General features: G+C 37.7%; 4 protein-coding genes across 6 annotated transcripts; 2 read left to right on the top strand and 2 right to left on the bottom strand.

Moving 5' to 3' along the window:
• Window positions 1–1955: 1955 nt before the first annotated feature.
• On the top strand, window positions 1956–9054 carry LOC135080777 (protein preli-like). 2 transcript variants are annotated; one of them, XM_063975503.1, is made up of 6 exons: window positions 1956–2103; window positions 2497–2677; window positions 3090–3197; window positions 4031–4136; window positions 5399–5548; window positions 7828–9054. In XM_063975503.1, the coding sequence occupies exons 2-6, from the start codon at window positions 2586–2588 to the stop codon at window positions 7987–7989; spliced, it is 618 nt and encodes a 205-aa protein (XP_063831573.1). In that variant the 5' UTR covers window positions 1956–2103; window positions 2497–2585; the 3' UTR covers window positions 7990–9054. The 2 variants fall into 2 exon arrangements, with proteins under 2 accessions (XP_063831573.1, XP_063831572.1); XM_063975502.1 differs by having other exon boundaries at window positions 1956–2099.
• Window positions 9055–10574: 1520 nt separating this feature from the next.
• LOC135080436 (probable methyltransferase-like protein 15 homolog) lies at window positions 10575–12251 on the bottom strand. Of its 2 annotated transcripts, XM_063975072.1 has the most exons (3): window positions 12112–12251; window positions 11770–12017; window positions 10575–11692 (listed from the first exon to the last, which is right to left on the bottom strand). In XM_063975072.1, the coding sequence occupies exons 1-3, from the start codon at window positions 12180–12182 to the stop codon at window positions 10668–10670; spliced, it is 1344 nt and encodes a 447-aa protein (XP_063831142.1). In that variant the 5' UTR covers window positions 12183–12251; the 3' UTR covers window positions 10575–10667. The 2 variants fall into 2 exon arrangements, with proteins under 2 accessions (XP_063831142.1, XP_063831141.1); XM_063975071.1 differs by having other exon boundaries at window positions 11650–12017.
• Window positions 12252–18297: 6046 nt separating this feature from the next.
• LOC135080905 (neurexin 1-like) lies at window positions 18298–103660 on the top strand. The gene is made up of 5 exons (XM_063975634.1): window positions 18298–18475; window positions 40097–40503; window positions 41022–41155; window positions 102648–102792; window positions 103610–103660. Exons 2-5 carry the CDS (start codon window positions 40174–40176, stop codon window positions 103658–103660), a joined length of 660 nt encoding a protein of 219 aa, XP_063831704.1. The 5' UTR covers window positions 18298–18475; window positions 40097–40173.
• Window positions 34427–35637, bottom strand: LOC135080437 (prostaglandin reductase 1-like). The gene has a single exon (XM_063975074.1). The coding sequence runs from the start codon at window positions 35504–35506 to the stop codon at window positions 34511–34513; it is 996 nt and encodes a 331-aa protein (XP_063831144.1). The 5' UTR covers window positions 35507–35637; the 3' UTR covers window positions 34427–34510.
• Window positions 103661–144179: the final 40519 nt, after the last annotated feature.

The following is a 144179-nucleotide window of genomic DNA, read 5'->3' on the forward strand; positions in this document are numbered from 1 at the left end:
TATATCTCCACACTCAACCGCTTCATTGGCCAGCTTATCAGCTTTATCATTTCCTGGAATATTGGTATGACTAGGAATCCACGCAAAGTTAATTAAATGACTGTTAAGACTACATTTGTGAAGTAATTTCCTGCATTCTGTAATAATAGGATAATTAGTATTGTTCTTAAATGGAAATTTATGTAATGCCTGCAAAGCACTTTTAGAGTCACAAAATATTACAGTTGTGTTTAATTTCATAAGGAGAGCATACTCTAAAGCCTTAAACAGTCCAAAACATTCTCCTGTAAAGACTGATGATTCTGGACGGAGTTTTATTTTCTGGACAATATGATATTGTTTATGGTATGCGCCAACGCCAACATGACCCGTTGGAGAGTGCTTAGATGCATCGCAATAGATATGATGCCAATCGCCCCAGTGTTCGTCTACGATCTGATTGAACTTAATGTTAGCATTGTAGTCATCCTTATGTATGTCTAGGTTGAAATGAATTGTCGGAGTAAGAATAAGGGATTCAAAATTTACAGAAAATATCGGAAGAAAGGAGGATCTGTGGACTGGGGCTTGGATTGATATAAATTTACGAAAACTAATAATCACACAAGGAGGAGATTTACGTGACCAATAAGAGGAAGTATCAATTAAATCATTAAGTCTGTTGAGTTTGCTATATATAGGATGGTCAGCAAATTGAAGTACACGGAAAAGATACTTGTCACATAAATATTGGCGGCGTAATTTCAATGGGGGCTCAACACATTCAGCTTGCAAGGCATTGATTGGACTCGATTTCATAGCACCAGCTATAATCCTTAGCGCTTTAGATTGAATCGCATCCAATTTACTTAAACCAACTAAATTACAAGGCTCTAGATAGAAACTGCCATAGTCAAGTACACTTCTTATAATAGCATTGTATAAAAGTCTTAATGACGCTGGGTGAGCACCCCACCAGACTCCAGAAACACATCTTAAAATATTTAAAAGCTTTTCAGATTTTGCAGCAATGCTATAACAATGAGGAAGCAATACTTTTTAACTACCCTAAAACGCTTTAGATGTCGCTGCTCCTGTTTCCTTCATATTTTCATTTTTTTCTTAATTAAAATATATTTCAGAATATTGTTAATTACAATGTGAAAACTTTTTTTAAAATGAAATTAATTTGTTTTAATTTAAAACTGAACGGTGACATTTTTTGTTATAATTTACATAATAGAGTAGTAGAAATTACTATTTAACATATGGCAACTTTGTTTTTCCTCCAAAATGGCCGGTGTTGTTTTTGTTAGGTTGAATGCATTCTTGTTTTCTTAGCCATCGTTTATGAGTTCTGTGGCCCTATTAAAGTATTGAAGAGTCGAGTCAAATTCAAGTTCATTCCTTCGTACCTGCTGCTGTTCTGGTTCATCGGAGTTTTGTTCGTTCCTTCGTGAATCGCGAAGAAACTTTCTGTTATGTTCACAAGTGATCTGAGTTTTCTCAAAGTGCAAATGCTTTTTTAGTGTTGTTGAAAACTTTGCGAAAAGACGCTTTTGGTGTATAATATTATGTGTGTTCATAAATAAAGTAAAATTATTAAATTGAAAAGTTTTTGTTTATTTGCATTTCCATGTGCAATGTAGAATTTTTCCAAATCCATTGTTTTGAAAATAATACAATACGTACACCATAAAGATAATTACTTTCAAAATAATGGATTTGAAAAAATTCTACATTGTACATCAAAAAAACAATAATTCTTTGAAGGTTATGAGGGCCTATGTGTGCGTGAACTGTGTGTATGTGTGCGTGGACTTTATGTATGTATGTGTGCGTGGACTATGTATGTATGTGAGCGTTACGTACGTAGGTTAAGTACAGGGAATTTAACACCAGGCTGTCAATTAGTAGGTTCAAAAATTTGACAGAGAGGGTTCTCTATTTCCTATGTATTACTTTTCTCTATGTATGAATGATAACATGTGCTTCGCGGCCGAAACGATTCCCTCTCGTGTAAAATAGGCCCTGAGGAGACTATCGGTGGCCTTAACAAAGTGGCAGCATTGGTTCGTGAAGCAATAAATTGCAATTTAAAAAGTGCCTCCGGCGTAGTGGTAGGTTAATATTTTTTCATAATTTACTGTGTGAACATGTGTTTTTTGTATGTAATTCGATCATGTGATCTGCTGTGATTAATTGCCGTGCTGCATTGTAGTCATTAGCGTCACCATCAATAACCCATATCGAATAACCGAGTTTGTCCTTCAAGTTCAAATTAGTTGTCCACTCGGTGTTTACTTCATGCCTTACCTAACGAGTACGTGACGATCATCACAAAAGCCTTTGTGCCCACGCTTGCCAGACTCATAACTTTTAATTAGTTAATACAAAGTCAAACTGTGACCTACTTTTTAGTTTATGTAATCCGATATTACCTACTCATAGAATACATACATAAGTACATGTCAAAATTGTTATTCGATCGCATTAACAGTTTCCGTGGTTCGGCAGGTTTTTTTGCAAGCATCGAGCATGGTGTCCTGTTGATTTTAGCCCTCCTGAATATCATTCCAGTAATAAGGTAACAAAAGTGAATAAAAATGGCAAGATATTACGAAAACACTGCAACATTTAACTTCAGTTGGGACCAAGTGGCCTGTGGGTATTGGAAGAGGTACCCCAACCCTCAAAGGTGAGCAACATTCAATTTTACATACAATAACAAAGATGGGCCTTGCAAAATTGGACCTTTCCTTGTTTTGTTTAGGCCTATTGCAACCTTGGAATTATAAAGTCACCTTGACCCTTGTTTGTTTACTAACTTTGTTAATAAAAAATCTTATTTACCTTGTCAGTTTACTATCACTACTACTTTATTTATTACTTGAAAACTTGTAAATATGACTGTACTGATGGTAAACATGATTAACAACTTAATGTTAAAACTGGATGATTTTTCTGAGTCACCACATCAACATTTTATTTATCATTAGTATTAAATTAGTCCAAATTTTTTATCCATAAGTCATGAAAAAACACTCATTGTTTTGTTTTCAAAGAGTGACAGGAAAAGCAAATAGTATTACTTTGTTTTTTCCTTCTAGCACCCATGTTTTATCTGAGGACACATGGAGCAGACAAGTGAAAGATGGCTGCCTGTACACAAAGCGGCTCCTTACCAAGACCAACAGGGTCCCTAAGTGGGGTGAGAGGTGTGTATCAAATCATTATTTTACAGTAATGTGTTTGTTTCTTGTTTTCATGATGAAAGCACTGAATATAGAAGATGATGGGGCTAGTGATTGATTAGATTTTCTCACTTAGTTTGATATTTTTAGAAATACAAGGCCCCCATCCATAAGCATTTTATCCTTAAGATATTGTCATAGGGGTGATTTTAAATATTAGCAGTTATAAGCAAATGATGTCATTATTTCTTTTGTTATATTCTAGATTATTTAAAAACAATGAAACTTAGTTCCAATACACAAAACTATGGGGGTGAGGGGAGTGTAAACTCAAGTGGCTGATTAAATAAATTCAAAGATAAAAATGTATGTAATAAAGTTATACAACTTTTGTTTATCAATATTGATAAGTGAGTGGATAATCATTCTTAGAACTTATTAACATCATCATGTGTGTAAAAATGTTTATCTGGTTCATTTTGTTTTTGTTTACCCTGTTATTTTTAAAGGAATAATTCTGATGAATCAGATGGAATGACACATGAATTAATTTGCATAGTTAACACAATTTTTTTCAATATTCATACTGTAGGTTTAGGTATAAGCAATGCATATCTCTTTGTCAATATGTGTTATGTAAAGAAGATATTAAATAGATATTTACAGGAAATCAATATTTCCATAAACATGTGAAAACATTACAAAGCAATATGAGTTGGTCTTACAGTTTTAGAAATGTGTCAGTCAACATGTTTTGCCAAGATTTGGCATGTAAAATTTGTGTTAAAATTGTACCATACTCATCATTTAAAATTTAAAGTATGATTCATCTCACGTTTATTTATTATTGATTGTAGATTCTTCAATGCTAAGTCAGTCAAGATCATCGAGGAGAGTGTTGTGGATCCAAAGCAGAAGGTTCTGGTGACATACACCAGGAATTTGGGATACACTAAAGTTATGGTAAGCATTATTATTTATTGTTATTTTGATACAAATATTTTCCATAAGCTGAGGATTTCTTAACTAGAAACGTCTATTATGAATTGCTTATCAAATCGTTATTACGAAATCGATTAGTTTCTAAAGTGTTTCACCTTAGCATGCTGTTTTTAATTATTGACGAATTAGCGATTCCATCGCATGCAACCTCGTCACGGCACGAAACATTTGAATGGTACATGAAATATTGCTGTTGTGTTTAGGCAGGGCTAGTTAGGCACATTATACACAGGAACACCATACATTACTTATTGGAAGATACGATTTAGAAATGATCTGCACCCATCTGTTTACTAGATGAAAAGTATTTTAAATCAATTTCAGTACGTCAAAAATATATCGCGAGTGGATTGACTAAAAAATGCCATTCCATTCATACATACAACCATTCATAAAACAGCAAAGACCTTTCTAGAACCCTAATATGTCTGGCTAGCTAGACCCACGCCATCCTGTGAGCTATAAATAAATTCCACTTAGTGTTTCTCTTATATCTCCATAACTCCTAACTTCTTGTGTTATTGTCAGACTTGATTAGTTCGCCCTTTTATTGACTTCGACGACTCATCATTTGCATTGTGCTATAAATACGCACCATTGAGCATCAAAAAAGAAAATTAATTATTGGCGGCCTTTTTAGCCGACTGGGCCAGAAGAAGGGTTATGTTTTTTTAATTATGTTCGTGCTTCAAGGTTTTTCTGCTGCACAAGTTAAACGCTCAATATGAAGGAAATGTTTTTTTTTTTTTTAAATATAACTTTATTATTCTCTTGGCTAACGTGTTGTTTTTGAGCAGTAGAATCCTTTTTTCATCACCCTTTATTAGTTTAGCTGGAGTTATCACTATTAGGTTTCTCCAGATTTGTCCTAGTTTAGAGGGGTCTGAGGAGCGTCGGTTTAGTTAGGGTTTTATTTATTTTTCGGGTTTCAAAATTTCAAGTCTTGACCGATGTCGGGCGACGCAACTAAAGTGTGTGCAAGTGTTCCAAAATCCGTTGATTTCACGCGTCTTGTCCAGAGGGTCTATAGACAAAGTGCACATTTTAATCGCAAAGCAGTCGAAGTGGTCGAAAAGCCTTTTTTTGTATGGAGTTTTGACGGATTCGATTTTCGATTCGATCAAAAAGTGCATTTTGTCTATGGGGCTGGTTGGCCAAGTTTAGAGATGGCAACCTTACCAATACCCATATTGTTTCAAAAACACTCGTAATTCGTTTCCCAGAGCGTGGTGGAGCGCGTGGAATACCGCTCGGCAGGCCCGGGCCAGACGGTGGCGCGGCGATCGGCCTGGATCGACTCACAGGTGTTCGGCTTCTCGCGAGCTATCCGAGCATTCGGCGTCGAGAGGTTCAGGAAGAACTGCAACCAGATGGTAAGAAGCATAATATACTTAAGGGCACTAACTATTGGTAATTGCCAATTTTATTCCGATACAGTTGGCATAAATGGTATGCGGTCCTGCAAACGCACGATTTTTCATACGCACGGCAAACGTCCGACACGAAACGTCTAAATTGGAAGATTATTTAGAATGGCTGCTAAGACGTGATTTGATATTGTGGATCCAAGCTGAAGTTTCTGAGTTATAGGATTACATTTGAATCAGCATTGAGCTTTTTAGGGAGTATCCTTCATCTAACTCAAGTGTTTTTCAACCTGTGGGTCGCGACCCCCTGGGGGCAAAATTCTATGAATGGTGTATGGATTAAAGTATTCGGTCCCTACAAACATCTTTGCAACATTATAAAATGCATGAAAAAAAAGCGAACGGTCGAATTTTTTCATACTAGGGGGTCGTGTCATGAAAAAGGTTGAAAAACACTGATCTAACTAATGAGGAGCAATGGTATTAGCTTGGTAAAAGACTCGTGTACTTGTCGTCTATATTTGTACTGTTGTAGAAGTAAAAATCAGATAAAATACTATGAAGCTTGTGTTTTGTAAATAAAAATATTGAATTTGCATTTTGCTGATAAGATAGTGAAAGTACACTTAGTGAATATATCTGACGTGAATAACCTACTGATTATTTCAATGGCCAACGTCATTAAGAGGTGTAGGTACGATTGTTGTTATCATTGTTTACTGAATATTGGGTTAGTAGGAATTTCGAAGTATCAACAAAATAAATAAGAACATATAAACACTTGGCAGAATATTTTTTTTGCTACTGTTGATGAACGAACTTTGATGATGAGAAGAGCGCATTAGCAGGCATATTCATGTCAATTTAATACTTTTAATTCTTCTCTCTCTTCCAAAAAAATAGCACACTTACGTCACTTTTTATTTCGCCAACTGTGGACATATTTTTTAATTTATTTTATAGCTATAAAAAGTTGCATTTTACAGTCAACTGAAATCAGAAAAATATATACCTTAGTTCTTTAGAAATTTCCCTAAATGTAAACAAATATGGCCAACTGACATTGACGAATTTTTAGTCTATGTCAGTTGATCTACTAGTGATGCGACAAAATCTCTCGTTAATCGCAATTCTGTAAATGTCATGTACGGACGGACTGCAACAGACGATTATTAGATTTTCAAAGATCGTTTGTATTAATTATTAATATCAATCCCTCTTCTGATTGATGTTGAGATCAGTAATGTGATCGTCAAAATAGGATCTTCTTAATCAAAGAAATTTTAATTTTCCCTTTTTTATTTGTTAAGGAAATATAATTTAAATTATACTGTGGGTCTAGACAAAGTGCACAATAAAATTATAAACCAGTTGAAAAGTGGTCGAAAGGCCTTTTCTATGTGACACTCGTCTGTATAATAAAGCTGAATTAAAAGACTTCTTCGCAAAGTGTGTCGTTGCATTCAATGAAGAAAAAATACTTTGTTGAATATAACCTCGTTTATATTTTATTTTAAATTAATATTATCAAAGTAATTGGTAATTGAAATAATTGAATACTTGAAATAAAATCGATAAAATTTACAGATTAGTATCTATGAATATTGTCTATGACTTACAGATTTTCCAGAGATAGGACCTAAATTTAAACGTCAAATGTCGATTTGACATTTTAACATGAAGCACAAATTTTCACCATCCAAATATTTTGTTAAAATATTTATTTTCAATGTTAGATTTCATATTTGTTTCATCATGAGAATAAAGTTGGTTTCATGAGCTTGTGAAATAATGTGTATGATATTAAGAAAACGTGAGTATTATAGTGTAATTGTGTGCAGAAGTGTTTGTTTACATCGATGGAAATTTCTAAAGAATTTAGGATTAGGAATTTAGGACCGTCTAAATTAAGGATCTAGATCGTCAGTCCACCTAGTGAGAGGAGGCCTGCCCACGCTACGTCTTCCGGCTCGTGGTCGCCACTCAAGAACTTTCCTGCTCCAGCAGCCATCAGCTATATGACCTATGTGCCCCACCCACTGCTACTTGATTTTAGCGATTCTGCAGGCTATGTCACTTTGGTTCTCCTGCAAGACCTGGTGAAGGTCGCGGGAGGTGGATGGATGCGGGCAGCGCAGGACCTTTCATTATAGAAAGCCTCAGGGGAGGCCTTTGTCCAGCAATGGACGTCATTTGGCTGAAACGAACGAACGAAATTAAGGATCAGCTTCCTGCAGAAAGAGAGAAATAAAGCTGTATAATAACTAAAACATTTGTTCTTCCAGGTGAACGGTTTCAACCACGTCCTAAACAGCATGTTCCCGCGTCCAGCTTCCCAGCACAGCTTAGCGCCCGTCAGTCACACTCTCAAGGAAATGCGCGACGCCGCCGCCGCCGCCACCGACCGAGCTAAAGCCAACGTACTGTCGTCCGTCAACAGGACATAACACGAAGACAAGCGGACCAAAGTGTAGTGTACAGTGCAGTGCGTTTAGTGATTATACACGAGGAGTTATTATCGTTGGATGCATCAACAATGGGCGTGCCCAACTTCTAAGCTAGGGGAATAGTATGGACAGGGGAAAGTAGTCTGGACGAGGGGAGGGGGCAGTATGACCCAGGGGAGAGGGGCAGCTATATTATCATTGGAAGATGCACCTACCAATGGGAGTAAGCCAGCTTCTAAGCCAGGGGAATAATATGGACAGGGGGGGGACCAGTCTGGCCCAGGAGAGGGGAGAGTGATTTTGAAATTAGGAGAGAGCAAAATTTTTAAGGCCTGGCTCTCCCAGGCTTACGCCCGTTTTCACCATCATCCCTAATTTTTAAGTGACCCCTATGACAACAAAATTCCTATTATTTGTTACTATAGGGGTCACCTAAAAATTAGGGATTGATGGTGAAAACGGGCATTTGACAGTTAGGTATGCTGCCGGGTTGTGGTATTTACAAAGGGGAAGCTGCCCCCTCTTTAATACGCCCATGATGACCTCAACGCCTTTGAATGTCACTCAATGCTTGATGTGTAATGCGCATTTGCATTACTGATGTATCATCACCAAGCCCATTCAAATTCGTGTTTACCTAAAGGCTTGTCAACACAAAACTGGCTATTTGTTTATGAAAATACAGATGAAATGACATGGAAAGTAAACAACTCCATCTCATTGTGCTATACAAGGATTATTGAATTATCCATCCAAGCCTAGCCAGTTCAATAAAGTTCCAATAAAGTCATGGGGTATATGTCCCTTGTTGCCCACCATTCAATTTCTTAACATAAAGTTCTTATTTACTTCAGAACTGCTTAACTTAGCCATCTTAATAATATGAATAAATTACCTTCTTAAAATTATTCCTAAAATATATTCTTCGACTCCTGGCATATCAGACAGTTCAAAAAATTATTAAATAAATCAGATTATCTTTTATATTTTAATTGTATTACTGAGTATGTTTGTATCTCCGTGTGGTCCTATGATTTTGACTCAAAATGGCTTCTAGAGTAGATACCAAACAAGATATTGTGGCATCAATAGTTAGAAGTTTGCAGGCCTTAGTAGTGTGTTTAGGATTGATAGCCACAATATTTTAATGGATATTGCATTAACATGATGTCATTATTCTTATCACTGGATTAAGATAATGCTAAAGAGAAAGTCGGCAGTTATGATGCATAATGTATTTTCAGTTTTATTTTATTTTCCATGAGTTATTATTAGATTATAGTCATGCTATGAAATGTTTGTTTTTCCACTGCCATGTCATTTGTGCGTAATACGCTACCAGTACCTTTGGCCACATTCCAACTAGTGGGTATATATGCTTTTTAATTGATGTATAAGTTTTTTTATTATGGCATTTCCAAGCAACTAGCTTGCTCTGACTGAACCCATTATTTATGTATGGAAACTGAATTATATCGCTGAAGATGGTTGAAAAGTTTATTTATTTTAAATACTTCATGATATATTTATAGTTGTGTAAATAGTATTTTCAGGAAATCAACACAATAAGATATTGTTTGGTTAATGTTGTTTGTAGTATTAGCACAGGTATTAGACAGAGGGATAGAAATCAGAATTGTTGTAATGTAGTTGGTCTATAGGCCTACTGTTTAACTGAGCCTTCCTGGCAGGATTGTTCAGAAGAGTTGGAGGCAGGGAGATATGGATAAGTCTTTCCCTAATGATAAAAATCTTCCTTAGAAATGACATAGATTAATGGTAATCACAATCTTCCATAAATTAGTTGAACAGTAAGTCTATCTTAGTTGCAAAGATATGTATTCAACTTATTAAAGTAGAAAATAAAAAATGTATGCATATTTTTGCAGTTAGGGTTTATTTGGTGTAGGTTGAGCCTATAATTGACACTATGGTTGAGTAAAAAGTTATTATTTGCCAACTTGCTATGTATACTTATTATATTTAATTCCAACCTTTAATCATACTCAAATGATAAAATTTTATCAGGCCTTAGTTAAATGTATTCGTTTTGAAATTATTTTAATGTTGTACCTTACTTTACTTATATTTTGAGGGTATTTGATTAGAATTCTACTATGCTGTAAATTAGATATTGATTATGGTCATATTTATCTAGTCTGGATTATCAATTTCTTTGCAAAAACAAAAGCATTTTAGGTCTCGAAATGTCTATAGCGTTAGTCATTGTATACCTTTACGTGATTTAGTAGTTAGCTACTTTCAGGGGAGACGAAATGTAGGTAAGCTTCGTCTCATTACAGAGTAATGAAAATGAATGGCTACCTACAGATATTATTTTTGCCGCGCCGGTGGGCTGAAAATGTCAGTATAAGCATAGGGATCCATAGAGTAAATTAGTATTAGTTACCATTTTCAATAATAAGAGGATCAATAAATTTAACTATGCATACTTATACATTGTTTTCTTTCAATAACCTTTGCAAATAAGTATGGTGAATAAAGCAGATTTTCTTCTTGGATTGGGATTGGGACTCAGCTCAATTACCAATATCTTGAAATAAACAAATAAATAAAAGAAAGGATACAATACTAACTAATATTTATATATTTTTACAATAAAATAAGTTAAAAGTATCGGGGAACATCTACATTTTTCAATTATTCAATCAGAAGATTTATTTTACTTTGATTGCAGCTCTTAATCTTGCACTTCTACTTCTAGGGTTACAGTCTACTTCATCTTCTGTTGGTACCTCCACATGTTTTGTCATGGACTTCCAAGGAGTATCCAAGAACTGATCTATAGTTTCCTGGTTCTGTACCAATGTTGGATTGAGATACTTTAGAGGCACAGGATTTGCTACTTCATTTATAATATTTCCAGCGATATGGCGTTTTACAATCGTATCTTCTAAAGAGTGAAAGCAAATAGTAACAAGCCTCCCGCTAAGTTTCAAGTAATATTTAGCAAGTACCATGCCATAGTTCAGTTCATTCAACTCATTGTTAACAAAAATGCGTAATGCTTGGAAGACTTTGGTCGCATTTGATTGTGGTCTTTGAAGCTTATCTAATCTCACTTCATCTGGAGTACAGGAATTGACAACATCTACCAACTCTTTGGTTGTATCAATATTCTTTATCATATACCTGGCATGGATGATAGTTTGGGCAATTTTTGCAGCTTTCTTCTCTTCCCCATACACTTTGAAGATTTTGTATAGCTCTTGCTCATTCGCTGTTGCTAACACTTCTCTAGCTGTGATCTGGTCAGGATCTCTTCCAGCATCCATTCTCATGTCTAAATAACCATTTTTACTTATTGAAAACCCCCTCTCTCCTGTATCTAATTGCATTGAGGAACAACCAAAATCGAATAGTATTCCATCTATACTTGATTGACCATAGCCTTCATTTTTTAAAAGTGTTGGTAGCTCGCTAAACCTACCAAGTAATGGAGTGACTCTGTTAGGATATTCAGTTGCTAGTTGCTTTGCTTTCTCATGGGCGATTGGATCTCTGTCCAAGGCTATAACCCTACAGTTTGCTGACTCAAGTATCCTTTTTGTGTGTCCACCAGCACCAAAGGTCATATCAATGTACACTTCATTATCTTGTGGGTTAAGTTGCTTTATAACTTCATCCAACATAACAGGTTTGTGGTCTTTGTATTTTACTGATTCTGTACTACATCGACGAGCTATACTCGGTGTGCTACGAAAGTATAGTCGCGTTATGTGTCGCAGCATTATTTTTGATCTTTCTTTAAAAGTTTGCTAAAGAAACCTTTGTTTTCTTCCTTTAAGTACGTTAATACTTCGTCGGATAGGATTAAATTACACTCTTCAGCACTTAGACCTGTTGCAGTACTGGTTCGTGTGCGTTTATATTTGTTTTTGTAATGGTTGTCTGCAAGTTTATTCAACGAGTTGTATTGGCGACTGCAAACCTCAGAATCTAGTTTCTGTTTATCTGATGACTCAAACGCAGCTTTTACTTTATCTCTGATAAATTTTCCGAGGTCCCTGTAAATCAGAATCAAAGGAAACTTCATAAAATACAAGAATAGATCCGTTTTTAAAGTCTTAGAGGTTATGTTATTATTATGATGATTTTTACCTTTCTCCTTTGGTGTTATCCACAGGCCACTTTGCTATTAACCTAGTAAACTTCTTGTACTGAGAAGTCATCTCAAATTAAGTTCATATTATTTATAATTTTTTGTAAAAGTAGCTGAAAGTAGCAAAATGCAAAAGCAGCAAGACGCAGTGTTGCCAGTCGGGTCTTGTCAGAAATTACCAGAAATATAAAAAAATGTAACCTTTTTGCATAAAAAGTAACCTTCATACGGGGGGGGGGGGGGGGGGGGGGGTGCAAAGCGATTGTGTAAAGGTTGTTCATGGATTAATACAATTGATCATCAATCGTGTACCTAAATTCGAAATTCCATAAAAGTGACCGGTCGTATAAAACCGTTTCATTTTCTTTAACAAACAATAAATCAAATTCATGTTTAAATGCAGTTTATGACATAATTTTTAAATTGTCACTATTAATATTTTTTACTTAATAACATGTAAAAGTTAATTCTACAATTTCTGAAAAATCACCTAAAAGTAACCTTTTCATTAGTGTAACCTAAAAGTAACCAACGCAGTTCAAAAGTAACCTAAAAGGTTACAAAAGTAACCTTCTGGCAACACTGGCAAGACGAGCAAGACCATAGAGAAAAGTAATACATAGGAAATAGAGAACCCTCTCTGTCAAATTTTTGAGCCTACTAATTGACAGCCTGATGTTAAATTCCCTGTACTTAACCTACGTACGTAACGCTCACATACATACATAGTACACGCACACATACATACATAAAGTCCACGCACACATACACACAGTTCACGCACACATAGGCCCTCATAACCTTCAAAGAATTATTGTTTTTATGATGTACAATGTAGAATTTTTTCAAATCCATTATTTTGAAAATATTTATCTTTATGGTGTACGTATTGTATTATTTTCAATGATATTATATAAAAACAAAAGCAGATATGTTATAAGCGCTCGCGCTGTGAATACTCAAATACGTCCCAATTGGGACGTCTTGTGTTTAGTCTTCGTGTGGCCTGCGTCGTGCGCAATCGCGTGCTTACCACACCGTAAGTTCCTGTGTTCTTACCAAAATAAATAAAAAATGCCATCGTGTGTGTTTCGAAAGTGTACCAATAATAATTATGACTCTAAAGTAAACAAAATACAAGGGATCTCTTACCACATGTGATTATGCAAAATTATTTAGTATTTATATTTTCAATTATTTATGCAAACAATCAAGACGCCATGCGCCATGTTCAAGTTAAGAAAGAGAAAGCGATCTTGTTTTGACGTTAGAGCGATAAGGATGCGTGCGCTGCGGACATAGATTAGTTAGTGCAGAATCGTTAAAACTATAGCTATCTCTTTCATTTGCGTGCTATTTCGTATCTTTTGTTTCACTTATCAGTTACATTTGTCAATGTGTGCAATTTGGAATAACTCGGCACGGATTAAAATCGTAATTTCTATGAACGTAACATATCTATAGTTCTATAATATCATTGATTATTTTCAAAACAATGGATTTGGAAAAATTCTACATTGCACATGGAAATGCAAATAAGTAAACAAAAACTTTTGAATTTAATAATTTTTCTTTATTTATGAACACACATAATATTATACACCAAAAGCGTCTTTTCGCAAAGTTTTCAACAACACTAAAAAAGCATTTGCACATTGAGAAAACTCAGATCACTTGTGAACTTAACAGAAAGTTTCTTCGCGATTCACGAAGGAACGAACAAAACTCCGATGAACCAGAACAGCAGCAGGTACGAAGGAATGAACTTGAATTTGACTCGACGACTCTTCAATACTTTAATAGGGCCACAGAAAACTTAAATGATGGCTAAGAAAACAAGAATGCATTTAACATAGGTAACAAAAACAACACCGGCCATTTTGGAGGAAAAACAAAGTTGCCATATGTTAAATAGTAATTTCTACTACTCTATTATGTAAATTATAACAAAAATGTCAATGTTCAGTTTTAAATTAAAACAAATTAATTTCATTTAAAAAAAGTTTTCACATTGTAATTAACAATATTCTCAAATATATTTTAATTAAGAAAAAAATGAAAATATGAAGGAAACAGGAGCAGCGACATCTAGAGCGTTTTAGGGTAGTTAAAAAGTATTTGAATTTATTCACCGATGTCGCTGTTTGGAAGCAAGTTTCACTTCGATGACCGTTGTATGGAAGTTTCCACACCCTGAGCAAGACCAAAGTATTTATGTCAATGTCAGATTGCATGTCACTATTTTTTATCAGTTTTGAGGACTTGAACAAGTCTATTCTGCCATAGCGTTAAATGATTTGGTTGTTATTTTTATTTAGTTTTCTAATTAATATAAATTACTTTGACCTACAAAAACCCAACCAGTGGAGATTAATCAGTCCCTGGAGAGCGTTAAACGAACGTTCGGTCTAAGAAACTGGAAGAAAATAAAAAAAAAACGATTTCCATCTAAGTCTCGTTAGAAGGACACAAAGTTAATGCATTTAATAATGACGTGAGTTTTATTAATATTTATCAGAAATATAAATCACATAAAATTAGGATTTTTTACGGAAGCCAAAAAAAAAACCCACCAACCGATATCGTGTATCTAATCTATGGTCAGATGATATTCCGTTTGTCTTCACCTACCCACATTTTCTCGGCGGTGAAGTGCAACAGGAATGCCAAAAAGATTTTTTCTCTTGCTTTTGTAAAACCGTAATTTTGATTTATTTGAACTTGTATTATAGTGATCAAGATCCTGATGAAGAGAAAACTAAATATTGAGTTTAAAGTGTGTGTGTGAGTGATATTTTTATAGTCACTATGTTGTTGCTCAGGCAAGTTTTTACATCCAGAAGAAAGTTATCGAGGAGGAGCAAAATTGCGAAAGAAGTAAGTACCTACTTAGTTGTAATTTGTAACTTTATCATCATTCATCGAATTAAATGGTATTAGTGGTGGAAAACGTTATTAAGTTTGAATGTGGATGTTGTGTCTACCTAGCGCACCTTTTCATTTCAACATTTTGTATGGGAAAATGATTTTACATTTATTTTTTCGTGAATTTTCCAATACAAACCATGAAAATCGATCCAGCCGTTCTCAAGTCGAATAAACCTGACTTTGTTTTGTTTATTATATGTATGTAGATAGGTGCTTAGTTCCCAAGTAAAGAGACCCAAAAATAAACATTGTCTCAATAATCCAAATAAAACCCAACGAAACAGATTACCGTTTAGCGAGATCTAACGCAATCCAGTAAGGTAATAAATCAAATCGCACGCAGACAGAACGTGTGGGAGCAAAAGACAGGATAATCCTTGCTAATCCGTAAGTACCTACTTATTACGACGTAGAGAGAAAAAGAGTCAAAGGCAAATGCTGTTCACGGTAATGTTATTTTCTCGGTACATTCATGTAAAGTCAATTCAAGGTTTGGTATAAGTCAAAGTCAAAGTCAAAATTTCTTTATTTGTTTAGACCATGTTTAGACTAATAAATAGTTCTTACAAATCGTCATTTTGCTCTTAAGTACGAGTAAGTAAATAGAGTGGACGCGTAGATCTTATATTTCTTATCTTTAAACACTATTTTTTGCTGGCTTTACATATTTTTACGGTTCCTATATTTAAAAAAAATTGTAACCATTGCATGATAAACATGTAACTTCAAAATATTGCATGCATGTGCAGATATATGCGTTGATTCTAGGAGTGTTTTGTAGCGCTTGTCGCGTATGATATCGTGTGATGTTACACTCAACACACAATATTTCGTCTAACAACGTCGAAGTGTATGAAAAACACTGCGCAACTTTTAACCCACTTGTTACGGAATTCACTTTTTCTATCACTTACTTACCTTAAATCAGTCATGATAAATTTATCTCAAAACAATCGCTCCAAAACTATAGTTATTTACGTTAGTGTACTTATAAGACTTGGACAGTACTGCAACACACCTCATCTTTCAAATGTTGCATATAAAAATTGTTTACACATTAGTAAAAATATGTATGTAAAAACTAGCTTTCTTTTAAAAGAACGCTAGTAACAAGTGGAAGTTGTCGCATATATGAGACGTAGCTAACTTTACTCATCATGACTGATTGGTGAAAAAATATCGCTGACTGAGTAAACAATTGAAATACGGCAGTGAGTCTCAAAAAGGTTACGTGCTTAAAGTAGGTATTGTAATGTTCAATACAGATAAACTAAGTTAACACCTGTAATAAGACGGTCTTCCTGGGAGAAACTGTATTTCACATAATATACTTAGATAACATTTTGCACCAAATACAGTTTATTTTACTCTCGTAGACGTCGTGATCTGAATTTTAACTTAACTGCACCTCATTTTTTCGAATTGCAGGCCTTGGCTGGTCTCGGGTTAGGTTAGCGAACAAAAATAAAAGTATTGAAATATGCACAAGTCTGAATAGAAGCCGCGAATAGAAGGAGTTGGGCGACATTCGAGCCGCGAGCGGGCCAAGGGCGATGGTCAATAATTGATTAGTGCTTATACAGCGTGGCCCAAAAACATTTCTCAGCGAATACTTCCTTCATTCGTTTAAGCCAAATGTCCACTGTTGGACAAAGGCCTTCCCATTTCCACAACGACCGGTACTTCCCGCGACCAGTGTAGGCCTTCCACTAAAGTGGATCGACGATCTGCTGAAGTTCACTTAAATCTGGACTTCCGTTTGATACAATTTTCGGGACAGCCTGTATACTCGTTCTATCATCCTGGTAAATATATATTCATGGATGGCTTCTAGATGTAAGGGATCAATCAACTGAGGCGGCCGTTCATAAATATAGATTTACTATCACTATCAGATTTACGAATTCCCTGAGTGGTGCAAATCTTTAGGGTGATTTGTAGTCATAATGGCTCATAATAATTCGATGTCTTATTAAGTAACTACATATTTACTATTTCTATAAATGTAGTAGGCACGTCCTGTGTCAATTTTCTGAAAGAAAGTCGCCAAATATCGACTAAACTTGACGCTAAAAATAAGAAAGAATAAAAGCTTGTAATAAACCATCTAGACTTTAATAAATCCTGTTAGATGAAAGTTATCATGTAAAGTGTAGAAAATACCCTCTTTTACTCGAAAATAAAGAACTATTTTTGCAATAAACCATCTACTTATCATGTTATAAACTTAATAGACCCTATATAAAAGGGTGTTAAGATATTCTTAAATCACCCGCGACCTTTAGCGCCAAAACGTACTCGAGGTGGAATAAATGTTCAGAACTTATGAAACGAAATTTCCATTTAAACAACGTGTTCCATACATTCTTATTCCACACATTGGCATCTTTACGGCTACTTGAATCGGATCTATCCTAAATTCTTACTGCACCGAGAGTTAGTTCAGGAAAATCTCAATTTTTTTCACGCAGAGTTTCTCGTATCGTAAATTTATTACTACGCGTGGGCACGTAACGTGTCAGTGTACATTTCGGGTTTGGTGTGTGAGATGGCGAGAGGTTTTTGAGAGGAAAGAGTGATGTATGCGGGTGATTCGAAGCTGCCTTCGGAAAGAGGGATGTTGGTGAAAGGCGACGCTGAACGTTACAAAGTGTGAGCCTTTTGTCTAGATTAAGGGGCGGTGCTGTTGTTGCGACTTAAGAAAAATACTTTTTTAAACGTAACTGTCGGCTGAAACGACGCGACTGAAATGAAGTGTAGCTCTTAAGTATTTTTTATGAACGTGTCACTGAAAATAAACTAGGATAATTATTAAAGTATAATATAACTTCAAAAACTTTTTGACTTTCACTTCCCTGCCTACCTACTTTGTACTTATTAAAATAGTAAAAATGAGTAGGTTACTGAAGGAATTGGTAAGATTAGTACAAAAATTCTTACTTTTGTGAACATTTTATTCGTACTAAGTCCATCTAAGCTTCATAACGTTAAGTGCTATTGGAATTTTTACTCGATATGAAAAGCGTAGGTACATGTGTAATTATGCGAAGTGTATGGGATTTAGAAGGGTGCCATCTAGCGGTGTGTAAATGCAACATATTTTTCCATTCAAAACCGCGCGCGTATATGAAACTTACGAAAGCCTTCAGGCGAACAAAGGCGCCGCCTACGGTCGCGGCCACGCAACCGCCCCGCAGCCGTAGGGCGGGCGGCGCGCGCAACGGCCGCCATTTCTGTCTGCATTCGGGCACCGCGCGCTCCGCTCGCGCCATGCACCCGCTCCGCGCAATTACATAATCCAAAAACAATCCAAAACCCACAGTGCTTGTGCAGGAACCGCCAGTGGACTGTGTCTGTGAGTGTCAATGCGGAGAACCAACATCCAGTTATAGGTAACGCATCCAACGCCGAACCTTTCGTTTCACATCACTATTCGTGAGTTAACATTTTATTTTTTCATAAAAACACACGTTTGCGGCCAGGATGGCCGTTTTTAAGTCATCAATCGATCGCGTTGTTGTGTTATCGAGTTGTTTTCATTCGATGGGACGCGATGGTGTTATCGATTGAAGGCCGGCAGCGTTTTCTTGGGGGGAAGGCTGTGGCAGTTAAGTTTTTACTGCTACACGTGCTGTGTTAGAAACCTTAGTAAGGTTCGCAGACAAAGTTGAATGACATAAAATTGTACGTCGATCCGTAGACGCTGGAGTAATTAATGAACTAGACTGCTACTACTACGAACTAATAGAGTTTATCAATTGTTTGGGATTAATAGAGTTTAGCAATTGTTTGGGGAAGTTAACCTAAGGGTTACTTTAATACTTCATCGATGATTTATACTTTCACCTAAGTATCTATCAACTTTCTGTCATAAATCAAGTAGTAGTTACGATACATAGTAATAAATACCCCTACCTTTAAGTTCATTAGTAATGAAAATCCATCTACCACATAGTTTGTAGGTATAGGTAGTATAATGATATTAATTAACCATTATACATTCTTTTTAATTATTTTGAGAAGAATTTAAAGCCACAAATGGGTCATTAGCCTCGTTATTCGAACAATGTCACATTGAACTGCTTGTAATTATGGCAAAATGAACATTATCGTGTTTCTTTTATACATCATGCACCTATCATTAGCATACCATTAAAATTATGTTTTAACGAAGGCTAACAAAGTTTTATTTCAAGTACTGCAGCATATAGGTAATTACTTATGTACTCGTATGTGCTTTTAAGTTGCTACTTTTACACAAACCGCAAAATAGTAGGTATCTTATAAAATTCCCTCCTCATGAATTTATAGAGACGAATGTCAAATTATGACAGATTAATTTTAAAGAGAATTTCCATTAATTTTGAAGAGAATTTCAATGAATACTGAATCAAGAAATATTAATAATAGCAAACAGGGTAGGCAGAAAAATCAGTACTCTATTTTCCAAGAACTATATTTATTCAATTAAATTAACGTCTGGTTTCCTATAATTATAATAACTAATTTTGCATTCAGAATTCCAATTCCAAATATTTGAATACTGATTTAATTTTCTAGCTAGATCATCATGAAAATTTACGGAACCACTTGAAGCTTAAATAAAATAGCACAAAGCTGCTGTTTTTCATTAATTGAGTGAATACCTATCGCATCAATTAATTACGATTTGTTTTGTGGTAATCCCAGCTTATCGCAAATTATGGATCCATAGCGGCTGCTATGTAAGCCGTTAATAAATTTGTGGTTTAATAATCGCAAATTATTATCGCGAGATGGGTTTTTAAACCGCTTTTCAATATTGAATTTACTTTTAAGCTGTGCTGATAAATCAATTCTTAATATCAGATTTTATTAATTACTTAATCTTAAATTATATTTATTAAGTTGTTTTGATAAATAAATGTGAAAATACTCTGGTATTAAGGTCAAAGTAACCTTAGGGAACCTCCAGGACGCCCAGATGCGTTCTCGAACTGGAATCGAACCCGTGATCGTTATGCTTCAGTCCACCTTGCCCTTGTTATAATTGGCTGTAAAGACAATTAAATTACATGACATTTCAATTACACTTCTGCTTCACGGAGCTAGGTAGTAGAAAAAGAGAAATCAAGACGAAGCGATCACGAATTGACTGTTCTTGTATGTTACTTTGTCTAGAGTCGCTGTTTAGTCTAAACTTAGAGACGTAACGAAGCAATCCCGATAACAAGATAAGGGGATGGCAGTGGTATGGCGTCCATGGCGGCAAGACACTCTTTTGCTAAGAGTAGACATTATATGAGATGTCGAGATATCTCATATAATGTCTACTCTTAGCAAAAGAGTGTCTTGCCGCCATAGAAACCATACCACTGCCATCCCCTTATTGCACCGGGTAGGGGGCGATGCCTTTCATCCCCCAAGATTTACGGCCCCCTCCCCCCTAACCCGCTCTCATTAACTTGTCTGATCACATACAACCCTGATTACATACGGCTTTACCATTATCTTGATTGGAAAATGCGTGAGAACACTCCGAAGTTATGTTGACATGATAATTCGTAATGGGTCGGTACTTGGAAGGTATGTGTCTGGTTGATTAATGATGGAATGAAGTAATGAGGTTTTTCAAAATAAATATTTGAATAGTTATAATAACTCATGGTCACAACAACATTATGACATTGGTACTGCACTAATTAATTGCTTGGTCGATTTTGGGGTTCTACTGTTTAAGAAATTGATTTCGTTCGTTCGTTTGTTCGTTTCAGCCGAAAGACGTCCACTGCTGGGCAAAGCCGTCCCCCAACGATTTTCACAAAGACCGGTCCTGCGCCGCTCGCATCCAGGCACCTCCCGCGACCCTCACCAGATCGTTGGTCCACCTAGTGGGAGGCCTACCCACGCTAGGTCTTACTTTAGGTCGCTAGGTCTTACTTGGTTCTTGAGTGGCAACCACGAGCTTCCGGCTCCAGGAAAGAAAGAACTTTCCTTCCCAGTGCCACTTGATTTTAACGATTCTGCGGGCTATGTCATTATCAGTCACTCTGGTCCTCATACGGATCTCCTCATTTCTAAATTTCATAATTTCTAAATTGATTTCATTTGGTAAAAAAGTTTTCATTTTACTCTGCATTCGAACATAACTCGCACTTGGTCGTTTTTTCGGTAGAAAAATTCAGTGTCTGCGGCAACCCCTATACGATAGTAATGTAATACTAATCCCCTAAAGTTTTCTGTTCACTATCAAATAGCTGCCTCCGATAGGGCCTTGATTGATCTATACGTTCATACTTATAGTATTGCGTAGTCGTGGTGTAGTCTTCTCAGTTTTTACTAAGTAGTCCAGTCATTTGGTACAAAATAATGGCTTTACCTGGAAAGTTTTCCGGGAGTAATGAAAATTGGTATTTCTATAGATTTCAATGTGCTCTTTACGAATTTCAACTTTGCGACCTCGTATGGTTGTCACTCGCGCCGCCATATTGGAAAAACTGCTATCTTTCGGATTAATTTTATGACAAAACATGCTTAGAGAAACTAAATATAGAGAATATTTTTTGACTAAAGCGCTGTTACCCATGTAGACATAGGTTCTATATATCCCACGAAGGTATTTTTTTACGTCTGCCACGTAGAGTTCCCAAGTTTTTCCATACACTTTTTGACATTTTTCAATTGTATAAGCTTTAAGCTTTGCTGTATACAATCCACAAGCTTTTAAGCCTTTTGCAGCAAGGAAATAAATAAAAAAGCTCGCAGCTTAAGTAATTTCGGGTGCGTGCTGCAATGTAGACTCTATCTTTACTTCCATCAACAGATTACAATCAAACTCTTTGTTGTGCTCGTTTCTTTACATTCCTGCTAGTTTAAATTACATTATTTACTATGTTGGAAACGTGTACTTACATACTTATGACGATAAATCAAAAGAAATAAAGGAAAAAACGTCTAAACCAATGATAGTCTACGTGTTACTAATCGTCAAACCTTGATGATATGAAAAGGCGATGCTTTAAAAGATTGAACGAGATCACATGCTTAATTATATTTTAGAGTGCCAGTGAATTTACGACTCATATAATAAACATTCATAAATATTATATCAAATACGGGTATTATCAGATTAGATTACACATTTATATTGGACTTAAATAGTAATTCTAAAAATCCTACGGTTATGTAGATAAATTCGCTGCTTTTGCTTTATCAGAAAGTGCTCTAGGCTCTTTGTATAATGTATGGTAAAGATAGGTGGTTTATTCCAGAATATTAGAACAATTTCACCCAGCACAAATTCCAGACATTTCAAACTTTCAGGTATCCTGATTAAGGTTTTGCGAAACTTCCAAACTTTTGGGTTCTGATGTGTCCTGAATTAGTGTTTATATTATGGCTTGTTTTTTATCTAAAATACGCCTCAGGACTAAATAGATACTGTTTTATGTGTTTAAACTATCTTCGAGGTACCTAGTTAACCGAAGAAAATATTCAGCGAATTTCAGATATCGATGGCGGCCACCCATACCCATTATATTGATTCATGAAAATTATCTAACAAAACTTAACTTAAGAAAGTTAGTTGATAATTCCAAAATCCCGCCTATTTCATATACTCGTAGATAGTATTGTAAACCCTTGAAAAAGAGGTTGATAAAAGTGACCAAGTTTCTTGCGATGTTTTTCTCAGAAAAAAGTATAGTTACTGACTTTTAGAGAAACTGGGTACTTAATTTAGAGTGCATTGAGATCCCGATTGGCTTTCAAGACAGCTAGTTTTGAACTCTTTGTTTAACCTGTTTTGTTCAGCATCCAATAGACAACATTGTTCCGGCTGACTTTGCAGTCGCCGCTTTGGTAGCTCCCGTAAAACGGGATTCATTTTCGGAGCGCGTCCAACGTTGCATTGGAATTGCGTAGCTAAACAAACGGTTGTAGGAGGTACTACGTGCACCGTTTAGGAGCTCAGTGCCCGGTTAACTGTTGAAACTATATTTTTTTATTTCTAAAATATTAATCAAATAAAATTAGCTCTAATTAGCCTATCAACAGATATAGCCTAACCTGAAAACCCAACTATGTTTTTAGGTTGAAACTTTTGTAGCTCATACTTGATGATTTTTGGTACAGAAAAGATAAAGATATCATTTGTTATCAAGTTAAAGGATATCATTTATTCATCATTTGTGGAAATCCTTGGGGGAGGCCTTTGTCCAGCAGTGGACGTCATTTGGCTGAAACGGACGTACGAACTAACATCATTTCTCATGTTTGCGATATGAAATTATTTTTTATCAATTTATTTATCCACGCTTAGGAATGATTTTCGACATAGACGAAAGTATTACATGCCAACCCCGTAAACGTAGTTTAAATACCTACCATTGAGTATAAAAAGTTTTAATACGGTTATGGGCATGTAGCACTTATTGTTTTAATCAAAGGTAATTAAAAACGAAGTTTAATTCAAAACAATCGTGTGCTCTATGAAAATAGGTCGCATACTAAACAATAAAAAATACTTCAAAGTCTAGTAATAAATGTAGGTAGTCGCAGGCTTTGCATGAAGAATGAACTAACTTTGCCCGCTTCCGTTCATTCAATTGAACGGCAATTTATTAACTTAACACGTTCGGTGCACGAATGTTATTTGCTTTAATATTACATTTTATTTAATGCGGTATCTGGTATTCAATTATTTAAGCCTTTGGTATTTGACCGCAGTTACTCGTAGGTACAGTGTGAGGAATAGCGTCATGTAGCTGTAGGTACTAAACCAATATTCATCATCATCATCATCAACAGCCCTTTACAGTCCACTGCTGGACTATGAGTCTCCTCCACTATAGCGGAGGGTTTTGGCATAATCCCCACGCTTGGCAGGCGGGTTGGAGATCGCAGTTTAAAAGATTAATATTTTTCAGAGAGCGCTGCTGCCCAACCAATATTCTCATATTATATTTGATAGCCATGCCGCGCTAATCTTTGTGACGCTCATGCATCCCAAAATGTACAACAGCCAGCAAAATTACTGTTTTTTAGAATAACTTAACTATTTTAGGTATTCGTAGTTTAGTGTATAGTCAGAATAATAATCCCAGCGAACTAATTGTCTGTAAGAAAGGTCCAGATTATTTTACTTTAGTTTCTTTCTAGGAGGTCTATTCGTCTATTCTGTGAAAAATTTTCAATACGAAACGGTTTCTATTTGTTCAATGTATTTATTTTATTTATTTATTTAATAAAGGAAAGGATTTTTTTAAATAAAAGCAATAAAATCACATCGAAAATCTCACCGTGTACCTCGTCAGCTCAACCACGACCACTCTGACCAGAAAATCCGACTAAGAAAAAGAATAAATTGTCAAAGGAATATGCGGAATTCAAAGGTCTCTAATCTAAGCTGTTGCTAGTTCAGTAAGAATAAAACATATTATAAGCTTAAGCACATATTGTCATGTGAAAGAAACGGATAGCACCGAATAATATAGAGTATTTTTCCGAATAGGGCCTTATCCTCAAAGGTTGGTTCGGTCAAGTCTAGCCGAAGCTTACTGCCCGAAGTTAATTGGTCACGCAGCAACCTTCACAGTCCTAACGCGGACTGATACGACTTACATAAGGACTGTGATGGAACTAAATCCAATTTACACTATTTAAGTTGAACTGTAATTAAGTTAAAAACATAATTTGCAGACACACGTGGGCTCTAGAATGACCTGAGTTTTAGAAATGTTCTAATCTCACTTTTAAATTTATATTTATCAGACCGTTGGCATACTTTGTCAATAATTAAGTTGTAATTAAAGTAGTAACAGTGGGATTATATGTATAATTAAATCATTACTGTAATTAAGTATTAAAAATGACATAATTTGAAGACACACGTGGGTTCTAGAATTATCTGATTTTCAACAATTTTCTGACATCTTCTATTATCAGGCTTTGGGCATACTTTGTCAATAATTAAGTTGTAATTAAAGTAGTACTTAACAGTCTTGGATTACATAATTAGATCTGTTGGGTAATTTCAATAAAGATTAATTATACCTCCAGGTAAAGAAAAGTTTAAACTTATTGCCCAGAGTCGCTGGCTGTCGCGATCTTTAACGAAGGTCTAGTACCCATCAGTAGCCTTGAACTAAAATACATTATCTACATTAAAATAAAATAATTTTCTAAAGCGCTCGAAAAACAAATTTTTATAAATAAAATACTTTAGGTAATACCGAAAACAGGTAAATAGGAATTACGTATTTTTAAATGTTGTTTTAATAAGTAACAAGGTTTCTTAGGCACTTCCAACTTATAAATATAAAATGTTAATCAAATATTTACGACCTAAGTGCCCAAGGGTTTTGACTTAAGGTTACAGAGTATAGGTATAATAATATTTTCATTTCAAAAGAAAATATATGATAATGGTATTCACAAAATTACGTAGGTATAGTGTCTGAATAATTAAAGATTTGGCATTTGTCTGTATTATTACTCATTATTTAATTATTATTAATTAGACACAGCCTCATATACTAACAAACTATAAATATCGTTTACATAATGCAAATTAACAAACGGTTATGTAAATTATTAAACTCTACTCCTTTTGTACGGCACCATCAAATTCTAAGGCAAGAAAGTTTGAACTATGGGTTGTTACCCATTGATTATAAACACCTTCCTATAATAGAAATACATTCATTAATTTATACACCCTGACCAATACAAACAGCATTCAAATATCTGTAATGTACAGTGTGTAGCTACCTAGAGCTCTGTTAGCAGTCCGGTGCGTCGACCACTGGGTCAGGCGGCATGTAACATTATAATTAACGCACTGGATTTACGTTGCATAGATTAGTAGAATATCAACTGCTACTACCACTGTATCATTGCAAGTTATGTTGCTAATGGAACTGTATTGCGTAATAGGCAATGGACAAGTTTCCAATATTTTTCTTTTAATAAAACTTGAAAATATAAGTAAAATTAATAATAATTGTGCAAGAATCATGAAAATATCTCTACAAATACAAAAGTTACAGGGCCCTAAAGTTGCGCATAACAAATATTCGCGCCATTTTCATCGGTGTAGTCACGACGTCATTCGGAGTACAAACAGTAAATCACCCCTGGTCCAATGCTGTTGACAGATGCAATTTTTTTTAAAAATCTAGTAGTTTTTAATTTCTTGAGGGATTTCAAAAATAACTTCACTGGCTTTTTAGTTTTGGTCTATAATTTAATCCTATTCAGTGAAATCTAATGTTTTCAACATCACGAAACTTCTCCATTGTAGTAATCTGCTTTTATTGAAATGTCACTAAAGCAAATTATAATGAACCCTAATCTATCTCAATAGTGACGAAAATTAAGAAATAATCGAATTTAAAAGTGTGGCTTTAGAAATACAATTTTAATTTAATAATTCAAAGTTAGTGGATGCGAAATTAACAGTTAATTGGGACAGTTGTGTGTTGTCCCTTTTCAGTCACAAAGCGAGTAAGGGATGAAGGACACAGGGGTTTAGTTAGGGATACTACGAAAAAGGAAAGTATACCTTTACAGGGAAGGGAAGTAATACGTAGGTATCCAGTTTATAACGGTTATGTAAGGGTCTCATTACATAGGTACGACGTCGCGGGCGAATGAGTACGTTACTTCGTGTTACATCATTATAAGGCTTCCGACTAAAGAAAACTGCAAGACGTGAAATACGGTGGAAACTAATTACACTGCGAGTTTAAAGGCGGACGAAATATGAGTCTTTTGGCTCAGGGTCCTTTGTACGGGTATTGTATGTCTTCTATAGTGGTTTCTAACGACAATACCCGTTTTGACGATCAAACTGATCGTTTATCGACCAAAGTTTAATTAATATACAAGTACCTATTTCATAACTCTAGTCTTAACTTTGATATTTGTAATTATTTCAAGCTTTTTATCTTTCATTGCTAGAAAGAAAACCCATTTATATGTGATGGATACTTTGATAAATCGATGTTTCAATCATAGTTATTTTAGAATATTTTCTATGTCTGTATGTGAGATATTGGTAGGTCACCCACTTCTCGTAACTTTGTGTACCTGCTTGCTAAAAGATCGTCTAAATACCTATCATACTGTATACGTTTTTACACGATCCTTTAGATTTACCGTCACATGACGTATTGACTGATTGTTTTATTTTGATATTTACATCCTTCCCATTCAGCATTCCCACCACAATCAATCGTCGAATCCACTAAAGTTGATCTATCTAATTAGTTCCCAAAACGTTTCCAATGGCACGCGACCGCGATCGGGCACATTCCGCGCTCGCGTCCGGGCGGAATGCAATTCGATTGTCCCGCCCGCCCACGCTGTCCAAAGGGCTACTTGCGGAAACAAAGTAATATTAATTGGCCGTTTGTAAGGTGACTATGATAATAATAATTCTAGTTCAATAACGGTTTTAATAAGAATTAAGTGTCATTGTTGAGGGTCTTGTGGATACAAAGTAATAATAAATTGGCAGTTTGTAAGACGACTATGATAATTCTAGTTGAATAACGGTTGTATAGCCTGACCAGGAACATAAAAACCCTGGCATAGAGGCGCCTCAATTGCATTTGATAGTGCAACACTGAGTACAGTCGTACCTGTGTTAAATTAATAGGCTAACTTTATGTATCAGGATTCAGGAATACGGGCTAATTTGATATTTTCATAAATTAACGAAAAAATATTATTATAGGTAACCTGATTTAAATAAATTAAATGAAACCATCAATCGAGCTAGTAGATTTATTATATTATTCATCAATAATCAAATTCAGAACTTGAATATTCAACTGCAATGTCTGCTCATGAACGCTTCAAACTCGGTACTTCTTTCCCAATCCCATAAAATTCAACACTTAGAAAGTGACAAAATTTTTAAAATAGGTAGTTGAAACAAACCACAGCTAATTTTCATAGTGGACTGTACTATACGATAAACATGACAGTCAATTTGACAACCTTTGTCGGAAACATTATTCAATGAAAATATTGTCCGAACCCTTAGTATTTCTCTTCGACAAATACTTTAACACATTGTGAACCACTTTTCTTTCACGACTATAAAAATATTTTAGCAATTTAATTCATAAAACCAATTGCGCACATTTAAAATAAAGTTTGTTTACACTTTGACAGCAATAGACTGACATGCAAGGTGACATGTCAATGAAGTTTTCAGTTACTGTTGCCATTAAAAAAAATTAGTAGTAGTAGTATACCATTAGTTTTCCGCAATATGGCGAGGGTTTTTATGTTCCTGGTCAGGCTATAATACGAATTTTGTATCATTGTTGAGGGTTTTTAAGGTACTTGGGAAAATGACATTTCTTATCCGTGTTTCACGTAGGTAAATGTGTTTTTTTTTTGCACAAAAATTTAAAGTCATTTTAGATCTATACAATCGCGTTCTTCCAATTGTATAAATCACTTTTAACAATTGAAAGAATGCGATTGAGGTTTTTTTCCTATCTTTGTTATCAGATTGCTAAGACAATATGGTAACATTGGAATATTCAAGTGATCGAAATACGAATATCAATTCAATTTAGGTATATTGTGTAACGTACAATCATAAAACAAAAACTTTAGGTACCCTATTTTGCTGCTCCTAATTTGCGATGCACATACACACACTCCACCACCATTTAGTTTATATTCCAAATTATAGCCAGCGATTGTCATAGGTAATGCCAGAAATTCCAGGATGGAACCGCACATTCCACGCTCAGCGTCCGAGGGGAATGCAATCCGGGATTGTTTCGGAGCCGCGTCGCCGCACCTTCAAAAAGGGTTGCGCCTGAAACAGGTTTTTCAAATGGGCCACCTTTTGGAATTTTCAACCATTTGTTCACTGGAATTTGGAATGAAACTTAATATTTTAGAATGTTTTCTTTTGTTTTTTGCAATGCGTTTTTCGTTATAACAAACAGATTAAATTTAAATTAGTAGGTACCAGACGTTAGTTCCAATATTTGTAACTAACAAGTCCGAGTCCATTTACCTAATGCTCTAGGTATTAGAGCTAATTGTCCTACTGAACTAACTCTATATTTCATGATTTAACAGGTCAGCAGACCTGCTTTATGAATATATTAAAGTAAAGCAGTTTGGTGCATTTGTACACACAGCAAGTATGACAATACGTATACGAACAGAGCAATAAGTTAGTGCAATTATTTAAATACAATTTTATGAGATGGATAGATAAGTAGTCACCTACTTACGAGTATAAATATCCACAAACGAATTAATTCGTTATATTTAGTTGACAATCCTATTTTACACGTCAGATTCCACGATTGTTCTCTAAGACTTTGCAACTATTCTATTCTATTATTCAATTCAGCTAAGTTGTTTGAGCTTATGCAATAATGCTAATGTATTCTCGTATCTACATAATATTATTTCAAGAGGATATGTCTTGTAATCCGAAGCGAAACATTGTTGTTTCTAATCTTCTTTATGATCTTTTTCATTATATTTAACACAGCCTGTGCCCCGCGATGTTACCCATTGTAAAACCTATCCTATGTGTTAATCCAAGGTATCAGCTAACTCCGTACCAAATTTTATTAAAATCGCTCGTGAAGATGTAACAAACATACACATTCACAAAACTGAATTTGTTCATTTCGTTATAGTATTCTCATATTGTAGGTAGGTACATTCAATTTAATACGATGAGCTTGATCAGGATTTAGTGGGAAGGACTATGCTGTTAGAACATCATTCTCTGCACGTAGCCAAGAAAAATAATAACAACAAGGAATATTATTCGCGATCGGAATTTCAAAGTTTATCCGAGAGAATCGACGGAGGCTTTAATCAATACGCCGCCGATTCGATTTCACATTTAATCGATGCGTAATTAAATCGAGAACGAGCCGTCAGACACACGGCAACTTTTTGTTCTGGATTTATTTTTCGATAGCTTAAGCCCCGAATAAATCTTTGTGGTCTGTGTTATTCTATGCTCTGACAAGATTTGTTGTGGAATAAGTGTATTTTTTAATTAATTAACTATGAAATGCCAAAAACCTTGTATCCACAATGTTAGATTACCAGTTTCGTGAATTTGTGTTATGGCTGCCGCGACACAATCACAGATTTGTACAGCAGCCGTCATAACAACTACCAGTATATTGTAACTGGTTTTGTGTAACTTTTTTACTTGTAGTAAAGGTACTTTATTATTATTTACTACCAATTATGCTCATACTTTTACGACGAATGGCTTCAATAACAGATATTAATAGCTCGGCCCACGACATAAAATAAGCGTTCATTAACTGGCCTAATCATTCGTACAGCCTTATATTTCCCCTAGTCGTGATAATCCCGGTTTTCTGGACGCCACGTCCCGGGATAATGGACTCGATTTGGCTCGTGATAAGCTCCTGGACAATTAAGGTGCCTGTCAGTCAACCTGATGTCCTGGCATATTTGTCTGTGGCGTACTGATATTATACGAATACAAGAATTTATGGATATATTAGCGGCCGCCCGCGACTTCGTACGCGTGGACCCCGTTTTACCTCCTTAGGGGTGAAGTTTCGAGATTTTTTAGAGTTTTCCTGGAAATTATTCGAACTTTTCTCGCCGTGAAAACCATTCTTGGACTTCAACGAACATTAAAAAATAAAAATTGATAAAATTGGTTTTATCAATTCCACCACCAGGCGTTGTTGAGTTATGCGCTTATCAACACATTTTGCGATTCATTTTTATACTAGAGAATAGTCCAGTGATAAGAAATTCTGGTGTCATTGAAGTGGAGATCCGTTTCCATATGTGAAAATAAGTGGAATAAGGTGTTAATACTGTTCGTTTACGAATTTCCTAATTTCTAATTCGATCTCGTAAAGAAACACCGAGCATAGCCCTTTCCATAAGCATGTTGTGTTGTGCAACTTTGAGGTTCTTTATGAGGCCTATAGTGAGAGGCCACGTTTTGAAGCTATGTAATCACTGGCAACTAATGGACGAAAAAATGCACAATGTCACACATTCAGACAAAGGGATTATTTGGTACAATTCTGTTGCAAAATCACCTCTATCACAATTAAATAAAATTCCACAGTGCGCACTAGTACCTTCATGTACCGTCGTTCGTAATAACACAATAAAGAGTCCCTTATTCGCAGTACAGTTATCTTAGTCGTTCGGTTGAAATATGAAGCACTAGCATATCTACCTGTACTATTTAAGTTACATCGAGATTTAGGCGATTCTGTCTGTTATGGTATATTATAACAAGTGTCATAACGGCGGCAGCACGGCTCGCAGATCACAGGTGTATGGAATGGGCCAAAGGTACCGCCGGTGTAGAAGAGCCAGCTCACTTCATACGAGAAACAGAATAGTTACGTTAGCTAGATAATAAACGCTATGCGATGTTTTCAGTCGCAAATAATGTGCAGTGCCATTGTACTTACATTACTTTTGCGTTTATAGAAGTGTTAGTACTTAGTACACATCAAAGAATTGATACCTGCTTAGTTGCAATAATGATTATAGAAACAGAAATCTACTTTGAAATTCACCTGAAAATGACCTGAACACGTAATTGCCAGACAAATCGGTCCTAGGGCAATTGAATAATTAATATAAGGAATATCTTCTGACCCACCGCACTACCAAACCACACTACCAGTAGTGTCGTGGGGAATATTTATTCCCTTCTGCACTACCAAGCCAGTAGTGTCGTGGGTAACATACATCTTCATTCCCATCGACACTACTACCATAACTAAATGTAAAATTTGAATTTGTAAAATTTTGGATTGTTTTATAATAAATTATGTTTATATGCAACCCTAACCTCGGTACAAATTTGCAGTTTGACGGAATTTACTGAAAAAAAAATATTACCTAAAAGGGCTTATACCTATATAACTTTGCGTGAAAGAAAAACAAAAATTAAATTATTTTTACCCGACTGCGGCAAAGCAAAAGGAGGGTTATGATTTTGACAGGCTATGTATGTATGTATGTTCATCTATTCCCTCGTAACTTCTAAACTACTTATCAGAATTCGAGAAATGACATATCATTAGAAGCGTCTTAATTGTCCGCTGGTTATAGGCTCTATGGGGTTTCACAAAATCTAATGTGGCGCCCTCTAGCGGACAAACCATACAGAGTAAAAAAATAAAGTTAAGATAAATATGCCGTGTTTGGTATCATTTGAAAGCGCTTTACTTGTACATTTACCGTAACATGTACATAAGCCCTTTTAGGTAATATTTTATTTTCAGTAAATTCCGTCAAACTGCAAAATTGCACAGAGGTTAGTGTTGCATATAAACATAATTTATTACAAAACAATCCAAAATTTTACAAATTTTACATTTAGTTATGGTAGTAGTGTCGATGGGAATGAAGATGTATGGCCCCTTAAAATTACCCACGACACTACTGGTTTGGTAGTGTAGAAGGGAAAAAATATTCCCCACGACACTACTGGTAGTGTGGTTTGGTAGTGCGGTGGGTCAGAAGGGTATCTATCCACATCCATAACTTTAGCACATGGTTTGTCGTTTTACCTATCAATAACAGCCAGAGTTCGACTGTTACGCCGATCCTCAGGCTTTTTGAAGAAATATCATATCCATTTGTCGTAATTTTCTGTGAATTGGACAGTTTTGACTTGCCGTTCTTTTTGGGCATGCCCCAGGTCACCTAGATGCGATCTAGCGGGTCGTTTGGGTGATATACGGATGTTCCGACGTTACGCGCTGGTTGCCACTTTGAATAATTTAGTTGCCTGTTTAAAGGAATACCCTATTTCACGACCTTACATCGTGTTTCGTAAGCATCTAATTAGGTAGGTACTCGTATGTTTGAATTCTGAGACTGTTGTTAGGCGCTGTTCTGGCAAATCGATTGAGGCTTTCAATTAATTATATCGGTTGTGGTATGTAGGTAGTTAGGTTTCTTTCCGTTGCGTAGGTTTCTTTCTATAAAGTACTAGATTCTCTATTTTTTTATAACGAATGGAATGAATTCTTTATTTAAACGGCCTGATAATCACATTCCGGCAGGTGAGACGAAAGTTTAGAGCTTATCTTGTGAGTTAAAAACATGTTGTTGCATAGGTAGGTATCTCTTTATTATACACAGTTCTTTGTATCCCTATTATTCCCTATAACGGTATTAGAATGATTTACACGTTTATTTAAAGGCTTACACAACGACTTACATCACTTTGAAGCGAGAGACGAATGTGCCGGACGTTTTCAAATTCTGAAGTTAAAATCCATTTATTCATTGTAGGCTTTATAAGCTCTTATGAATATCAAATGAAGCTGTCGTTTGGAGAGAAACCTCAATTTGGGGAAATATGCGGACTTGGGAATTCACTGAGGATATATTATGGGCTGACACTTGTTATTTCAGCCATCTGGTGCTAAAAACGAGTGAGGTTGGGGTTTGTTTGTTTATTTTACTACTTTCAAAATACGATATTCTGTAAGAAATGTGTCAAAAGATACGAGGGTGGTGACTTTGAGAATGTACTCGGTATACGTTTGGATGTATGTACTAGGTATATTAAAATAGCATCATCATCATCTCAGCCATAGGACGTCCACTGCTGAACATAGGCCTCCCCCAATGCTTTCCATGTTGCCCGATTGAGCAACCGGGCAATATTAAATAGCATATTAGAAGAATATTATAGTTTTCTTGCAAAGTATACCTACCTACTACATAAGATGCTTAACGTGTTGTCATAGTCTAGCTGGGGTTAATCCAATAATAACTGGCTTAATCCGGTTCGCATTGGTTCATCCCAGTTCCTTCGCGCCAGATTTCAACATAGTTAGTACCATCCATCTGAAGGTAGTATTAATTAATTAAGTAAACCCCAGTCCGACTCGTTAACGTACAACGGGTAGTTAACTGAAACTTGCGAAATCCCAATTAGAATGGAGATCTGAAGGATTCAGATTACAACTGCAATCAAGGGTGAGCAATTCACGCTCTCCAATTACTGGGTCCAAGAGAAAACGCTAGAAACTGTAACCTACTTTGTGTATGCTTTAATTATGAGGTGCAAATGATTTTTGTTACATGTTATCTCTGAAAATACTAGTCGCATTCCTATAAATATGAAAAGGTATTAAACAACCAAACTAATAGGTACATTAGACTGTTCAAGCGTTCGTAAAGCCGCTGAAATCAACTAAAAACAGAGGCGTATTAGAATACTCCACTTACTCGCAAAATAATCGAACCTTCATGCTTGGTTATCTGCAACAATAAACACCTAATTTACAATGCAAATTATTTCAAAGGAACCAACCTTTTTGGACGCTAAATATAACGGACACTGCCGAAGGTAAATAAATAACACAACCCTTTCAACAATACGGCTGTATTTTTATTAACGCCAGAACTTGGAATCTTACGCTAATATCGTCTTAAAAGTAAAAGGAGGAAGAATCAAATTTTAACGACCGCCTTCCCGATGCTCTCCCCTTTTAGCATCGCCACGAATGTAGCGGGAAGCTCTTCGAATCCATTTGTGACGGTCTCTTTAGCTTTAATGGTACCTTTTTGGATCCAGTCCTTTAGCTGGTTTAACGCTTCTCTCTGTCTCGGCCAATCCCATTGTGTGAAACTGAACGACTCGACGTTCACCGACACTCGCGTGTTGGGCTTCTTACGTCGAGGGACTCCCATCCCATATGTACTTATGGCACCGCAAACGGCCACTCGACCGTGCTCTTTCATATTCTCCATGATAATCTCGGCTAATTCGCCGCCCACGTTGTCAAAGTAACAATCGATGCCGTGCGGCGCTATCTTCGACAGGGTATCTTTGACGTTCGCTGTAGTCTTGTAATTTATGGCGTGATGAAATCCGAATTCTTGCTTTAAAACTTGCACTTTTTTATCTGATCCAGCGAATCCGATTATAGTACACCCCATAAGTTTCGCTACTTGTCCCACCAGAGATCCTACAGCTCCGGCGGCGCTAGTAACGCAAACTATTTCGCCTTGTTTCGGCTTGCAGATTTCGAGGAGCCCTAAATACGCCGTAATGCCGGGCATGCCGAGAGCGCCGATTGATAACGACAGCGGCATGTTCCCGATGTCGGGTATATACGGCTTAATGCCGAACATATCATCGCTGCTGCCATCTAAAACGACGTGATCTTGCCACCCGGAGTGCGATACCACGTGGCAGTTTACAGGAAATTCCGGATTCTTGCTCTCTATAACTTTACCGACTTGGAATCCGAATTGATCGTAGGGCACCTCTATGTCCTCGGCAAAAGATCTCATGTACGGATCGACGCTTATGTATTCAGCTTTGACAAGGAACTCTTGAGAGCTGAGTGGCATGATAGACTCTTCAATTATCTCGAAATCCGACTTCTGTGGCAAGAAGTCTTTGAAGGCAGCCTTGACGACGTATTTACGTACTTTTCTCATATTGATATAGAAAATTTGTTTGTTTGCTGTGGTCAAGATCAATATACGGTGAATATTTCACACGATTCACAATATCTTACGTTAAAAATAATATTTTACGCACAAAAGACAAAATAGCACAATGAGTTGACGCGGTGACAGTCGACGACTGATGTTTGTCAATGTCAGTTTGACGTTTCACAGATTCTTGAAGCTTTGTTTTGTTGTCACTTACTTTAAGTCGTTACTTTTAAAAATAAAAGTAAAAATAAAAAATGTTGTAAAATGTTATACAAATATCGTTTATGTCCTAAATAATGATGATTATTTAGAAGCCAATTCGTTTTATGGCTTACACGATTTTAACTCTGTAATATTGTTGAAAGTTTTAGTTGCGTTTAGTTTCACGGTGGAATTAATTGAAATACTCAGATAAACCTAGATAAACAGGTGCAATTTACCTAATTTGTTTGTGCGGAATTAAATAAATATAACACACATTCAATTAAAACTTAAATTATATTACGGTAATCTGCTTATTGTACAGATTGAAGACTTATAAAAACGTATGTATTACAGGTAACCGTAGGTAATAAATACACCTTCTAAAAGCTTTTTATTACCATTGGAGCTTGAGGGAAGGTTTAACAGCTGTGCGTTACTCATTAATTCTTTATATCTCGGTTTCGGTACAATAAATTCTTTTTAATAAATGTTATATTTGTGACTATATTTACGTATTTTATGAAATAAAAAAATGTTTGCTGTGTTATTTTTACGGTTGTTATTAAGTTTGTTATGATTTTGGTCTGGAGTTCTAAAAATTAGTTTACATTTAACTAATAATTTTCAACTTGCGAATACACTCCAGCTCATAAGTAACCCGACGAAACACATATGTACAGATGGTTTGGAATAGTCCTACGAAATTAGAGCCTTAGCTCTCTGAAATACGGTGTATATCCTTAATAATTTAAGCTAGGAGGTAATGAAAACCACAAAGCCAAACCCTGGGTCGATCTATATTAAGACATTGTCCTAATCAAAGGTTGCTATACCTAGAGCGGGTTGTTCTAAGTCCCCATATTACTTCCGGGAGATTGCTTTGCCGCACACACCCGGTATAACGTTTAGTAGCGCTATAAGTTCCACTATAATATGAAATATATGAGGTGACGTGTACTGTCTAGGCTATATTGAGTTAGGCGATCATGCTTTATAGGCACGAAAGTTACGCCCGTATTCACAAACATTACTATGAAGTCTCAGAGTGCGCGTGAACGAACCAATCACAGAGCTCTATTCAACGCTGTGCGTTCGATTTGCTGCTTCATTTAAGCAAGCATCGTTTGTAAGTACGGGCGTTAGGGCTAGTTCTAGGTGTTTTGTGTACAATTCAAACTTGTGAAATTAAATGCGAAATATTTTTTTTTATGGATTAAACGTAGAGTTGAAGCCAAAAGGAACGGGTGATTAAAATAATCCAAGAACCAGACTAACAAGGGAGGTAATATATTATGTAGATTCAAGAAAACTGAAATATGTACATTCCAAATATTTAAGTACAGTGACTTCTATATCATCATCTCAGCCATAGGACGTCCACTGCTAAACACAGGCCTCAGCCCAACGCTTCCCATGTTGCCCTGCGTCCAGCGCCTTCCTGCTACCTTTATGATGACTTCGTTAACGTAATGTATATTGCGACAGTTTTTGTGTATTCGGGAAACATTACAAGGAAAGATCTTTACAAATCGAGCAAAATCTAATAGACGATAGAGTACAAAAGAGCGGAAAGCATTTCGTCTACGCATTACATAAATTAATATAATGATTAAAGTTCTCCGCTATGGTATTTGTTTTTCAGATGGGTAACTAAATACGTGTCGCTATTATAAAGAAGAATCATTAAAGTATCATTAAACTGAGTAGTTATTAAAAATATCTAGCGTTTAGAAGACGCATCTTCGATTTTTACAAGATTTTAAATAAATAAACTAAAACTTGTTAAACCAGCAGTTTATCCATGAAGTAAGTCGAACTACTCACGTAGATAAAAACTTATAACAACCCCCTAAGAAGTAGAGTCACCATAACAAATAATTGGTTTCAATCAGTCGAGCCTTGACGGGAGTTAATAGGTAAAAAGTCACGAACGAATAATTGTGCCAACGACTCCTTCAAATCAGCGGATTGAAAAAACGTCTGGCATCCAAAGAGGCGTGGAGAACGGACAGAATAAGCTTCGCGAGGTTCCGTAGCAGCGGGGCTGGTTTTCGATCTCCGTTGCTTTCGCATATGACAGCTTCTTGACATCAAATGAGCGATAGAAGCGAAAATGTTTTCGTGTTTATCAGTATTTAGCTAAACTGCTTATTTTATTTTAATTCTAAATCTTACTTAATACATATTATGCCCGTTTTAACCATCACGAAATAAAACCATCATCATAACCAACCACCATCATGAAAACAAAATTCCTGTTATGTGTTACCATAGGGGTCACTTAAAAATTAGGGATTGATGGTGAAAATGGGCATTAGCCTCACTAATCTGTGCGGTCAACATGGGGAGTGTAGACCAAATCCTCGATCCTCCGTGGTAAATTAGAGTGGGTCCTGCAGTGGTGAATAAATGACCTGATGATGGTGATTTAACGTTATCCCCTAACTTGATTGATTTGTATCTTATAAATTATTCCTCTTAGATAGCTTGTACGATACGAAATACTGTGACATCTAATAACCATTAGGTTACAATAGGCGCTATATTGTAGCAAAAATATCTATTTTCCTCACGACTGTACAAAAAGTAAGTTGGCTGCTTGAAAACCAGCTGTTATTCAGACATTAGTTGTTTATCGTCCCATTTTTCTGCGGGTCCCCAAAACCGGTTCTTACCGGTTGGGGCCGGTGCCAAGTTCCATCGGAACGACTGGGCTCCCCTCGCGCGGAATGTTGACGAGCCTCGCGGGTGTGGATGAGGCAAATTGCACTTTTTACTTGTATAAACTTTCCGAGATTTTTGGCAGGTGATATTTTGAGGATGCAATTTGAGATAAATATTATTTGAGTAGTGGAATCTGGTAGGATATAATGACCAGGGTGGTCCAAGGGTTTAAGCATCGAAATGCGTATTCGACAGAACGCTTGATAGAACTTATACCTAACACAAGCAGTTACAAAATTTAAACGATCCATTCCACAAAATCTTTTACCTAAAAATGGGTCAAACTCTTTCAGTTATTGAGTTTCGGTTTTGAACTTTTCTGTGTTGACAGAAAACGAATTCCAAAATTGTTGAAAAGTAGTGTTGCTTACTTTTCAGCAAAATTTAAAAACATACACATTTCAAGTTTCGATACAAATGCTTCAGAATACGCCCTCCCAACTATCTCCTCATCTGACTAATGCCTCACATCCAAAGCAGATGCTTCGTGCTCTCCCGGCCTAGTTCCGCATCCAGCCTTTTGTCGCTCGAGTGGCTTTTACCTGCAGTAGATAGCACTCGTCTTCAGCACATGTTTATTCGTTTTTTGTTCCGACGCTTTTCATTTGGGAGCCATTATTTTTATAGCAAACGTCTCGCCCATGTGAACACCAATCAACATTTTCTTTTTCGTATACAAACGCTTCAATTTAGTTTTTGATTTCATTGGAAAGATTGTGAATACTATTTTTACTTGAAATAGCTGTAAATATATTACATACCTATTTGGTTCTTATTAACAGTAAAATAGGAACATGAGTTAGATCAGTGTTGATTACATTTTGTAGTCTTTAACGTTCTTGGTATTCTTTTTTTTCAGTTGATTTTATACTCGTATGTGTATATTTGTGCTTCACCAACTTTTTCGTGTTTGGAATCTAATTATTTGAATAACTTGTTTGTTATACACAGGTGAAACAGGGATATAATATTAGCATTAAAACAATGCCACTGGAAACAGTATAATATAAATTCTTGGTCCTGAATTCTTTCTTTTGTTTCAAAATCAAAATCAAATAATATATTTTGCGAAAATGGGTTTACATCAGTAGGTGTTACAATTTTTCAAGTAGGTTTGTTATTTTTGTTTGATATTATACCATAGCAGTTGCTCCAAAAATGTCGTTTACTACGTTCGTACGGGCAGTTTTTCGGACAGGCTAATGCAAGCCACAGATGGCTTTTACTGCTGCAGGAGCCACCGGCAGGACGGTTGATTACGATTTACCACACCTGCAGCTGTGACACTTGGCAACTGTGCGACCCAAAAATTAAGAAATATGTTACGAGAAATATACAGGCTCTTTTGAAGGCTTAGAGAAGAGATAGTGTCTGATACAAGAAGATACACCGGTAGCAATGTAACATTTTGAACATCTTGTACTACCCTTTATTGTTGGAATTTCTGTAACATTGCGAAGTGAATAAATGAATATGAATATGAAAAGCTTCTATTAAAAGCTTCTTTTTACCAAATCTTCATTTAGCGCACTGTTGGTAAAACTCAAATGAATTTAGGACATATAAAAAATCTCTTGTCCTTTTAGAATTTTGTGAACAAAAAATAGGTACGTGGTTTGTTTACCATCATCAATCAACTAAACTGAATTTCTTTTGTTCCAGGGCCCAAGAAATGAAACGGAAAAGGTGTACCCCCATCACCTCAGGCGTCGTATAGGTCGTCCGTCTCGCTCTTTGCCATGCCGGACGACGTCACAACAATGCGCTACGTGCTCTTCTGTCTGCTGTCTCTGTCCCTCAACAGGAACCTCGCGTTTGTGCTCGACAAGCAAAACCCATACTCGCAGTTCCGCAAATGGAACGCGGCGTTGAACGGTACACTCGAATTGGAGTTCAAAACGGACCAACCGAACGGTCTATTGCTGTACACAGATGACGGAGGCACTTACGACTTTTTTGAGCTGAAGCTGGTGAATGGGGCGCTCAGATTGAGGTACAACTTGGGTGGGGGAGCTCAGATCATCACGGTTGGGAGCAACCTCAACGATGGACACTGGCACAAAGTTCAAGTAAGATATCCTAAAAGTTCTATTTCATAATGATTCTTTGTAGAAGTACCTAATTTCTTTGACTGTATCACAGTTATTTCTCCTTAAAGATTCCAATTTTGCTTTAGTAAAGTACCTACGCTACGCATCAAAAGACTTTACTTAAAGTGTAAGTGTTAGGTAGGTCTTGTCTCTTAGATTACCTTAATCTTCAGGAACAGAAATCCCAAACTAACTAATTAAGGCTACACATTTTAGGCCACAACTAACCATTCGCTCGCAAAGTTAGAACTATGTTTTATTCGTGCAGTGCCGAATGTGAGTTGCATCCTTTACTTTTGAAATTTTCGACGGGTTCACTTCATGTATAAGTAGCCTAAATTGATTAGAGCAGTCGCCCGGTAAGCAAATGGTTCGATTCCCACCTTAGGCAATTCGAGTGTCCTCACTCTCGTTCCGATGTAACTTCAAAATCAGAATGCCTGTTTCTTTGATAGAGTATGCCATGAACCAGGTTAATAACCAGTTTATTTTTGTAGGTGGCTAGAAGAGACGAGCACACGTCTCTCGCAGTGGACGGGGCGACCCAAAGCAAAGTGTCCCGCGGCAAAGAGTTCGTTTTCGGCAAGTTCACCACCAACTCCGACGTCTTCGTGGGCGGCATACCACCTTCGTGAGTACTTTTGAATGTTTTTTTTGATAAAAGGTGGAGGATAATTGCGTTGAAGAGAAGGCAGTCGCGTTCATGGACAAAACAATTCGGACAACATGCGACATGAAAAAGAAACGTATTTTTTAGTGCACGACTCGTAATTTCATACTACACATGATATTACAGCGCGACAGTGGCAATAATAACGTGAATACGCTACTGCCGCGCTGCTGTCGCGTCTCTGACGCCCTAATGTGAAAAGGCGGTCTTAAACTATTAAGTACTGGATCGTTCTATCTCAGTTTACTATGTTAAAGTTAATCATTAAGAAACCCCCTATCGTTACGACTGAGCTGCAGTTTGCAAGTAATCATTACCAACATGAAAAACATACTCTGTTGCGTTTAATATTTCAGCCCGTTTATTTTAGTTGAAGATATTTTTTTCACTACAAATAACTCAGTCGCAGTCCGTTTCATTCCTGGTTTCGGTTCAGCCTTGGCGTTTAATTTGAAGTTTTTTTAACTCCGACATTACGGAACACCATCCTTTGCGTATAAACAACAAAGAAAACTCTCCTTTTTATGAGGACCAATTAATTTAAGTCAAGATACCCTCTATCCTCGTGCCCTCTCTTTCTGTTCTCTAAAAAGGCTTTCAGATGATAACAATAACATATAGAATTGCGGCTTAAAAAGAACCTTTTGAGGTAAAATAAGCATTGTCCCATCCTATTTCCATTAAAACCAAATTGGGCGATTTATTGGAAAAAGCTGTTGTAATAGAATTTACAATTATATGTAGTCTAAATATAATTAATTATTATCTAGATAACACAATATTCGCGTACTTTTATTTTAATTTCACAAAGGTATTTGAAAGGCTTCAACTTCATTTGAATGAAAAACATTTTAAAGAGTTGAAGCAAAATTTTCAGGTATTTTATTTATGTTAAAACTGAAATTGTAAAAAGTTCTGAGAACTACTCGTAGTAACGTTAATGTTAAAAAAGAAAATAATAAAGTAACGAAATATTATTTTATTTAAACACTTTTTCTTAAAACACAAGGTACACGATCTCATTTAATATTAACGTACATGAAATTCTTTATTGTTTTCAGTGTAAAATATCTTACAGATCATTTCTTTTAAATTCTCATCTCATTTTTCTTTCATACCAATTATTTTCTAGTTAATCTCACGAACTGAAATCCCAAACTAATTAAAGCTAAACATTTATATACCAAAACCAAAACTAACTATTCCCTGCTAAGTTAGAAACGTTCATTTTGCACTAAGTCACATTGTGCCGCTGTTTTCTTAACAATTACACTAACTCAGAGCTCGTATTTTAGTATTGGATGGTACGTGAACTAAGTCCTAATTAGGTAAGCCCGTATTAAATCCTGGACTAGTGCGGGGTTAGGGCTAGTTCAGACTATGCATGTTAGAAATTGTCACATTTACGCTGTAGAAGAACAAAACAAAGTTATAAAAAGATTAGCAAAGTATTCATAGCAAGTTGGGCAAAGTAAGAAGCTAGAGTCTAGCTAGACTGAGCTGCGTAAACAGACCCCTAGAGATGAAACTGGGGTGAGGTTACCTTTTTATAATAACAATAATGATAGTATTGTCTTAGCAAGCATTAATTGCTCTATATTGAAATTGTTTGTGCTTGACTTTTTCATACTCATGTAGAGACAATGTTATTCATGTTCTAAAAAAATACATTACGTATTCTTGCGTTTTATGAAAGGAATAAAAAATATTTGACTTTTAGGTAGGTAATGTTTTAATTAAAATGCATCTGTTTCGAATGATACAATCAATTATGATAAGCCGTAGTCATTAGTTGATTGTCCTGCCTTTACATTTGCATTCAGTTTCGGCGAATTTTATGATAAATCTAGAACTGTGCATGATATTATGAATTATAATAACTTAAGGTAAGCATCATCCGTGTACACTCAGCTCTACTCTGTAAGTTTGTGGTAATTAAGTCATGGTTAATTATGTTGCTTCGGTGGGGTTAACTGCGGAGTTAACGCAGTAACAGTCGGAATGCCCGCGCTAGGGCCTGGCCAATGGTCAGGTAACTAATTAAGATTTGATTTACCTAATATACCCAGACAACTACAATTTAAGTAATAGTACAATATTTCGATCAAAGAATTTGGTATGAAATTCGAGGTGTTTTAATATAATATTATGACAAAAAAAAATCTAATGAAATCAATACAATATTACTACAATAGGATCTTTTAAGAGGTAGGTAGATATCATTATGTGTTTTGTCTGTACTCGTTTTGGTTAAAACAATATTGGTATTTTTGACTGAATTATTATGTTTTTAGGAGTTCAGTTACAAAGCTATTGCCAAAATTGGTTTTCACATATTGTTTAAAAACGAGAATGTAACATAAATTATTTTTGTAATTCCAATTCCTGTCGCCGACATACTCAGGTTTGAATCACTAACCAAAAATAGACTCTGCTCCTATGAAACAAGATTAAAAAAGCCTTGGCGTACAAAACGGCAAGGTTTCATAAAACCTTTAATGCGCTAACATGAAAAACGTGTTATGTTTTTAATTAGAGAGCCCAAAATCGTAAAAACGAGCATTCAAAATGGTCATAAAAGGTCAAAGTTAAGGCGTAGGCAATAACTAATAGGTATTACGGCTCGCTTATATTGTAAGCTTTCTGATGTTTGAAATCTTTCGAGTAGAATACAAATAACTCACAAATACCAAACTTTGTAGTTAGATAGATTGTGCTAGAAGTTGGTAGAGATGCTCAATATTCAACTTATTTTAGGGGAATTTGAATTATTTAAGACTGTAGGTTGTTTTACTTGATGTGCCTTTGTTAATATTCATAAACCTTTAAAAGCGATGGATAGAAACTTGCGGTTTACCGCAACTTCTTCATGTTTGTTCGTGACGTAAAACTTGCATACTGTTTGGTACGGGGGCCGAATCCATACTTACATTCTAATTTACAGATTATTATCTGAAATCTTAATAGCTATACATACATGTCATATTAAACAGTGAACCAACAACGCGGCCAATTGCAATTTCTTCATAACTTGTTTTATGAAGAGTGTGACTTAATATTTGGTTACTAATTATTAATACTACTTGGTGTACGGGGGCCGAAACCATATTCACATTCTAAACCATAAGATCATGAACGTTGCGTTTTGTCAAACCCCTTCTTATCTTCTTCTTCTTTTCGTGTCGACAACAAAACAGTGTCAGTCCTTCTTATGCAATAATGGCTATACATATTGAACAATCAAACCACCACTGTTAATAAGGCCCTGTTGGCAAGGCAGACAGAGCCACCAATCAACGCTAAGCCGTTCTGATGGCCTGGTGGGAGCCTGAGCGCCCCATTAATTTGGGGGCTCCGACCTGCACTGAGGTGCTAATGGGGTGACAAAGCTTTCTATTATAAAGGAGAATGCGAATCAATAACGGTGGTGAACACATTTGTTTTGATGGCTAGTCTTTTTTATATGATACTAGCTTTTGCCCGCGGTTTCACCCGCGTGAAATTTAGTTTGTCACAGATCGTCATAAATTATAGCATATATGTTATTCTGGGTTATAAACAATAATACTGCAAAGTTTCATCAAAATCCGTTCAGTAGTTTTTACGTGAAAGAGTAACAAACATCCAGACATCCACACAAACTTTCGCATTTATAATATTAGTAGGATTCCATGTTTGATCGAGCTTGAAAGTTTATAGCAGTTTTTATCCAATGGTTTTTGGAATAACATAAAGCATACTACATACATACATACATTTTGAAGGATAAGTGCGTTTTTTCGTTTGTCTTGTTTTAATGAGGCGGTAGATATTTAAAAATATGTAAAGTTGTCTAAATCCAAAATGATCTTACAGCGAGATTCTCTAAAACCTCCTCCGATTCTCGAGGCCAATTTTGGTAAAAACTAAAACAATATACCATGTACTAAAATACTGTCCTGACGCTTTTATGTATTTACTCCTGCGAAATGATACTAGTATCTATGACCGAGTGAGTAGGTAATGAACCAAGTAATAATTTTTGATAAAGGTACGGCAAATCTCGAAGTATCTGATACCTTGTTGTTTGACGGCTACCTAGTATCCTATCAGACTAAACACGGTCCGGTGTACCCGGGCAAAATTGTCTTGCCTGATCCGGGATATCCGGGCAATGAGTGGCGGCCGCGCTGATGCAATATCGCCGTCTGATTGGGTCCGATTTGAAACGAACTGGGATTGTATGGAAATACTTTGTGTTCTGAAAGCATTGGTTATTGCTCTCACACTATTGCGGTTTTAGGGCTAGAAATTGTTACCTAATTTGACCCAATTAGTTAATAATAGCGCCGGCACAACTTCATGATAATTAATGCAGTAGTTAGTGTTTTTTGTGAATCTTTACACCGCGCTGTAAGGTCCCAAAGAAATAAATTCTTTTATAATCACATAGGTAGTACTCACGTCACTGTACCGTGTACTGTACAGTGCGGGGATCGAAGCCATGACCTCTGTTGTAGTAGTCGATCGGTCTTCATTATAGGTTTCATTATAATAAGCAATAATTGATTGTGCCAAGGTGAGATGAAGGGCAACTTTGCTGTTTTTAAAATCAATGAACCCCAGTAATGACGTCATTTATAAAGATAGGTCAACCCTACTGCAGGACAGCACATCAATCAACCACAAAGTGATGATTCTCACATAATTTTGAACCATATACCAAAACCATAAAGTTCAAAATTCGTCGTGTAAATTCGCTTTTTTTAGTAAGTTGATGTGCCATCGGCGGTACCTTGTCACGCGCGTTTTTATTGATATTCCAGACGGCCCCGGGACGCAGCCGGCTATTTGGACTGGCATACGTGCGCTGTGTCCCAATCCGGCGGTGTACTTAATCTGAAAAATGGCGGCCGTTACAAAATCAAGTGATCGGATATATTCAAGGAATAATGCCAGGGACAAAGTCGGCACTTTTTTAGAGCTACAAAGCTCCTAGGTATTTAAGTTGGTTTAGTTGTCATATTTTTCTCGCGCATTACGTGAAATGTATGAACCTCTTGTATCTCTAAGGCTTGATTTCCTCCTACACTGACGTCGGTCGCGTACATCGGTCGAGCGTACGAATAAACACAATGTTCTATGAAGCACCGCACTGCAACGCCGTCGCCAGCGGCAGATGATTACATAGAAATAGTGTGTAATCGTGCGCGCCGCTGACGTCGGTCACCGATGTCAGCCTAAAAGGAAATCAAGCCTAAAGCTTCAACCACACCAACGCGTGCAGATTGCCATCGCCGGAGCGATCAAAGCCCAATGACAGAACGAACTGTCATGGGTCGCGCGACCTGTCATTGGCCTATGATCGCGCCGTGATCGCGCCGGCGATGGCGATCTGGACGCGTCGGTGTGATTCAAGCAATAATAGTCGTGCGATTCGAAACGCCGAGTAAAACGCGTCATTTGGACCAGTTCTGACACAATTACAATAGTCACTTAGTTCGCAGTAGTCAATTAAAGTTTTGATCAAAAACATAAAAGAAGTACGTGTAGAATTAGCTTAATGACAGTTTGCTTGTTAAGTGGTAGCATAAAAAATGAAACTTTTTGGAAATGTCTAATTTTCTAGTCAGCCACAAAGTGTTGCAAAGCAAATAAATAATAATTATCGGTTAGCGTGTTTCCCTGTGTGGTTTAAACTTTGACTTTGTGTTCATGTTATTTATGTATTTTCTGATTGATATGAATATGATAGAAGATCGTTAAAGACTCAAATGATACCAATAATTAAGCGATGAGTTTTCTCATGTCATCTAGAGATATTTTATGACATCACTTCTAACAAATACCTAAAGTCTGAAACCTCAGTTGTCACCGCACAGAATAGAAGAAGAAAACCAGTTTCAAAAGCATCTCTGACCTTCTATCTATAGAATTAGATCACTCATGGGATTCCATGACTCATGATGCATGTCTCGATTTTTAGGGTATTTCAAAAATCCTTCATCAGTTTATCATTTACATTGTACAAGTTTTTTCATGTTACACAATAAAATAAAGGACAATTACCTACATGAACATTTCGACAAATTATTTTCCTTTGAACTTATCAAAAAAGCAAAAGCCAAATTGTGTTAATACTATTTCGTCTTTGTACGTATTTATAATTACAATGATTATAACTTTAAAGGTCACTCGACAGAAGCGCGGTTGCGAAACTTTTAACTTCGTTCGTTCGTTCGTTCGTATTTCCCGTATAATTACTTTGAATTCTTTTTTGCTTTGCACCAAACATCAAGTAATAATTCCCACCGATTTATATTTGGACTTTGTGGACATGGTATAAAGTTTATATTAGCTTGCAATGGTCAAAGTTTTGGGTTGCCAGGTGCGTGATTATGTATTTTGAACGTGGCTATACTTGGAATTACCGTGTTGCCAGTTACTTCCCAATTATGATCGAGTAGGGCCGTAATAGGTCGATTATGGCTACTAATAGTGTCATATTTCAATAACTATTGTGATAATCTACTCGTATAAGGAATCTACTACGATGTATTTCATGTAGTGCGTTTGATTTTTCTTCTATTAGTTTGGTAAATATAGAAATTGTGAAAGAATACTACCTACGTTTAGATGAGTCTCATTTTGCAAACTTAATTTTATTAGAAGACGAATTTTAAAAGCAAAATAGTACACTTCAGTAAAAAAATGACAATTTCGTAGTGTCTACGACGTAGCATGTAGCAGCTAAAAGGTTTGCTACAACCGTAGCGCTCGTAGAAGATCTCGCTACGGCTGCTACGGCGTAGCACATATTTCGTAGCTGGCGTTACGGCTTCCGATAGCCTGCGCTTGGTACTCGTTATAAAATACTGTCGCTGCATTTTGGTGGTTAAAACTATGAAACGGGCCATTCTCGGGCAATAAACAAACACATTCTAAATTGAATTATAACATGCTTGTTTAAAGGTCTAAATTACTTTAATGCTAAAATCAAAATCAAAAATCAAAATTATCTTTATTTGTTTAGACTAATTAAATTAGTTCTTGCAAATCGTCAAATGCTCTTAAGGAGCCTATACATGTCTCATTCTTTTTTTGCCCTACCAGCGCTTCGAGACAAACATTTGGCAAGTGCTGAGAAGAAGCGCCGCAACAAACTCAGTCACCACTGTCTGCCGGTTTAAAAATATAAAAAAATATAAAAAAGTAGGAAGTTACATACATTCAGAAGCAAGTTACTTACCACGCGCTCCCGTTGATAGAAGGTGGCCTTTAAGACGCCCACCTAGCACGAGACCGCGTGGCAGTTTTGAATATATTTCTTTAGTGCCGTGCTAATTTATAGGTATAAACTACGTATATGAAAAAGACATGATTATAAAAATGTTACATGAATTCGTATCTTCATGTTATCGTTGAGTGTTTATATCATTAACAAAAGTATGTTAGCATTGATGGATAGCCGCCGATAAAATGTAAAGGATAATGTAGGCCACTCCATTAGTAGTATCAGTGCTGTATTTCGGTTGTATTATCGAGGCCGATCCCATTTCACTGGTTTCAGACAAAAAGTAAATAGGTTTATAACCTTCTCTGTTTGCGTAGACACATAAAAGCTAGATTTATTTATGCGCGCCTAGTACTAAGCTTGAACTACTTTTGCATGTCCTAGAATACCGGTAAAAATATTTGTATTTCACTACACGCTTATTGGGTTACCTTATGCTTACATAAGGTAAGCCGAAACATAATATTACCTACATTTATTTATTCAATAGTTCGTTGTTCGTGCACACAAATACTTAATATGTACATCAATGTATTAAATTTAATGCCTTTGTGAATATCAAAAATAAGTACAATTTGAAAAGGCCTCTTACCAATATTTTTCTGGGCCTTACTAGAGCTTGGAGATAAGCAAATACTCAGAAAAAAGGCGCCGGAATACAATTAATTATTATTAAGTTGTTAATTAAAATTAGAATACGTTTACAAAAAGTTAATTATACCACAAGATAGGGTACCATCTGGGAATCGAACCCAATTACCCAGCAGTCTAGGTTGATCTTATCTCCGGCCCTAAATTAGGAAATCTTAATTAATCTAGATAATTATGAAGCACTAAGCGTTATCAGTTGTATCCGCCCCCGCGGGATAACTGGGACGCGTATTGTCTCCGGCTCAAGGTATTTATTATTGTGAGTTACGAGGCCGGGTGAACCCGGTCTGCATTGAAAATGATGCTAACCCGCTTGCCATTGGAACAAAGGGCCTCGTAAAAATTACTATACTCGACGCAGACTCGTGGAGGGCAGGGCCATAAGTATTTTTGAAACGGAGATGCACACTCTTGGAGGTTATTAATTATTACGTATTATAAACAACGCTATGCCTGCCTCTGTGTGTCGTCACCCATAACCAGTGTAAGTGCGAGAGAAAGCGTGATATGCACTGTTTTATTATGAAACCGCCTGTCACGAGTCTTTGCGCCGAGTATAGTGATAGTGTTTTTTTAATCTGGTTTCTATTTTGGGCCAGTTCTATGGGACCATGTGAGAAAGTAATGTATAAATACAAGTGATAGTTTAGTTTTTTTAATCTGGCTTTTATTATTTTTGGCCAGTTCTATGGGACCATGTGACAAAATTACAAGCGAAAGTTTAGGCTGAGTTGCACAACCTAACTTTAACGGTAACTATGACGATAACCGGTGCTTTTTGTATGGAGTTTGATATATTTTTAACGTTTGTTAAAGTTATAGGATGGTGCAACCCAGCCTTAGTTTTTTTAATCGGGCTTTATTTTAAGCCAGTTTTATGGGAGCATAATAGTTATTGTCATTGAGTTATGGCTTACATAGTTTCGTAAAAGTTTTTTCTATTAAAACTTGTATTTTGCAATGAATCTCAAAAACTTTGATTGAAACTCAAGTTTGAAGCTTCAAGCTAAATATGGGCTTGATTTTTTATATGAAAACTTGAAAACTATTCTCGGGTGTAGTTTTTGGAGTATGAATGCCGGCCATAAGTCGGATCAAATTGCAATAGGCATGGAAACAGTTAAAGTTAAATAAATGCTTTTACAAATTATTTTTCTCGCATCAAATATTACAGTTTTACATTAACAGCCTATAAAGTTAGTGCCTCATCAACTATGATTTTGACTACGAATAATTCAATGTACTAATTGTAATATTGTTGTAACATTTACATAAAATTACACATGGGATTTAAATCGTATGTTAATGAAAATCACTACAACGATAAAATTGACTAACCGGACATTCAAATCAATGTTTATTTTTGTTAGCTACAACATTGTTGAAAACCCCAGTTTAAAGTTAAAATGGACTTTTCGATGTTTATCCATTTATGTCTGTTGTTGTGATAAGATATTTTTTGTCGGTCTGACTGTATGTTATTTTTGAAAATAAATACTTTTCATGAACTACAAGGCATTAAGAAGCAGGTTTTCTCATAAACATCAACAACTTTTTCAATTGAACAAACTGGGTTAATCTGTTGTTCCACAAACTAAATAAATAAAACAGCAGATATTCTTGTCCATGTTACCCGTATCCCAAAGTAAAACAACGACAAATCTCTCGTAGAACTACAAAATAGGTCTCGAATTTAACCTCGAAACACTGTATAAACAGTACTAAAGTATTTGAGGTATTATCAGCATTAGTGCTTCGCCCACACTCGCCGCGGCCCGAGGGAGACAGATATTGGCGCCAAGCCGTCTGAGCGCCCTGAATTATCCAGGCCTCTATTAGATTCCGATGCCTAAGGACAACGTCTGGTATCTATGGAAATAATATGCTAATATTCGTTGTTATAGGACAGTAGAAAGTTTTCTTGTAATAGGTCTTTTCCGTTCGATATGCTCCTTTACTTAGATACATCTTCAAACTCGCACTTATTGTGTTTTATACTACTAGACGACCCGGTAAACTTTGTAACACCTTTTATACTATCTTTCTCGCAATGTTTCCCTATTTTTTCTCAGCTTGAACCTTCCTTGGACTACCAAAACATTTCAAAACCAAAGTCAGCTAAATCGGCCCAGCCGTCCTCGAGTTTTAGTGAAAAAGGAGAGACAAACGAATGTACTCACAATCCGAAGGTTATCTACCTAGACATAGTGTCTAGACAAAATTTATGTCGATAGTTATCGTTATGTAAACATTTATCTTGTATGCCACAAGCCATGTCTGCACGAATATAGCGAGGTGTGTACACTTTTGACAAATCTGCCGCCTTGTATTATTTAGGTTAAGGCAGGAGTTCCCAAACTTATTTGAGACGCGCCCCCTTTCGACTATAAAAAATCCGCGCCCCCCATACTCTAGTCCAGATTATTTATTGGTCGTATCGAGCAGTCTGGCATGTATCCTCTCAGGGGTCACAGGTTTTTAATACTTAACTACACAGATAGCCCGCCCTCCCTTTAATGGTCTTAGCGCCTATCCTGGGGGGCGCGCCCCTAACTTTGGGAACCGCTGGTAAGGTGTAAGGACCTGCACGAGCGTCCTACGCAATCTCGCTCACCGCCACAAGTTACACAACAGGTTACAAAGGTTACTGTAACACTACCCAGAAATATTGTTCGTACTTTGTGTGCGTGAATTGTTAGAGGCAAATATTATGACAGTAATTATTTTACTCATTGCCTGTGTTTATACGAGCATACGCGAAGCTGGGATAAGATGGAGTTGTTGGATATTTTAAATTATTTTTTCTCGTACTTTAGGATAGAGTTCCGTTGGTGACAAAAAAGTTAGGAAGGTACATAGACATAAGAAAACTAGTAAGAATATCACAAATGAATCGATACGAACGAATAAATCAACGGGGTCCTTCTGCTATAATGTCTCCGAATCACAAATATATGACGAGTTCTTATGACTAGATATTAACTCAAGTGCGGGGCGTGAAATTGGTTTTGTCATAACAGTCCCGGGGGCCGTAAATCATGGAACTTAGGTCCATATGAGACGTCAATTGCAATTTTGGCCACACGACATACTGAGCCCACATGAAATTAATTTTCTTTGGACGCAGATTCCGTATTTATTTTGGAGTTAGAATTAAATGTATTTAAGAAATAGCTAAAATAAAGTACCGCAAGCAAAAGTAGCCTTGTTTTCTACAAGCCCATCTTGTTGTGAGGAATAGTGACACTTTGTAAAGAAGATCTACAAGTTTCAAAACTTTTTACGAGTAGTTGACAAAGACAATGAAAACAAAAAACTTGTTTCGTTGAAGTTGTTTGTTATCTTTTTTTATGCATAACAAGATAGGTAGGTATTTGACCGCAATCGCACCTGGTGTTAAATGCGATACAGTCTAGGATGGTACATATCTGCCCTGCAAGTACCTTTTCACTCTCGCCTTGAAAAGGCCCAGATTATAGTGTTCGAGAAAGACAGTTCTTATTATTTTAACTTAGTACGTACAAAATGATGATAAATCCCACTGAAATAGCAGAGATACGAGAAAAATACATAGCACTTCGATCGCACATGCAACTAATTGTTACCCAGAAACGCGTGCGAACCGCACCTTCTACCAACAAAGAGAAAACACGAAACACCAACCGAGGTGAGCGGGCATATTTTTAGAGATGATTTGTGCGCGGCTGTCTCCGTGATTTGTTGGGGTAATAATGAGAGCTTATTCCGTAACGAGGTCTAATCTGGGATGATTGTCGATTGCTGCTTTATGATCTCGTAGAATGCCGGTAATTCCGAATGGAATGGTATTCGATGTAGAACGTTTGTTAGTGAAACGATGATCATGCCATGGTAGCTCTCCATCAAGCAATAGCTACTGAGCTTTTATTTTTCTGTTTAAGACTGTGAGTAAGAGTGTTGTAATTGAGTGATATTTTTAAAATCGGTAATTTTTTAATGCCATTTTCTTCAGCACACTATTTCAAAGAGGCGTCCATCAGGCCTCCACAACCTGTCCGGTCAGATTAGAGAGTGCAGACAAATCCTCCATTTGCCTCTAGTAAAAAGAGGGTCGTGTTGTTGCCTTGAATACTAAACGTTCTTATAATGATAATGTTTTTTTGCAATACAATATTACCTCTCAACTTTGAAAATGTATGCGTTGACTTATGTTCAAAATCTATGATAAAAAATAGTTAATCAATCGTCCAAACAGGACTAGAGCAATTACTATGCGCCCAACGTGTCGGAAACAAGAAGAGAGCCTTAAAATTTCCTACGGCATTAAATCAGCGCCGCGTGCGCGTTACGACTTGTCGCTGAGTGATGTCGCGAGCGTGCGGCCGACCTAAACGGTGCTTGAAGTATTTAACCGCTAAAACTTCTATGGGGGTTTGGCTTTAGACCACAAATGTCGATACTTTTAGTAGGTATATTTGAGGCCTTTAAAAGTCAAAAGTATAAAATAAACTTACCACTAACAAATAATTCTGACACAAACATTTGATCTAAAAACGCTTAATTTTTAGACCTGAAAATTTTCATTACAAAATTACGATGCCGAATTTTGCTTGCAAAGTTTTGTAGTGGAAAATGTATGTACTCGTATGTGAGTGACGAGTTAACCGTGTTTAATGTCAATAGTGAAATCGAACCTTGAACTGTCAATGAACCTCTAACGAAATTAATGGCAAGCAAATATACGAAGTTTCGAGGTTGAGGACGTCTCTCCACTCCATTTTACATAAAGGAATTTGTAAAGACATACAAATTACGAGTAGTCTGCTCGCAAAAGATTTCCACTCGCTACAGTTTGATTAATTCATCACAGAAACAATGTATAATGGAATTAAATTCCGTGATCATGACAAGCACATTCTTATTGACTTGCGAGTCTAGAAAATTAATTTATCTGCTGTTCATAGAATATCCGCCTTTATTTTAATTGAGATAAAGCCAGGAGTTGCGACGCGGCGGTGAAAAATAAAAAAGCAATTACCGTGGAAAAACGCTCTTTTATATTACGTTTACTTTTTCACCGGGCCTCAAAGGGCAGCCCTGCACGTCCGTGAACAGGAGTGCTTTTTGTGCGGTGCAATAGGGTTGTCAACAGCGAAACAAACAGAATGCTAGATTTCAGAGACGGTGCGTTTTAATTATCCCCGTCTGGCTAGAACACAAGCTTTTAACACCGGTGACCTATAACGAAGTGCATGCAATTTTCGACCTTTATTTGAAATGGAACATTCATGGTAAAGCTTTTATCAGAGTTTTTCATTAGTTTAGAAGAATTCTTGAAGTCACTGGTTAGAAAGTTGGATTCCTGACTCTCAGAGGTTCTGGGATAAGTTGTCACTAGGAATACATTGTAAAACTACCATCATATAGGCTTCTTTCTAGTCAGACAAGTCTGTTAACAGCTGGTATTTCAGAATCGAAGATAAAATCACCACAAAATCAAACAAACTTTGAATTCCGCATGCCTTCGTGCATTTTGACATAGTTTTTGCAATTTTCCAGCGGAGTAGTGACAAAAATGTTGTCTTTTTCTGACTTCAACTATCAACCCTAGTTTTTATCGGCGGGTGCGGCAACATTTTCCGCGACACCGGTGCTACAACTTATTTACAACTGTCCTTTTTGAAACAAAACCAAAATGGCTTTGCAAAAATTTTGATGCTCACCGACAAACGCAAAATGGATACGTAGACTTACATGTTTTAGAAATATTTTGAAATATCTTTATGTAGTATGCAAGGAATTTCGGCCAGTCACAATGAGTTTTGGTGTAAAATACACCTTATACAAACAGCATACAGATCTTATTTGTAAATTCAATTTTTCTGTTCCGTTCAACTCCACACGGATCCCAGTTGCGGCGAAACTTGAATGCCTACGAGGCGACGAATTTTTTAAATTAAAACGCTGACGCCACTCGTTCAAAAGATTTACGTTTTTCCATCGGGCTGTAATGTTGATATGATTTATGTTGGTAAAATTATTTCATGCAAGAATAAATACTGCGGTATCTCTCATACAGTTAACAGTATTTTGTTGCGAAATAATACTTATTACGATTCCATATGATGCAAGAGTTTACTTTGATATGCTGTCGTCCGTACAGTCACTCTACTATTATTTGTTTGGTATCTTGTTCAATCAAATCAAGTCGAGTCAAGTTTTACGATTCCGACGGAGTAATTATCGATTAAAATAAATTGACTCTTAAGTTCAGTTTATTACCTTCTTCATTTTAGTATCTTCAGTTTTATTACCTTATCCATTCATAGGTATCCGATTTTCAGTCAAACATATTAAAAGGTTCAAATACGTACCTAACATTAATTTCTGTCATCTCGATATATTTTAATGACTTTTATGTATGATCCTTCTATCTTATAAGTATTATTATGTACTCAAATGTGTATCCGTATGCAATAAGCTCTAAATGTATACAGCTTTGCGCAACCAAACGAACACCTGTGTGCTTACCATGAGTTTACGTTAGGTGTGCTCTCTAGCGACTGCGTAAAAAAAAATGACATTAATTGTATGACATATTGTGCAGCGCCCCTAGCGGCTACTTTCAAGAAACAAAATCTTCGTAGAGATTTTTGACGTATTCGCTAGCGAGCACACCTAACGTAAACTCATGGTAGGTACACAGGTGACTAACTCTCTATAGAGCTGTATACATTTTGTTGGTAGCGGCGACTGGTTGCGCCGCCATGGTGTCCCGGTGAAATATAGCCCTAAGACACAGGCAATCTTTACCAGTCTTCCACAATCTTAGTTGTAATTTAACAATAATTATAATCTAATTGTACCAAATACACTTTTGTATTATGATAATTGTGACGAGATAAAAACTTATTTGAAATGAGTTGAATTCTATTTTGAGATAGGTACTTGCCAAGAGTGAGTCGCCCACGCCTTCGGATGATCTCTGAGACAAACGATCGCATGTCGATGTGTCTCTTCTGATCGATGTTTCAGAACAAAGACGTTCGTTGCATAAAGTGCACACTTTTCTGAAAGTGGCGTATCAAATATGCAATCGTGTATGACAGGACGGATGCTCCAGACGAACAATCGAAGCGATGTCGCAGAGACCGATAGCTTTATATTTGTATTGTTCAAATTATAACATGTTTTTGTTGTTGATTAGTAGGATATTTTAGAGCGCTTTCACATTTAGGCGATTTAGCAACGCGACAAACGCGCGTCAGACGAGCTGCGGAAAAATTTCATACTATGTGACAGCTCATGCCTCCCTTCACATTACAAAAACGCCGCTGCCGCGCTGCTGTCGTGCTACTAACGCCCTTGAAAGCGCTCTTAAGAGACTTCAAACTGTTATTTGCGATAAAGTATATTTTTTATGAAGAAAACGTAATGCTCTACAATTTTTTTGAACTTATAAGTGATAGAAAAACAATACCATTTCGGGTATAAATGAAACGGCATTTTAAAACCAGCTTTAATTGATTCTTTGTTTAACTTTACTCATTAGTAAATTGGATATAATACACGTAAACAAGCATAAAACAAGTTTCCTTTACGAAAGGCAGACTTCAATTGTAGATATTTATCGAAGGACGCGATAAAATATTGTCTACGTCAATACTATTCCTTTAATCTTCTTAAGTCTTTGTCGGATTCAAGCTCAATAACAAACACAAATTAAATGTTCATCTGAAAGTATAAACAACTAGAAATTCCCTTTGAATTATTATTTGTTGAGCTCCAATTCAAATTCAATGCGGACGACTCGATTATTGTCTCTTATTTCGTAGCTTATCCATATCGATGCAACTCTAAATTCCTCTAAACCCCTACTATGTTTAGATTTACCCTAAACTGAGTTTATGTGAATTGTAGTCGTATCTCTGGTGTATTGAGTCCAATTTGCAATGCAGCAATTGTTATCGTCCATTCTGAATGCTGGTCTTGATAAATGCTCGTAATTTGGATTTGCTCGCTGTATTATGGAGCGAAGCAAAAAGCGCTGTAATCAAGCTGAGCTATTGCTTGACAGCTTTGTTTAGTTAACGCTGACTTTACGGATTTGTAGGTTTATCGTTGAAGCGCTGGGAGGTTCAGTAATGTAATTGAGCGTCTAAACGAGGTGACCAATTTGGTACTAAAAGTTAAGGACAGTTTAATGGGGAAGCGGTTAACATTATGTTTAAGTATCTGTTATCCAAATTTTAACGCTGCCAAATAGTTAGGGCATCATAATGTGGGAATTTTGTGGTTGTGGGTGTGGTTTCACATTTGATTTGTTAAATTGCGATTGAATATCATTACTCGTAGTAGTTAGTGGAGAGAAATGAATTGGCGATAAAAAGTAGTTCTAATCCCTTTTATTTTATTTTATTAAATCAAAACAATGATAAAGGGAAACTAAATATGTTTTATTTATTGTATTTGTACGATAACAATATAATTATTAATGATATTATTAATTTAATTTAACAACTTTCCGCAAATATTCAAAGTTTTCAAGGGCATCAAATAACACACTTCATAGATACAAAATAGGCTTCAGCGTATAAAGATCGCGTAAAGCCATCATCCGGCGGCCTTGCCCGCTTGCGGCCTATTTACAAACCCGGCGGCGGCCATATTTATTTGCTAAATCGCCGGGAAGCGAACCCGCTCTACAGAGGGCGTTCGCGCTGTTGACCTCTTTCTGACATCCGCAGGACGATGTCCTGTCCATAAAGCAGGGGATATCAGCCAGGACATTTTCACAATTTTTTTTTCAAATGTCATGCACATGAGTCTCTATGTTTTTTTGCAAAATAGCATCTAATAACCTAAATAAGTTTTTGAGTGATGTTGATTTATTTCACATCACTCAAAATAAGATACACTTTAGTGAATCTATTCTATCATTCTAAAAGATGCCACAGTCGTCTGTTCGTAAACGTGTTAGCGCTTTTTCTCCAAATTACTGCTTCCAATTTGTAGTTGATGCTTGCTATGCGAGCGCCAATGATTACAAAATGAAATTCGATGTCAAATGACGGACCTAACATTAGTTGAGAATATTACGGAAAACACCTTCTTAAACTCTTCTTCCGCTAAGGAATCCCTATCATTATTAATATCCCTCTTTTCGAGATTTAGTTGATATTGTGAACATCTCGTAATGTTCGAGGGTTGTTACTAAAACAGAACCATTAAACGCTAGTGAACTGAACTGTTTGTTTTCTTCAAGCTGTGTTCTGGGGAGCGATGAAAGTTGTATGCACATTTATCGAATGTTTGTGTTGAAAACGCGAGAACAATATAGTTTACGGAATATTTACATCGAACGGTGAAAAATGTGTTGTTCTAGTACGAGCACGGGAAAGAGATGTTTTTAATATGATGAGGTTAACCGAAAAGGATATCGTTCGAGTTCTACTAATTACAATATTATTCTTTTACATATTCTTGACCTTATAAAACTCTACAAATAATGCCAACTGACTTTATTATGAAGGCAACATAGGCGAATTTAAAACAGCCAAACTTGTATCAGGATAAATGTTGGAAGGCTGAGTTGCACCACCAAACTTTAACCGTAACTATCACGATAAAGGGTGCTTTTTGTATGGAGTTTGAAAGATTTTTGACGTTTGTTAAAGTAAGATGGTGCAACCCAGTCTGTCTTCGGAAAAGAGGCAGACTACATTGCCTTATAGATTGTGCGCTACTTTTTATCATGACTCATCTCTATCTACTTTTCATCAAAATGTAGGCCGTAGCCTACATTTGTCTCGAAGCAGTAAATGTATCACAACAAAAAATGTGGTGACGGCGCCAAGTTGGCTACCAATATTGGGCCAACCAACAAAGCTTTATTTAATTTAAGCTTTCGGCCATAAGGCTTACAGATCACGCGAATACTTCTAAGTGTCGAGTGCTAAGTGCTTACCCATAAATACATTAAACCCAAAATGTTCTGCTTTATTAAACAGAATGACCCTGACCTGAAGGAACGGATCTAAATGATTAACTGAACGAACCGATAAAGTAAACGCGATTTGTGGCATTAGATTTTGACCTCTATTATTCAAAGTTAAGGCTTTAATTAGACTGGGTTAAGGTGAGCTGATTATAGGTAAAATATAACTGTGATATGTTGCTAAGAAGTCAAGCGGCTGTGTTGTATGGGGTGTGGTAGGGCAAAGGGTCAAATTAGCTCTACCAATAATATCTACTCGCATATAAATCAACGGGACTTGCCCACAAAATGGATGGGTATTTGGATTCCCGATATCACCCACTGCTTCATGATTTTTGGCAACAAAAAGCAATAGCTTATGTGTACATACGACAGGACATCAAGATAAATACTGTGGCATCTTATGTAATTGTAACAATTTTTTTTAGTCTGAAGTATTTGTTCAAAAGAAAGCGTTTCTGAGGGTAATATTTAGGCGACTATTGGAAGTTTTTTTAGTAGTTAGCCATTTATTTTACATAACTGGATGTTCTGTAGGATTGACGAATCTTGATGCAGCATGTAGATTGTAATAGTGAGATGGGATTGACGAATCTTGACGCAGCATGTAGGTTGTAACGTGGACAGCAGCAGTTATAGACACACTACAGGGGTCCCAAGCTATGAAGCACACCTGAAAAGATAGAAATGGGACATTAGAAAATGTTATTTATGGATCAATTTTGTTTAATGTAAATATTTTTTCATGTTTTTATGATTAACAAGATGATCAATGTCAAAGTTAGTTTGTTCAAAGCTGCTTTTTATTGAGCTTAGTAAAAATCTTTATCTAAAAATAATGCCACTCTTTAGACTATGCCTCTCAGATTCGAAATCATCATTTAAAGGATTAAAATAAGCGTAGAAACTGTCATAAAAAGTATTGCTTATAACTCACATTTTCAGAATCATTGAAACACTTCGAAGAGCTATTTACTGAGGTAACTAACCCGTTAATATTTCTATCTCATCAATAATGTCTCAATAAAGATATAGCATAAAAACACAATATGTCAGCTTAACGTACGAGTAACTGCGTGACGAACGTACTGATAGTACGATAGTACGTTACAACATTCGTATGGATAACGAGTGTGTTCCCGCCGGCAAATAAAATTATAGATTGACTAGCTTTCCGCCCGCGGCTTCGCCCGCGTGGAATTTTGTCTGTCACAGAAAAACTTTATCGCGCGCGTCCCTGTTTCAAAAACCGGGATAAAAACTATCCTATGTTCTTTCCCGGGACTCAAACTATCTCTATGCCAAATTTCATCAAAATCGGTTGCGAGGTTTAAGCGGGAAAGCGTAACAGACAGACAGACAGACAGACAGACAGACAGACAGACAGACAGAGTTACTTTCGCATTTATAATATTAGTTGGGATTGATACCTACGTCGCATTCGTTCGTGCTACGTCTAGCCTTCAGGGTTGCCATTGTTTGACACAAAAGAAAATATGTTTTCCTTGTTTCTTTCCTTTGTGTCTAAGTATTTGACATTTACCATAAGTGGATTAGAAGTAAAAATGTGCGGATGACGGCGGTTGCTGTACTTATTTTTTTAAAGGCTCTATCTAAATGTAATCAATGTCTTTGTACGGCGATTAAAAATGTTCGAAATACCATGTAATTTACAATTTATAGCGTAGCTTCTCCATTACACAGTATCCGTATGTGAGCTCTGTGCGTACCTACCTACTTAATGATGTAATGTCTAGTCTCTAATTAATTGTCTAATGTCTCTATTAAATTGCTTATGACTTAGATTAGTTAGGCCACGCTAAATGCCAAAAGTCAATTAAATCCTTCACAGAGTCCTAATATTTTCTTGCAAATAAAAAACAATCTACTCTTTATTAGAAGTAACCATAAGTCTGCAAATCCTTGAAAATCATTAGTCCAATTCTACGACTCTATCATTTTAAAGTACCTTGAACTTCTTTCTATTCTGATATTATCGTTACATTAAGCTTAATAATTATGTAAATCCAACAAATAAAGCAATTTCGTGAAGTCAAATCAATTATGAACAAGACGAATACAATTCTAACGGAATTCAGATTGACGCAATTATGTAAATTCGAAAATAAATCCGGAAAGATAATTGTATAATTGCGAAGGATACGACAGGGGATTGAATCTTTTATTAAGTTGCGAGTAGGTGAAGGATTTGGACAGGGAAAGGAAATTATTTTTCTTTTGTCCAAATACTTACGCCTTAGAACCTTTAGCGTTTGGGTATCGCTATTAAATATTGTGTCTATGGTAGGTAAACTACTGCGATAAATAAAGTTCCAAATCACAGTTATTAGAGTTTATTTGACGACACAGAATAGAAGGAGTAACACAGCACGTGAAGTAGAAAGTCAGGAAGAAGAAAGATACAGAAAGTTGTTCGTTATCACGCGAAAACAAATACGATAACGCGCGGAAGGCGAGCCGGGCGCGTCGAGCGGCACGGGTCATGCGTAGGACGGTGTTTTCTCGACTGGCGATATATCGCCGCGGGCGCAGCCGAGCGGCGGCCCAGTCCTGAACATTCCACGCGCATACGTAGCTATAGGGCATCGATGTATATCGCCCGCCGCATACTCGAGGTATCATTCGGGTTTGCTTGTGCGGATAAATATTTTGTATTTGCGTAATGTATGTATGTTAGCGTGATGTATGAATGTAATGTGTATGATTTTAATGTGTTAATAATATAATTATAAGATGTAGAAATATTTTTTGTGTGATTGTTTTGTGTAATAAATAGTAATAAGTGTAATAATAATGTAGGTTCCCTACATCACTCCCCTCCAGAGACCGGGTTAAGGGCGAAAATAATCAGGAAAGCGAACTTTCCTCCCTGAGCGAGTTGTGTATGGCTGAGGACCCTGATGAATGAGTGGATCAGGTGGATGAGATTCAGATGGATGAGAGTCTGGTGGTCTAGTTTCGCGGAGTTGCGGAGTTAGTTCAGTGGCTAGTAAGTAGGCTGGTTTCAGACGGTCTATGCTTACTGTCACATCTTTATTTTTCACGCTTATCCGGAAGTATTTAGCACCTCTTTTCAGCACTGCGTGTGGTCCCGTGTAGGCGGGCTGGAGTGAGCCTCGTAACGCGTCTTCCCTCAGGAATACGTGGCTACAGGAGGCCAGATCCTTGTACACGAAGATCTTGTTCCTGGAGTGGTGCTGAGCTGGAACCGGACGTAAGTTCTCGGCGAATGTTTTCATTCGAGCTGAAAAATCGGTGATGTCGGTGGTATAGGCTGTAACTTCGTGGCCAAAGAATTCGCCAGGTAGACGAAGCGGTTCACCGAACACCAATTCAGCTGATGAAGATTGGAGGTCCTCTTTAAAGGAGCTCCTTATGCCGAGAAGCACTAGTGGTAGTGACTCGATCCAGTTAGCGTCAGCGTGGCAAGTGATAGCTGCTTTCAGCTGTCTATGAAAGCGTTCAACCAAGCCGTTGCACTGCGGGTGGTATGCTGTCGTCCTGCGGTGGTCGAAGCCGATAGACTTCGATAACTGTTGGAAGAGTGCCGACTGAAATTGTACACCTCGGTCGGTTACGACGTCAGTTGGACAACCGTATCGGGAAACCCAACAGGAGACAAATGCTTTGGCCACTGTTTCGGCGGTGATGTCGGTAAGGGGTACAGCTTCCGGCCATCGCGTGAAGCGATCGACGGCTGTAAGGCAATACCGATAATCACCAGCGGGCGGTAATGGGCCGATCAGGTCTATATGGACATGTTTGAATCGCGCTGAAGGTGTGGCGAGCGTACCGAGTGGTGACGCGACGTGTCGGTTCACCTTCGAGCGCTGGCAGGTCAAACATGCCTTAGACCACTCACGGCAATTTTTACGCATCAGTGGCCATACGAAGCGCTGTGCAACGAGCTTGGCCGTAGCGTTTGCGCCTGGATGGCTGAGTGAGTGAAGCGAGCTGAACACTTGCTGACGCAACTGAATCGGTACGAAGGGCCTGGGAGTCGGTGTACTTACGTCGCAGTACAACTCAGCACGACTACCAGGTAAGTTCGTTTTAATCAGGCGAAGGGAAGATTCGCTTTTTAGGTGCTCTGCGAGTTCAGTGTCTGTGGCTTGGAGTTTGGCCATCATTTCCAGATCGACGGGCATCTGCAGTTCATCGATACGTGAGAGTGTATCGGCGACGACGTTATTTGCGCCTGAGATGTGCTGCACGTCGGTTGTGAACTGCGATATGAAGTCGAGATGTCTATACTGACGTGGTGAGCAGTTACTTTTTCGCTCGTGGAATGCATAGCATAATGGCTTGTGGTCAGTATAGATCGTGAAATGGGTTGCCTCTAGCATGTGGCGGAAGTATTTAATACTCTCGTAGATCGCAAGGAGCTCGCGATCGTATGGAGAATATTTCGTTTGAGATGGGCTCAACTTGCGCGAGAAGAATGCTAGAGGTTGCCAAACTCCATCCTTGCGCTGCTGGAGGACCCCACCTATCGCCGTGTCAGAGGCGTCCGTGACGAGTCCTAATTTAGCTTGCGTGTCGGGATGAGCTAGTAAAGCTGCATTGCAGAGAAGCTTTTTACATTCTTCGAACGACCGGAGTGAATCTCCTTCTATGACGAATTGACGACTGGATGCGAACCTTTGACCGATCCTGTTAGTAGGGCGTTCAGGGGGGCCTGAGTCTGTGCTGCATTCTGCAAGAAACGCCTGTAAAAATTTATCATTCCCAAAAATCGTCGGAGTTCTCTGACGGTTTTTGGGACTGGAAAATCGGCGATGGCTTGCACTCTGCTGTCCAGTGGTTTGGTGCCCTTTTCAGAGATTCGATAACCCAGAAACGTGACTTCAGAAGCGCCGAAGACACACTTGGCAGTGTTGACCAGTACGCCGTAGTTTTTCATGCGTGTGAAGAGCTGGCGCAAGTGGTCTTCGTGCTGGCTGGCTGATTTGCTGAAGACGAGGAAATCATCTAAATATGGGTAGCAAAAATCGAGTCCACGAGTCATCTCGTCGACGAATCTCTGAAAAGTTTGGCCTGCGTTGCGAAGACCAAACGTCATAAAAGGAAACTCGTACAAACCGAATGGCGTGGTGATCGCGGTCTTCGGGATATCGTCCTTGAAGACTGGGATCTGGTTGTACGCTTTGACTAAGTCAATTACTGAAAAGATAGTGCAACCAGATAAGCTGTGGGAGAAATCGTGGATGTGACGAATTGGGTATTTGTCAGGTATGGTCCGTGCGTTGAGGAGTCTGTAGTCGCCACATGGACGCCAACCATTGTCCTTTTTGGATGCGAGGTGTAGTGGCGACGCCCATGGGCTATCGGAAGGACGAGCTGTCCCGTTTGCGATCATGGCGTCAAACTCTTGTTTGGCTATTTTGAGTTTGTCTGGGGCCAAACGTCGTGGTGAGCACGAGACAGGGGGACCTGGAATTGTGCGAATGTGGTGAGTAGTGTTATGCCGAACAATACCCGGAGTACCAGCGGGGCGTGTTATTTCCGGATATTCAGATAAAATATTGTGATACCTACTATTACCACCAGTCGAGATTTTCACACTTGAAATAAGACAATCTGGCTTAAATATATATGCTACTATACTGACATTGGTTAGGCTATCGATTAGTTGTTGTTTACTAACGTCAACGATGAGACGGTAGAATGATAAAAAATCTACACCGATTATGGCTTTAGTAACGTCAGCAATAATAAATCTCCACGGGAAATTACGACGTAAACCTAAGTTGAGATTTAATTGTACGTACCCGTAAGTATCGATAGCCGAACCATTGGCAGCACTAAGTTGGTAGGTCGTTTTACTCAATCGCTCACGAAGCGCGGAAACAGGGTATACACAAATGTCACTTCCAGTGTCTATTAGAAATTTAGTTTTGGTAGTGCGGTCCGTGATGAAGAGGCGACCAGTAGAAGCGTGGCAGTCGTTGGTCGCCATTACTGACTGCCTGGGGTGTTTCCCGTCGCCTTGAAGTCACAGGGCTTGATACACTTCATGGCTTTGCTGCCGTGTTTGTAGTGGTACCAGCAGATCGGGTGTCGTCGGTAGTTGGACTGCGACCGGTGCGATTGAGAGCGGTCTCGTTGTTTCTGATGTTGCCGATCTCTAGGGCGCGATCGGTTGTTGACTTGGGTTGACAGGGCGCTCACTTGCTTTGTCAGCTCTGCCACTTGGCGTGTTAACTCGTGGATAGGTGAAGACGAGGTTGCCGCGACATGCTGAGTTGGAGTCGTGATGTCATTGACCCGGTCAGCCAGTTCTGCGAGTGCATCGAGAGATAAAGTTGTCTGGGATGCTACGATAGGTTGCAGGTCTGTGGGTAAACGGCTCGTCCATATCGTTTTTAGAAAGTCCGTAGGTATGTCAGGACCGGCAAGGTGTTGCAAATGCCGTAGAAATTGTGACGGCTTACGGTTTCCGAGTTGTTCATGCATCAGGAGTTGTTTCACTTTATTCTCTCGTGACACCGATAATCGCTTGATGAGCTCCGATTTTAGCCGTTTGTAGTCAGCTGGGCCGGTCAAAATGTCTTCGACCTCTGCAGCGTATTGTCTGTCGAGTGTGGCCAATATGTGGTAGAATTTCGTGGCATCGTCGGTAATACGCATTATTGCGAACTGTCCTTCGACCTGGGCAAACCAAATCGCCGGTTTTTCAGGCCAAAATGGTGGGATACGTATCTGTACGGGCGGTGGTAATGACGTAGTTCCAGCGTCTGCCATCTTGTTATGCCGTGTTTTCGTATAGACCTTTGTAGTCCCGGTTGTTTCTTCGCCGCTTGAATCCGACATGGCGCTTCACTTCACTGTCGTTATGTTCCGTCAGGGGGTCACCAATTTAGCGTTTGGGTATCGCTATTAAATATTGTGTCTATGGTAGGTAAACTACTGCGATAAATAAAGTTCCAAATCACAGTTATTAGAGTTTATTTGACGACACAGAATAGAAGGAGTAACACAGCACGTGAAGTAGAAAGTCAGGAAGAAGAAAGATACAGAAAGTTGTTCGTTATCACGCGAAAACAAATACGATAACGCGCGGAAGGCGAGCCGGGCGCGTCGAGCGGCCGGCACGGGTCATGCGTAGGACGGTGTTTTCTCGACTGGCGATATATCGCCGCGGGCGCAGCCGAGCGGCGGCCCAGTCCTGAACATTCCACGCGCATACGTAGCTATAGGGCATCGATGTATATCGCCCGCCGCATACTCGAGGTATCATTCGGGTTTGCTTGTGCGGATAAATATTTTGTATTTGCGTAATGTATGTATGTTAGCGTGATGTAGGGGAGAGTTCGGTATATTGTACCGCCGGGTAAATTGTACCACCCTCATATTTCGTAAAGTATTTATTGAATGTCTGTAATTGCAACACTCAGCGATACACAACTAAAATAAATTAATATCGGCCATGTGGTTTTTGCCGTGACAACAAACACGTGTGTTTTATTTTGAAAAGTATTTTTTCATTGTTTTCAAGTAACTTTTGACAATACATGTTTAGTTTGTAATTTTGTTAAATTTAATCACAGGGTGTTTCTAATATATTATTTAGAAGCGTAAATTAGTGTGGATTACAATTATTTGAAACATTTTTCGGTATTTATAAGCTATATTTTTTACCGATTTTTCAAAAGCACTATCACCTAGTCGGCTAAATTGTACCACATCAAATTGTATGGAACTTTACCAAAGGATTTTGAATGTTTTTTTAGTAAATCATATTTTGAAGTTATAATAGCGTAGTTATGTTTGACTAACAAAAAATGAAAGCAAAAAACTGGCAAAGTAGATTAGGTACAAGTGTGCGTTACGATAATTGGAATTACAAAACGTGTACTCAAAATCGTGATTACGTGTAAAACAATATCGATTGTCTATGTTATTAACTACTGTTCTTTTTCGTTTCCTAATTTGTTAAGAATGTATCGTATAATATTTTGCCATATTTTTTTTATAGGCTTGAAATTTATTGAAATCCAATTTAGTAATCCTGTGGTACAAATTATCGAACCGGTTGGCTAAATTGGACCGAAGGTCTGAACTCGTACTTTGTTGATTTGTGCTAAATATACAACAATCGTGTTAATTAATACTTATGAAATAGTAAGTTGAATAATGTATCTTTTATTATATACCATGGACATTAGCAAAAACAAAAGAAAACTATGTGTAAAATGGGATTGAAAAAAACTGGTCCAAATTAGCGGACTCTCCCTTATGAATGTAATGTGTATGATTTTAATGTGTTAATAATATAATTATAAGATGTAGAAATATTTTTTGTGTGATTGTTTTGTGTAATAAATAGTAATAAGTGTAATAATAATGTAGGTTCCCTACAAACCAAAATACACGAAGCATTGCGGCGCCGCATTTGACACCTCTCGTGGGCCACAGATATTTCTATGTAAGACGACGCAGCGACACCGCTCCGGCGTCGCACCGCCGCCGCAACGTCGTGTGTTTTGGCTCTTACACTTTAATGCGAACCATTTTGAGTTACAAGGGGACGACTTCCCAAGGGAAACAGAACATAAGGTCTTAATGATTAAATTGTAGTTATTATGTGAGTAATCTAGCCTGAAATTTAATGGCGCCTAAAGCACTTAATGGGCACTTACAACCTGTGGTGGCAATGGTGGCAATCGAACACGCTACAATCAGCCTTGTAGTTAACTAGCTTTCATTTTTTTATTTGACAAACTTTTCACATTACATATTAATAATTGATTTATTGAATTAAATGTCATGAAAATCTAAAAGTACCTATTTACATTTCATCGTTCTTCTCTCCAAAAGATTTTGAATATTCAACTGACTTTACGTGTCATGAAAAGCTAAATATACATTCTGTACATGGCACAATGAGGTTGTATACGTAGCAGCCCTAGGCTAGGTATAGTCAATAAAAATATTGCCGACTCACGCAAGCTCGCCGCGGAGGCGGTCACGCGACGCCCGAAATGTGGATTTATTCCTCCGTAATTTAATAATTAACGCCTAAATGCGTACTTAAGCAGGATTGCGGCTAGTATTCCAAAGGTGGCAAATAATCTTTATTAAACAGTACCTATAGCATGAACAACTTTCGTATTGGGATCGTTTGCGTATTCAAAAAAATTCGATACTCAACCTTCGAATTAAACGATAAGTGATAATTTTGATTAATTTTGAATAAGTTTCGTGCAACCATTTCTCATACGTTTACTTTACGACGCGTTCACAAGGGCGCTGTTGTAGTTTTTGTACTAAATCTTTTGATGTCGATTCGAATACGCAAACGATTCGAACTCGAAAGTTTTTCGTGCTAGCCGTAGTCCGTACAGACATTATCTCGGAAGACGGATTTGTTTTATGGATTAAAATCTCGGTCGGTTAATAGGACTGATTAATATGAATTAATTAATTAATATTGATGGCAAGATTCTGCGGCTTCCTCGTACCTAAGCGGTTGTATTGCGGTGTTGGCTGCGAGTGAATTATAGGAATCAACCAGCTGACTTTGCTCATTCAGTAGGTAATTGGATTTCTACTTTTGTTTAATCTTTCGTAAGACAAAACACATTTAAGAAACCTGGGCGATTCACGATGCTTGATTTTAAGAAGACGCCAGACTTAACTTTAAGTACTGACTATTCACTTTTAAAGTCTTATTAGTTTATTACATCTATACTAATATTATAAAGCTGAAGAATTTGTTTGTTTGTTTACTTGAACGCGCTTATCTCCGGAACTACTGGTTCGATTTGAAAAATTCTTTCAGTGTTAGATAACCCATTTATCGAGGAAGGCTATAGGCTATACAACATTACGCTACGATGAATAGGAGCAGAGCAACAATGAAAACTGTTGCGAAAACGGGTTTTCACGTGTACGAAGTCGCGGGCACAGCTAGTAGATAATAAATGGTGATATTAATGATACACAAATCCCAACTTCAATATTGCACCGTTCCTCATAACTTTCACGAGTGTGTGTGAGTTGTTAATATTCTCAGCTTGCGGCGAGAGTTCTCGCAGTCGATTGGCTCTCACGGGTACGCGGGTCTTGGCTCTCCCCCGTTTGTGGTCCAGCCGTTGATTGCCAAGCAAGTGGACAATCAACGTTGCATTGTATTCTATACAAATCCTTTATTTTCTAGCCGATTGTGGACTCGAGTCCATTCATGCGAATTCTAGTTCGAAACTGTTCTCGCGAGTTACAAATAAAATTCGTTCGGTATCTTCTATAGAAACACTTGAAACTCGTTAATTCGATACACGTGTGTCTATCGTTATATCAGCAATCGAACAATAGTTACAACTCGAGAGCAATTTTAAAACAATTACACAAAATAACCCTCTTCGTGTCACAAATGCGTAGCCTTGACAATGTTCGGCTACGGCTATCTGAGAAACAATTCAATTTTCACCTTATCACATTGACATAAGATTCACGTTTCGTGTACAGCTGTAAATGGATTGCGAGTTTAACCGTTTACAATTTTATCGGCCCCGAAACTGGTTCGTTCCAGTTCAAGGCTGTAGTAAATCATAGAGCGGGATGGAATGATGATGCAATGGGTAAGTGGGATAAGGATGGAATGTATGCTCACGTACATTTGGAAGGGTTGATGAAATTATTCCAAAAATAGAAGAGGGTACCTTTTTCAGATAATTCGGCTGTTGCTAAGCTTCATTCAGTTACGTCATTTTACACACAGGGCAATTAGCAATATCTCGTACTCTCAACCATACGCTTACTTAATCCTATGACTCAGCGACCCAAAACGTGTCTTGGCCTCCGATAGGAGAAAAATAAAGCATAGGTATACTTTTAGAATATTTTCAAGATAAAAATTATAACACTTTTCTCGCCCCACTAAAATAAAGGAAAGTTTTCACACTTGGTTTGTGTGAATAACTTCATAAAATAGTAAAACTATTCGGAATATAATACATATGTAGGTAGTAGGTATTTTGAGGCAGGCGATGACGATGAAATACCATTTAATCAGCTTCTAGCTATAGTATGGCATTAAAGTAAGTACTCGTTGTGATTTCAATGCCACTAGAACCATAAGAGAAACAAAAGCCGGTGCAGTACTGCTAAAAGCATCGCGCAAGGACTCATTGTTTTTAGGAAATGCGCATTTCGCTTCACCCTCTGCAATAGGGGCTGTGTGTGCACTTAAGATATTGAGCCACCGAGCAGTTACACATGGATTAGACTTATGTACATATCAAGATGGTACATAATGCAGAGTCCTGTAAAAGTTGGTAAATTGCCAATAAAATCAGGTTATTTGTTTGTTTTGGTTGATAGCGTTAAAGATTGAGATCTCTCAGTACTTCATGTTCTATTAAATATGACTTATTGCGATCTATTTCTACTAGATTTTGATCACAGTTTACCCGCGTGTTAATTATTTCTTGATTTATAATCAAAAGCAAATTATTTTTCGTTTCTCTAACCTGAGCAATGACAGGTTTCCTTTTTCGACTCTACAGTTTTTTTGCAAAACTCTTGGCCTTCTGTAAGGTCCCTTATCTTCATTTAAAAAGTAATCATTATTGTTAGTACGAACAGACAGAATGTAGAGTTTGAAATAATATGCTATCTGTATGGCCTTCTATCTTCTATCTATAATGAAACTTGTCCCTTCAGTCAGTTATTAAATGTTCCCGCTCAGACAATGAGTAGTAAATATCGTTTATTTGAACAGGCCTTTATGGAACCGCTCTCAAGGAAGCGTGTGTGTTCCACAAACACTGTTACCTCCTTTATTGTCCTATAACACAAATATGTACAGTCTACAACACATCAGACCCTGCTAAATCGCCTTTATTACAAGTGTAATAGAGGTTAGCTCGATGTGCAGTCGTGTGTACAATCAGCATGCTACTTAATATCCTTAGTGGTACCTACAAACTTTACGATACAAAAGTGGGGTGCGCTTTATGGTTGTCCTCGATACGTTTATGGTTTTATTAGACTAGCTGCGCCCGCGATTTCGTGCGTAGGACGTTTTCAAGACAGTATTCCAGTTAACCATGACCTTGCTTTTATGAAATTGCGTAGAGAAAAGGGGTTAGGTTACATCTCAATCTCTCATCGATTCAATGTAACTAATGGAAATATACTACGAACCAGTTCAAACTGGATCAGAGAGGTTATATCGGGTCTGGCGGCGCTGCTCTTTTTATATGTGGATTAAAGTTTTTCAGGGCGTTAGCGGCATGTAGTCAAAACTATACACACTAAACAAATAGTTAAACATGCAATGACAATAAAATAGAAAACAACTCAGTTGATTTTTGTGTCCTAATGCTTGAACCACACCAACGCGTGCAGATCGCCATCGCCGGCGCGATCACGGCGCGATCAAAGGGATATGACAGGTCGCGTGAACTGTCATGGGTCGCGCGACCTGTCATTGGCCTTTGATCGCGCCAGCGATGGCGATCTGCACGCGTTGGTGTGGTTGAAGCTTAAACAGACAAATTCTTAAACTTAAAACACTATTTTCAGATTACACCGAACCTATGACTAAATTAATTGCTATTCTAATTAATAACTTCGTAAGTTAGGCTGTCATATAAGTAATAACTTTCAAAGAGCTCCCTCTCTTAACCTATAAGGCCCCACGTCTGTTTGCTTTGCTCTCTGCTCTTGAGCTGTTTTGTTTTGAAATGCAAAACTTTACTCAACTCTTGCGACGCGAATTTAATATAAGTTTCCGATATTATTTACTCAATTGGAGTTTTGAAGCGATATTGGCCGTAAACTTACTTTGCGGTATTAATAACTTTGAACTGCTAATTTATTGCTTTACTAGTAGGCGTATAGGTTATCAAACTATATCATCGTTGATGATGACACTAAATAAACATTATGCTTTTTTATAAAACTTTAATCTATCATTTCGATTGCTTTCCAACGATTCTTCCACATGGCACATTGGCATCTTGAAAGGCTTTATAGCCTCAAATACACAGAATTAAGAGAACTTGCTTCCATCTTCGGCCATAATCACTTTCCATCTGGTGAGATACAAGAAAAGAGCTTCAATTCTCGCTATTGCACAATACTCTCAAGTTATTTATCTAGCTCAATCAGATATCAAATAACTTCAACTCTATTGCATTTCAAGTTTTCTATAAAACCGATCTTCAATACAAGAAAATAAATGGCAATATGGGTATAACTGAATCATTTTTATTCAGTGCAGCTGCTGGCTCGCTATTGAACGTCAGCCAATCCTGTGGGCGAGTGCGTCCCGCGGGAAGCGGTTGCGACCAGTTCGAACTGGATCAGAGAGGTTATATCGGGTTTTTCTGCGATGTACTTTTTATTTGCGGATTAAAGCTGTACAGGGTGTTAGGGATATGCTGTCAAAACCTATCAACGATAAACTTAGATCACACTAACTTGGACTTTTATTTTCCGTGCTAAAACAACACTAGTAATGACATTTTGTAAGAACATTTCATTTCCAGAAAGAAAATATTAATTAAACAGCATTTTTTCCTGGAAACGGGCCGTGTTTTTCATATGATCTACGCTTTTAAAAAAAACATGAAGCATGGAAACTTTGTGAAGTTTCCGCAGATATTCCACTGGTTTATTTTTATTAGTGTAGTTTTCCGGATTGACGGTACCAGTGCAGAAATAATGAAGGAATGCGGGTGAGCGAAGATTTTTCGTTATTACACTTCACCAGACGAAGTTTTCTTACAGTTGGCCCGCCATCATTTAATGTGGCTCTGAAAGTCGAAATAATATGATATTTAGTTGACCCAATTCTTAACAAATTTTAATCTTTGCTAAGATCTTCATTAAGTTTAAGTACTTAAATCATTCACTTATAAGGTGGACCGACGACCTCATAAAGGTGGCGGGAAGGCGCTGGATGCAAGCCGCCACCAACCGGCCATTGCGGAAATCATTGGGGAAGGCCTATGTTCAGCAATGGACGTCCTGTGGCTGAAATGATGATGATGATGATGACTTAGATAATTTGGTACTCGTACTTTAAAAAAGCAGCATTTTTTCAACCAAATGGTTTAAATTTACGCAGACCTTACTATGCACATCATATCCCCGCAGTTAATTACGAAATGAAAAAGTTATCTAAGAGTAAAGTAATAAAAACGTCGTAAAACACTACGTGTGCTCGAAGCATTAGCACGCAGTTATCTTAACTGCCTAATTAACTTTATTAAAAGGCTCAAAAGGGGGAAATGAGTTTTTCACATGTCACGCATTTTTATGCTCAGGAAAAAGGACATTACAAGGGTGACTACGCACACATTAAATTTTTGTTGCAAAATCACATCTAATTAATTTTATGCAATGTCATTCATTTAATCAAGTACTTGTTTCGGTAAGAAACCATGTAATACCTATTTGGTTATTTTCTCAGATAGAGCTCTAATGACCACAAATGTAAACTGTCCTGTGAACGTTGCATTCACTAATGCAATTACTACTGTTGGGAAAACTCACTACGAAGGACGATCTGTTTTCAGCACAATGACACTAAACTTACGCCCGTATTCACAAACGATGCTTGCTTAAATGAAGCAGCAAATCGAACACACAGCGTTGAACAGAGCTCTGTGATTGGTTCGTATGTCACCCTGTGCATTCACGCTCACTGTGAGACCTCACAGTAATGTTTGTGAATACGGGCATTATATGCTACTGTAATACAAGTAATTCTTGCCTAAGTTTTTATAATGCTGTATACTTAATTAAGGTTCCATGCAAACACTTGAAAGTAAAACCAACCAAAACCACGAACCAATATCGTGTTAGAACGAACCCCACGCGGGAGAAACCGTAGACAGAAGCCAGTATCCCATAAATCAGTAAAACGTCCACAGCTCCTTTCTCAATCTCGATGGCGGCCGCAGTTTTTGTAACTTCTTTTTACCTTTTAGCTACGCTAGTGATATTTCCTTGACATCCCTTCGCTCCTTTGTGCGGTGTTCTAAGAAACTGTATTTTCCTTAGGACGTCTTTCTTTTTTATTCTATTCTATGGCTTTCCCGTACATGGGTGCTTCCTTTAAAATGTTTGTCGTCTTTACACTTTTTGTTGTTTTGTGACTTACGTCTTTTTGTGATGTTCCATTGTTGTGTGTTATGACGTAACTATTGTTACGAGGGGCATTGAATATGGGTCGTATAAAGCTTTATTATTCGTGTATTTTTATAAATATTTCCTTTCATTGATGTTCTTTTATTCAACACATTTGAATGGAAATAATGATGACAACTTATAGTTATTGGTAATGTGACTTGACTTTTTTCAATAACTTTCGACGTTTTAGTATTTTGATAGATACGCCATAAATAAACCGTTTCAATAACTCCCAACGTTTTGGAATTTTGACAGATAGGTACGTCATAAATAAAAATACTAGGTGTTATTTTTACCACAACTCCCTCGCTCGCTAACTGGTTTATCTAACCCCCAATATACTCATATCTTCACACAGTTTAGACTCGACCTATTCTCGTTTCTAACCGCTACCGATGGCCTAGTATCAACTAGTATTGATCGGTATGTGTATCTGTTCCATTTTAATCCCAAGATGGATGCTGATTGGTTGTTGATGTGTGGAGCAATTCGAGCTTTGAAGCTGGCTTGTGTTTTAGATAAAGTATAAATACCACTTTATTTCTCATTTCGTTTTACATAATTTATTGTTCTAGACAAAATTTACAACAAATAAAAATTTACTTCTCGCGGGAAAATAACTGGTCAACTGAAAAACTTACCAAAGTAACATACTATCAGGATTCTGAAAGCCTCTCATTGCAGCTGACTAATTTAAAAACCGCTTACTCCAAAACTATTAATTTAATTACCGCCAACTACCGGCGACTCAGCACATGTCACAGTGACTCGGAACAGCTCCAAAATACTATCTGTTACAAGTCACGTAGCCTGCAGGCGGCTACGTCGGGATGTTTGGGGTAACGCGATATTACTGTTTGCCCGCGGCCGTAACGTGGGTGATACACTTTTTTCTTGTTCAACAAGCTATTCCGTGTCGACGCTGGGAAATAGGGGCTTAGTCACAGTATAAGTATAACAGTAGTATATTTTAAAATAATGGATTTCACTGATATTTCACATCAACTGAATCTTGACACATTTTTGTAGGTGAATAAATGCGTTAATTACTATACTGATTACTGATTATATTTAAAAGGAATATCATAACATTTATTAATATTACCTTCTTAAGGGACAAAGTAGGAGTTAAAGTTGAGTATGTCATAGATTTTAAGTGTGTGCGGAGATACTATGTATGTTTTAACTCTAACATTTTGCATTAAGTGCAATCCTTCTTATTTTCCCTAGCCCTTTTTCCCATTATTTGAAGTTAGCTTTCCTTATTCTGAGGCGTCAGGACATTATTTTCATTAAGACTAAGATTTCGCAGTTTTATGGTGTAAAACCCTAAATAATTTTATTCGTAGATATTTACTGTATTGTTATCTACTGTGACTTGTTAGAGGGAAAAACGTCGCCAATATGTTTCAATTTAGACATTACTTTTACGTGAATTGAAGTTACATCGGATAATAGTTTAGCAAACTCATACATATAAAATGAGTCAATTTTTCGGGAGTAACCAATTCTTTTACTCAATAGGCAAACTCGCATGTATTTTCTGAGTAAATGTGGACTCTATACACAGAGATATTGAGTATTGTGACATAATAATAAATTAACTTGTATAGGAACTAATGCTTAAAATGCTAGTTACATTTTACTGTTGCTTATAATTTTAAATCCATTTTTGTTGGGTCCAGTATGTGCTATATAACTTTTCTGCAGTAGCATTTAGATTTTAATAATAACTATCTCTTTGATTCTATACTAAGACTAAAATAACACTGAAATTGCTTTACTGAGTGATATTAAACATGCAAGTATAAGATAAAAATTGGTAAATCGTCCGGATAATATAATATATTCTCATATCCCACAAGAAAAGGTACCTCTTTCCTTATTCAAATTCTGATCTAGGCTATTATCGAGGGAAATATTTTCTACTAGCTCCAGGCATCCATTTTTTCAGCCCCAAATATTTTGAAGGCAGTTTTTCTTAGTCGGCTCATCCGTCCACAGTATAAATATTAATAAGAGCCTACATATTTATGACTCATGGACAGAGCTAATTCAATTTGGTAGAACCCCTGATTTCCATCGTTGGTGTTTTCTTGATGTTTTTCCTGTAAAAGATTTTTGGGGATTTAATGCGATGTGTCATTGGAAGCTATTTAATGTCTGAGTAATATTATACTTGGCTGAGTCTATAATGCTACTGACTAAGGATGGGTTGCACCATCTTATTTTAACTTTGACAAATGTCAAAAATTTGTCAAGCTCCGTACAAAATACACCGGTTATCGTTATAGTCACGGTTAAAGTTAGATGGTGCAACTCAGCCTTTGAGTTACATGTTAGGAAGGCTATGAATAGTACTATGTGTTAAAAATGCTATTCTGAGTTGCCTTTCAGGTCATTATCGTACATTGAACACAATGCTTCGTACACCTACTTTTGCGTACTAGGACAAAGAAAACTCATCGACTTTCCTGTCTACACCGGCCTGTAACACGACCCAATAAAACCTAACAATACCTTACGCACTAAACTGTACCGACACAGTCATCTCACCTAAATTTGTTAAACGGGTCGTGCTCCAAAACGTATTCTTTAGAATTTCAACCTCTAGATTAAAAGAAGCCTCTAAAACTACAAATCACCCAGTAAAGGTTAAGTTCGCAACTCGGCGAGAATGAGGGAATTCTAGTAGCACGATCCCTCACGAAGAGGGCTGACCTTCCATAAATAACCTCCCTAAATCAAGGACTCGTGGCCCTTACAGCAATTAGGCACTACGGTAACGTATGGATATTTTGACGTAACTCGTTCTACGTTTTAATGTATGGTGGTTTTGGACAAGGTCCTTGTTTTCGTTGTCTGGGATTATTTACCCATGTTCTATAGTTCTTCCAGCTAACTTGAGTATCAAAGAGTGTATTTTTCCTTACGATTATTTCCTACCGATCAAAAAGTTTGAAGCAGGTAGTTACTACATTAAAATGAGTTAAAATTGCCTAAAATTGGTAGTTTTTTTTGTGTTAGACACTAGTGGTGATAGCTTACTATAAAAACCTTTAATTTTGAAATGAACATGTAATTCTGAAAGAATTTGTTCGTTCGTTCGTTCGTTTCAGCCGAATGACGTCCACTGCTGGACAAAGGCCTCCCCCAAGGTATTCCACAATGAACGTTCCTGCGCTGCCCGCATCCAGGCTCTTCCCGCGATCTTTACCAGATCGTCGGTCCACCTAGTAGGAGGCCTGAAAGAATAAGTCGATGGAAATAAGTACAGAAGCTATTTTCCTGAAGTTCTGGGTACGTCATATGATGTTAGCAGTTAGCATTACTATTTGTTAAATGTGACAAACTAAGTTACTGTTGTATTTAAACAGGACGGAATATTTTATGGTTAAAAGTTAGGGAATGTCTGTTGTAGTTTTCATTACACTGTGCTTACGTTTAATTATAGTTCAAACACAACTTTGGCCGAGTGCTAGTTTCAAAATGTTTCAACGTTTATTTGTATGTTTCTAAAATTACATTATGACTTGTTCTGTAGGTTTTAATAACCCTACAATAGATTTATTTTAAGCATTAGGATTATAAGAAGTGTCGTTTTGCTGATTGAAATTAAAATTATTATGATTAGACTTTTTAAAAGGTTTTGAAGGGTTTTGCAATGTGCTGAATCATAATTTGCGGATTAATCCACGGGCAATATTTAATGCTTCATTTAAGTTAAGATTCGATTAGAAACCTTAATTATTCTTCGATTAAATTCCTATCGGTACTATAAGTCTGTCTTTATGACATACAGTTTCAGGATAGTAAGAACATTTTTTGGCTCATAAAATGACTGTAATATGTTATTTTAAATTTCGTTTGGAATAAACTTTTCTTCACTTGTTGTTTTACTTATTTACCTTTATTTTGAGATCCTGACTACAAACGATTTCTGTTTGGTTATGGGGAACGAGAGTACCTATTAACCTATCCCGGTTTTTAGAAAAGAAGTTAATGTAAAATATATTTTTGGGGGAGGCCTTTGTCCAGCAGTGGACATCATTTTGCTGAAACGGACAACGAACGACAGAGTTTAATGTTTTGATAATCCAAGCTCATAATGTAATTGCTGTTTTTCTCGTACGCGGCACTTTTAACTGGAATTGGCCATAAAAAAAGTCGCTAACTAAGGCTATGTTCACATGTGACGCGCGTTAACGCAGGTCAACGCGGAATTAAATTTATAAAGAGTTCACATCACAAGCGCTAACGCGCGTTCCGAGGAGCTCGTCTGTCTGTTTCGATAGAGCTTAGAAAATGGACGTGGAAGAAGCTATTGTGCGCGCTCATCTGAACAGTCAACGGACGTTACATGGCTGTCAAAGCGTGCGTCAACGCGCGATCGCCTACGTCTAGAGACTTTTTCTATGAGCGCCGCGTCAACGCTCGCTAACGCGCGTTAACGCGCGCTCATGACTCATGTGATCGGTTGTATTTAAATACTACGATGTCTAGTCGCGCGATTTGAAAACGCGCGTTAAAATTTTGCCATCTGAACATAGCCTAAGGTGGCCGTTTGCTTAGGACGGCGTTATTAGCGCAGCCTAATTAGTGCCCGCTCCAGACGGCTGTGAGCTGTGGTCAGGTAATGAGAAATAATAATATTTTTGAGCCAAATTAAAATGTAGTGCTTACGTAATAAGACTTTTATTATAGAATAACTTTTCTGCGGGTCCGACTCGCGTGGTTTTTGGGTTGTGTCACATGACTCACAAATCACAATATTTGAATGTTTTTTAGGCGCCTTTAGTTTTCTGTACGTAGGAGATTTTTTTCACAGAATAAAATAATCAACTTTTAATAATTATACGAGTATTATTAGTAGGTAAGGCAACTCGGTAATTACACTCGGCAACTCTTTAAACCTATTAAAAACTCATTTATTTTTGCATGTAGGCTTTTAAAAAGCACTTTTACATGTCCGAGTCCCTACTGCTTCGGGACAATAAATGGACCAATGATGAGCAGTGCAAGAAACTCAGTCACTATCCTCAGCCTCTTTTTCAAGAGTTTACAGTCTTTGTACCTACTTTGTACATCTTTTAATATTTCAGTTTTCAATTTTCTATACTTATTAAGCCTGCTTGCAGTTCTTTTTGAGGTTTTCTGAAAAATCATGTTACGTCCACATTACTACTAGTAGTGGTTGCAGAAAGGATGGTAACTTGATATTTGATAGTCCTACCTTTAAACTTTAAACATGAAAGGTATCATGATATTTGATTACTCGTTAAACCGTTAGATCTATAGGAGTCGTAAGTGACGCTTCAGGTCACCTTTATTTGGTCGACTCATTTCATGTCAGACGGTAATAAACGAGACGGCGGAGTCGTTCGCTGCACTATGGCGCTTTATTTGCAGCCGCTAGCACTTGAAAATTTTATTCTACTTTATCAAGAGAATAAACAGATGTTAAATTACTTGTAAACAAATCATAAAATATTGTACAAACAAGGTTCTGTCTGTAACTAATTATGATAACGAAACTAGTGCTATAAAAACATAGTAACACCAGTGGCGAAGCGTTTGACAGCAATTAATGATAAAATATTTAGTAAAAGTTAAGTAATAACATAAGACAACACCTAACGCGTCAAACTCAAATAAAACAGGTGTTTCTGTACATAGTCAGACATACTCATAGGTACAGACAGGTCATAACAGATAACTCACGTGGGTTGAATCTGAAAAATATAACCGATATTTTTAACAAAGAGAAATCGACAACAATGCTATTTTTATTAAAGACTAAAATTGTCTCTATTTTCGTGTTATTATTGTTCCTTCGCCTACGCATTATCCTGTTTTTAACATTCCGTTACAGAATTCAGAAAATAAGAAATTTTATAAATATCCCAATAAAGAGAGTTCTAGAGATTCTCCAGGAATTTGTCTCTTGCCCCCAATCGGGAGTATTATAATTAGTTAAGACAGACTCAACATTCCGTCCGAAGGCATGCCGCGGAAAGTTGTCTTTTTCACGAAATTACAGTAATAAAGGCGGGATGGTGACATCTAAGGAATTTTAATTGCGTCCCTATTGTTGAGGACGGTGCAAGCTACGAGCGGCTGAAAATTTAAGGTAATTGTTTGTTTTGATGCGTAGGTACTTTGATGTTTTCTTTAGTGATTAAATTGTGGACACACCTTAAGCTCTGTCTCCCAGTTCTTTGTTTTTTAATTTGATATTAAAAAGATAATTGCTGTGTTTGACCAAATAACTAAATATTATAATGTTGGACTCATAAAAAATTACCAACTTTTGCTAAAACGAGTAAAAATATAAGAGACACGTTTCCAGTAAGTTTTTCATCCCTAATTTAATGTACTTTTAACTTTCTAAACTAACAAAACTAATTGGAATTAGGTACAGAGAAAAAAATGCTAATCACAGCTTGTTTTATGTTTTCGGCATGTATTACGCTATCACCCATCACAACCACCACGTAATTAAGCGCCAAACAAGATGGCCCACGAAATATGACGCCATTAATATAAAATTCCTCTTTTTCCTCACCCAAAATAGGCCCGCATGCAAATGTGCCGGAATGCATCGCGCATGCAAAACATCACAAACAATAACGCTGTAACACGCTACGGCTTTAAATTTAATATTTTTAAAGTGATGCCGCGCAAAAATAAAAGCACTGCTTGATTAATTAGTTTTTGTTTGTGAAACCTTTTTGGAGATACTGCTTTAAATTGTATGTGAGTGTTTTATTATGTCACCTATCGGTTGAATTATTGGTAAAAATTTGGGAATTTTGGGACTTTGAATGTGATGAAATTAATATTTAATTCAATTTTGATCAAAATTGGGAAATGATGAACGTCAAAAATATAGGTAAGTAAGGGGCTATTTACATGTTTATCTTTTGCCCAGTGCTTTGAGATAAACATAATAATAATAATAAAATATGCAATATTATTGCAAGGGCAGAGAAGGCGCACGGTAATACTATCGAAGGCGTCAGATTAAACTCAATCACCACATTATTGGATTTCTAATAATAATCTTAGCGGTCTGTTTACCTACAGGAAGGCATTTATTTCTGTATGTAAACTGATCTTTTATGTATCATTATTAAAAACCACATAGGTATAGCATGATTATCTGACGGTAATCAAAAAGTTTTTGTTAAAAAATAAAATAACCTCGAGCTCGTAACAGAAGATAAATGTAGAGACACCTCGAGCGTAAAAATCCATCAAGCTTTTTAAGCCGCAACCAGAACTGGCACAGACAAAAATATAAACATCCTCTTTCCTGCTTTCAGATTTAATGCTTTTAAAAGCATAACTCAGTACTTCTATTAAATTGTTCAAACACAAGTCATTGACCAAAGCTTTACAAAATTCTAATAATTCCAAAAGCTCTCAACGGGTTCTAATACTTATTGGACTAATTTAATAAAATATACAATAACTTTACGGGTGTATTAAGATGCTTTTATGTTGCGTCCAAGCAGACGGACCGTGATGACGCGATTTGACAGTCGTTTTGCCTTTCATGTCAAACGGAACATAATAATTATTCTCCCATGAACTTCTGGTTGACCAAATCGGTCCTTTGTCTAATGGGCTCTTAGCATTGTCTAAATATAACGTTCGGGTCGAGCTTTCTTTTGATGGAACGTGCGACGTTTTGTAAAACGAGACATTTTGATTGTTTCTTTTATACTCAGTTTAGATATTGGAATTGGTACTCCTGTTTCCTGTTGCTTTAATAGAGCACCTATTTATTAGCCTCTTTTAATAGACTTAGTAGTAAGTTAGTAGTAACAGGTTTCCCACTAGGCGGACCGACGATCTGGTGGAAACGAACAATATGGAGTAGTTCAGTTCAGTATTTTAAGAATTTAGAAAGTATAATCCTATTACTTTCTAAATTCTTAGAATACTGAACTGAAATACTAAATTCTTAGAATACAAAGAAATATGTATAAAAAGGACCACAATTTCATTGTTTCTTACACCATAACATAAAGATAATATTATGATAAGATTATGTAGGTACCTAGTGTAGTTTAAAAATACTTCAGCCAAACAATTGCCTCTAAACTGCTGAAATAAGTAACAAGCATCCGTTGACCAATTCTTTTTGTCCCGGCAGACTTGCACACTCGCTTTGAATTTTAATATAATGTCTAAATATTAAATTTTAGGTTGAGCGCCTTTCCACCAACGCGAATGCACAATACTTTCGAGAATAACCCGCCGCCCATAAAATTCTCACTCGTTCATATTCGCAGAGATAATTTTATTCTGCGAATGTTTAATATCGGCCGGATATTTTTCAAAGTTGTAAAATAATAAAAACGTTTGTCACTGCGCGCGTCAGTTTGAATATCAAATTTGTTTATGGAAGGAAGCTTCGGTTGACGTGTTATACTTTTGATAAATTGTTGCAGATTTTGCTGCTGAATTTTTCAAGTTTGCTTCCGAAATCATTTTGGAATTTGCTTATAGCACGACAACAGATTGCCATATTAAGATCAAAGTTATAGAAAATATACTTTTAACGACATGAAAATCCCACTTGAACATTGGATAAAACTTTCTTCTAATGTGGTTGATACACAATTATGTATTGAGATCGCGTGAGTAAATTGAATTAATACCTACATTGTACGCACATGGACGGAAAACAAATATCGTCAGCCTATTAGCAGTCCATTGCCGGGCAAATACTTCCCACTTCGATCTATTTTACCTTGTAGAAAAACAATCCCTAAGGCAAAATGAAAACGTTTAATTGCTGACACCTGGCGCCATCTATAAGTGCCGGCAATTAGCAAGGGCTCTTGACCTGCATCCCGCTTCCTCAACATCATCATTTTGCTCGTTACAAGCACTTACGGCCGGCTGGTGCGAACAATTCACCCCGGGGACAGTAAATTCCGGTAAAAACTAGTTTCAAGTGTTAACTACACTCCTGCGTGACCCAGTTACAACCGGTTTGGACCGGGTGTAGCCAGTTTTGGCCGGTTTTGGCTCGTTACGATCAACTCGACTGCAGTCACGTACGGATTTCGGTTGTCTTTTAATTCATTATGCACCGTTTTAGTGTTTGCATTGTTTTCTGTCGGGGTGAAAATGTAACTGTGGTTTTTAGTTTTATTTCCAACGCTAACGGACATACCTTTGTGCATGGAATGTATGTTTTTATGCTGATGTTTTCTTTTTGTTTCACGTGAGTTACATCAGATTATGTAATCAGGGAGCAATATGATTTGCCACACTACACATTGACAATTTGTGTGTTGCTGTAGAAGTTTTTTTGTTTTAGTTTGATAAAAAATAATGATATTAGCAGTTACAGGTATCTTTATGTCGATCAATCTGTTACTCTGATTGTATTCTTTTCAGCTGAACACTAACTACTACAGTAGTGATATTAACTATGTAAATAAAATGAAATAACCATGTTGTTGAATTTATGTTTCTCCATTCTACGGTTGTGTTTAGTAAAACTTTCATCTGTTGAATTGCAACTCTGTTAAGTTCAATTCAATTCAATTGTAGTACTACACCACCTGAAACAATTGCAGCTATTGCTATAATAGCGCCAATAAAATAGCCTTAAGCGCCTTAAAAGTGTCTTAGACGGAATAAACAGTCGGCCATTTGTCGTGCTCTACATTTATTACTTTTATAAATCAATCGCTTGTTAATGCCGGATCCGCGAGTATCGGTAAGAGGTCAGACATTTATTTTACTGGACTATTGCTGTAATGTGCGAGGATTCTTGGACGGATGATATATCAGGTTTAACCTTATCCCAAAAGCTCAGTCCATAATGCACAATTAGATTTATTTTTGTAATTATTAGGTACTTTACAAAATCTTTTTTAAAACCAATCGCGGCTAAATATCATACATAAAAAAACACAAACAAAAATACCTTTGTGAAAATAACAATGCGTTTACAATGGCGGTAGGCACACAACCCCCGTGTAGAAATCATAAATAGGATGATGTCCAAATTAATTCTTAGAAATTAGAAATTTTAATTAAAAGTCTGTTTAATTAATGATATTTATACTAAGCTTTACGTTACTACGAGTAAAGTTACTACGAGTATGTCATTTTAACTAACGATTCAGCATTTAACTTGTGTTCAATTCAATTTAATTCCTGCAACCTCTCCGGTTCGTTTACAGCTTGGAGTTGGGAGTTTGGAATTTATATCAATAGCTCTCCAGAGGTTCTATCGAAAAGCTTAAACCAGCTAAACGGCCGAACATCTATCTCTGGCTCAGCAGAACTATCGCTGTGACGTATGAGGATTCCTGACTAAGTGATATATCAAGTACAAGCTCATCCCTAAAGCTGACTCTACATTGACGATAAAAATTTGCGCAGCGAACAATTTGGGCGCCATTGTAGCGCTTATATTATCGTACTTGAGGAATTCTAATTTGATGTCATCGAATTGACTTTTTAAAGAATTTTTTTTTAAAAAGACGAGTTTAAGCACTTTTTAGTATTAAAGTGAAGCCACTGCTTCAAACATGTGCATAATAATAAATCATCTCTCTGTGTAATCTAATGTTATACATCGTTCGTTCGTTTCAGCCGAAAGACGTCCACTGCTGGACAAAGGCCTCCCCCAAGGATTTCCAAAAAACCGCCGCTCGCATCTAGCTCCGCTCCGATGTTATACAATATACATATTTACAACAAAAAAATAACAGATCTGCTGTCCTGTGCCGTGTGGGGACGGCCGGAAAGAATACAATTCCCCACCGCCAACAGGAGGCGTGTCGTAAGAGGCGACAAAATCCTGTAGCGCGAGATGGGCAGCAGCGTCTGCGTGCGAAACATATAAAAAACTGCGCTCGCCAACCCGCCTGCCAAGCGTGGCGAGTACTGGCAATTCCCCCACAATGAAATACACAAAAGCAACCAGGCCCCCAGTCTCCGGTGGCCCCGCTGTTCCTGGCTACGGTAGCGGTCAGGGTGACAGCGGGGCGGGGGGTGCTAAGAATCTCCGGAGGCGGATTGGCTACCCACACCAACGACGACTGGCCCTGGTAACGCATAATATACGCACATTGAGGACTGACGAAAGGCTTATAGAGCTGGAAGATGAAATGAGTAGGTTGCAATGGAGCATCATGGGACTATCGGAAGTCCGACGAGAGGGCGAGGACACGATCACCCTGAAATCCGGCAACCTACTCTACTACCGGGAGGGCGAACAACTGTCCCAAGGTGGTGTCGGGTTTCTCGTCCACAAGTCCCTCACTAACAACATCGTCACCATCGGAAGTGTGTCGAGCAGGGTTGCATACCTGATACTCAGAGTATCTAAACGATACTTGTTGAAGGTAATTCAGGTATACGCACCGACCTCTACACACCCAGATGAGGAAGTAGAGGCTATGTATGAGGACATAAGTAGGGCCATACATACTACTAAAACCTACTTCAATGTTGTTATGGGGGACTTCAACGCAAAGCTGGGCATGCGAGGTGATGATGAGCTGAGAGTGGGGCAATTTGGATGTGGGCAACGGAACCCCAGGGGACAGAGGCTGGCCGAATTTCTGGAGAAGGAGGACCTCTTTGCCATGAACTCCTTCTTTCAGAAGCCGCCTCACAGGAAGTGGACCTGGATAAGTCCCGATGGTTCCACGAAAAATGAGATTGACTTCATCATGACCACAAAGCGACGAATATTTAGCGATGTCTCCGTGATCAACAGGGTGAAAACCGGAAGTGATCACCGAATGGTCAGAGGCATACTAAATATTAACGTCAAGCTAGAAAGGTCCCGTCTGATGAAGTCTACGCTCCGACCCATAAATTCCCATATTCACTGCCCCGAGAGCTTTCAGCTCGAGTTATCAAATCGCTTTGCATGTCTGGAAAACTGCGAGTCAGTGGACGAGATTAATAACGGGTTCGTTGAAACTGTCCAAGCAGCTGGGTCTAAATTCTTCAGACCTCGTCGCAAAAACAGGCCGCAAAAGTTGACCGACCACACCCTCAACCTCATGCAAGAACGACGCCTAATGACACTGCAGACCTCCGTTGACGCTAAGGCATATAGGCAGCTCAATAGACAGATAAGGAAGTCCTTGCGACACGATATTCGCAACTTTAATACCAACAGTATTAAAGAGGCGATAGAGCGAAACCAAGGCTCCAAAGTGTTCGCAAGAGACAACTCTATTGGGGAAAGCCAGCTGACTAAGCTAACGGCGGCGGACGGTAGTGTAACGTCAACAAAAGCCGAGGTTCTGGGTGAGATCGAGAGGTTTTATGGACAGTTATATACCTCAGTCACCAAACCTGTTGATAGCTCAACCACAGATCCAAGAGCTAAACTAACTCGACACTATACCGAAGATATCCCGGACATCAGCCTAGGATGGCCTACGAGATTAGGATGGCTCTCAAACAGCTAAAGAACAACAAGGCACCGGGTGATGACGGAATAACATCGGAGCTTCTGAACGCGGGTGGAACACCGATACTGAAAGTCCTTCAGAGACTCTTTAACTCCGTCTTACTCCAGGGAACTACGCCAGAGGCATGGAACAGAAGCGTGGTGGTGCTCTTCTTCAAGAAAGGTGATAAGACCTTGCTGAAGAATTACAGACCCATCTCGCTTCTGAGTCATGTCTACAAACTGTTTTCGAGAGTCATCACGAACCGTCTCGCGCGTAGGTTCGATGACTTCCAGCCTCCCGAACAAGCCGGATTCCGAAAAGGTTATAGTACCATAGACCACATCCATACGCTGCGACAGGTTATACAGAAGACTGAGGAGTATAACTTGCCACTATGCTTGGCGTTCGTGGACTATGAGAAGGCCTTCGATTCGATTGAGACTTGGGCAGTGTTACAATCTCTCCAGCGGTGCCGTATTGACTATCGGTATATCGAGGTGCTGAAGTGCTTGTACAAAAACGCCACCATGTCGGTCCGAGTACAGGAGCAGAGCACGAAGGCGATTCCACTGCAGCGAGGCGTTAGGCAGGGAGATGTTATATCTCCGAAACTGTTCACCGCTGCATTGGAGGACGCTTTCAAGCTCCTGGAATGGAAAGGATTCGGCATAAACATTAATGGCGAGTACATCACTCACCTTCGGTTTGCCGACGATATTGTGGTCATGGCAGAATCGTTGGAAGATCTTGGCACAATGCTCGAAGACCTTAATCGAGTTTCCCAACAGGTAGGCCTGAGGATGAACATGGATAAAACGAAGCTTATGTCGAATATCCATGTTGCGCCCTACCCAGTTTCAGTTGGGAGCTCAATTCTCGAGATTGTCGACAAGTATGTCTACCTCGGACAAACGATCCAGCTAGGTAGGTCCAATTTCGAGAAGGAGGTCAATCGTCGAATCCAACTCGGCTGGGCAGCGTTCGGGAAACTACGTAACATCTTTTCGTCCAAAATACCCCAATGCCTGAAGACGAAAGTCTACAATCAATGTGTGTTACCAGTGATAACTTATGGCTCGGAAACGTGGCCTCTCACTATAGGCCTTATACAGAAGCTCAAAGTTGCACAGCGTGCTATGGAGAGGGCTATGCTTGGTGTTTCTTTGCGAGATCGAATCAGAAATGAGGAAATCCGTAAACGAACTAAAGTCGCTGACATAGCCCGACGGATTAGCAAGCTGAAGTGGCAATGGGCAGGGCACATAGTGCGCAGAACTGACGGCCGATGGGGCAGCAAGGTTCTGGAATGGAGGCCGCGTACCGGAAGGCGCAGCGTGGGACGTCCACCTACAAGGTGGACCGACGACATCGTAAAGGTGGCAGGGAGGCGCTGGATGCAGGCCGCTACCAATCGATCAATGTGGAAAGCATTAGGGGAGGCCTATGTTCAGCAGTGGACGTCCTATGGCTGACATGATGATGATGATCTGCTGTCCTTGTACAAGAGTTGCTCTTAGGATTAGGCAACGAATTAGATATCCAAGGATTATTTATTTATGTCCAAGTCCTTTATTTTTGAATGACCCCTGAAGATAACGCGTTATTTTTCGCAATACACACGCAATATCTCATTTCAGATTCACGATCCAATAAACTGTGAATGTACGAGTAGCATGCGTGGGATGCTCAGGGAAAACAAAAGCGAAAATAGAAATGAAGTATTCAATCAAATAAATATTTTAACCCTACGAAACTGGCGTCAAGTTAACGGGTCATTCTCAGAAAAAGGTTTTCTTGCATTATGGCTGAAGTGGCGGTTACAAAGTGAGAGCTTTCAAGGTTAAGTGGGATGTGTTTCCACGAAACGATTCTGGCGTATTAAATTGAATTTGTGGTAGCGATAGGCACTGTACGAAAGTTTAAATGTTAACTTTGTTTTTCTTGCTGTTTTCTTTACATATTACACCTTACCTAGAAGTCCATGCTTCGGATGGCAAGTTAAATAGTTTTGATTAAGTAATGTCAAGCACTTTTGCAGTAGTTCTGTATAGGCGATAGAAAAAGAAGTAAAAAGTTATGTGCATTTCCGAGAAAATCGATTCTATGAAATGTCTGCCATGTGAACCTTTTATTGTGATTTGATTCAACTATACATACATACACGTTTCTCTACTAAACCTTAGTGTTACTCGTACCTTGTTATTGTATTATTTTCTTGAACCTTCCCTGAAATCTTTTTACATCCTGAAGTTTTTACGAGAAATCGAATAACGCATGGATATCCTTCAAAGGCAAACCAAGATGCATAAAATGAATGAATGAATCAAGCAATAAAGAGTCACACAATAAGCCTTTGGCCATCCAACATTTGTTTTAAAAGTACTTTTTCATCTGCACATATCCCTGCGCCGCCTTTTGTTTTGCCTTGTCTACGTCAGTCGTATCTTTGCGTTTTGTTTTATCTCCTCGCCAAGACTTTTTCATGCCTTTGTTCGCGATGTCCACATCCCGTGTGTAGCCTGCCTTAGCTCATAACCCGTGACCCGATTTCCTCCTTCTCGGAGCAAAGAAAATGGAATAAACTCGTACATTCAAGGCTAATGGATGTTTTTAGTATTCTTGAAAATCTCTTTTAGTTTAACGTTGTCTGTGTGACAGAAAGGTGAAATGTTTTTGTATTTTAACTAATCTTTTTAATTAAAATATTTTTTTTTATTTAATTAAAAAGATTAATTAAAATAAAAAAATCTTTAAACTAAGTTATTCTTTGATGAAAGGTCTTCGGAATTAGGTACTACCTAACTAACCAAAGGAGATAAATGAAACTTACTTCAAGTAATTTATCTATCAAACTTGTCGTGTATAATAATACCTGGCAATAAACAGGAAAGTAAAAGAAAGAGCTTATGTTAAATAAATTTAAAAAAGTAGGTTTACTACTCCGTTATGGAGTGAGTATAAGGTATTTGAAGTCAGTTTTTAATTCATTTCTTGGAGCCTTAAAAATTTATCGCCGACTTCGTGTTGAAGGAGTCGTAAAGTTAGCGCTCGCGGTGCACTCCACTTTTACCCGTTAGGTTATCTTTTTACTTTATGATATCCATCAAAAATGCTAATCAACTTGTTTGAATTATCTGCTAACTCGTATATTACTTAAGAACCTGTAGTGTCACTATAGGTTTTTAACTTTTAAAGAAACATGAAATTGAGACTGCACTGGGTGGTAAATTGGTTAATCTTAATTCTTTCAAGTTTCGAATATTTATTTCAACAATAATGTCTTTGGGATGAAATAGTTAAAGATTTGTTTGAATAGCCTTTTTACACAATAGCAAGATCTCTAACAGTGCTCCAGACAAATGTAGTACATTATATAAAGAAAATAATTTTAAATTTTGCAAAGGAAAAATATTTTTTTGACTTTACTAATTAACTTTCAAAAGTTTATTTTAATACTAAGAACAGATAATTTTATGATATCTAAAACAGAAAACTGAAGATCTAAAATTCTAAAATAAATTGAAGACAGTCTAGAGTCTAGACTTTTGGCCCAGACGATCCGCCCTAAAGTCTAGCCAGACTGGGCGTTTCATTACCCTTTCATAAATATTACTCGGTTTTGTCCTAGTTTTTTTACCCCCGGAGTGTCTGCTTACATTGAGTTTATACTTAACTTGACAAACATTTGAGTAATAGTCAGAACCCCATCAGGCTATACGAATACATCTAGCTAAAATTTAGGTAGAGCCTCTTTTTCCATCAGATTGAACATGGATCAATTCTTTTGTGATTTTGGAGTCAAACATATTTTTTATTTCTGACATAAAATGGGTACAATGCATTACCTATGTCCTCCCAAAACAGTTCAAAATCAAAATCAGGAATATTTTATTAAATATTGCCCAGTATTTTGGCACTTACGAACGTCAAAGATAATTAAAAGAAAAGCACTTTCAATGTCTCCTTTTGGGCCCTACCAGCGCTTCGAGACAAACATATTATGGCAAATGCTGAGAAGAAACTATTGTAGTGTTAGTTATAAAATCCTTTGCACTATTAATTTGTAAGTTGACTAAAAGTCTGGCTAAATCCATGCAGAGCGCCCATCCCATGAATGGCTAATGACTCCAAGTTTGCAACTCCAAAGCTGGGGAGCTTCTGTAGCGGAGTGTTGGTAACCGAAGCTAACAGTAGAGCTGGTAGGCGGCTACAACAGTGAGTGTCCTTTGTTTCTACAGGGTGTGGTTTTGTAAAACAACGCCCATCTCATGGGTGGAATCTGATGCCAAAAAAAAAAATTTTTTTTTAATTTTGCTGGGTTGCTTGCACTATCTTATTTTAACTTTGACAAACGCCAAAAATCTGTCAAACTCCACACAATAAACACCTTTTAACGTTATAGTTACGGTCAAAGTTAGGTTGCGCAACTCAGCCTTAGCCATAACATGTGTAGAAATCAAACCACTTTTCACGAATTTCAGTAATATATTTCGTATCTTTGCACAATATCACATTTCGACATTCCTCATAATGAAGTCGGTTAAAAATACAAACAGCACTCCAGTATTACGTCCGTCTCCGACGCAGTCTCGAACCACACTGCCCGTCTGCCGGCGTCTGACTCGAGTCGTGCAATCCCACCACCGGATTTTAGAGTGGGGGCGATACCGGTCTGCGGTGGTAGGAGTGTACGACGCGAGTCAATACACTGTCTCAATACAATGTTTCTTACCATGATTACTTAAAATAAAGTATAATTATATTATTAAGATTACATATTCATATTTATATTTATACATTTATATTATATGGGTATATTTAATGTTAACAACTCGGCCATCCTAAGATATGGTTCGTCCTCGGACCTATGAACTATTTTGCAAAAGTTATAGGTAGGTACTACATGCTTGAGGCATTATTTTGTACGTTAAAATTGAGTAGTAAAATCATCACAATTTATCAATGATACCTACTTCGAAATGAAAAAAAAACTTATATTTATTAGCAAAATATGTCGTTCCTCGACTAGGCCAATAAGAATTAGTTTCATGCATAATCATTTATGATCTTAGCTATATAAATCTAAAATAGACCAATAATTAACAATATAATAATGTTGTTCCGCGACTAGTGTAATAGGAGTTAATGACATGCACAAGAATATAATAATAATTATAATCTACGCTTTGAAGGAAATAAAAATCAATCAATTAATTTCTCTAACCATTATTCGGATCAGGTAAGTCATCGTTATCATCAGAACTACTTTCGAAATTGGTGTTGAAATTCAACCAGGGTCGTAACTTGTCACCAGCTATGATAGCTTCATAAACACGTTTATTCTTACGCGTTAACGGTGTATCCTTCACCACGAATCTGTCATTTGGCAATATCTTAGTTATCCTGTACGGTCCCTGGTATTTCGGCACCAATTTCTTAGACTTTCCGTCGTTTTTACTTATGTCGCGTTCTACACGTACCAAATCACCCTCATTATATACATGACTTGGCTTTCTTTTTTTATCGAACCTAATTTTATCCTTATCTTGTTGGACTCTAATAAGATTGCCCGAGTTTTGTCTCATTTCATTAAGCTCTTCAGGTGATAATATTTCAGTAGTATCTTCAAAAATATCATTAAGAATTCCCTCACTTGTACCTGCTAGTCTGTACCCGAATAACAATTCACATGGGCTTTTTTTTGTAGTACTATGAATTGAGGTATTAAGACCTAACTGAATATCTGGGACTTGCTCATCCCAGGTCCTATCATCTTTGCCATGAGTTTTTGTCGACAGCGCATCTAAAATTGTTCGATTAAATCTTTCTACTTGCCCATTGGCCCTGGGAGTAGCGACGGCGTTCAGTATATGTTTTACCCCTGCGCTTTTAGTGAATTCTTTGAAAGCATGGCTCGTAAAACATGATCCACGATCTGTGATTAGACGCGTCGGTGTACCAAAATAACTGATGTGATCTCTAAAAACACGAATGGCTGTATTAGTCTTAGTATTTCTTACGGGCGTTATATTAGCAAATTTTGTGAAACCGTCGATGATAACTAACAAGTATGAGTTACCTCGCTTACTACGCACAAAGGGACCTAAATGGTCCGCGTGTATTGTGTGGAAAGGGATTTCGCTCTTAGGGATGGGATGTAATTCCCCTGTCTTTGGACCACCCTGTGCTTTGTGATGAGCGCACTCAAGACATGCATTTACATACTTTTTCGTGAACCGTCTCATCTTTGGGAACCAGTAGGACTCCCTTAGTCGTGATAGGGTTTTCTCGAATCCGAAGTGCCCAACATCATCGTGGTTCATCCTAAGGATTTGCCACCGCACACCCTTTGGAACTAGCCACTTTAGAGAATCTTCAACTTTCCTATATACTCTTCCATTCTTTAAAGTATAGTTTTTATAAATCTCAGAGTGTTTATCGATATTAGGAGCGGTAAGCGCTTCTTTAATCGATTTGATCTCATCATCCGTCATTTGAACCGTACTAAGCCAGCTGTCTTGGTTGACTACGAGAACATCTAAGATGTGACTGTCCTGAGTAGGGAATTCAATTGGATTCCTACTTAATGCGTCAACATGGGACATTTGTGATCCAGGCCTATATTCGACACTAAAATCAAACTCTTGCATCTGGATCCACCAGCGAGCTATACGAGGTATCAGGTCTCTTTTTGTGAAAGTATTCCTCAAAGCGCTACAGTCTGTATATATTTTAAAAGGGATACCTATCAGGTACACACGAAATCTGTTAAGAGAAGCCACTACTGCGAGAGTTTCTAGTTCAAATGAATGAAGTTTTTGTTCGTCATTAGTGGTTTTTCGACTATAATATGAGACTACATGGAAGTTACCATCAGAGTTCTTTTGTAGTAGTATACCAGCTAGGCCAATTTTACTTGCGTCAGTGTGTAATGTCGTTTCAGCTAGTGGATCATAAAGTGCCAGTATCGGACGTTCAATTAGAGCCCTCTTCAAAGTAGTGAAAGCATTGTCGTGTTCATCGGTCCATTGCCAAGTAGCGTTTTTTCTTAAAAGGTCAGTTAACGGGCGTGCTATTACTGCGAAATCTTTCACAAATCTTCTAAAAAAACTGGCCAAACCGAGAAATTGGCGTATTTCGTGTTGGGTCTTAGGGGTTGGGAATTTAGATACTGCCTCAGTTTTCCTATTTCCTGGTCTTATACCATCGCCACTAACCTCGAATCCAAGAAAATCTATTTTGTCAAAGAAAAAGTTGCATTTAGACAGTTTAAGCGTCAGTCCACCTTTGCGTAGCAAGTCTAAAACTTCTTTTAATCTCGAAATACCCTGGTCAAAATTTTTGGCTGGGATGAGAATATCATCCATGTAGACTATGGCAAATTTTACTTTGGCAGAAGCCAGAATTTTATTTATCGTGCGTTGAAAGACTGATGGCGCATTAACGAGCCCAAATGGCATCCTCAAATACTCGAATTGACCGTCGGGTGTAACGAAAGCAGTCAAATGGGTTGATTCTTCAGAAATGGGTATTTGATAATACCCAGAAGCAAGGTCTAGGGTAGTAAAGAGAGTGTTGCCTGATAATGAATCAAGCTGGTCCTCTACGCGTGGGATGGGATAATGGTCTTTAATCGTCTTCAAATTCAACGCCCTGTAGTCGACGCATAAACGCTTCTCACCAGACTTCTTTTTTACTAAAACTATAGGACTAGCATAGGGGGACGAAGATTCACGTATTATGTTCGCATCTAACATTTCGTTTACCATATTCTGGACCTGTAATTTCTCTGCATGTGACATGCGATATGGGCGATATACAACCGGCTCCGAGTCTTTTAAATTTATAACCATCTCAGTTTCTTGTGTAAACCCCAAATCAGTAAGATTGTTTGAAAAACAGTCTGAGTAAGATTTCAAAAGTTCCACTAATTTTTGCTGTTGGTCATAATTTAAGGTGTTGCCAAAGTTAACAGATTTATTCAAATCAATGTCATTCATCGCGAGTCTACATATGTGTCTAGTATCTCCAGGTCTATTAGTCCGAGTAATTAATGTATTTTTGGCAAAAAACACATCATTAATGGCTAAGTTTTGTACTAAAAAGATGCCAGTCCCATTAGAAAGCTCATATTCGCCAGGTAAGAGGTAATATTCGTAACCGGGTTTTCCTCTTATAGAGCCATGTACATAAACTCTACCCGTAAAAGATGAAGCAGAGGTCACAGGGATTGATTTAAGCTCATTCCGTTTTACAATGATCTCATTAGCTACTAACATCACGAGTTTTTCAGAGGTATCGATTGTTTCAAATATTAACTGCGAGGGGGTTTTGGTTATCATAATATTTTGATGTTCCGTAAAATTATGGCCCAACAGTACTGAATGCTTCAAGACATCGTCATCGACAACAAACATATCAATTTCTAATGAGATGTCCTGGACATCGACGACACCCCGTACTCGTGCCAAAGCCGGAACTAGGGCTTGACCTACACCCTTTAACAGTGGCAAATTATCTTTCATAAACGTAAGGCCTAAAGATGCGGCATCTGATTGACGAATTAACGAGCATTCGCTACCCAAATCTACAAAACATGACAGTGGTAGATTATTTACGTTAATGGTCATCATATATTTGTCCCTAGTATCAGTGAGATTTGGGCAGAGCGGAGTCTCATTCAGGGTTATTTTTAAAACAGTTTTTTCGGAATTCTCCTTCTCGGTCTTTTGCTCATTAGAATTACGATCTGCACGTTTGTATGGGCATGACAGTATGTTGTGTCCAAGCCTCCGGCAATTATTACATTTAATGATCGGTTTTGGACAGAGAAAACTTGGGTGTCCTTTTATACCGCAATTAAAACATGTTATTGGACCTTTAGAACTAGATGCGGTCGCATTTTGGTTTGAAGAACTACTAGGGGTTGTATTAACTGGTCTCTTATCCAATTTACTTCTAAGATTGTGATTGCTCTCCCTATTAGATGGGGCTACTTTAACAGATTTGAAATATTTTAGAACTTGTTCAGGTGTATCAAATTGTACAGCCTGAGCTCCCAATTTGATTGCACGGTCCTCAATTCCGTGCAAGATACAATCGACGGCTTTTTTTCCAAAAATCTGACATCTGTTGAGCAAGTTTAATTTTTCATAGAAATAATTATCAAGTGACTCACCATAGCGCGCTTTTAGAGATAACATTTCAGTTAGTAAATCTGCGTAATTTTCTCTACAAGGAAAGGACTCGATAAGTTTTGTTTTCCATTCGGACCAAGTAAAGCGGACACTGGGTAAACTCTGATACCATGTCTTGGCTAACCCTGTAAGCTTAGGGAGCGCATAGTGAATGGTTTCTCTTTCGTCCCACCCATAAATGTCGGCGCACTCTTCAACTTTCGTTATCCAACTTAACATTGTTTGCCTTTTTGAAAGAGGGTCAAACTCAGGTACAACGTTATTAACAGTACTAAGTTTATGAGAGCTTGTTTTTGAAATATCTTTGATAGCAGTAATGAATTGAGACAAAAGCAAACTAGACATATTATCATCATTATCGTACCTATGTCTACGTGACGAAGGTGGTGACAGCTCATCGCGACGATGACTCGATCTCTTCCTCGATTTTCTACTCCTCCGGCTGCACCGCTCCTGGTGACGCCCGTGGGTGGCATCAGAACTGTCGCTGCTGCTACTCCTCGATCGTCTCGAAAACTGAAAATGGCAAAAAGTTCTTAGCATTCGGATTACAAATATTTACTAAAATATAATCTCACTTTCAATTCATTGCGATAAAATCAGTCTGGTAGTGTGTATCGAGATTTTTGACTCATCGAGCCCTCATAATCAGTCATTATCGTTGCGTGAGGGTCTCAGAGTTTTCAGTTCTTTGGTAAAATCGTCTCAATGCCTTACCCGCCTGGCCCTCGAGTATCTGTCAGTATCATTGCGTGAGGGCTCAGGGAAGGATCTTTCGCTGCGAGAGTGAGGGGGTAGAATTATACTTCTACTCCTTGCCCTAGGCTTACGCCTCACATCATCTATTCCACTGGCCTCATCAATATATTTCTCTTGATTTAATGCCTCTTGGCTCGTCTTATCTGGATCGTTCATGCCAACACGTATCTGTAACTCAAAAAAAAATTTTAAAACATGTTCTGAATGCATTAATTAGAATGTATATAAATTAGACTAAAATATTATTATTCTTTTTACACAAAAAATAATATTATAATACGAATGGACTACTATATTTTATTACATAGCACTATTGCGAAACGTAAATCAAAATTGTACATATGTAGGTGTTATCCAGCCTCAGGTATAAATAAAATATATCATAATTATAATATATTTTTTTTTGTAACGATCAAGTTATAATATCAGGTATCATTCCATGCGTTATTTATAAAAAAAATATGAAAAAAATAATAATAAAGTAAATAAGTAGTGTATATTGATTGATATCAACAAAAGAAAACTAATTCAAAAATTTGGAATTGGTTCCAAGGAAAGATATAAAATTAATAATTAATATTGATTTATTTTAAATCATAATTACACTCAAATTGCATTAATTATGTCGATCTATTTTTTTTAAAGCGGATAATGGTAGTCAACATCTATTCAATTAAATTCTGCCTAATTAAAAACTTTTTAAGATTTGATGCAACTAAACACGTAGATACTTCTTGATATTAAGATAATTATAAAAAGGGGAGCAGAAAAAAAAAACAAGAAAGAAAAGTATAGTGTAAAAAAATTACAAAAAAAAAAAAAAGACTTACTTGGTCGTAGGCGTGAATCCAATTTTAAGAGATATTATTCTCTTTTATGCCACTTCTGAACTGTAGAAATCAAACCACTTTTCACGAATTTCAGTAATATATTTCGTATCTTTGCACAATATCACATTTCGACATTCCTCATAATGAAGTCGGTTAAAAATACAAACAGCACTCCAGTATTACGTCCGTCTCCGACGCAGTCTCGAACCACACTGCCCGTCTGCCGGCGTCTGACTCGAGTCGTGCAATCCCACCACCGGATTTTAGAGTGGGGGCGATACCGGTCTGCGGTGGTAGGAGTGTACGACGCGAGTCAATACACTGTCTCAATACAATGTTTCTTACCATGATTACTTAAAATAAAGTATAATTATATTATTAAGATTACATATTCATATTTATATTTATACATTTATATTATATGGGTATATTTAATGTTAACACATGAGTGACATTGGTGAGGAGCTTCGGTTGGTAACGGAGTCTTGGTAACCGAATCTGACAGTAGCTGGTCGCTGTTCGTTTCAGCCAAATGACGTCCACTGCTGGACAAAGTGCACTCGCTGTAGTAGGTGGCAATCACAGTGAGTGTTGTTTGTTTCAATGTTACTTAAGACTTATTCACTGGATGGCTACCTTAGTGAGTGTCCTTTGTTTCTATGTCAATCTACTTTCACTGGGCTGAAACAAGAACTTCTGACTGGTGATATCTTTACGGAACATGAATGACATTGGTCATCCCCTGCCTGTTCTTTTATAAGATGTACACAATCATTCGTGATGGATTAAAGTTCTTGATCGTTGCGCCGCGTCTTGTTTTTATGTAGGTAACTATTTCACTAGGTGAAGCAATAGCGAATTCACAAATGTTACTTTGTCTAAGGGGGATGATGGCTTGCGTTGATGATCTTAACACGGGGTTTGTTTGGCTGGATAAATAAATCATCATCAACACTCGATTGAGATTTAGCATTTAGGGCATACGAGTATGTATCCAAATAATGGCTCTTAAAGCTTTGCTTCTTGTGACTTATTTGCTACCGAAATATGTACATTATTTATAAAAAAATAAAAAACATATCCACAGATAAAACTGATGATTTAATGAGCACGTCTTCTGTGACGTCACGAGGGATGCAGGCTCCGAACTAATTTCCCACCGCGGCGCTAGTATCGCTCGTAAAACGTGCGTCGGACGAGCGCGCACATAAGGGAGGCACAACATAAACTTATTCAGTTGGCACGGGAATATGTATTGCTTTCCAGTTTTTGATATTTTTTCTTATTTTTCAAGATTGATACGGATAAAAAAATATACTTCAATTCAAAAGCCATCAAAAACTAGGACAATGATTATCCTTAATCTAAGGAAGACAGCAAAGCATTACAAGAGAGACAATCGGTCTAGGTAGTGCCGAACGTGTGAGTTCGCAAAAAAGTGTGAGTGGACAGGCCTCCTACTAGGTGGACCGATGATCTGGTAAAGGGTCGCGGGAAGAGCCTGGATGCGGGCAGCGCAGGACCATTCATTGTGGAAAACCTTGGGGGAGGCCTTTGTCCAGCAGTGGATGTCATTTGGCTGAAACGAACGAACGAAGAACTTGACTTATTTGTTCTGCAACCAAGATTGTCAAATAACTCTGTCGCTGAATTTTACAAACATTTGTACATTGTATGCCATATTATTTACAAGCTCGAGTCCCGCTACCATCATGATGTTCATCTTAAATCGTCTGCGACCAAACTTGTGTCAATTCAACAGACCTACTGTACCTATTTCTACTACATCACGCCTTAGGGACTAGGTTCGACTCCCGCTGCGAATCGAGGCTTATAGAACGCGTATGAACTAAAGTATACTTTATGATTTATGTGCGCAAGCTTCAGAACATGTTTTGCTACAAATTCTTTTGGAAGGATATGGATGGCGTTGGAATTTTAGAAGGTAGGGTTGGTGAAGTAAAATTCGTATATATTTTAGATCGTCTTAGATCTAATTGTCTATTGTAATATTATAATGTCTATCAAAAGTGAAAACTGATTAAAAGAAGAATGCGTTGATAGTTTCCCTAGAGTCACAGGATTGATCCCTAGAGTCACAGTTTCCGTAGAGAACTCTTTTTGACTTTTGTCCACTAGTGGGAAAGTCTAGGCAACCTAAAACATTTATATTTTGGTGCATGTACATTTTATTATAACTATTTGTTATTTTATTTTGTACTTGCATCGAATAAATACTTTTTCTTTCTTTCTTATATTCCATCTGGTGTGGCCAAGGAGTACTGCAGAATTTATTAATGTTGTTGTTCTTTTTATACTATCTAATAAAAAGGAGTGCCTATTATTTACTACGTACCTGAAACGGACAAGGTTCCAAAGAAGCAAATATTTTTAATTATAACTTTGATAAGCAATATATCGCACTCGTCGAAGAACGTACATACTTATCCGTCATAGAAAACCTACACAGAGACAGAGCAATATCAAAGTTTTCCCGCTCAGTAACAGAAACTGCAGCGAGCGCAAACATTAGCAGCACCACGGAGTAAATAATCTGCTGTGAGTCTGTACGATGTCGGATTCTACAAACTTTGACGGTTGTGCTTAAGATTCCATAATTCTGTTTATATTAATCCTCTTTTACAGCTGGAGTAAACGAGTTTTTGAGCGGTTAAAGCGTAGTATAACTCGCTCTTCAGCTTGGTTAGGAAATGTCGCTGGCAAAAGCTGGATGCGACTAGCCGAAGACTGTTAAAATGGCGCGTACTTATTAGGGAAAGCCTTTGTCCAGCAGTGGATAGGCAATGATGCGTGATGATAAAAGATGATGATGGATGACATATCTATGGACCTATGGAGAACTACCATTGTTACTTTGGTTTATGAGGTTAATTTAAAGATTCAATTTTAATTATCAAAATATTGCAGTATACCCTTTTCATAAACGATAATGCAATACAACTCTATTATTTATAACTCAAAAGAATCACAATGAAATGTTTTAACGCAGTTTTCTCCTCGCAAACGTGCAAATACTAATTTAATCATATTAACAACCTTCTTCATATTAGAACTTGCGCCAGCCGCAAATACAACCCCGGAGTAAATATAATCCAGACATCTGGCTCCAACTTTAAGTACATAATTTCTATTTGCTAGAACAAGTACATTTACTTCGGAACTCTTTGAAGTCGTTATAAAATTCCTGACATTAGCCAGAGCGGCGTAGGGACGCGGCGGCAATTTTATCGATAGAAAGTATCTAAGAAGAAAACTTTCCGAGATAATTGAGGTCGATATTGGATATTTCATATTAAAAGTTAGGACGTTATTAAAGTTGAGTTTGAATTCGTTTGATTTATTAATCATACTTACCTTAATTTTTGATTTAAACTTAGTCAGCAGTATACCTACGTATAGAATTTATACTGACGAGACATATTCAGACTCATGAATGACAATATAAATCCACTATAAATTGCATTCTTATAAATATGCTTTTAGTTTCATTCAGAACAATCCGGTAATCAGCCCTCAATGGAACTTCACCAAATGTACCCGTTTGCGTGCATCTGTTGAGTAGGTTTTTGTATCACGCTGCAAAATTTTAAACATGGGATAGTTATGTTGATTTTCAGCAGCTGAAATTGTTATTTCTATCGACAACGTTCACGGTCATCACTATAAACTCAAATGCTGTACCAGTCTCTTGCTGATCTAATTAAAGTGTAGTCACCGAGCAGGTGGAGCCGTGCGTTGCTAATGGTCCTTCATTAAGGAATGGTGGCTTCCCTCCACCGGAGCGTCTTGTTTGTTACAATATGGTGGAACAAAAATACTGCTAAAATCTGTTTTAAGTAGACCAGAATGACAAAAATATCATCAATTATAATGCAGTCTACCTACCAAACCTGCCGACCTGCCGATTCGCCCACGTATCTCTTCAACTTTTAACATGTCAAAAGTCATTGAAAGTACAAGTCGTGGACATGTTTCTTTTTATAGGTAAAGATTTTTTAGTAATAAAAGTTTGGTGTGTGAAAAGATCCCATAAATGATGAAGTTTGTATGTCTTATCTTTAAAAAAATATTCCAATGTCTTAAGCAACAGGTATTAAATGAGTTTATAGAAACTAAATTATCCTCCATCGCGATCGTGTATCCAGCAGGAGTTAGAAGAACATAAAGTCAATTGTTTTGATTACTTTGGCAAGTTTACTACGATTTTGGTGTAAAAATCGTCGTCTTTTGTTCACTTTCTTGTTGCATTGTGTCACGTACATTTTGCATCATAAACTCCTTGCTTTAGTTTGAGTTTCTACAACGGGGCAACGCTCTAAAGTCTACAATGATGTAAGAACATCTTTCACCGCGCTTAACTTACAAAAGCGCAGTGTCACGCGAAAAAACTCCAACCAAGATAATTCTTGGAGGGTAAAAATTGTAACTTTTCGCATTTTACACCACGACACAGACACTACCTAATCTAAGTTGGAGAAAGCAATTTTAAAATACGCGATGTCCGCTCCCACGTCAGCACGCTGAAATATTGCGGCTTGCCACGACTTAATAGAAAAGGACGCAAGATAAATTGTTGTCAGCTTTCCTTGTCATGCGGAGATGAATGTTCGATGTTGCTCGAGGAAATTGTAAATTGAAGTCATATTTTCGAAGTGATAGGATTGGATGAGTAATAGCGGGGAGTTTCTATTGGCAGCCGACTTGAGTGATTGGTGCATTTTTTATTAATTTTGCTAAGGAAACCCAGGGAGCTGCTCCTTTATTCTTTTATGTAAGCCTTCTTTATTACGTACATTAAACGGCATGTTGTTAGCAGAGTAGACTTTTCCGGTCGTCTCAAGAGAGTAAATGTATTTTGATCAGTTGTGATCCTAAAATAGTAAATAAAATTGATTGTCAGCTTCAAATAACTATGCAAGTTAAATTATTTCCAGATAGCACTTAAGAATGCAAATTTTTTGTAATTTTAAGAAATGCAACTATCAGTTAAGAACATTGTCTGAGAAAGAGACCGATTTGGTTCTGTTATGATTTTGAGACTTACGGCCAGGCATTGAAATAATACTACTGTACGTAGTGCGTTGTAAACTCAATGAGTCAAGACAATAATGTTGTATTTTCTTCACCAGGTACAACTCCAAGCTGACAACTCTAGCGCTACCGTCGGTGATCTTCGAGCCCAAGTTCCGAGGGGCTGTGAGGAACCTGGTCTACTCCGACTTGCCTGGCCAGCCGCCGAGGAGGCAGGAGCTGAGGCATTCCAGGGACTTGAAGGTGAGTTGCTTTGGATTTAGTTTCAGATCTTACCAAAAGGATACGTTCAGGACTGAATTGAAACTCGCATGGATTCAGGCCTTCAATTGGTTCAAGTTTAATTTTTGTTGGATTTTTTATTGCCGGTCAAACTGTAGATTCTGGAGTTATAGCAGTGGGAACAAGCGGTGGGAACAGTCCCTGTTTTAATCCAATGACAATGTCCAGAGTCTGCCTGAGATTAAATACATTTTTAGCGTCGTTTCGTAATACAGGCGAGATGAGTAGTTTTTACACTCGCTTCATGACCCACTAACTCTCACCTTGAAGTTCTTTTTTATCTTGTGAATGTTAAAACAGAATTCTCTCTAATTAATACTAATTATACTCCAGAGTATACTATAGCAGCAGTTAAGCTCCAAAAAGTTTCAGTTCTTGAAATTTTCAGCGCCATCCATAACAATTTCAAACAAAAATCTTAATAAATTCAAAATACACCTGTACATCGCGCCTTAACCGTTTCATTTCACGCGATACCTTCGAATTAATTCCCCCAAAACGCCTCCCCTAAAGTAGCACTTGCATACCATTTCAATATCCACAAATCTACGAAACGAGGCCAAATCCCCAGTACAAGACTTGCAGTAAGATAACTTTAAATTCTCACATTCCGGGACAATATTTCATAAACGTCTCAATTTGGTAGGTCGTCGGCACGTTGTGTCACAGCCGAATGAATCCGGACCCTGTTGTGAATTGTGTAAAGCTCAAATCTCGGTGTGGCGACAGTTTTCAGCAAATCCGACCAAGAATTCCCATTGAGCGTTTCTTATCCCAGGCGGCTCGTGGCAAGTACGCCGAGGTTAAAGGAAAAGATGGGATAAAATAATGTTATTTAAAATTTTCCTGAAATTCTGAAAACTTGAAAATTAACACTTCTAATTATGTCGAAAACTTTGGGCTTATAAAATAAAAATTGGCTTAAAAGGCGTGAATACAGCTACTTATTTATAGAATCTATCTTTGTTTAAAGTTGAATTGTGAACTACTACTAGATATAAACGTTTTGAAATAAGGGATTCAAAATCATTCTCCATCATTCGCTGCGGCAATGATACCGTACCGTAGGAAAGGGAATAAACCGCCATGACGTGTTACTTTTTCCTTTTCAACCAAACTAGGTTGCTTATCTAATTATATCTATCTTCTATCTAAATTATAAAAGGAGAAACTGACTGACTTAGTGACATATCAACGCACAGCCTAAACGGCTAAACGTAGGCACTTGAAATTTGGAAGGGACGTAGCTTAGGTACCGTAGAGGTGCACTAAGAAAGGAATTCTCGAAATTCCCACGGGAACGGGAATTAGCGGGAAAATCCTATGAAAAATCTAAACCGCTTAAGTTACACGCTTGAAATTTGGCATGCAGGCACCTTAGTAAACTTAAAGTTTAGTTACAACAGGATATTGCAAAATTCCCACGGGAACGGGAGTTAGCGAGAAAAAACATTTGTATGAAAAAATCTAAACCGCGTAAGATATATGAAGGGGGTAAAACGGGATCCACGCGTACGAAGTCGCGGGCGGCCGCTAGTTCAAACATAAGATAGGTTATGTTACGTTTAGGTTATAATTGATCTTCTTCCTGTATAATATCCTTACAATCTTTTTAAATAAATAAATAAATATCCTTGGACATTTTACACTGCGCCTCTAGTCCCAAACTAAGCAAAGCTATAGTACTATGGGTACCTACTAAAACCAACCATTTTAAAATCATTATTTATTTTTCATTCACTGTCCTCAGAAACGTGAAAGCTTCCCTCGAGCCTTTCCGTCATATTATGTGAATCATAATATATCGTTTATTTCAAATGTCCGTATTGACTGTGCAATAGGTACAACACGCCGCAGAAGTTTACATTTCGTCGCCCTATGGCTTTTGGAATAAGATTCAAAATGTTGATGTGTTGACTGTACACAAGCTATCTCGACCGCTGTCAGCGCTGGCTGTTGTTCATAAAGACAAATTGAGGCCTTTTGAAACACAAGCATTGAAAACATTCGTCTATTTGTTTGATAGCTAAATGGACTTTTGGATTTTGTTTAGAAGAATATTTGAAAGGTTGAGAATGCTTAATAATTATTTCAAGCCCGCTTAATACTGGATTATTTAAGTACCATCAAAAATTTAATTGAAAACTTTAATCTGATTATTACTATAAAGGTTGTTTTTAGACAAGTATCTACCATCTAATAAAGCTAAATATTGACATGTACGCCCGTATTCACAAACATTAACTGTAAGGTCTCACAGTACGCGTGGATACACAGGGTGACAAGCGAATCAATCACAGAGCTCTATTCAACGCTGTGCGTTTGATTTTATGCTTCACTTAAGTAAGCATCATTGATGAATCATGCACGACGGTGAGGTGACGCGTTTAGTGGCGAACTTAGGTCCTAGGTTGGTAATATACCGGGTTCCCTGAATGTATCCATGGTGGGTAGGAATATTGGAGAACGCTTTCTTATATATTCCCGATCGCTAAAATATCCCCAAGAACTACACAAAACGTAGATATACTTTTTTTGTGATAGTTAATCAAAACTGTAGAGATGTGTGTTATTTATTTTCTGTGGTATTTAACTATGTAGTTCATCAAAACTTTAAAGATGTAATGCCGACAGAACTGAGTGTGCTCACTTAAGGAAAGACACTGATTCACGCCCGTATTCACAAACGATGATTGCTTAAGTAAGCAGCAAATCGAACGCACAGCGTTAAATAGAGCTCTGTGTTGGTTCATGTGTCCCTGAGCATCCACGCGCACTGTGAGACCTCATAGTAATGTTTGTAAATACGGGCGTAAGTACAGTTTACACTAGTTAGTAGGAACAAGAGCTTCAATAAAATGCTACATTTGCTTACAAGACAGTGTGCAACGCCCAGTGTGTCCTAATTTTATTACAACGTAACATTTCAGCTCTTATTACCCATTCTGGCTTTGTAAATTTAATCGCCACTATAACAAGCTGCGCAAACAGCGTCATGTGACAAAGGGGTATGTTTTGCTCGTGTTTGCTTTTATATTTTGGCAGAGTTCGGTCTGATGAGCGCAGAGGTCCGGTCGGGAAATGCTTGTGATATTGTAGTTGGGATTCTGGGGTAAGGTTGTGGGTTTTTATCCCACTATTTTTTCTAATCGTAGCGTGGGCAAGCCTCCTACTAGGTGGACCGACGATTTGGTAAAGGTCGCGGGAGGAGGAGAATGTGGGCAGCGCAGGACCGTGCATTGTGGAAAACCTTGGAGGAGGCCTTTGTCCAGCAGTGGACGTCATTTGGCTGAAACGAACGAACGAACGAAAGAAATTTTTTTAAAACGTTAATTAACACGTATTAAACATCTTAAAGGAAAAGGCACTTCATAACTTTTAATTAGTGATTAACAGTGGAAAGTTACATTTTAATGATGTTGTTTGAATAGCGAGCTCAGTAGCGATTACTCGTAAATCAATCAAATAGTGATCTGTCTTGAATATAAATTTTATCGTACATTAAACTTAAATATTAACTGAAATTACTCTGTACAAAATTAAATGTATGTTTTCAACTTGGATTAATTTATAAGTTACGTACGTGTCATTGCTATGACCTTATTGCTTGTGCCTTCTTTATGTACTAGCAGTAAGTATGGGAAAATATTTAATGGCACACGTGCTTGAGTGACGTGACTTTCCGATCCCGGGAATACCGTCAAAGTAAAAAATCCCGGTAATCTTGCAGCGAGTCACGGTGAAACGGGAATTTTGCAACGCGATTGACTTCGAGAGCCACGTGGGAGGGGGAGGGGGACTTACAAAGGGCTTTGGAGGGGGACTTTCAAATTTTTAACAAGGCGGTGTTTTGAGACGTAACGATTCCGACAAATGTTGGATGTTGGAGAAGAAAAATACAGGTAGCTTGTTAGTAGGTAGGGTGCTTGATGTGTAGCTAAAAATACTCGCAGCATTCAGGATATATTGGTAGCAGGTAAAATAATCGGTATTATTGGTCCTTCTAATTTATATCTACAAGTCTGTTGGTCATTATAAATGGAATATTTTGGGTTACGAATCTACATCTTCACTACATAATTATAAAACAAAGTCGCTTTCCTGTCTGTCACTATGTATGCTTTAAATCTTTAAAACTACGCAACGGATTTTGATGCGGTTTATTTTTAAATAGATAGAGTGATTGAGGAAGGTTTATAGGTATGTATACTTGCACCCGTTCGAAGTCGGGGTGGGTCGCTAGTAGTATTATAAAATCATCTTTACATAAATCTGAGAAAACTGCTTGTAGTCATGCTACATGCTAGATTTGGTTTTTAAATCTTTTTGTAAACTACTATGAACTAAAATGTATTTCTTTTACTTCTTACAATTAATCACAGCCTGGTTGTAACACGAATCTTATTTATGACACAGTTTGCGACGGGAATATTATACCTAAAGACGAGTCTTCATTTGGGCAAATTCAAACATCTTTTCATCTCGTAGAGTCTTTATTACGGAGCAGAATTCTAGGCCATGTACACACAGACGATGTTGATTGGGGATTCAGGACTGCCTGTGCTTTATTTATTACATAAATAAGGCTGTAGATAAACTGATTCGTTTGTCTCTTTTGGGTTTTGTGCGTAATTTGAAAGAAAATCAAGTGATCTAATAAAACGTTTACTTAGGGTAAATTAATCACATTGTTAACGTTATGTACAGGCGCACACATAAAGTTACTCATGTTTGTTGCAAAATACCTCTTATTGCAATTAAATTAAGAGCCCGCAGTGCTTAACTTGACATAAGAACAAGTGTTGTAGGTACCTATAGAAATCTTACCTATAGACATGAAATGAAATAGTTTATTCAGTACATAGGCCCATTCCAGAGCACCTTATACACGTCCCAAAGATAGTTTGTCCTACCACCACTTCGGGACACCATATGGGTTGGTGCTGAGAAGAAGTGGCGGAAGAAACTCAGTCACCTTTGTCAGCCTCTTTTTCAATCCAATACAGTAATTTTATAGCTTACATGACACGTAATAAGTGCGAGCTAGGTAGATAAAGTCCACGCACTCTTGTCATTTGATATCTAAAAAAATAAACACAGAAATTGATCGAATTCAACATATTCGTAAAGTATAGTTCAGTAATACGTGATTACTCGTGTGTTAGGTTAGTTTCAAAGAGGGATAATCTCATCACCTGTTGTTACCCACTAAATATAAGTAGGTAACGAGTTGTGAAACTAAAACGTGACCTAGAGTGGAGATCGCAGCTTTGCAAAACCAGCAGTGCTTCAAGAAGGAATACCTAGGTAGTAGGTAGGTTAGCCAACATGAGATAGTCGCATAAGAATATCAAAAAATACGTCAATTTTTCGGATCGGTTCGCTCGATTGTATTGAGGTAGGCAATAGACAGAATCTGTGCGCTCTGACAATGATGAAGCGAAATAAATAAAATAGTTTTTCTCGGACTGTTATTTCATCTTAATAATGAAGTATGTGACACACAAAGGTAAACCTACGCTAAACATTCATGAAGCCTAAGTTATAGCACGAAATATGTATTTCTATTTCGTGATTATAGTGACAGATCCAAATATGTAGTTTTACAAATACAATCACAAAACATACCTAATAGATATGATGGTGTTATTACAAATAACTTAAAAACACGTTAGACACGTGTTTAAAATGTCATTTCCATATTAAATGACAATTTAAGCAAGTGTTCAAAGCCCGAATAACTTTTTGTAATAACACCCATAGTGTTTTCTTATTTTCATAAGTTTTGTTTTCGGAGCGGTGGATATTTTTTCCCAGATTCCTATTTAAAAATACACAGAAAATGTCTTACCAGTTTTTTCTTTTCCCCCAATTTATTTGAACCCTGTTTCGTAAGACTGTCCACTCACTGCCCTTCCATCAACCGTTATCTTTGGACGTAACTTCAGAACCATTTAAGATGCGATCAACCGTCAGCACATTGCAGTGTTTTTGTTATCTTTAATCTATGTTAATTTCTTGTCTAAATGTTTGTTTGTAGATTACTTATATGGTTCAACAAGTGTACCTACCTACATAGAGCACACAATACCTAAATAAATACACCGTAAAATCTAGTGCCATTTATTTTACTCTTTAAATCTAATAATCAAAGTGTATGAACTTAAAATATGAATAGTTAAGTGTATTGTTATGCCATAAAATACTGTGACTTATTTTACCTTAAACTTTTTCATGGTATTTTTTTCGCAAGTACCTCTATGAAATAGTTAACGAAGAAAAAGTCATCATCATCATCATCATTTCAGCCATAGGACGTCCACTGCTGAACATAGGAAGAAAAAGTGACATAGTTTAAATAAAACAAGTAGAGTCGCACCCTAAACTTAAAATGAAAAATAGTAAACCTTAGTTAATTAACCACAATCAAATTCAAATGCGTAAGTATTTTAATTAGCTGAAAATATGCTACATTAAATTACATGACTGCGCGTAAACATTGCGGCCATGTTTGACGATTGTCTGGCCAAAGTAGGACATTCTCTTTACGGGCATTACGTACTAGGGCCGGGACGAAGCAGGGTTGCTAAAATTGCTCTGTACAAAGAATATAAATATTTAAGTCAACCAGTTTTTAGTAAAATGATTACTTATAATTGACGGCACTGCATAATTTTAACAAAGTAGGTGCACACGGGTATTAATACAGGTAATACAATTATGCTTACATTCTATTGGTTGATTTGCCATGACCGGTTTTCAGTAAAGTTGTCAAAAGTTGCTGATTTTGCTGGAAAATAACATAAAAGTAGTAGTACCTAAGCAGCTTTTTAATGATGTTAAAGATAAAGCTTGCTTGCTGTTATTTGTTGCTGCCATAAAGTTACTGTCACAGTTTCATCATCTGTTACAATAGCCACGATAGCCGAACGGTGAAGGGGTTGGAGTGGCCGACTCGAGATCCGAGGAACGCGGGTTCGAATCCCACCGCTCGACTATTGTGGTGAGCCCACTCGTAACACAAGCTTATTTAGCTTAACACGAGGGGCTAATGGGACTATTAGTAATTTGGGCAATACAAATTGCTAATAATATTAAAAATAAAACGTAATCGAAACGAAAAACGAATGCGTAGCAGCCCTAGGCATAAGTATGGCGGTTTTGATGGCTCATTATTCCTAGGTAGTTATGGAGAGTCCTTGTTACCAGGACACTGCAAGGAGGCGCATGTTCAATGTCCTAGAGTGTTCGTTCGTTCGTTTCAGCCAAATGACGTCCACTGCTGGACAAAGGCCTCCTCCAAGGTTTTCCACAATGCACGGTCCTGCGCTGCCCGCATCCAGGCTCTTCCCGCGACCTTTACGAGATCGTCGGTCCACCTAGTAGGAGGCCTGCCCACGCTACGTCTTCCAGCCCGTGGTCGCCACTCGAGAACTTTTCTGCCCCCACGGCCATCGTCTCTACGAGCTATGTGCCCCGCCCACTGCCACTTGGTTTTAGCAATTCTGCGAGCTATGTCGGTCACTTTGGTTCTCCTGCGGATCTCCTCATTTCTGGTTCGATCACGCAGGGAAACTCCAAGCATGGCCCGCTCCATCGCCCTTTGGCTGACCTTGAGCCTTCTTATGAGGCCCATAGTAAGCGACCACGTTTCATGTCCTAGAGTGTACTTACTTGTAACAGTTACAATATTATTTTTAACATCGTCATGGATAGGTACTGACGTTAATTGGTAACACAAGAACAAGTTTAAAAACAGTTAGGCTGAGTTGCACCATCTTACTTTAACTTTGACAAACGTCAAAAGTCTGTCAAACTCCATACAAAAACCACCGGTTATCGTCATAGTTACCGTTAAAGTTAGGTGGTGCAACTTAGCATCAGTCTCTATCGATGTTTATTTATAAAAAAAATCCATTTTCTCATGGTTTTCATGAAATTCGCGACCTGAAGTTTGATATTTCATTCTAAAAAATGAATAAAGAGCCATTTTTTTTGTAACATAACCTATATTTTGAATAATTACACACCGATGAAAAATGACTCCCGTAACATTAATGGTTAACTTGAAATTGTAATTAATGGTTCAAGGTATTAATATGTAACAAGGTCATTCCTAGGTTCAGAGCTCGGACTAGCCTTGCGTTTTAATACGTTCATTAAATCGTGAGTGTAGCCGGTTAAAAAACATAAACGCCTTTCAAAGCACGAGTTATAGGGTTATTATTTAATTAGCCACTTAAAATACTCGGTAAATCAAAATTATTTCTTAACCTAGTAGAAAATAAAGCCTGGAATTCAGCTTAGGAGGTATGTAAAAAAATATTGGTTAACATTTTTTGCTTATGTTATGTTAAAAATTAAAAAAATAAATAAATTAATAAATAAATTACAATAAATTGACTGACTCGCGTGGGGATCAAACCTGTGACCTCTGTCGTAGTTATCTTACACGCAAACCACCATAAGAAGTTGTCACCTAAAAACTAACAAGCTGTACTTATAATTATAAATGCACTGACTAACTAGGTCTGATCGCACGGCCGTCATGCAAGTCGCGGCGTGTAATTTTTCAGCTTCTCTCTAATGCAGTGGTTCCCAAAGTTGTCTGGGCTACGACTCATCTAATACAAGTTCCCAAACTCGGGACCCACCTATAGGAAAATTCGCCCGCTGCCCAGCGGTTGTATCGGTAGGGTGTGTCGTTCTACAGGCAGGGCCCACTCAATGTTCGCTCGCGACCCACCCCTGGGTCGCGACCCATAGTTTGGGAAACCCTGCTCTAATGCTTTATGAAGTAAAAATTAGTTTCGTGCAATAAATAACTCGACGACGTTGCCTTATTGTGCTTGTGCAGTATCAAGCTTAACATGAATCTTATAGGAGTGGTAATAAGTGCGATTTTTCTACAAAATTGTGTAGTCTGATGTACTATTGTATTTGTACTTGATATCTATTTTATTTAATAATAATAATAAATTTTATTTCCAGAAAAATGCACTTTAGTTACATAGGTTTACAAAGTAGTTATACTAATAGGAATTCAGGTGACTTACTAGTAGTCCCCAAACTACACTCAGCGGCACGGAATTTGGCCCAAGCCTAAACACCCAGATATGAGGCCAAATAGGTGTTGTATACCTAAGTTTCGTGTGACATGTTAACAGAACATTTGTTTTTGTTAATTAAAGAAGCAAAATTAATAAAAAAATGCGTCTGTTTAACTTTTTTGACTCTAGAAACGCATTTCGTTGTTGGAGCGTAAAGAGTACGGGTAAGTTTAAATTCGATATTAAATGTTGTAAGGGTTTGGCGTTTTGTTTTTTGTTTTTAAATTAATCTTAGGGTTATTCTCGTTTCTATAATTTGAGAATAATGCCCATTACTCCAGCTCAAGTTGCTCAAATAGTGTTGCTTAGAAGTCAAGGGCGTATGCAGCGGGAGATGGCTGAAACTTTCAATTTATGGCGTACAAACTTAAGATACACGTTAAAAAGACATGACCAGACCACATTTTACACAAGAAGACCAAGAAGTGGGGAATTAAGGTGTATGTCAGCGTGCGATGACCCGATTGTCGTGCTTGCAATATCAAGAAATCGGGTTCTCACTACGTTTGAGATACGCCAGCGTTTACAAACAGCAAGCCCAGTGAATGTTAGTGAGCACACAATAAGAAGAAGGATGGAGGATCATAACCTGCATACTCCAAGACCAGCTCGAGGACCAGAACTTCTCCGATACCTTCGCGAAGTGCGACTTACGTTTTCTAGAGAACATGCAAATTGGGCGTTAGACTAATGGAGTAAACTCTTTATGAAAACTGTCTGTTTGCGTAGTAACTCTTCTCCGCACCTTCTCTATACACTACCACGGCCGTCTGGAGCTCTTAAGGTGACTCTGCAATCATCGATCCATAGAACTTTACTCCATTAGCCTTGCGTCCAATTTGCTTGTTCTCTAGAAAACGTAAGTCGCACTTCGCGAAGGTATCGGAGAAGTTCGGTCCTCGAGCTGGTCTTCGAGTATGCAGGTTATGATCCTCCATCCTTCTTCTTATTGTGTGCTCACTGACATTCACTGGGCTTGCTGTTTGTAAACGCTGACGTATCTCAAACGTAGTGAGAACCCGATTTCTTGATATTGCAAGCACGATAATCGGGTCATCGCGCGCTGACATACACCTTAATTCCCCACTTCTTGGTCTTCTTGTGTAAAAGGCGGTCTGGTCGTGCCTTTTTAACGTGTATCTTAAGTTTGTACGCCATAAATTGAAAGTTTCAGCCATCTCCCGCTGCATACGTCCTTGACTTCTAAGCAACACTATTTGAGCAACTTGAGCTGGAGTAATGGGCATTATTCTCAAATTATAGAAACGAGAAAAACCCTAAGATTAATTTAAAAACAAAAAACAAAACTGTTGCAATTGAACACATCACTAGTGAAGTCACCCTCCGGATGTGATCCCATCTCTAGCCCTCTCTCCGCCATACTTTTTCCTACTGCGAGCATACTCTTTTGTAAATCCATTGAGAACAATTATTACACATACTTATTTAAACTTTCAGTCTTTTAATTATTACTTCAGGTTATGGGCCCAGCCCCTGAAAGTAAAATTTTTTGTAAAAAGTTTAATTCCGAAAAGTACCGCGTAAAAATAGTTGAGGTTAGGTTGCCGCAGATAGTTTTCTTTCAGCTTATTTCAGCTAAAAGTACAATTCAGTTTCCGAGGCAATGTCGACAAATACAGTTCACATTGACAAACTGACCGGGAGAGAAAACTACAACACATGGAAATTCGCCGTAAAGTCATACCTCGAGCTAGAGGAGTTGTGGGAATGTATCGAAAATGAGGACGGCGTGGTAAATCCGAAGCTAGACCTGAAAGCTAAGTCAAAAATAATTCTGCTCGTGGATCCGATCAACTACATACATATCCAAGATGCAAAGACTTCAAGACAGGTATGGCTAAATTTACAAAACGCATTTGAGGACTCTGGTTTGACCCGAAGAGTAGGTTTACTCCGAGATTTAGTAAACACGACCTTAGATGGATGTTCAAACGTAGAAGAGTACGTAAATAAAATAATTACCACAGCTCACAAACTGAGAAATGTAGATTTTAAAGTCGACGATGAGTGGTTAGGAACTTTAATGTTAGCGGGTTTACCAGACCAGTATAAACCAATGATTATGGGTCTTGAAAGCTCCGGTGTCAAAATTAGTGCAGATTCAATTAAAACTAAATTGTTGCAAGAGGTCAAAACGGAATCAGATACTACAGTATTGTACACAAAGCCAAGAAACCCCCCAAAGAAATATAGTAACCCCACTAATAATCAGAATAAATCCCGAGGACCCCGTTGCTACAGTTGTAACCGATATGGACATTTGAGCAAAAATTGTTTCTCTAATAAGAAAGATTCTTCAAATGCTAATAAGAATTTTACTGCAGTTTTTTCAGCCAACACACAGAATGACAATGATTGGTATGTGGACTCTGGCGCATCCATGCATATGACGAGAAGATCTGATTGGTTGTATGCGGTAAAGACACCTCCGATACAAAGTATAAAGGTGGCCAATAACTCTTCAGTCACTGTACAGAAGATGGGAAATGTGGATCTCAATCTCTGCTGTAATAATGGTAAAAGAAACACTGTCCAGGTGAGAGACGTTTTATTTATTCCTGAGCTCAGTGCTAACTTGCTGTCGGTTAGTCAGCTAGTGAAGAATGGATGTCATGTCAACTTTCATAAAACTGGCTGTAATATTTACAATAAAGAGAAACAATTAGTAGCAACGGCGAGACTAACCAACAACATGTATAAATTGATTATTGCTGAAGGGAATGCATATGTTACTACCACTGATAGTTCTGAAACATTAGATGTTTGGCACCGTAGAATGGCCCACCTGAATTACAATGATGTGAAAAAGCTAGTAAATTGTACTGAAGGAGTGAAAATTACAAAAATTGATAGTAAAGCATGCATACCCTGTATAGAAGGAAAGCAAACTAGATTTTCTTTCAAAAATGAAGGATCAAGAGCAACTTCACAACTTGAGGTCATACACTCAGATCTCTGTGGCCCCATGGAGTGTGCTTCAATGGGAGGAGCCAAATATTTCATTACCTTCATCGATGATTTCTCCAGAAAAGTCTTCGTGTACTTCCTGAAAAATAAATTAGATGTCAAAACTGTATTTCATGAATTTAAATGTGAAGTAGAGAATGAGTTGGGGAGAAAGATAAAGATTCTTCGCACAGATAACGGCACTGAATACTGTAATAAAGATTTCTCAAAATATCTTACAGATTCTGGCATCAAGCACCAAACGACGACGCCGTACACACCTGAGCAGAACGGCCTAAGCGAGAGGAAGAACCGTACGCTAGTGGAACGCGCCAAGTGCATGCTCAGTGATGCCAATCTGCCGAAGATGTATTGGGCTGAAGCCGTTAACACCGCTGCATACATTACAAACAGATCCCCATCTCGAGTACTGAATGACATAACACCGGAGGAGAAATGGTCTGGGAGAAAACCTAACATTAGCCACATGCGAGTATTTGGTTGCAAAGCAATGGTTCATATACCTAAGCAACAGAGACAGAAATGGGATGCCAAATCTACAGAAATGGTATTTGTTGGCTACTGTCAAAATACTAAAGGCTACCGATTACTAGACACGAAGAAGAAAGCAATTTTGAAAAGCAGAGATGTTATTTTCCTAGAAAATTCGAATTTGACTCAACTTACCAAAGAGCAAGTCACCGAAACAGCTTCATCAAAGTTTGATATAAGTACTCCGAATGTAGTGACTGAAATATCGACTCCGGATGAATCTAGCTTGACAAATGATGCTCATGACAGTGACAGATCTATGTCTGAAGATGTTACTTACACAGATGCCAATGACAGGACATATACACCAAGTAGTGGCGAGATATCTGATGAGCATCAACATGTAGTTAAACAGAGCTCGAATATCACATTGAGACCAAGACCAAGGAGGAGACCTGTACGCTATGATGACTCCGATGACAATCTTCATGCATGCCTGGCTATGTGCGATGATCCGACAAGCTTGGAAGAAGCTTTATCATGCAAAAATTCAGAGAAATGGATACAAGCCATGGATGAAGAATACAAGTCACTGATAGACAACCAAACCTGGATCTTGACGAAACTGCCACCTGAAAAGAAAACAATACCATGTAAGTGGGTGTACAAAACAAAACAAGATGAGAATGGAAATATAACTAAATACAAAGCTAGATTGGTTATAAAAGGCTGTGCACAGAAGAAAGGAATAGATTATGACGAAATTTACTCACCTGTTATAAGGTACACTTCACTTCGATACTTACTTGCGCTTGCTACGAAGTATAACCTGGATATTGACCAGATGGACGCCGTTTCCGCATTTCTTCAGGGCGATATTGAAGAAGAGATATTTATGCTGCAGCCACCGATGTATGAAAATGGAAACAGCACCGATGTATGCTTACTGAAGAAATCTCTGTACGGCCTGAAACAGGCAAGTCGTAACTGGAACAGAAAATTGGATTGTACACTTAAAGAAATAGGACTTTCTCAATCCTCGATTGATCCATGCATCTACTACAAGATTGTTGGAGAAAATGATATAACATTTGTAGCTGTTTACGTAGACGATCTTATTTTATTCACCAACTGCAAATCTACAAAGGACAACCTGAAAAAGAAATTATGTGAAGCATTTAGCATGAAAGATATTGGTGAATTGAAATACTGCATTGGATTACATGTTACAAGAGACAGAAAGAAAGGTATTATGTATATTGACCAGAAGAAATACATACAGGAAATATTACAAAGATATGGTATGTCAGACTGTAAACCTGTCAAGACACCGATAGATCCTCAGACAAAACTACCTTCAACTGGCCAAGAAGAGGTAATTATGAAAAATATTCCTTACCAAGAAATCATTGGATGTCTGCTTTATTTGTCTCAAGGCACAAGACCAGACATTAACTATGTTGTAAGTTACCTAAGTAGATACAATAACAAACCGGAAATGAAGCATTGGGTAACTCTGAAGCGTGTATTGAGATACTTGAAAGGCACTGAGAACTACTGTTTGTCTTATAACCAAAATAGACATGAAGAAATAGTTCATGCTTACTGTGACGCAGATTGGGCTAACTCTGAAGAAGACAGACGCTCCTGTACCGGCTACACCTTCATCTTTCAGGGAGGATCTATATGCTGGAACTCGAGGCGTCAGCCTACCGTTGCGCTATCAACGACAGAGGCAGAGTACATGTCACTGTCGGCATGTACTCAAGAGGCTGTGTGGCTCCAACAGCTCCAACAAGAATTCTGGCCACACCTGGCGTGTCGCCCTATTGTCATTTATTGCGATAACCAAAGTTGTATTAAGCTTTCAGGTACCGTTGGTTACAATAGTCGGACGAAGCACATAGACGTCCGACACCATTTTGTCAGGGACAAAATCAATGAGAGGAAGATAGAGGTTCAGTATGTCAGTACTGAAGAGATGGCTGCCGACGTGCTGACCAAAGCGACTCCACAAGCCAAGCTGCGCTACCTCTCCTGCAAGATGGGCCTGTGTTCAAGGGAGGATGTTGCAATTGAACACATCACTAGTGAAGTCACCCTCCGGATGTGATCCCATCTCTAGCCCTCTCTCCGCCATACTTTTTCCTACTGCGAGCATACTCTTTTGTAAATCCATTGAGAACAATTATTACACATACTTATTTAAACTTTCAGTCTTTTAATTATTACTTCAAAAACGCCAATCCCTTACAACATTTAATATCGAATTTAAACTTACCCGTACTCTTTACGCTCCAACAACGAAATGCGTTTCTAGAGTCAAAAAAGTTAAACAGACGCATTTTTTTATTAATCTTGCTTCTTAAATTAACAAAAACAAATGTTCTGTTAACATGTCACACGAAACTTAGGTATACAACACCTATTTGGCCTCATATCTGGGTGTTTAGGCTTGGGCCAAATTCCGTGCCGCTGAGTGTAGGTAGTCCTGTCTTTTGGGGACTTGAGTTTGGTACAAAAGTGTTTGATATATAACAAAAATTCAAGACCGCTATAGAATACCAGGTATTGCAAGTGATTTCAAAAATTTACTTGTTCAAATTACACAGAAAAATAAACATAATATATAACATAACTTGGGTTGTTTGTGGGGCTTGAACAACTTTTCAGTTATTTTTAACGGCATGATGGAAGGAAAATTACAGAGTTAGGTTGGGAATAATCTTTAAGGCTTCAAGGAGTTGGGAATTTTCCATTCGAGGTACAGACCTTTTGGTACAAATTTGATAATTTTAAAAGTTGAAGTAGAAGCTTTGAATTGCGAAATATAATGATGTGATAAGTTTGTGTCAATATTTTGAATAAAAATTAAATTGAATAAGTCGGTGGCATAAAAAACGTCGCTAGTAATTTTATTAACATTTTGAATGACGACAAAGTAACTGAACTGTAATTGTCAACAGCATATCTGACTTATTTATTTCATTTTGTAAAATAGCATAATACATAATTGCACAGTGTTTCATGATATGCCGTCGACTGTACAACACAGTACGTTTAAAGCTAAAACGTGTTAAGACTTCTCAAGTTAATAAAACTTGTATTAAACAAATAAACAAGCCATTCCAAACTACACAATAATAGGAGCGAGACGTTTTCTCAGCTCACTTAAATGATTTATGTTTTCATTTACCCAGTGCGCACGGATCATGGCGCTGTAAATCCAACACACCAGTTTATTGCATTCTTGAAAATCCTAGGGTAGCGAATTTCTGCTTGTTTCTTACAGAACAGTGCAGCAGTTATAAGGGACATATTTACTGTGACTGATGAGTTTTTGCGCTTCTTCTTCCAAGCACTGGGTCACATTATTGTCCTAAAGAAATGGTAGCGTTCATAAAAAAACATTTTGGAGCGTGAATAGGAAAGTAACTAAAATTATTAAATTAATTTTTATGTCATATACCCAATCTGACCCGTATTTGCTCAAACGCAAGATATTTTTATCATCGAAATCTTATACAATGAAATCTCTTTCCCATAGCATTGGGTCAATTTGTACTGTTAAGTTTTTGTTTTACATTTCAGCATGAAAATAACGTTTTCGAATCACAAGTTTTAAATAGCACTGTCCGATCACGGACAAAGGTGACGAAGGCAAAAAGTGTCCTATATTTTAGAGGGAGGCAATATTGGGGAGAGCGACCCAAGGCCACATTAAAAATCCATTACATAAAGTGCATTTTGAATGCCTTTTTAATCTCGCTTTGTAGAGCAACTTCACTAATTGGTCCATTGATACTGCGTTAGCAGATGTTGTCTTATTCCTATTGAGTTTTTGAATTCAAAAGATTAATTTAAAAATAAGAATTCCTCAGACGAATAAATAATAAAAATAACGACAGAATATTGAAAAATCAGGAAGTCAAAGTCAAAGTCAAAATTTCTTTATTTGTTTAGACTAATAAATAGTTCTTACAAATCTTCATTTTGCTCTTAAGGAGCCTCTACATGTCTCATAATCTTTTTACCCTACCAGCGCTTCGAGACGCAACATTTGGCAAGTGCTGAGAAGAAGCGCCGCAACAAACTCAGTCACCACTGTCTGCCGGTTCAGGAAGAAATGTTTTTAGCTTAAAACAAGGTTTGAACGGAAGATGCCACCCTGTCCTTTAACAACCTATGCGTTAAATATTTTTTGTCTAAACTGTGTACAGAATTATGCACATGCATTAAACTTTTATGAAACATAAACTGGGCTAATTTGATCCATTAAAAATGTTTACAAAGTTCCCTCTGACTTGCAAGACTTCGATATTGAAGCGAGCATAGACGCATTAAAAATCCATTACACACGTTGCATACGCGATGGGTTTTTAATCTCGCCTGCAGCGCGTTCAGGCGGGCTTGAACAGGTAAAGACCTACTTATTGCCCTATTACGACACTAATGTGTTTAGAAGTTATCTTTTGCTCTTGAGTACGCGGTCCAATGGAGCCCACTCTCCCCTTTACTGTGAAACGTTAGCGGTCAAGGATTTATGGTTTATATTTTTAACTTAGAAAGGTCATTGGGGTTACGTTACGTCTGGCATATGAGTTACTAAGGTAGTTTTAGTACTTTACTACTATTTAAAGTAACAGAAATGTGAAAAGTAACTTGCTAAAATATATTTTAGTGTAGATGAGATGCATATTTGCATAAAGTATCAAAATTTCACAAGTTTAGTTGCGTTTAAGTCGAATTTCTCAACTTTAATCATTCCGAGCCTATTGTGTGTCACCTACTTGTCTGCGCTCTATTGCCGCGGCCATCTTTGACGCTTGACAGCTCAATTTGAGCGGTTGACAGCGAAATTGGCGGGAATATTGCGTTCGGTTATTCTGTGCGTTTACAAGGATCTCAATATGCAAATTCGCATTTTGATTGTCAGGTCAGGCTTACGGGAATATTTGGATTCTAAGGCTTATTCAAATTCAAATTATAGTATAGATATAGATCCTTTTTGGGCGTAATACATTTAAGTTTCAAACTTTAATATTATTCCTTATTTTCTAAAAAATTCTTCGAAGAATGGAAAAGTTAAATGCTTATTTTTATCTTATTTATAAAAAAAATGCATACACTAAGCTACAAAATGTTCCCCAACCTGAGAAACTTCAATGTTCTTTTACCTGAAAGCGGGAAGTGTCCTAAGTGATTTCGAAACACCCCGCTGCAATGGATTACATAAACTTTCCATGAAACTTTTGTTTTGTTTTCGTCTGGATCCTTGCATATTGATTAGCTTAAAACTTAAAACACAAGTTTCAATCGAACCTTTCCTAATTCAGTAATTTAACCCTCCAAAGGATGGTGTTTATTGAACAATATTATTTTCAAAGGTTCCATTCCTTCCACCCTATTGACCTTTATGGTCCTTGGTTTCACGTTCGTGGAAATTCTTCGCCATTGAATCGCGTTGCTTTAGATTTTGTATTTTTGCCGCCACATCACTTATACTTTTACTTAATATAGCGACAAAAGTTGACAACTTAATGGCATTCATCGAGGAGAAAAAGACATAAAATAGTTAGGTATTAGCCATTTTCGTTGATGTAGTTTTTATGGAGTAGGTACCTACCGTTGATTTTCATGATACATACATAGTTTGTGACAACATTTACAGGATAATACAAAATATTTTGTTCTAATATTTTTTGGTCTTATATTATTTTATGTCTTCTTTTTTCGTCACGGTAACTTAAGGTAATTTTGATTCTAGAACCTGCAATGCAAAATATCTTTCTTTCAGAAAAAGTCCTCGTTGTTACTCAAGCAACTAACTGGAAACTGTAGTCTTTCCTATTTATGTTTTATTATGTACTTAAAGTCAAATGGCGCCTGCACCTTTCGCTCGCTCGCTCCGCTCAGCTTCGATCTTATCGCTGAGTCGAGCTCCAAATCTCTATGAATCCTCCATTCTCTTCGCATCAGCCGGTCTTAACTCGCTCGCTCAGATGCATAGAGCTTATTGGAAAGTGCTTTAAAAGCGGTAAATTTTAAAAGTCACTTTCAATGTAGGTAATATGGCTTACAAGATGGCTACGATGAATTGAATATCTTGAAGCTGAGTATGTACCGGGAGTATATTAATTTGGATTGATTCCATAGATGGAAGGTAGGAACCAGGAAAACTTTCAGAGCCGAGTAAGTATTAAGAAATTATGAAAATAATAATATTGTATCTACTACATTTTTGCACAAGACCGTGTCCTATTTACTTAACCTTCTTATTAAAACAAGAAGAATGTTTCCAACAAAACTTTATAATTGTTATGTAATGAATATGAAATTGTTTACGCAAGAGTAAAGTTGAAATTAAACTGATATCGTTTCTAGACTGCCAGTTGGTACTTTAAGAGTTCTAGATAATGCCCCATCGGCAATCATTACTCAACTTTAAATGTCCCTGCCCATAAAAAGTTCTACAGTTAAAGGAGATATATTATAGTGACTATTGATCGGGGGAGGGCCCCATTAATATTTCATCGGCGGGCCACTCCACAGAACAAATGTTTTTCACACTCAATAATTCAGGAGTACTCGAACACTTAGCACCATTTCTTGGGACGATTGAAATTTAAAAATAGAGAAAGGATTACTCGCGGAGAAAGAGAAAAACTTTGATAAAACTATGGCGTTCTTTTGAATGTATTTAATGTTAAAGAAAAGAAAGCGCAAGTACTAAAGAGTTATTAGTAACTGTACTTCCGTTCTTTAAAATTATTCCAATGAGAAAGAGTTTTTTTTTGCAAGGTCACGTATAAAATTCATATTATTATATTGAAGAACCTTTGCGAAAACTACTGTAGTCAATCTATTGACATTTATTTACTACTAGCTTTCAGCCCACCGCTTCGCCCGCGTGGAATTTTTCGGTTTTTAGGGTTCCGTACCTCAAAAGGAAAAAACGGAACCCTTATAGGATCACTTTGTTGTCCGTCCGTCCGTCTGTCAAGACCCTTTATCTCAAGAACGCGTGAACGTATCAAGCTGAAATTCACATGAAATACTCAGGTCTATTGTCCCTTTAAGCTGTGAAAATATCAAACTTCTAAGCCAAGCCAATCAAAAGATACAGCCGATTATGTCGATATTTTCAACAAATTTTCGACACTCGCAAAGGAATCAAAACCTACAGGATACTTCCCGTAAACTCAGAATCTTGAAATTTGGCATAAAGCATTGTCATATAATGCAAATATAGGAAAAATTGCGAAAATTACATTTTTTTAGTTATATAATATGAAGGATTTCCGAGCTTGTGGTTACGCTCATGCGAGTCCATAGGCGGGAAACAGCGTTAATTAAATAAGACCCGAAACACTTCACACAAAAAACGTTTATTCGTTTGAACAGAATAACAATGTAAATACTTTACGGAGTACGTAGAATTGCGAGCTACGTTCAGCGCGACGCCTCGAACACAACTGAACTACCGGGCGTTGATTTGCTACTGAGGCAGTCTCCCCACTACCCCCACTACGCACGCTGACGCAACTCGCAAGCCCACGCGGACTACACAGTCCCTCCTTAGTTTAGTGACTTATTTTTTAACTAAGCTCATTTTAATAATACAGACAATTCTTTTAGAATCTTAATACAAAATCTAAATTATTACATGAATGCAATCAAATTATAAAAATCTAATTATCATAATATGACAGTAATCTATGTGTCAAAAAATCAATGGAATTACTTTTATTTTTGCAACTCAATGCTTAATTAATCAAGTTTAAATTGACAGAATATTATTAAAAATAGAATCGCGCCGTCACGGCCGTCCTGCGTCTTCACACGCCCTCGTGTGTCTCCTTAGTATCTGAATCTGAAACAAGATAAACTAAGCTTTGATAGATTGTTAAGGCACGCTCGGCCATTCTGGCCTTATTTCATTGGGAGTTGTCACACAAACTCATGTCACACAAACTTGTTACGAAGACTCATGTCACACAGAGTCATGTTGTCACACAGAATCATCATGTCACACAGAATCATCATGTCACACAGACTCATCATGTCACACAGACTCATCATGTCACACAGACTCATCATGTCACACAGACTCATCATGTCACACAGACTCATCATGTCACACAGACTCATCATGTCACACAGACTCATGTTGTCACACAGACTCATGTTGTCACACAGACTCATGTTGTCACACAGACTCATGTTGTCACACAGACTCATGTTGTCACACAGACTCATGTTGTCACACAGACTCATGTTGTCACACAGACTCATGTTGTCACACAGACTTATGTTGTCACACAGACTCATGTCGTACATACGCGTCACCAAGACCTATGTCACACAGACAAATCGTTTCGAAAGTTGTATAAACACTTACTTCTGCCGTCATCGGCACATCCAGCTGTCTCCAAATTAGCATTCAATTATGTATTATGTAGCAAAAAGTATGGACATCGTTGCGCTGTGCGATTGGTATCCACAAGTTGTATTTCAAGCTGTCCAGAACTATCTTAACTTTGCCTGTAGATATGCTTTCAACAAAAAAAATGGAATATTCTTCAAGTCAATGTTTTAGTGAGGTCAAAGGGTCTAAATTGTGGGGGGGCGTCTCAAATAAGTTTGGGAACCAATGGTCTAACTCTAAAGGAACATTGGTATTGATATTGAAATTTACTTCTGTGTAAAAGTGCTATAATTTTAAAGCCTATTTGCAGAAATAAATGAGTTTCATGAGTTTTTTTTTTTTATGTACCAAACTCACACTGTGTAACTAAACTACTCGAGTTTTATTGATTCCAATACAAATTTCAGAAATTTCAACAAAAAAAAAGCCCAAATCAATTAAATCGCGCCCTATCAAAATGTCATTGCCTAATGAAGAATCTGAGACCACATGAAATAATAACTCTACAGAATAACCCTGTGATGTTACTGTAGCAGCAATTTGGGTATTGCAATGAAGGCTTGATTTTCCTATGCCTTAAGAGTTTGACTAAATTGCAGTCCCTTTTATCGAGAAAACGTTGGGCTACAGTCTCTTATTATCGAGCATTCGGAACTAGAATCAAAGCAAAATGGAAACTTCTCACCCAGATTGTAAAGATGATTCGATGCAGGTTTGATGGCACAGATATTCACTCTTCGCTCAGTTGAAGATTGTTCACTATCTTCAGGCTTCTTATTCTGGTTGCAGTGTGGCGCCAGGTGTCCAGGCTCGCCGCTTCTTGGCATCACTTGCTTGATTAGTCTTCTTTTGGATTGCTTGATAGGATGTTAAACAATGTAGCAGCCGGTGTCTCAATTGTATGGAAAGGGGATAAAAAAAAACTGACCATAAAACTTCAGCATGCATGACTATTGTTTGCAAGCCATGTCGCTGCTGATCACTTTAAGGCTTGGCTGAGGAACATTACCAACTGGCTTCCGCTTAAAGGGTTTTCTTTCATACAGATGTCCACTGTATTGCACCATGCCTGTGCATCTGCCTCTGGATCATCAGGGTTGAACTCGGGTAACACAATACGCTCCTTTTTCTGTGATCCAAGCATAGTTTTCATTAGTTCCATAAGGTTTCGGTGTTGTAATTCTAATAAACTCTTCCATTTTTCTCGTTCGGTACGTATTATGGGGCTGCCAGGTCTTGAATTATGATTTTCTGCTTCCTGGTTCATCTCCACTTCTGATGAAGGATTTCCGAGCTTGTGGTTACGCTCATGCGAGTCCATAGGCGGGAAACAGCGTTAATTAAATAAGACCCGAAACACTTCACACAAAAAACGTTTATTCGTTTGAACAGAATAACAATGTAAATACTTTACGGAGTACGTAGAATTGCGAGCTACGTTCAGCGCGACGCCTCGAACACAACTGAACTACCGGGCGTTGATTTGCTACTGAGGCAGTCTCCCCACTACCCCCACTACGCACGCTGACGCAACTCGCAAGCCCACGCGGACTACACAGTCCCTCCTTAGTTTAGTGACTTATTTTTTAACTAAGCTCATTTTAATAATACAGACAATTCTTTTAGAATCTTAATACAAAATCTAAATTATTACATGAATGCAATCAAATTATAAAAATCTAATTATCATAATATGACAGTAATCTATGTGTCAAAAAATCAATGGAATTACTTTTATTTTTGCAACTCAATGCTTAATTAATCAAGTTTAAATTGACAGAATATTATTAAAAATAGAATCGCGCCGTCAAATATAATAAAAATATTTTAATAAAATGAAACTTACTACCTTATTTCTCACGAACGAATAAAGGTATCAAATTGAAATTTATACCAAATACCTAGATCTATTGTCCCTTTAAGAAGTAAAAAAATCAAACTTCTAAGTTAACGCGATCAAAAGATACAGCAGTTTATACCGACACCTTAGACGAATTTCCGTCACACGCTAGGGAATCAAAACCTACAAGGTACTTCCTGTGAACTCAGAATCTTGAAATTCGGCACGAAGCAACGTTATATAGTACAGATAAAGGAAAAATTGCGAAAATGATAAATTTGAAGTTATATAAAATTTAAAATATTATTTTTGCTTACATGACATAAAATATTTTTTTAATAATTATAAACTTACTACCTACCCTTTTTCACATGAACGCGTAGAGATATTAAAGTTGAAATTCATATCAAACACTTCTTAAATCTAATTGCCTCTAAACTGTGAGAAATTCTAAATCAACGCAAAAATTCAAAACGCTGAGGTAGGTACCTACCTATAATGCAAATATAGGAAAAATAAATAAATAAAAAATAATCATACCGCATATTTTGAAATTCGCCACTACTCGCAACGGAATCAAGTAAGTAATTTGATTTAATACGTCATAAATTGTAAACCGCTACGTTTGTACGGCGGAACCCTCGGTGTGCGAGCCCGACTCGCACTTGGCCGGTTTTTTATATAACCTATGACACTCAGCAATAATGTGGCTTTCTATTGGTGAAAGAATTTCTCAAATCGGTTCAGTAGATCCCGGGACTTACAATTTAACAAATATACAAACACACAAACTTTGCCTCTTTATAATATTAGTAGATAAAACATTTTCCCTTTTTTTCTCTACCTGTCTTATTGTTAGTTTTATATGGTGCCTCTCTACGAAACGTATTTTGCTTGATTATATTATTAACAAGTTGATATAGTACAATACAGTCGATAACAACTAAAGGCAAAGTACTCGTAAATCTATTCAATACTTATCTGAAATAGTTTTCTACTAAAGATAATGAATAAATCGTTTTGGGATACAAATAAAACAACTTTTGAGGCGCTTTGTTGTCAACTACAGGGACAGTCCGTTTCCTTGGACTGGAAACTTTCTTTTTACTTGTAAAGACAGTTTTTACCTTAAAAGAAAGGATACTGTGTAGTAAATGATTGTTTGTATCACAAGAGTGCCTGGACTTTACCTGCCTAGCTCACACTTATTAGATCTTGTGATGTATTCAAATAAGAGGCTAACAAAGGTGACTGAGTTTTTTCCGCCACTTCTTCTGAGTAGATCAGCACTAGCTGATATGGTTGGCCCGAAGTGGTGGTAGAGTAAGCTATATTGAGACGTGTACAAGTGCCTTGAAAAGAGCCCACATAATATTATGGAAGAATTTGAACATAATAATATTTTTTCTTTGCAAAATAACACTTCAACATAACCGCAAGTTAAGTAGGATGAGTGCCGTCGGCTGTATTATATTATGACCGTGTAGGGAATTATTTTGATTACTTAATTACATTTTCCTTGAGTTATAGCACCTCTGAACCCTTTTCAATCCAAGCTGGCCTCAGATCTAGATCAGGCCGTAATTTTGTAAATTTATTGTCCGATATCAGATGACCTTTTCCTTGGGTAGAAGTTCAAGTGCTCTTGTAACGACTAAACTTGTTTTATTATTGAGAAAATATGGTTTGGAAACTATAGCAATGAAATTTAAGGTGGCAGGAACCCTTATAATGGTTATGTGGTCCGGCAAACGTAGTAAAATTACTTACGGGTAACAGCACATCAGCCTATACATTTTTGTTCTGAAATGATGCTTATTTCAAACATATAAGGTGTCACAGTGTTTCGCTTCATGTGTCGTCTTCATAGTTTACTGCTGAGTGATAATAAGGGATAGTTTATTATGGTGTTAAAATGGCGGCGCGCGTTACAGGTGAGTGGCGCTAGTGGAATAGAACGATAATGGGAACTGGCGTTTTCAATTTTGAACGTGTAAGTCCATTGAGTTAAATTGGTTACACTGAGGCTGGGTTGTACTATCATACTTTAACTTTGACAAACGTCAAAAATCTGTCAAACTCCATACAAAAAACACCGGTTATCGTTAAAGTTACTGTCAAAGTTAGGTGGTGCAACTCAGCCTAAGATAAATAATTTTAGATTTTAGTGTTATGAACAAAACTGGTAAGAATAAGTATTTTCATGAATAAAGAAGTAAAAATAAAAATGTAGAGCAATAATCACCAAGATTTTTTTAGCGCTTTGGATCTTACTTTTTTGTTTGTTTTAACACCTTTTCAAAGTGTTACAAAAAGCCTTTAGTACCTATCTGAAGAATGAATACAACTGTATACAATTAACTAATTGATGCCTACTTAGGCTGGGTGGCACCATTTTACTTTAACTTTGACAAATGTCAAAAATCTGTCAAATTTCATACAAAAACGGTGCAACTCAGCCTAAATATATTTCGGCATCGTTTTCTGATACATAGTTTAATGTCACATTTTGGCTTGATAGTCCCAAGCCCTAGCTCTATTTTGTATCTGTCCATAAGCATAACATAAACATAAATAACCAAAGTATATTTGTATCGTATCGTACATCTCATGAGATAACATTATACCACCACCTGGGACAAACAAAGGTATGTAATTCCATTCGTCCTTATTCCCGTGCTACCCGGCCAGGTATAAACTCTGTGACGTCACGGGAGGCTTTTAGGTGTAATTGAGGACCCGGGGTACAAACAACGGTATTAATGGTTTCATTACTTATGAAGCAAAGAGTTTGGGCAGCTTTTGGTTAGGTTCAAATTAGGCTTATAAAGAAGTTCTAGGTCTAGAAAATAGACAACAAAGGATATAATATCTATTTATACTCGTTGAGTCTGAACACTACAGACTTTTTATTGGTAGATAGTTTGTTGGTCGGCTTCGAATTCACTCGAGTAATAGGCTAGTTTCCTAAAAAAAAATTTAGTTCGTCATTTATACACTTTGACTAACACACTCTATCTCTTTAAAATTTCATTAGTTTGAAAAAGTGAAAAATATGTCTCGAGTATTTTTTGATAAGTTTACTGACGGACTAATTAAAACTCTTGCTTTTTTACTTAGGAAACATCCCTATTGGATGCCAAATCAGTGTAATTTATTTATTTATTTATTTTATAGTAACCAACAGCGATACATTGAAAATGTAAGTTATAAGATTTAGACTGATAATATAGCCAAATGTATATAATGTATAAAACTAAAGTACGTTCTTTTGTTTTGTGTAATTTACGTTTTAACCCGATTAAATTATCGGCCGACAAAAAATCTGCAGTCTGTGGGGGACTCAGGTTGTGAACAAGAATAAACGTCATAGCAAACTTATTAACTCAGAAGAATCAGAAGAATACTGACCACCTCGAGTTGATACGATTACGATCCCTTTCTGGGTTTATAAACGTCCTTTAGTCAAATTTTGTAAAAAAAAATGTGATTCTAAAAATATTCATAGATTGAGTAAAGAAAAGAAGGTTTGTGATTCACGTCCCTACGTTTCATCAAGGGTATTAAACGTCACAAGTAGTCACCTTTCAGTGGAAGAGTGCTTAATACGATTCCATTGAATAAAATGATTTGACTTTGAGTCATAATAAAGTCCAGAGCAGCAGGCTTATAAATACTGTGAAAATGTACTAAAATCGACACTGTGCGATATTTTTGTTTCTAAAGTTTCTGTAGTTTTGCCCGCGTGTTCATTCTTGTATTTTTTAAATTCTTTTTTTACCGTATTTATCTATTTATTTTTATTGGGAATAACAACTACCGACACATAAAATTAGACCTGAATCAAAAATTTTTCTTCAACTCATTAGGCCAAAAAAATTTTCCACAGAATTAACGAATTTTACTTAAAACTATCAAATTAAAAAAAGTTACAGAAGGTTTATACTATGAATGCTGGGTTGTTAGTTATAGAGTTTTACCACTGACGTTTCAGAATCGTGGTTCTTATTTTTGTATAAGATTGAATTTTTACTCTGTATAGTCCACTCCAATAGCATGCAAATTCAAAGCAAAATGGCCCAATAACTTACAATGAGCTTATCTTGTATCTAGCGATTTGCGTACACCTATCATTGATTGCCGAAGTAATGTTCAGATAGTTCAACTTGTTTTAAGGTCTCTAATTTGAACTGTAATCATACTATTAAGATAATTTCCCATTTAATGCTACCCATAAACGTCTTTCCCATTTAGTGCGGTTAACGGGACTATTCCCACCTCTCGTTCCCACCACTGCAACTTCTGTGTAGCCAAGATCTACAGCAGTCTTTCCCAAAGTGGGCGATAACGCCCCCTTGTGGGCGCTGCAGGCTTAAAGGGGGGCGGTAAGAGACCCAGAAAAAAAATCGGGACGTGTGTAGAGGCTTGGGAGCCGTCATCTACTAGGAGGACTCTTAGACACCGACTGAGCTCGACTCTTGACTACAAAAATGAGGGGCGCTAAAAATAATTTATTCTCAAAGTGAGCAGTAGACTAAATAACTTTGGGAACCGCTGATCTACAGCTTGATCTCCAATAAGAACGGTACCTACAGTGCGGGTAGAACTACTTAGTCCCCGTCCATTAGGACGTGCGGGTGTTCGGACAGAATGGCGTGGGCGGTGCGTGGGCGGCGCGTGGGTGCCTGACAGGTTGACATTTTACCAGAGTTCGCGAGAACTTGTAATGATTATGTATCGTTTATGTAACACCCAAAAAATTAAGGGGCTGAATTTCAAAAGTCATTATGTAACTTTTTGTGCCAAGAAAAAGAAGCTTGTTTTTAAATTTTTATTTTTATTTTCATGCTCAAGAATAAGACATGCTTCATATTCATTTTTAATGTGAGATAAATAGTTTTGAGTTATGATTGAGTATTCGTACCTTCGTTGTTTATTTTAATGTTCCACAGTAAATCGAAAACATATTTTGTAAATCTAATCTCTTCAAATGTTCACGAACAAATGTTGAATTGTTTATTATCGTTTGCGGTTTCAGGTACGAAAAAAAAGTAATTTTCTTTAAAGAGCCTGAAAACTTTTTATTATTGTATTATCTCGCAAAACTAACCATTTGATGAAATGAAAATCCATGCATTTCATGCACACTTTTCCTACCAGCTAACCCACGCGCGTCCACCCACGTTGAAACTGAATCCAAACTTCAAAGCTTTACATATTCTATCAAATATAACTGCAGGCACTTTGTGAGTTTTTATTACTATAATAACTGCCGACGATCGCCAAACGGCTAGAGTACCTTCTGTACTCGCCACTCTGCCCGGTGAAGCTGGAAAAGCTCCTCAAGCTACAATCGCGCGTCCCTTCAAAAAAAAAATTACTGCCATTTTATGACGAAAACACTACTATAAGATTAAAAATAAAAGGGATACTCTCGGTACATAATTTTCTCTGGAAAAAAAGAGATAAAAATTTTTTTTCAGAGCTCAATAATACCTACTCAATATTTTATTGTGTACATTATGTACCTACTTAAAATTTGAACATTATGGGTCCTGTAGGACACGGCAATTAGGAGTAAGGAGGACCACCTTAGATCAGCCGAAAAATTTGTTAGAAGTTAGAGCCTAATAATTTATCATTCGGATACTCCCTTAAAACGTAATAGTATTTGGAGATTAAAAGCTTTTAGTGTACAGACGACAGCAAATCAAGGTAAACGGGGCGAGGCAAATTGTAATAGAGGCTAGTTTGCTACAAAAAATGGATAGTTTGATGTACTGTCTGTACATAATCCCACTATCCCACTAATATTATAAATGCGAAAGTTTAGATGTATGGATGTCTGGATGTTTGTTACTCTTTCACGCGAAAACTACTGAAAGGATTTTGATTAAGCTTTACAGTATTATTGTTTATAACCCAGAATAACATATAGCCTATAATTTATGACAATCTGTGACTAAATTTCACGCGGGTGAAGCCGCGGGCAAAAGCTAGTCGTACATAACCGTTTGTATCTTTAGTTATCCTGTGGTATAATGTCGTAAGCCATTATTCATTGAGTCTATTTAAAGCTCCTAAGGGATAGGTAGATGGGATACGTGATAGGAACCCTATTTCTGCCTGGATTACAGTACATTCAATAGGGTATACCTGGGTATGCGTAAAGCGTTTCCATGCGTTAAAAGGGTATTCTAACCAAAATAGCTGTCAGCTGAAAAAGGATGAATAAATAAAAGTAAATCTGCTTTGTGACGGACAGTGCTGTTTTAAGTACTAAAATACAAGGTCAGATTATAAATACAATGCCGACCTTTGCAGTCTGTAACAATATAGATGGACACGCGTGGGTGTGACTCGTGAAACGGGTACATTTGGTAGAGTAAACACCAACTAAGGCTGAGTTGCACCACCTAACTTTGACTATAACTATAACAATAACCGGTTTATTTTTTATGGAATTTGACAGATTTTTGACGTTTGTCAAAGTTAAAGTAAAATGGTGCAACCCAGCCTAAAGTATGAAATTGAAATCTAGAAAAATAAAGAACATAATATAAATGGAAGTCAATATTTACGGATGGATATGATATAAACATGTCTGTTCAATGTATTGTATAGTCCAGTTTACTGTGACTGTGTATAATATCGAAATCAAAATTTCGTGCATATTTCCATAGCATATAGGTATCCTGAAACAGGAAAGAAATTGCTTGTAATTGTTTCTGTAATTCTGTTCCTTCTTACTTACAGATCTTTGCCTAACTTAAAGCAAAATATGACTTAAACTTTAAGATAAACTTTAAATAAATTAATTAATTCGGATATTGGCAGGTGGTGGTTTCGTGGTGCGAGTTAAAAATCTTCTTCCCATGTACATTTTGACGGAAAGATCCTAGTTTAAAACAAGAATTTCTATACATAGATCCAAATATCCCATTCTCCTGCGACCTCAATAGTGCAGTCTTTAATCAATGTTCATTGTCAGTGCATTAATCTAAAAGAACAATCCCGTATGAAAAATGTCCCGGCGATACCGGGTTTTACACGCGAGTCACGTGCCACCACATACGAGGGCTAGGGTTGGCATAGATGGAAGATGAAGTACCAATAAACAGTCAGAAAATTCCTTGTGGTATTAAGTTTCTCTTAGTCTGCACTTATTTATATTGCACTGAATTTAAACAAATTAATTAAAGGTATTAATATCGCAAAAAAAAGTTAGCCCTCTTTCCGAAGCAATTCAACACATACGGTGGCGTAGACTCTTTCTAGATACGTTAACGATTATTATTAATTAGTCGGTTATGAGTCGAATTAACAGGTAAGTACATAAAGAAAGAAAGAAAGAAAAGAGTGGAATTCAAATTTAAATTCTTTATTAGTATGTGAGCCCTTTTCAGGGCACTTATACACGTTCCAAATATAGTTTGCCCTACCACCACTTCGGAACAACACATTAGTTGATATCGAGAATGAATTGACTTGATGTACCCATTAAAGGTATAATACTTTTTACCCGACTGCGCTAGAAGGAGGGTTATGTTTTTCGAGTGTATGTATGTATGTATATTTCTTTGGCACGGCCTACAGCCTAAACGGCTTGACCGATTTTAGCGTGAGAGATGTCGTTAGATTCATCTTAATCGTGAGAGTGACACTGGCTATATTAAAACTGAAAAAAATCAAAATGGCGGATTTTAGGCACCATAATGTCTTCAAAAAAATTTGTTAACAAAAATGTATGTTATTTAACAATATGTTATATTACTATTTATTATTGAATAAACAAATACAACCATTTTTACGCAGTTGGGTTTTTTGTTTATTCAATAATAATTTTTTTCGCGCTTTTTTCATACTTTTGGAGTTGACAACCCTACTCTCAGCATGGACGATGGATGGAGATCGGGATCCAAGGAGTAAAACGTCGCGATTTCCGGAAAGTCCCGACATCATTCTCTGTAATGACTTCGCGATTTGTTCCCGTATGACGCGATCAAATTAGACGCTTTCCTGGATGAAAAAGTTAGGGAGGAAATAAAAGTGTAATGTAATTATAATATAAGAGATGGGACACGGTCTTGGAATCTATATACAGTGTGTCCGGGCATGTAGTGATCAAACTTTAAAGGCGTAATCTATGGACAATTTTATCTATGAAAATACTTCAAATTTGGGGCCTGACCCATTTCTCGAAAAATTACATCGATTTAAGTTTTTAATTTTTAGTTTTCACCTCTTCCCTTAAAAACAAGTGAAAGCGTGAATAGCTTAACATTAATAAGCAAATATTTTATATCATGCGATAGCCAATAAAATTATCTATTAGTAGAAGAAGAAAACAGATACAAGTTTCATACATTTTATGGGAGTAAGAATGGATTTAATTTGAAAAATACATTACTTTTTTCACTTCTTTTTCAGTTATTTTCCAACACAAGAAAAACAAGGTCGTTAAGGTATGTTTTATTTGCATTGTATTATTAGTATTTGAGCTATTCTACAAAACGAATGTAAATTTATTAGTCTACGTCTATTAGTTTCGACGTAATTGTTGAACAAAGATAGCCCTTCCCAGCGGTTTCCATAGCGCACGCGACATGCGAAAATGCACTGCCTGAAAGAATCACTCAGCCTATTCCGATTACTATGGAAACCGCTGGGAAGGGGTATCTTTGTTCAACAATTATGTCGAAACTAATAGACGTAGACTAATAAATTTACATTCGTTTTGTAGAATAGCTCAAATACTAATAATACAATGCAAATAAAACATACCTTAACGACCTGGTTTTTCTTGTGTTGGAAAATAACTGAAAAAGAAGTGAAAAAAGTAATGTATTTTTCTAATTAAATCCATTCTTACTCCCATAAAATGTATGAAACTTGTGTCTGCTTTCTTCTTCTACTAATAGATAATTTTATTGGCTATCGCATGATATAAAACATTTGCCTATTAATGTTAAGCTACCCACGCTTTCACTTGTTTTTTAAAGAAGATGTGTAAACTAAAAATTAAAAACTTGAATCGATGTAATTTTTCGAGAAATGGGTCAGGCCCCAAATTTGAAGTATTTTCATCGATAAAATTGTCCATAGATTACGCCCTTAAAGTTTGATCACTACATGCCCGGACACACTGTATATAAAAGAAAGTCGTGTTAGTTACTCCACTTATAACTCAAGAACGGCTGAACCGATTTAGCTGAAAATTGTCAGGGAGGTAGTTTAGAGCCAGGAGAAGGACATAGGATACTTTTTATTGCCATTGTTGGGCACCGGGTGTGCCCGTTACTATAATAATAATAATAATAATAATAAATCTTTGGACAATTTCACACAGCGCCAGCTAGCCCCAAAGTAAGCAACTTAATGCTTGTGTTACTATACCTATTGTATATTTAATTGATTTGGAGATGTTCACTTTGTACTATATTGAAACACGTCTTTGTCTAATGGTGTTTAATGAACAACTGCAGTAAAAAAGTAAAAAAACAAAGCGTCAAAATATAAAAAACATTCCAAAAGAAAAAATACAAAAAACGCATATAAAAAAGGTCTGTCGCCAACATGGCGCCCCGCGGTGTGAAGCAACCATAAAGCAGTCAGGCGACAGTCGGCAGCAGCACCAGCTTCCTGACGGGGCGACGTAATGTGCCTCCTTTCGTGGCAACGTCAGCGCATCTGACGACTCCCCTTGATCCAGGCCACACGGCGGTCACTCTGCCTCGGGGCCAGGTTCCTCTAGGAAGAGCTCCATCACCAATTAGGACAAGGTCGCCAACTTTCAGCTGAACCTTTGGCTGCGGGGGTATGCTGCGCCTTGGTACGAGTGTTGGAAGGTACTCATCAACCCATCGCTTCCAGAAATGGTCAGCTAACCTTAACCCTTTCTTCCACTGGGTGCGTCCCCAAAGGTCTGTGTCTGAAACAGGACGCAGGACTGGTTCATTCGTGGCTGTTCCAATAAGGAAATGGAATGGTGTTAGGGCCTGATCTTCGTGCGGCGCCACGGGAACATGAGTAAGTGGACGCGAATTGACCAACGCTTCTGCTTCCAGTAAAAGCGTGTGCAGCGTCTCCTCGCGGGGTGATCGTTCTTTTAGGGTTACCGATAGCGCAGTCTTGACGGACCTCACCAGCCGTTCCCACGCTCCTCCCATCGATGGAGTTATTGGTGGTATAAACTTCCATACGATTTTATTGCTAGCAGCGAAGTCGTATATTTCTGTTAGCTTGTTGTTAGTTCCAACAAAAGCAGTCCCATTATCGGAGTAGATGAGCGAGGGGGTACCTCTTCTAGCTATAAATCGCCTCAAAGCCATGATAGCAGAATCAGTAGTGAGACTTGCGACTATTTCTAGATGCACCGCTCGAACAGTTAAACACGTGAACAGCGCGACGTATCTTTTTTCAGTTCTTCTTCCGATGCTGACAGAAACTGGACCAAAATAATCAAGCCCCACATTCGAGAATGGCCTTTGATGATGTGCAAGCCTTGCCTCAGGTAAGTCACCAGTCAGAGGTATAAGTGGCTGAGCCTTTCTAATTCGGCAGTAGAGACAAGAGCTGGCAGCTTTCTTCACGGAAGGTCTCAGGTGAAGGATAAAGTATTCACGTCTCAGTTGGTTTACGACGGTCTCATTATTAGCGTGGGCGGCTCGCTTATGAAAGTGCATGATCATGAGTTGCACGATATGATGTTTTCCGTCCAAGATTATGGGGTTAGGCTCCGTATCTACGTCTTGAGCACGGAGAATCCTCCCGACGAGGCGGAGAAGACTATCTGATGAACGACGTATATCAAGATGCTTTAATCTCGAGTGAGGTGAAAGATGACCAGGTTGTATTAACTCATCAGGGAATCTGTCAATTTGACTCTTTAACAACAGCCTCTTCTCAGCTTCTTCGATAAGCTCCGCCGACAAAGGATGAAAGTTCTTCGTTCTTGAGAGTTCTTTCTTCAAAGTTAATTTAGAATTTTGACGTCTCAAATTTAAACGCAACCGAACTAAATTAATAAATTATTGAACGCGGGCCGTACTACGAACTAAACGCAACCATTCAGAAAACCTTGAATGGTCCGCAACGACCGGTGAAGGTAGTTCATGCGGTTGAACATTGATTTGTCCCACTATTTCTGATGTAGCGGAACGTTTGACTTCGTCATCACGAGATAATGGGACCTCACTCGACGGTTCACAAGGCCAATGACATGATGGTTCTAAGAGAAACGAAGGTCCGGTGAACCAGCGAGCGGACGTGTCGAATTTAGAAGTGCTAGGGCGCGTGGCGTCATCCGCAACATTATCAGAGGAGGGCACGTACCGCCAATTAGAAACGTCTGAAATTCCCGTAATCTCGCCAACCCTATGCGCCACAAAGGGTTTAAAAGTGCGGGCGTCACTTCGCAACCATCTAAGCACTGTCATGGAATCGGACCAAAAGGTAACACGACATGGTTTATGTTTATGAGCTTGAATGATGAAACTTGCAAACCTCGCAGCTATCAAGGCAGCTTGTAGCTCGAGTCTGGGCATAGACACAGGCTTTAATGGTGCAAGTCGAGCTTTCCCACCAATTAGGGTGAGTTGAACGCTGTCATTGCCAAGACTCAAACGCCAATATGCAACGCACGCGTATGCATACTCACTCGCATCAGCGAAAACGTGCAACTCCAAGTCGGGTTTCTGGTGATGATGGAAAGCCTGATACCAACGTGGAATTGAACAGGTTTTAACTTCAACGAGCCTTTGAAGCCATGATGACCAGCTGGCTACGATAGAAGCAGAAGTTGATTCGTCCCATGAAACCCCTTTTCTCCATAAGTCTTGGAACATTATACGCCCTTGGACTACGATCGGAGCTAGAAACCCAAGAGGATCGTACACTCGCATTAGTAATGAGAGAGCTGCTCTCTTCGTAAGTGGCGATGGGATTTCCTCGGGCACGTCAATCCGAAAATATAGGTTGTCTTCTACAATGTTCCAAGACAACCCCAAAATTCTAATGCAGTCTGATGATGATGAAACGCTAGATGAGGAAGATGATGGACCTAAGCCTACTTGTGGTGTGGTAAGGTTACACAGCTCAGGCGGCAGCAAGGACAACGCCTCCGGTTTATTAGATACCCACGATCTCATCTCAAAGCCAGCTAAGCTATGTACCTTCACTATATCGGCTGCCAGACGAGCGGCGCCGTCGACGTCGTCCAGGCTTCCCAAATAGTCATCCATATAATGATTATTTACAATGGCTTGTGCAGCATCAGGATACAGGTGCTGATGATCAAGTGCATTTTTATTTTTTAAATACAGTGCAGTGCACGGACTGGAAGTGGCCCCAAAAATCATTGAGGACATTCTATATACTTCGATTGGTGAAGAAGGGTCGCTGCGCCACAAGAAGCGCTGCGCGTCGCGATCGTTTTCTCGAATTTTTATCTGAGGGAACATTTCCCGGATATCCGCGTTTAACGCTACGCAGCCTTCTCTAAAACGCATTAGAATCGCGACTAAATTTTGAAGCAAGTCAGGGCCTGACAGAAGCATAGAGTTAAAGCTTATTCCCAGAAACTTAGCTGCAGCATCGTGAACAATCCTTAACTTACGCTTCTGGGGGTGAAAGACTCCGAAATGAGGCAAATACCAAGTGATGCCGCTTGGCGGCTTAGTACAAATTTCCGCGTAACCTTTATCTATAGTAGCCTGCATATTCAGACGGTAAGCTTCTGCGAACTCGGGTTCTTTTTGAAATTTCCGTTCCAGGCTCTTAAAACGCGACAAGGCTATCTCAAAATTATTTGGTACATCTTTTAAGTCATCTCGCCACAAAAGACCAGTTTCAAAGCGACCTCCGGGAAGACGCCGAGTTGTATTTTCCAAAATGTCCAAAGCGCGAGCCTGACTTTTAGTACGATAATCTTTTTTCTCAATTCCAATTGAGTCTAGCTTGTAATTTTCTTTTATCAGTGTCTCCACGGATTCGCTTTCGTCAAAATTGCAATGGTTAACAAATTCAACCGGTTTTGTTTTACTGGAAGAGAATCCATACAGAACCCAACCCAAAGGCGTACGAGTGGCAACCGGCTGACACCTAGAACCGTGACGTACTGCGAGCGGAACACTCAAGTGCCAGTTGTCAACTCCGATGATCAATGCGGGCTTTGCTTGTTCGTAACACAGCTCTTCCGTCAAATCACGTAAATAGTCAAAGCGCGAAATGTCATCCGCCGACACCGATTGACAATTGGTTAAATTTAATTTTGGCATGGCACGAACATTAGAAATATCGAAAGATTTTTGACCATGTTTACCTTTTATATTAATATTTACAAATGTGACTTCCGAACTTTTAGAAAGCCCACCTATACAATTTACCGTAATGTTCCCCTTAGGCCCCACAGCGCCGATGTCTTCAGCCACTCTTGAATCGATAATGGTAGCCGTTGAGCCATCATCGAGGAGAGCATATATGTCCGCCGAGCCCAGAGGGCCGCTGACCGACACAGGAATCACCTTGAGCAGCGGACGACGACCCGCTCCATCCACATGCTGCTGCGATGTTGTATGCGCGACCACCTCGACGTCGTCGGAGCTCGAGTCGTGTGCGACGTCGTTATTTTTAGGGTGTTCAGGAACAATGTCAACATTCGCCTCCAACGAAATGAGATTGTTATGCTCCGGTGCTATCGGGGAATGAAGCAAAGTGTGGTGGCTAAAACTACGACTGCATGTAGGAATGTCACATTTAGCTTTACACAGCTTGTATAAGTGCGAACCCTTTCGCAAACATTTTCTACAAAATTTATTTTCTATTACCCACTGCCATCTGTCGTCCACATGAAGTACTTGAAACTCCTTGCACCCTACTAATTCGTGGTTACTTTTTTGACAGAATTTGCAAGGAAGTTGTTTCTCGCCAACTAAATTAGATGGCGCTGGCTTAGTTGTCTGTTTTTTAGACAAAGAGAACTCTCTTCGTTGTCAATGTCATCTGTACAGGCCGCATACAATTGCTCTCTGACCGGTCTATCTGACAATGACAATTTCATGTCGGGAATGAAACCAAATTTTGAATGAATTTCATTTTCATGAGACAGAAAATCTGCGAGAAGTTCGAGCCTGTATTTAGTATGACAACGAGAGAATGCAAAATCTGCCCATCGTGCTCGCAAGAGCGCGCTTAGTTTACTCACGATAGTATTACACAATTCCGGGGAAGCCAAGTACTCGGCCTGGTTGAGTACGCGAATTGTTTCTACGCACCGGCGGACTCGACAGGCAAATTGGCACATTTCCCTACCACCATCAATGCTACTAAGCCTGGGCAAAGCCTTGACCTGGGCTATCTCGTTCAACACAATATGCTCGGGGCGGCCGAATCTAGCCTCCAAGGCGCTCATGACCACGTCTGGGTCTCGCGCAGAGGCTAGAAGCGCGCCTACTTCGTCTCTAGCAACGCCTCGCAAAGCAAAATTTAGCCGAGCTTGGTTTTCTAGCGGAGAAAACCCAGCTTTGGTTAGATCAAACGTACGTTTAAATAGTAGCCAGTCCTGGATTCGCCCATCAAACAAAGGAAGCTTTAGGTCACTCACCCGCGGCGACTGCTGCTTCGACGCGGCCAGGCTCGTGATGGCTTCAGCTAATTGTTGTATATCAGTAGGTGTATCCTGGCTAATAGCAACTTTATTAAAATTGTTACATAAATCGCGTTGTGTATGTGTACCTAAACCTAAGTAATGTGCATGTCTAGTAGGTAATGCTTGAGGCTGACGTAGCGGCTTAGCTGGGGCAGGTCCGGCAGGCGCGGGCGGCTCCGGCCGCACGGTAGCCGGCGCGGCAACGCTTGTCGTTGCCTCAATAAGCGACGGCTGCCCTTGGTGCGGCGTTGGGAAAGCCACTGACGATGAAGGCGCATCCGTGGTAGCAGCGCCGGGAAATAGTACCGCCAAGGGTACCGACACTGACGGTTTACGCACATATTCTTTGTCATCGTCATTGACGAGCATAGGCACCTGCAAATTAGGATCATTGTTACATGAAGCCACCCAATCAGCTGTTCTACTGTACCGGCTACTAGAACCACTATGCGCATCGATCGCAGCTAGTTCGGCTTGCAGTTCCAAATCAGCTGCAACTCGCTCCTTCTCCAACACGGCGCGCTCCTTTTCCGCCACAGCGCGCTCCTTTTCCGCCACAGCGCGCTCGAGCTCGGCGACGCGGCGTGCGTGCTCGGCCTGCGCCGCGAGCTTCTGCGCCACCACGGTGGCGCTGGAACGGCTAGAACGGCCTGAGCGGCCCGAAGGGCACGAGGCGGATGATGGTTGTGTCGTGTGGGGCAATTGCGGCAAAGCCGATGACGAACATGAACTCATTGGTTCCATAGTAGTAGCGGTAGGTTGCTCACTTTGCTCAGCCATTTTCCTCTTGCTTCTAGTAAGCATAATAGGGAAAATTGAAGGCAACACTATAAAGTAAATAAGCTAGTACTTACCGCGAAGGACCATTTGTTGGGCACCGGGTGTGCCCGTTACTATACCTATTGTATATTTAATTGATTTGGAGATGTTCACTTTGTACTATATTGAAACACGTCTTTGTCTAATGGTGTTTAATGAACAACTGCAGTAAAAAAGTAAAAAAACAAAGCGTCAAAATATAAAAAACATTCCAAAAGAAAAAATACAAAAAACGCATATAAAAAAGGTCTGTCGCCAACAGCCATTAAGGCGGAACAAAGTTCGCTGGGTCAGCTAGTTAGTAATAAACTATCTTAAGTACCTACTAATGTCATCGAATTAATGATCAGTCTAATTTAGTCGAACGATGCAAAGATAGAAATATGTAGAGCCAAAATTCGTTCGTTCCTTCGTTTTAGCCAAATGACGTCCACTGCTGGACAAAGGCCTCCGCAAGGACGACCGATCCTGCGCTGCCCACATACAGGCACTTCCCGTGACCTTCACCAGATCGTCGGTCCATCTAGTGGGGGCCAACCCACAGAGCCAAAATGGTGTTTAAATATTATTTTAGTCTTGGAAAGATGATTTCTACATTTTCTACCGCTTCTTCTCACCAGATGATATTGAGTTGCTCAGAAGTAGTCTGCCGTTATTTAGTTTTCTATTTACTTGATTGCATTAGCAAGCTTTATTTTTGGGACGTATTTAAGTGCTCTTAAAGAATTTTGTTCATGAAAATGTGAAGCTTTTCTTTTTATCAAATGAATCATTGACAGAGGTTAGTCTTTAACAAAATGTTTGTAAAAGATAATCCACCTAAAACAAATTACTTTGTATTACATACCTAATACAAATTAGTTTTATGTAACATGATGTAATTGGTTAATAAATCTGATTAATAATATAATCAAATTTCCTGGAATATCTTGAAAGGGTCTTAATTAATAGATACTCTTTGAAGTTGTTACTATGTACTTTCCGGGAACGTATAACAAGCCTCCAGAATATTATGTAACATTTTCCATATTATAATTAATTCGATTAAAAAGGTTTAAATATACGCTAATGTAGTTTTGTATCTCGGAACTAAGAATTAAAGCGAAACCTATGTAATGTAATGAATTACAACTTCTTTTCCTAGTATCCTCACAATTAAAATAAATCATTTTCGTTAAAATCGTAACTATAAACTCTTTATTAATAGTTATAGAAAATTAACATTCTTTTGTTTTCAGTTTTAAAACTTTTTTCATGTTCGAATCCCAAACGCTGTTCTTTCAATGAAGGTATATCCGAAACCGTATTCATGTACCTAGGGTGGAAAGGGCAGGTCGGAAAAACAAAGCGAATTCAGATCACTATCCCGAATTCGATATCATTAGTCTCTGTCCAGGAAACGAAAGCTGAACGGTTTTTTAATTTTGTTTTTTCGCTCAACGTTACTGATTTCGCAGCGTCGGAATAATTTCGGAAATATGTAAAAAAGTACCGGAAAATTAAAATACATTCTTTATTTGTTTGGACTACTTACAGTTGCAGTATAGAAACTTTTTGTAGTTTAATTTCAGTTTACTCAATCGAGTTTTTTGATTCAGCTATGGGATTTTGCTATTTTTCTCTCTCGCACACATGACAGTAAGTTACTAAATAAATAAACTATAAACGCGTAAACCATGACTGCGGCATAATGCTCGTGTAATAACTTTAACATGCATCCACGGGAATCGAACGTGCAACCTCAGGTGGCGTAGGTACGCGAACGACCAATCCAGGCCGTAATTGTTAGCAAAATTATGTTGCATTTCAGCGTAATCTGACTCTTGGGGGTACCTAAGTCAAATTAAACTTAGCTGAGCAAGATTTGATTACCCGCAGACAGCTGGCCACGTGAAGCAGCTTGAAAATAATGAAAATAAAAGTTTGTTTCACATTTTCTGGAAGAAATTCTGCAGGTTTATTTAGAAAACAGGTCAGAATTCAAGTTCTGTTTAAGTTTTCCTAACCCAATCCATTTCACCCGTGATGTAGAGGTAAAAATAAATGGGTATCCTTGGAAATTTTAAACAAAGTCCTCAATTCCCAAAGAAAGCAAAGTTTATTACAACATACTAAAAAAAATTATTTACAAATTCCAAACAGAGTATTTTTTCATACAAATAATGTTGTGCTCGCGGGGATCGAACCTATGACCTTTGTAGTTGTCAAGTTGTTTATTTGCGCCAAATCGGTCTTCAATGCTAAACACCTACTCCGCTCATGCTCATAAGTAATTCTCACGTTCCAAGTAACGAATGGCCGTACTTTGTTTGCAACTGTCTCATTATCAGGATGAGACACATGAGTCTCGCGACTTCGTTGTTTCACGGTATCTTTTAAAGGGTAAAAAAAGGCTTCTATATTTTACACATAAACAAATAATTGAGCACTATCAAACTGTAAAACGGTTTGTCGGCAGCAGTTCTTGTTGCAATAAAGTTATTATGATTCTTCTTCTTTGTCCTAACCATTTTCCATTTGGAGTCGGATCAGATCTGACAGATCTGTCAGATTGGGAGTCGGCTCTCCTCGTTCTGTGGCGCCAGAACATATTTTCCTGGGTTGTCGAAACATTTGTTTGGACAAGCTCTAACTTCTTGGCCAACGTGTACCACCAGGAGGTTAAAGTGATAAATCGTTTATTGGCAAACAATACAAAAGTGACAAAATAGCAGGAGATAAAGATGATAAGCACGTAAATAATAAAACAAAATTAGCCTTTAAGATAGTTCCCTGCGTTAGAGTGATGTGTGCCGGCCGCAGCGATGCAAAAAGCAAAGAGCGCAGTGTAAACAATGCCCTCATAAGGACAGAAAACCGATAGTGCAGTGCTAAGGCCTGTTTTACGACAAGTATTATTACGATTATATAATTTTTACACCCCATTCAAGATATTCTGTTAAATCTTCTAAACAATTTCAAATATTTAGCGAACAATCTCGAAACATTAACATCGACTGATTTCCTCCTATAAAGCCGAATCTGTCTCCCAAAACTCCGACCCAA

Source organism: Ostrinia nubilalis, chromosome 18 (assembly GCF_963855985.1).
Source record: "Ostrinia nubilalis chromosome 18, ilOstNubi1.1, whole genome shotgun sequence".
Lineage (NCBI taxonomy): Eukaryota > Metazoa > Arthropoda > Insecta > Lepidoptera > Crambidae > Ostrinia > Ostrinia nubilalis.

What these genes read in the sequence shown, in the direction of transcription:
- LOC135080777 (XM_063975503.1), top strand. Translation starts at nt 2,586, where the DNA reads ATGGCAAGATATTACGAAAACACTGCAACATTTAACTTCAGTTGGGAC. An exon ending in GTCCCTAAGTGGGGTGAGAG is followed by an intron (nt 3,198 to 4,030) that starts GTGTGTATCAAA and finishes TATTGATTGTAG; the next exon opens with ATTCTTCAATGCTAAGTCAG. An exon ending in TGGGATACACTAAAGTTATG is followed by an intron (nt 4,137 to 5,398) that starts GTAAGCATTATT and finishes TTCGTTTCCCAG; the next exon opens with AGCGTGGTGGAGCGCGTGGA.
- LOC135080436 (XM_063975072.1), bottom strand. Translation starts at nt 12,182, where the DNA reads ATGACTTCTCAGTACAAGAAGTTTACTAGGTTAATAGCAAAGTGGCCT. An exon ending in GATAACACCAAAGGAGAAAG is followed by an intron (nt 12,018 to 12,111) that starts GTAAAAATCATC and finishes TCTGATTTACAG; the next exon opens with GGACCTCGGAAAATTTATCA. An exon ending in AGAAAACAAAGGTTTCTTTA is followed by an intron (nt 11,693 to 11,769) that starts GCAAACTTTTAA and finishes CACCGAGTATAG; the next exon opens with CTCGTCGATGTAGTACAGAA.
- LOC135080437 (XM_063975074.1), bottom strand. Translation starts at nt 35,506, where the DNA reads ATGAGAAAAGTACGTAAATACGTCGTCAAGGCTGCCTTCAAAGACTTC.
- LOC135080905 (XM_063975634.1), top strand. Translation starts at nt 40,174, where the DNA reads ATGCCGGACGACGTCACAACAATGCGCTACGTGCTCTTCTGTCTGCTG. An exon ending in GACACTGGCACAAAGTTCAA is followed by an intron (nt 40,504 to 41,021) that starts GTAAGATATCCT and finishes TTATTTTTGTAG; the next exon opens with GTGGCTAGAAGAGACGAGCA. An exon ending in GTGGGCGGCATACCACCTTC is followed by an intron (nt 41,156 to 102,647) that starts GTGAGTACTTTT and finishes TTTCTTCACCAG; the next exon opens with GTACAACTCCAAGCTGACAA.